The following is a 144,179-nucleotide window of genomic DNA, read 5'->3' as shown; positions in this document are numbered from 1 at the left end:
TAGGAGTGAAAAGTCAATAGTCATATTGCGAACTTCCTGCACAAAGCATAGCCTTTAATTGCTTAAATTGGTGCCCAACCAAAAGCTAGGAAGAAAAGAAAGACAGTTCTTGACCTGCAAGGAGTTGAATTCTGCCAACAACCTGAAAGAGCTTGAAACAGAATCCCAAGCCCAGATGAGAGCCACAAGGCAGCAGGCACCATGCTTGCAGCCCCATAGAACTTGAGCACCGAACGCTGCTTCACCTGTGCCCAGACTCCTTTCTCATGGAAACCGAGAATAAATTAGTGATATCTTAAGCTGCCCACTCTGTCAAAATTTGTTACACAGCAATAGAAAATTGGCATAGTAGAACTGCAGAACCCAACTTCCCTTTCTTAATGCCTAGTGTTGGTTTATGGCAGACACAAAATCAGAGCTTCTGAATGGTGTATTTAACGTTTCAATGTTTATGCCTAGTCAGTTGGCATTAACAGATGTTTAAATACAGCAGTTTTGTCACAATCAGTTCCCCTTCATCACACAGTAATTCTTTCCTATTTATCACAGATTTAAACGATTCTTAAATATTCAAGTTGACACCTCCTCTGGAAAATTTGTTACACCAGATTGTAAGCTTTAACCACTTTGAATTGAGGTGTACAACTTTCTAAGATTTTTATTTCTGACAAAACTGTTATCTAAAATATGTGCATATGCTAAAAAAAATTAAGCTTTATCATTAATAGATACCCATTATATCCAGATGCTAGGTTAGTGCTAGAATCCAAGACAGATTCCCAACTGTCAATTAGAAGGAAAGACTACAGGGCCAGTGTTGTGCCTCCTGTGACTCAAACATGCCATGTCAGAATGCCAACTCGAGCCTCAGCTGCTCTGCTTCACAGCCAGCTCCCTACTAACACGCCTGGGAAAGCAGCAGAGAATGGTCCAAGTGCTTGGGCCCCTGCCACCCCCACATGGGAGACCTGGGTGGAATTTCACGTTCCTGGCTTCAGTCTGGTCCAGCCCCAACCACTGTGGCCATTTGGGGAGTGAACCGGGAGATAGAACTCTCTCTCTCTCTCTCTCTAACTTCCTTTCAAATAAATATTTTTAAAAGGCCAGGCTATTGGAAATATTACCTATCATTGCACTATTGACTGTGGTACTAGAGGTTATCTTGTCCACAAACTGATAAAAGAAGAAATAAAAAAGATGGAAGTATTGGAGATAAGAGAAACAAAATTGACATTATTTTTAGACAATATGCCTGTCTACATTAAAAATCCTAGGAAAAACTATACAGAAGTTACCATCATAAATTGGATATAATATAGCCAACACTTTTATAGGCACTGACAATAAATAACTGGAATGTAATGTTAAGATGTACATGTTGTAGTAATAGCAACAAAACAAAGTACCTAGGAACAGATCTAGCAAAGGATAGGAGAGACGTCATAACATTTTATGACAACACAATAAAAACTAACACCCAGGCCTGCCTTCTGCCCAAATTAATCTGTAAAACTGATGCAAGTGCAGCCCAAAAACTAAAGACAACCTATTGCTAAAATTTATATTAAAAATAAAACTAAAAAGCTACAAATAACCAAACTGTTTTGGGAAAGTATATTAAAAAATGTTGTGGGTGGGGGTGGCTTATCCCACTTGATATGAAAATTATTATATAGTTTTAGACCTCAGAAGTAGATAAATAAAACAGAGAACCAAGGTACATATAGGGATGGGGAAGTTTGATATTTTGTTGAGGAAAAGTCAAAGCATAAAAACACTCAAGTAACTGATGATCCATATGGAAAAGTCTAATTAAAAACCTACATTTTAAAAGCAGGATCTTAAACCTTGTTAGAAGTAAATAGAAAACCTCAAGAAAATAAACTGAAGATCCACAAAATAGGAAACAATTTATTAAAATTTAAAACTTTTGAGCATTCAAGGTCTGACCCCTTTAAAGAGAGAAGACTTGAACAGGTGCCCACATGGGATGCCATCTTCCCAGCTGGCCACCTTACCAGCTACACCACAATGCTGGCCCCAGTGAGATTCTTTCCACATTCATCAGCTGAATGGAGTTTTTTAAAGTAGACAAAGCTACCAAGTAATAGTGAACTCATGTCCTGTTGGTGCTAGTACATTGTAGAACACTTTAGCAATATCTCCTACAGTTAAACATGTACAGATGTTACAGTTCAGCACTGTGTCACTAGAGAAAATTTTATGAAGATTCCCAAGGAGTCATATATGTGCATTGCTTGTAAGAGAAAAAAAAAAAAAACTGGATGCCACCTGAATGTCCATCATACCAGAACAGATGTAGTTGTGTTACATTTGTACCTTGGAAAATGAATAACACAGAACTACATGTATTAAAATAGAAAAATATCATGCATGACAGAAGGATAGCTAATATCTACTTACATTTTCATAAATTTTTGGGATGAATGGAAATGTAATTAAAATATAGAGATACTCATTGAAATAATAAACACTAAATATAGAACAGTGGTTCCCTTGGCTTCAAAATAAAGGAAGGGGGGAATGGATTGAGTGTAACACTTTAGAGAACATCACTGCCCAAACAAAAAGCCTAGTGTCTGGCAAATATGTCTACCTTAAACAAGCTCTAGTTAGTTGATGCACTAGGATCAGGGGAACTTCTGGATCAATATCCACTGCTTCACTATGGCAAGAAAGTACTATCTAAAGTGAGCTTCTGCATTGATATTTGTCTAATGCAATACATAAACCAAATTCTGTTACTTATTTTTCATCCTGAGGCTTAAAACAATGCATATTCCATAAAGTTTTACAAAAATTGCTTGTGATACTGTCATTTTTCTCAAAAACAGTAAATTTAAAATAGAAGATATTTGTCAATGATAGTTGCTTCTTAGAAGACATGTTTTGAAGTTTATAAACTTTTTTGATAAATTTTAAAGCAAACTGTTTTTCTTTTCCCAAATTTTTATGAAAAACTTTAAACATACAGAAAGTTCACAAATGGAATGTGACCAATGACTAATTTTGTCATTTTTCACTTAAATTTATTGAAAATTATTAAGTAAGCCAACTGAAAGGTTAGGAAGTATAAAATTTCTTGACAGAAAAAAAGAAAATGTTTTAATTAATCAGCACACAGAAATCTGTCTAATTGAAGTGAAGATCCCTATACTGAGAAAATCCACAGACAATGACACACTCAGGCAAGTGAAGCTTGACAAGCAAGAAGCAGCAATTTTGCCAGATGCCAAGTGTGTTTATTCCGGTTGTACATTCCAGAACCAGGGAAGTGAAGTCCAGCTAATCTCTATGGCCCTCTGTAACTGAAATTTCGGCTAACCCACTATCGCCGGGCCTCTACAAGCTCCTCTTTTGATTGGTGGACCACAGCCTGTTTCAGATACCCAGGAATGGCATCCACTTGTTTCCAATGTCTATTAATCTCTGAAAAGTCCGGCTGTTTCCTGTCCTGAGATCACAGTCACAATAGTAAAGGATCTTTAGGAATCACTGTTTTAAGGAAGTCTGAAACTGATCTCAATTTATTTTGTTCTTAATCATATCACCTTTTGACAACTATGCCCACCAGCCAAGTAGACTTTGCTGGTTTTTTAAAAAATAATTTCAAAGTCCAAAAACACCAAAGATTTGTTTTCTGTTTTCAATTTATTCTCTACCTCCACCTTACATGTGAGTCTCACTCTTCTGTAAAACAATATCAACCTTGTTAGACTATTTTCCCTTCCCAGGAAGCATGATTATCTTATTATCTTGGTTGATTCTGAATTAATTCCCCATGCAGCCATATCTTTTCCATCAATTCTCTCTAGAGTCCCTTGAATTTTAAATTCTATTCCCAAAGCTGTCAACTGCATTATTATAAGTGGTTTCCACACTTTTTAACTTCATTCTTTAATATGCCATTTACACCACAGTGAAATTAATCTTCCTAAAATATCCATCTTACATATCTCTTCTATTTAAAAAAAAAAAGTATAGATTCTTCTTCATTTGTTACCACCTAAACTATTTTACCTCATTATTTGGAATAGTATCTTTCAGTCCTAGTTGCACATTAAACTTACCTGGGAAGTTTTTTAAAGCATATTACTGAGATCAACTGCAAGACACATAAATCAGAAACTCTCAGAATGGGTTCTAGTAATGTATTTTGAAAGCTAAGTGGGCTCAGCACTGTGGCATAATGGGTAAAGCTGCGGCATCCCATATGGCCACTGGTTTGAGATCCGGCTGCTCCACTTTTGATCCAGCTCTCTGCTATGGTCTGGGAAAGCAGTAGAAGATGGCCCAAATCCCTAGGCCTTCGCACCCACATGGGAAGACTTGGAGGAAGCTCCTGGCTCCTGGCTTCGGATCGGCATAGCTCCGGCCAGTGCGTCCAATTGGGGAGTGAACCAGTGGATGGAAGACCTCTCTCTGCCTCTCCTTCTCCCTCTGTGTAACTCTGACTTTCAAATAAATAAATAAATCTTTAAAAAAAAAAGAAAGAAAAAAAAACTCTCTAACTGATCCTAATATGCAGCCAAGGTTGAAAATCAGCCATCTAGAACTAGATCAAGTCAAAGTTGGAATAGATTGTTCTAGGCCAAAGGCAAAGGCACAACACTGTCACTTGGAGGAGCTTGTTAACACTCCTGATTTCAGACTTCCTGAATTAAAATCTCTGGTGGAAGGCACTGAGAATTTCCATTCTTAGCAAGCTCTACAGGCATTCTCAGTCACATGGTCTAGGCTTGGTAACAGTATTTGGAAGCCAACCACTTTAAAATGTTTCCAATCTTTAATGTATATATGAATCATACAGGAATTCTTGTTAACATACAGGTTTTATTCCAGAAGTTCTGTGGTGAAACATGAAAGTCTATATTTCCAATAAGCCCCCAGGTTATGGCTATGCTGCTGTTTTATGGATCACACTTTGGTGTAACCAGCCATCAGACTATACAAAATACATTTTCCCAATAGGTACAGTTCCTTACCTTCATGAGTATTATTTGTGGCTTTGCCCTAGTTGTTGTGACTTCCTAAAATGCTCTCTCCCTTTTTCGTGACCATACCCCTCCCTTACTCTAGCTCCATCTCAACCTATGTCCGGTAAAGTGTCCTCTAAATTTGCTAGAACATTTGTTATCCAGACTAAGAATTTTCAGGCTTGAGAGAATACTTACTAATTATTTCAACATACTGTGTTCTTCTTGGATTACTAACTTGTTTTCAAAGACTATGTTATCCTAAGGATATAGTAGAGGTTTTTAAAATACTGGCTAATCCATTGCTTTTAAAAGGCCATTGTCCCTAGGCCAGCTCTGTGGCTCACTAGGCTAATCCTCCGCCTGCGGCGCCGGCACACCGGGTTCTAGTCCCGGTTGGGGCGCCAGATTCTGTCCCAGTTGCCCCTCTTCCAGGCCAGCTCTCTGCTGTGGCCAGGGAGTGCAGTGGAGGATGGCCCAAGTGCTTGGGCCCTGCACCCCATGGGAGACCAGGAGAAGCACCTGGTTCCTGGCTTCTTCGGATCAAAAATACACATTAGAAACTACTATCAACTGGTTTATTCATTTATATAAACTTATTTAACATAACAACAGGAAAACACTTTAAAAATCAAATGTCATATAAGTACAGGAGGTAAATTGCACTCTCAACAAATAACATTTAATATTCACCTAAAAATGACGGAGAGTCACTAAGCAGTCATCAACAATAGTAAGAGCAGAATTTAAAAAACAGAGACAGAGCAGGAAAGAAAGCACAACCTGTTTGAAAGCTGAATGTTTTATTTTATTTTTGGTAAACTGATTGGCTGAAAGCCATCAGGAAGACCAGTGTGTAAAATCTGCCCTGGAGAGGGTTGACTGGCCATTGGTAACAATCTCTTTCAGTTACATCTTGTGAAGTTTCTCTGAGAAACCTTGGGGCATCTCTGTAGCATGTGTGCCAGAGCCTTCAGAACATTACCACTGCAGTCAGACTAAGCTTGCTCCATTTGCCGCTTCACAAGTTCTCAGTTCTGTAGGCTATTCTTGATGTTACTTCAAATTCCTAATAAGGATTTTGTGGCCCATTAAGCCTTGTTTCCTCCAGAGTGCGAATGACTGCTCTAAGTCATCTTCCATGTCATCTTATTTGTGTGCATCCAACAGTTATACACTGACTCCTGGACCCGCCGTTCTCTACTCACCTTACTCAGAAGTGACTTTTAGAAAACAGCAGAGTAACTTCTCCAGTGAGAAGCGAGTGATAGAGGAACAGAAAAAGAGTCAAATCAACTCACACATTTCCCAATTTAGTTGCTACCAAGTACTAATGTAGGTATGTCTTTATATAATTACTCCATGCCATTTAAGCATATTATTATGTAGATCAATATGTGACAACTTTTATAATTCTGATTATTTTATATTGATGACTTTGGAAATGTGTTAGGCTGAGCTTCACATTCTAGACTTTGGCATGTCTTTGTCTCAATGGGTGAATTACTAAAAATTAACTGGAATATGAATTATTATTAAAGGTATAAGTGTGCAGAAGAAAATTTCCCATGGATCTCATGTTTTTGCACCTCTGTGAACTGAGACTCTGTCTTCTATTTGTCCATCTGGGGTCTCCCACATGGGGCTAGGACCCATCTGGGGTCTCCCATATTGGGGGCAGGCTACCAAACACTTGGGCTGTCTTCTGCTACTTTCTCAGGTAGATTAGCAAGAAGATGAATCAGAGGCAGAGCAGCCAGGACTCACACTGGCTCTCATATAGGATACCAGCATTGCAGGCAGCACTGTAATTCACTGCTACATAATCTGGCCCCCATCTCCTAATCTAAATCATCTTTTCAAGGATATTTGTACAATGAACATCCTTGGTAAAAAGTGAAAATGTCTCCTCTGGAGCAAAGGATGGGTATATTTATTTTTTATTAAACAATTCAGGGGGCAGCATTGTACTCTAGTAGATAAAGCCACCACCTTCAACACCAGCATCCCATAAGTAAGCACTGGCTTGAGTCCTGGCTGCTCCACTTCCAATCCAGCTCCCTGCTAATGGCCTGGGAAAAGCAGCAGACAATGGCCCAAGTGCTTGGGCTCCTGCCACTCACCTGGGAGACTGGGCCGATGCTTCTGGCTTCAACTGGCCCAGTCCTGGCTATATTACTTTTTTTTTTTTTTTTACAGGCAGAGTGGACAGTGAGAGAGAGAGAGACAGAGAGAAAGGTTTTCCCTTTTTTCCCTTGGTTCACCCTCCAATGGCTGCTGCAGCCCGCGCACCACACTGATGCCAGGAGCCAGGTGCTTCTCCTGGTCTCCCATGCGGATGCAGGGCCCAAGGAATTGGGCCATCCTCCACTGCACTCCCGGGCCACAGCAGAGAGCTGAACAGGAAGAGGAGTGACTGGGACAGAATCCGGCACCCCAACCGGGACTAGAAACTTCTGTGCCGGCGCCGCAGGTGGAGGATTAGCCTACTGAGCTGTGGTGCCGGCTGGTCCTGGCTATATTTCTAAAACCTCATTTGAAAACTAAGCTGACAAGAATACTAAAAGAATTTATTTGAATATACTTATTGCATAAAACAGACAAGGGAACTTTAAAAGTTCATGGAAAATAAAAGTACAAGATAAGTTGATTTTGGTGCAATAAAAGTTTGAAATATATATTATACATGAATATCTAAAAGATATATTGTACATTTTATATATATTGTATTTTCTAACCAATATAGACTGCTAATTACATATGAGAAAAGTAAGCTACAATGATACTTTAGCGAAACAATTCCAAGAAAAAAAAATCACTACTTTCCTCTTTTGAGTTTTACTTATTTGTTTAAAAGGTAGAGCAATAAAAAATGAGAGAAAGAGAGAAAAATTGATCTTCCATCCACTGGTTTACTCCCCAGATGCCCATGACAGCCAGGGTCCACCCAGGCCAAAGTCAGGAACTCCATCTGTGTCTATCACATGGTTAGCAGTGACCCAAGTACTTGATCACTTGATCTATCACCTGCTGCCACCCAGAGTGTACGTTAGCAGGAAGCTGGATCAGTAGCAGAGCTGGGACTCACACCAGGCACTCCAGTATTGGTTGTGGGCCTCTCAAGCAGCAGCTTAACTACTGTGCCACAACACCCACCCCACACTAGCTCACTTTTTATCCTGCTTCAAAGTAGAGACTGTAAACTCTGTGTAAGTAATCACTTCAAAGACAGATTTTCCAGAAGAAAGGCTTTGTACAGTTCATTTGAAGATGCAAAGTGTGTAATTTTTAATAGACTATATAAATGTTAAAAACCAGATTTCTTAAATAATATTAAAGAGGATATATCTGTACCATGCACACACATATACACATGCATGTGTGTTTGTGTTTGTGTGTGTGTGTGCATAAAGAGAATGCGAGAGAAAGGATACATATCCAGAAAGTGACTTGTAAAACCTAAACTATGAAAAGAAACAGATGGCTTGGGTTGACTTGTTGTTTTTGTTGTTCTCCTTCTCCTTATTTAAAATTTTTATTTTTCTTTATTTGAGAGACAGAGAAAGTTCCCATCTATAGGTATCTCCCCCAGATCCCTCAACAGTGAGGGCTCAGCCACAGAAATTCAGTCCAGGTCTCCCAAATGGATGGCAGGAACCCAACCCCTTGAGCCATCACTGTTGCTTCCTAAGGTCTGCATTAGCAGGAAACTGGAGTCAGGAACCAGAGCTTAAAATCAAACCTGTTGTCTCCAGTGTGGGCTGTGGACATCTCAATGGGTAGTCTAAATGTTTGTTCCCTTGCCTGGTTTTAATGCCTACTTAAACTTATATATACTAGAGAAATAAAATAATCTCTACTGATTGTATTTGATGGCAAGGACATTTTCTGCTTCTAAATTTTACTGAAGTCTTTAAAAAAGATATATTTTATTTATTTGAAAGGCAGTGTTACATAGAGAGAAAGGGCAGAGAGAAAGAGATCTTCTATCAACTGTTGACTCCTTAAATGGCTGCAATGGCCTGGACTAAGCCAGGTTGAAACCAGGAGCCAGAAACTCCATTCAGGTCTCCCACATGGGTGGCAGGAGCCCAAGCACTTGGGTTTCTTCCTCTGCTTTTCCAGATGTATTAACAGGGAACTGGATCAGACAGGGAGCAGCTCATATGGGATGCCTGCATCACAGGCGGCAGCTTAACCCTCTACCACAACACAGACTTCACTGAATTCTTTATTAGTCATTTGTTAAAAATGCTTGTTTGCCTTGTATAATAACATGCCTATATGACACATACTTTTATTGAAAATAGTGTAGACTATTTTGATTATCTCAATGTAAACAACATTGTCTTTGAAATTATGCAAACGTGGGTCTAAATTTTGGCATAGCATTTTACTTAACTGGTCACTTTTTGTAACTGATTCAGCCCCTCTGAAATTCAGTCTCCTCTTTAATAAATTGTAATTATAAAGCTGCTATTGTTAAGGTCCCTATCAAAACCTAGGACCACGGATACACTTCTTGAATGCTAACCTCCTCTCACATCTGCCCTCCCTCTGATTCTGCCCTTCTCTTTCCCGTTGGCTTCTGTGATTAAAGTAAAAACCAGAGTTAAGTCATCAAACTGATATCCTGAAGTACTTTTGCTTCTCAATGATGTACTTTTCTCCAATCTTAAATATGTAATATATTTTCCCAATTCTCTATTTCCCTAACAGAGTCTCCTTTGCTAATTGGCAAGTGAAGCTAAATATATTATCCCTGCCACGGTAATTTCCATTTTAATAAGACACAAAATTTATTCCACTAGTCGTTAGAACAATCTCCATCATTGTATTTCATACAATGATTCTATAGCACAGAATGAACCTGATTTGAACTGATTTCAACTTGATTTGGTTGGCCTTATCAAACTGCCTCTTCTAAAAGAGCTGAAAAACATTTTCTGTACCCTCCCTTTCCTTACTTTCCAATAGACAAACTTATGGACTGAAAAATTGGCTGATGAGCCCAAAATTAATTTGCAAATCAGGGAGAAAATTGAACTAAAATATGCCTTCCAAATACATAGGTACTGCAAAAATTTATGGGAAAATGAAATTAAAGGATTTTTGTTTGGTGCAAAAACTTTTTGAAATCTATGCATGCTTTTTCACAATATATGTTTTCTATGAACTTTTCAAAGTACCCTCATAAGTACAGCTCTATCAAAAATAGAAAGACATTCTTGTCTGGTTCCAGAACTTAGTGGGAATGCTTCCAACTTTCTCCCATTTAATATGATGCTGGCTGTGAGTTTGTCATAAATTTATGTTAAGGAATGTTCCTTCTATACCCTATTTGCTTACATTTTTATCATGAAAGGATGTTGTATTTTATCTAATGCTTTCTCTGCATCTGTTGAGATAATCATATGGTTTTTAATTTTCAATTTCTTAATGTGATACATCACATTCATTGATTTTTGTTATCTTGACCTATCCCTACTAATCAGGGGATTCCCACTTTTTCCAGGTAAATGGTCTTTCTGATGTGTTGTTCGGTTCAATTAGCTAATATTTTGTTGAGGATGTTTCCATCTAAGTTCATCAGTGATATTGGACTATAGTTCTCTTTGTTGTGTCTTTATCTGGTTTTGGAATTAAGGTGATGCTGGCCTCATAGAGTTTGAGAAGATTCCCTCCTTTTCAATTGTTTTGAATAGCTAGAGAAAATTGTAATTAATTCTTCTTTAAAAGTCCAGTAGAATTCAGCAATGAAAACATCCGGGCCTGGGATTTTCTTTATTGGGGGAGGTATTTATTACTGATTCAATCTTTTCTTGGTTATTGGTCTATTTAGGTTTACTATGTCTTCATGATTCAATTTTTATAGATTGTTTGTGTCTATGAATCTATCCATTTCTTGTAGATTTTTCAGTTTGTTGGTATAAACCTGTTTGTAATTATTCCTAATTATTCTTTTCATTTCTGTGGTATCAGTTGTTATATCTATATTTTCATCTCTGATTTTATTAATTTGGGTCTTCTCCCGGCCAGTGCTTTATCATTTTGTTTATTTTTTTCAAAAAACCAGTATCTCATTTCACTAATCTTTTGTCTATTTTGTTTCCTCTCTAATTTTAATTATTTATTCTCTAATTCTAATTACTCCTTTCCTTTTACTGATTTGGGGTTTAGTTTGTTGTTGTTATTCTAAGTGTATTGATAGCTTTGAATGATGCCTTTCCAATTTCTTAATGTAGGTACTAATTTTTATAAACTATCTTTTAACACTGGTTTTGCTGCACCCCATAAGTTTTGATATGTTGTATTGTCATCTTCATTTGTTTATAGGAATTTTTTATTCCCCTTTTGTTTGCTTCTATGACCAGTGGTTCATTATGGAGTGTGTTGTTCAGTATCCAGGTGTTTGCATATTTTCTAGAGATTCTTAAGTTGTTAAATTCCATCTTTATTCCATTGTGTTCAGAAAAGATGCATGGCATGATTTCAATTTTTTAAAATTTGCTAAGAATTGCTTTGTGGCTTAGCATATGATTCATCCTTGAGAAAGTCCCATGCACTGATGAAAAGAGTGTGCATTAGGTTAGGTCCATTTTGTCCATAATGTAGATTAGCTCTGTTGTTTCTTTTGATTTTCTGACTAGGTGATCTGCCCTTGGATGACAGTAGGGTGTTGAAGTCCCCCATTACTATTATATTGGACTCCATGTTTCCCTTTAGATCCATCAACATTTGTGTCAAATAGCCAGGGACCCTAGCATTGGGTGACATATACATTTACTATAGTCCCATCTTCCTGATGAATCAATCCCTTAATCATTACATGGTGTCCTTCTTTGTCTCTTTAACAGTTTTTTTGTTAAAGTCTATTTTGTCTGCTATCAGGATGGCTACTGTGGGTGATCCTGTGGGATTGCCTGCACTGCCCATGTAGGAGGATGAGAGGGCATGGTGCACCATGCCTCCCAAGAGGGAACCCACAGCCTGGCTGCTGGCAGGTGGCAGGAGGTCTAGACCATGTCCCCCGTCCCCCCTTCCTTTGGAAGCCCTGTGGCTTTGCCTTTATGATTGATAAACAGAGAGCCAATAAGCAACTTCCACATTCCAGATGTGGGCCGGTTACACAAAAGGGCCTATGTGGCCAGCATGACCTATAAGTTGATTGGCTATGGGTCTTTTGGCATGCTGCCCCTTCTGCCCTAAATAATTGCTGTTACTACCCCAGGTTTTTTCTTCCCCTCTTACTCTATAAAAGTCTGTGGCTAATTACTTATAAACAGACATGCTCCTCAGGCTTGTCTCTGGTGTTTCTTGTTAAGAGACACTGTCGCTCTTCTAGCCTGACAGCTAAGGGTCTCACACAAAGAGACCCCAGGCTACACTCGTTCATTTCTGCTTTCCATTAGCATGGAATATCCTTTTTCCATTCTTTTACTTTTTTTTATTTGACAGGCAGAGTTAGACAGAGAGACAGTCAGACAGAGAAAAAAGTCTTCCCTCCATTGTTTCACCCCCCAAATGGCCACTATGGCCAGCGCGCTGTGCCAATCCAAAGCCAGAAGCCAGTTGCTTCCTCCTGGTCTCCCATGTGGGTGCAGGGGCCCAAGCACTTGGGCCATCCTCCACTGCCTTCCTGGGTCACAGCAGAGAGCTGGACTGGAAGAGGAGCAACCGGGACTAGAACCCGGCACCCATATGGGATGCTGGCATCACAGGTGGAGGATTAACCAAGTGAGCCACGGCACTGGCTCCTCCATTTTTTCACTTTTAATCTGTGTGTATCTTTGTTAGTTTGGTGGTTTTTTTTAATGTTTAAGATTATTTATTTATTTATTTGAGAGGTAGCACTACAGATAGAAAGAGCGAGAGACAGAGAGAGAAAGGTCTTCCATCCACTAGTTCACTCCCCAAATGGCTGCAACTGCTGGAGCTGAGCTGACCCAAGGACAGGAGACAGGAGCTTCCTCTAGATCTCCCATGCAGGTGTGGGAGGTGGGGGGGGGGGGCAAGCACCTGGGCCACCTTCTACTGCTTTCCTAGGCCATAGCAGAGAACTGGATCAGAAGAGGAGCTAGGACACAAATTGGTATCCATGTGGGATACTGGTGCTGCAGGCAGAGGCTTAGCCTACTACACCACAATGCCAGCCCCTAGGTGGTTTTTTGTTGTTATTTTTGTTTTTTGTTTTTTATAGACAGCAAATAGATGATTCTTGGTTTTTAATCCATTCAGTCAATCTGTATCTTTCAATTGGGGAATTTATGCCATTTACATTCAAGCTTATTATTTATCAGTAACAATTTGGCTGTGCCATTTTTCCATAAAAATTATTATCGTTTGCTTTAGATTTTCTTTGAAGTTTTACTAGGAGATTTTCTGCCTTCACATTCTTTCATAATGATGACTATCTTTCTGTGTTTCTGTGTGTAGCATATCCTTAAGCATCATTTGTAAGGCTGGGCAAACACTGACAAATTCTTTCAATTTCTGTTTGTTATGGAAGGTCTTTATTTCACCTTCACTCCTAAATGAGAGTTTTTGCAGAGTACCAGTATTCTAGGTTTTGTTTTCTCTTATGACTTGGACTATGTCTCTCCTCTCCCTTTTCTACTAGCCTATAGGGTTTCTGACGAGAAGTCAGCTGTGAGTCTAACTGGAGATCCTTTGGAAGTAATCTGGCATTTCTCTCATGCACATTTTAGAATCTTTGCTTTATGCTTTACAGTTGAAAGTTTGATTACAATGTGTCATAGTGAGATCTTTTCTAGTCATGTCTGTAAGAGTTCTATGCTCCTCGTGTACCTGGATGTCCTTTTCTTTCTCCAAATTAGGGAAGTTTTCTGTAATTATTTCACTTAATAGGCCTTCTAATCCATATCTCTTTTTGAGCCTTTTGGAACTCCTGGGACCTTTATGTTGTGTTGTTTGATATCATCCCATAAATCTCCAACATTGTTTTGAGTTTTTCTTTCTTTTTTCTTTTTTTTTTTTTTTTTTTGGTCTGAGTGAAAAATTTCCAAAGATTTGTCTTTCAGCTCAGATATTCTTCCTTCTGCCTCACCAAGTCTGTTATAAGGCTTTGCACTGTATTTTAATTCAACATATTGAATTCTTTATTTCTAATATTTCATTTTGATTTCTCTTCAAAATTGCAATTTCATGGGAAAATTTTTCACTCATGTCATGTATACATTAATTTGTAGATTTGTTTTTCTTGCTTCTGATTAATCCCATGATTAATCTTTTGAATTCCATTTCAGGCATTTCTTTTTTTTTTAACTTTTATTTAATGAATACAAATCTCCAAAGTACGATTCATGGATCACAATGGCCTCCCCCCCATACCGTCCCTCCCACCCACAACCCTCCCCCTTCACACTCCCTCTCCCCTTCCATTCACATCAACATTCATTTTCGATTATCTTAATATACAGAAGATCAGCTTAGTATACCTTAAGTAAGGATTTCAGCAGTTTGCTCCCACACAGAAACATAAAGTGAAAAATAATAGATGATTTTTTTTAAATTATGATGAAATCAGATCAGACCTATTGTCATGTTTAATCCCAGTGAGAGTTAAGTTGGGAGTTGATAATTTCTTTTTTTTTTTTACAGAGGATCAGTTTAGTATACATTAAGTAAAGATTTCAACAGTTTGCACCCCCATAGAAACACAAAGTGAAATATATTGTTTGAGTACTCGTTATAGCATTAAATCTCAATGCACAGCACATTAAGGACAGTGATCCTACATGAGGAGTAAGTGCACAGTGACTCCTGTTGTTGACTTTACCAACTGACACTCCTGTCTATGGCATCAGTAATCTCCCTATGCTCCAGTCATGAGTTTCCAAGGCTATGGAAGCCCTCTGAGTTCTCCGATTCTTATCTTGTTTAGACAAGGTCATAGTCAAAGTAGAGGTTCTCTCCTCCCTTCAGAGAAAGGTACCTGTTCCTTCCACTGGGATCTCACTCACAGAGATCTTTTGCCAGCGTGTCTTGGCTTTCCATGCCTGAAATACTCTCATGGGCTTTTCAGCCAGATCCGAATGCCTTTAGGGCTGATTCTGAGGCCAGAGTGCTATTTAGGACATCTGCCACTCTATGAGTCTGCTGAGTATCTCACTTCCCATGTTGGATCACTCTCCCCCTTATTTATTCTATCGGTCAGTGTTAGCAGGTACTAGACTTGTCTATGTGCTCCCTTTGACTCCCAGTCCCTTCATCATGATCAATTGTGAACTGAAATTGATCACTTGGAATAGTGAGATGGCATTGGTACATGCCACCTTGATGGGATCGAATTGGAATCCTCTGGTATGTTTCCAACTCCACCATTTGGGGCAAGTCAGCTTGAGCATGTCCCAAATTATACATCTCTTCCCTCTCTTATTCCCACTCTTATGTTTAACAGGGATCACATTTCAGTTAATTTTCAACACTTAAGAATAACTGTGTATTAATTACAGAATTAAACCAGTCATATTAAGTAGAACAGACAAAAAAACTACTAAGAGGGATAATGTATTAAGTTGTTCATTAACAGCCAGGGCTATGCTGATCAAGTCACCGTTTCCCATAGTGTCCATTTCACTTCAGGAGGTTTCCTTTTTGGTGTTCAGTCAGTTGTCACCGATCAGGGAGAACATATGGTATTTGTCCCTTTGGGATTGGCTTATTTCACTCAGCATGATGTGTTCCAGATTCCTCCATCTTGTTGCAAATGACTGGATTTCGTTGTTTCTTACTGCGGTATAGTATTCTAAAGAGTACATATCCCATAATTTCTTTATCCAGTCTACCGTTGATGGGTATTTAGGTTGGTTCCAGGTCTTAGCTATTGTGAATTGAGCTGCAATAAACATTAGGGTGCAGACCTCTTTTTTGTTTGCCAATTTAAATTCCTTTGGGTAAATTCCAAGGAGTGGGATGGCTGGGTCGAACGGTAGGGTTATCTTCAGGTTTCTGAGGAATCTCCAGACTGACTTCCATAGTGGCTTGACCAGATTGCATTCCCACCAACAGTGGGTTAGTGTCCCTTTTTCCCACATCCTCGCCAGCATCTGTTGTTGGTAGATTTCTGCATGTGAGCCATTCTAACCGGGGTGAGGTGAAACCTCATTGTGGTTTTGATTTGCATTTCCCTGATTGCTAGTGACCTTGAACATTTTTTCATGTGCCTGTTGGCCATTTGGATTTCCTCTTTTGAAAAATGTCTATTGAGGTCCTTGGCCCATCTCTTAAGTGGGTTGTTGGTTTTGTTTTTGTGGAGTTTCTTGATCTCTTTGTAGATTCTGGTTATTAACCCTTTATCTGTTGCATAGTTTGCAAATATTTTTTCCCATTCTGTCGGTTGTCTCTTCACTCTCCTGACTGTTTCTTTTGCAGTACAGAAACTTCTCAATCTGATGCAATCCCAATAGTTGATTTTGGCTTTGACTGCCTGTGCCTCCCGGGTCTTTTCCAGAAACTCTTTGCCTGTGCCAATATCTTGAAGGGTTTCTCCAATGTTCTCTAGTAACTTGATGGTGTCAGGTCGTAGATTTAGGTCTTTAATCCATGTTGAGTGGATTTTTGTGTAAGGTGTAAGGTAGGGGTCTTGTCTCATGATTCTGCACATGGAAATCCAATTTTCCCAGCACCATTTATTGAATAGACTGTCCTTGCACCAGGAATTAGTTTTAGATCCTTGATCAAATATAAGTTGGCTGTAGATGTTTGGGTTGATTTCTGGTGTTTCAATTCTGTTCCATTGGTCTATCCATCTGTTTCTGTACCAGTACCATGCTGTTTTGATTACAACTGCCCTGTAGTATGTCCTGAAATCTGGTATTGTGATGCCTCCGGCTTTGTTTTTGTTGTACAAGATTGCTTTAGCTATTCGAGGTCTCTTGTGCCTCCATATAAATTTCAGCACCATTTTTTCCAGATCTGAGAAGAAGGTCTTCGGTATCTTGATTGGGATTGCATTGAATCTATAAATTGCTTTTGGGAGAATGGACATTTTGATGATATTGATTCTTCCAATCCATGAGCATGGAAGATTTTTCCATTTTTTGGTATCTTCTTCTATTTCTTTCTTTAAGGTTTTGTAATTTTCATCGTAGAGATCTTTAACGTCCTTGGTTAAGTTTATTCCAAGGTATTTGATTGTTTTTGTAGCTATTGTGAATGGGATTGATCTTAGAAGTTCTTCCTCAGCCATGGCATTGTCTGTGTATACAAAGGCTGTTGATTTTTGTGCATTGATTTTATACTCTGCTACTTTGCCAAAATCTTCTATGAGTTCCAATAGTCTCTTAGTAGAGTTCTTTGGGTCCCCTAAATGAAGAATCATGTCATCTGCAAAGAGGGATAGTTTGAGTTCTTCCTTCCCAATTTGTATCCCTTTAATTTCTTTTTCTTGCCTAATAGCTCTGGCTAGAACCTCCAGAACTATATTGAATAGCAGTGGTGAGAGTGGACATCCCTGTCTGGTCCCAGATCTCAGTGGAAATGCTTCCAACTTTTCCCCATTCAATAGGATGTTGGCTGTGGGTTTTTCATAGATTGCTTTGATTGTATTGAGGAATGTTCCTTCCAAACCCAGTTTGCTTAGAGTTTTCATCATGAACGGGTGTTGTATTTTATCAAATGCTTTCTCGGCATCTATTGAGATAATCATATGGTTTTTCTTCTGCAGTCTGTTAATGTGGTGTATCACATTGATTGTCTTGCGCACATTAAACCATCCCTGCATACCAGGGATAAATCCCACTTGGTCTGGGTGGATGATCTTTCTGATGTGTTGTTGCATTCTATTGGTGAGAATTTTATTGAGGATTTTTGCATCTATGTTCATCACGGATATTGGTCTGTAATTCTCTTTCAGTGCTGCATCTTTTTCTGGCTTAGGAATTAAGGTGATGCTGGCTTCATAGAAAGAATTTGGGAGGATTCCCTCTTCTTCGATTGTTCTGAATAGTTTGAGAAGAATTGGAGTTAGTTCTTCTTTAAATGTCTGGTAGAATTCAGCAGTGAATCCATCTGGTCCTGGGCTTTTCTTTGTTGGGAGGGCCTTTATTACTGTTTCAATTTCTGTCTCAGTTATGGGTCTGTTTAGGTTTTCGATGTCTTCCTGGTTCAATTTAGGTAGGTTGCATGTGTCCAGGAATCTATCCATTTCTGATAGGTTTCCCTGTTTGCTGGCATACAAGTCCTTGTAGTAATTTCTGATGATTCTTTTTATTTCTGTGGTGTCTGTTATTATGTTTCCTTTTTCATCTCTGATTTTATTGATTTGGGTCTTTTCTCTTCTTTTTTTAGTTAGTTGGGCCAATGGGGTGTCAATTTTGTTTATTTTTTCAAAAAACCAGCTCCTCGTTTGGCTGATTTTTTGTAATGTTTTTTTTGGATTCAATCCTGTTGATTTCTTCTCTGATTTTAATTATTTCTCTTCTCGTACTAGATTTGGGTCTGGTTTGCTGTAGGTTTTCTAGATCCTCGAGGTGAATTGAAAGCTCATCTATTTGGTGCCTTTCCAATTTCTTGATGTAGGCACCTATTGATATAAACTTCCCTCTTAACACTGCTTTTGCTGCGTCCCGTAAGTTTTGGTATGTTGTGCTGTTATCCTCATTTACTTCCAGAAAGTTTTTGATTTCTCTTTTGATTTCTTCTATGACCCATTGTTCATTCAGGAGCATGTTGTTCAATCTCCATGTGTTTGCGTATGCTCTACAGATTCCTGAGTTGCTAATTTCCAACTTCATTCCTTTATGGTCTGAGAAGCTGCATGGTATGATTCTAATTCTTTTGAATTTGCTGAGACTTGCTTTATGGCCTAGTATGTGGTCAATCCTAGAGAAGGTTCCATGTACTGCTGAGAAGAATGTAAAATCTTTAGCTGTAGGATTGAAAGTTCTGTATATATCTGTTAGATCCATTTGGGCTATAGTGTCGTTTAAATCTACTGTATCCTTGTTGATCTTCTGACCGGATGATCTGTCTATTTCTGAGAGTGGAGTATTGAAGTCCCCCAGTACTACTGTATTGGGGTCTAAGTCTCCCTTTAAGTCCATTAACAAATCTTTTAGATAAACCGGTGCCCTGTAGTTAGGTGCATATACATTGATAATTGTTATATCTTCTTGTTGTATTGATCCCTTAATCATTATGTAGTGCCCCTCTTTGTCTCTCTTACCGGATTTTGTGGTAAAGTTTATGGTGTCTGATATTAAGATGGCTACGCCTGCTCTTTTTTCATTTCTGTTGGCATGGTATATCTTTTTCCAGCCTTTCACTTTCAGTCTGTATGGATCTTTGTTGGAAAGATGCGTTTCTTGTAAGCAGCAAATAGATGGGTTTTGTTCCTTAACCCAATCAGCCAATCGGTGTCTTTTAACTGGACAGTTCAGGCCATTCACGTTCAATGTGACTAATGATAAGTGGTAACTTTGCCCTGCCATTTGCCAAAGATAAGTTCTAATATATGCTTTGAATTCCCTGTGATCTTTTGCTGTGAGCTTTCCTTCCTTGGTTTCCTTCCTTTACCTTCCTTCATATTGATGACCGTGTTTCTTTGTTTCTGTGTGTAACACATCTTTAAGCATCTTTTGCGGTGCTGGACGAGTGGCAACAAATTCTTTCAATTTCTGTTTGTTATGAAAAGTCTTTATTTCACCTTCATTCACAAATGATAGCTTTGCAGGATATAATATTCTGGGCTGGCAGTTGTTCTCTCTTAGTACCTGGGCTATATCTCGCCATTCCCTCCTAGCTTGTAGAGTTTCTGATGAGAAGTCAGCTGTGAGTCTGATTGGAGATCCTCTGAGAGTAATCTGACGTTTCTCTCTTGCACATTTTAGGATCTTTTCTTTATGTTTCACTGTGGAGAGTTTAATTACGTGTCATGGTGAGGATCTCTTTTGGTCGTGTTTATTAGGGGTTCTGTGAGCTTCCTGTACTAGGATTTCTCTGTCCTTCTCCAAACCTGGGAAATTTTCTGCTAATATCTCAGTAAAAAGGCCTTCTAATCCTTTCTCCCTCTCCATGCCTTCAGGAACTCCTAGAACCCGAATGTTAGGTTTTTTAATAGTATCCTGAAGATTCCCGACAATATGTTTTAGATTTCTAATTTCCTCTTCTTTTCTTTGGTCTGACTGTATCCTTTCCTGTTCTCTGTCTTCTAAGTCCGATATTCTCTCTTCTGCTTCACCCATTCTGTTTGTAAGGCTCTCTATTGTGTTTTTCATTTGATCTATTGAATTCTTCACTTCATTGTGATTTCTCGTCACTATCACAGTTTCCTGTTGTACTAGTTGTTTTGTTTCATTTTGATTCCTCCTTAATATTTCATTTTCACGAGAGAGATTTTCTATCTTGTCCATTAAGGATTTCTGTAGTTCAAGAATTTGTTTTTGAGAACTTCTTAATGTTCTTATCAATTTTTTGAGATCTGCTTCTTGCATTTCTTCTATGTCATCATCCTCATAATCTTGAATTGGGGTGTCTTTTTCATTTGAGGGCTTCATGGTGACTTCCTTGTTTTTATTACCTTGGTTTTTGCGTTTGTTATTTGGCATATTGGAGATATTTGGTTTCTTCACTGTGGTGCTTTTTCTTGTTATACTATGACTGTAGATTAAGTGGACTATCTGTTTTTGATGGAGCCTTAGGGCTTGAGATGGGTGTGGCCTGAGAGCTATGTTTGGTGTGCCAAAGGTGACACTCCCAGGTTAGGTGTGGTAAACCTCTCTCTCTTTCTCTCTTTCTTTTTTTTTTTTTTTTTTTGATTCAAAAGGGAAATTATTCTGCACAGTTGAACAAAGTTGGAGGTAGTTAGCAGGCAAATGATATACCCGCAGGAGCCAGAGATCGGAAGCTCTTTCCCAAGGACCACACAGGGAATCTGTTCAGCCCTCAGAGTGGGCTCAAATTCTCCTTCAGTCTCCCACTGGGTTGCCAAAGTTACGGAATTGTAGCGTCTCTGGAGAGTGCTCACGTGAATTCCGTGAGTTCTCTCCCCCACCGTCTCTGTTTTCACAGTCTCAGTTCAGTAGCACCACAAATTTACTAGGTCCTAATCTCCTGTTAATTCGCCCTGCCCAGAGTCAGGTTTTTCTGCTAGGCTCAGGGCCGGTGCAGACCTGAGGTCGCTCTGCTTATGACGTATGTCCAAGATGGCGCCTGCTCTTTGTCTTGCTCGCCCTTGAGAGGTGAGCGGAGAGAGAGAAACCCGTGTCAGTACCAGTCACCTTTTTTTTTTTCTCTCTCTCTCTTCCATCTAGCCTGGTGAACTCCCCCCACCCCGGGGGGTCATTCCCTCTAGTCTCCTCTCTCCGCTTGCCTGCCGGTGTCTCGGGCTATTGAGGTTCGGCTCACCTCGCGTTCCAGCGCTGGTGTGTTGAGTCTGCTGCTGGTGTCCCGAACTGTGGGCTCCCACGCTCTCCACACAGGTCCGCTCCCCTTCCAGCGCCGATGTGTGGACTCGGAGCCCTGGACGTCCCAAGTCTCCCTGCTGTTGTCTGTGTGGCACGCACTCCCCTTCGAGCACTGGCGCGCAGAGCCTGCGGCTTGCGCAGCTCAGTCCCGCGGCTCGGCTTCCGCGTGGTGGGCGACCTTGTTCTCCCAGTAGGTCCTCCGATTCACGGCCACTTGGTCCAGAAGAGTTTCCTCTGCAATATTTTCCTGGTTCTTTTTTCTGAGGCTACCGTAACTCCCCTTTTATTAAACTAAATTTTCCCGGACTATCGGCGCGCGCCCACACTATTCCTCCATCTTGGCTCCGCCCCATTTCAGGCATTTCATCAGTCTCTTCATCTTCACATTCTAATATTGAAGTGTTGTGTTCCTTATTCAGGGGTATGTTGTCTTCCTCATTCTTATTTCTTGAATTTCTTCACTTATTTTATGCATTTATGAAAATACTTACTGGTATTCTCCTTTGATGGCTTTTATCTTTGAACTTTACCTCTGTGGCTTAGTGGAATGTCTGTTCTTTCAGTGCATACCCAGAGGTGTGTTCTGAGTGTGGGCACAGAGCTCTGGTCAGTGCTCCAGGGTGGAGTGAGTATCCATGTTGGTACCCAAGTTGGGCATGGTAGATCTCTTTTTTTTGCAGAAGGGAGGGCTTGATCACATCTGTTGGCATAATCATACCCTCACCTCCTCTTTTGCAATGTTATCAATGCCTATGGTTAGCCCACATTGGGTACAACCCCTGTCTACACTGGCACATGAGCCAGACAAAGGATATGTGTGGCCTCAGTGTGAGCAAGAAACTGTCTTCAGTGACACAAGTCAGCCTGTCATGGAGCTCTGAGCCTCTGACACTAGACAGTGATTGTCCAGAGACCCAGCTACACCCCACACCCTATTGTGCAATCACAGAATTCCCAGTCACAGCATGCAAGCCTCCCACAGTCATGGTGTGCAGAGGATGCTCTCTGTTCCATGAACCTGACCCATTCATGGAGAGAGCAGACGTTCCCAGTCCCAGCTGCCAGTGGTTGCTCTACCTTGGCTCTTTGAGCACCAGATTCTGTGATATGTTGAGAATGAGGAACCTTACAATCATATGTGGGTGCCTAGCCCCCTGTTGACCCTCCCACCCAGACTCAAAGTTAGTGAGGAATGTGGCTTTTTACTTCTGATAAAACAATCTGGTCATAGGCAAGCACAAGAGCCACCATAGCCTCCACCAATATTATGGGCACCTTCTCCCCACCAGTTGCCAGGCACCCTTGTTGAGGGTTGGAGAGAAAGAAATATGTTTTTCTCTCACTGGTTTAGGTGGATTCCCTGCCCCCTGCTAGTGCTCCATGTCGGACTCAAAGAAAGTATGGTCCACAAGGCTATCTCAGACAAAACTACCTGTGGCACAGGCTGCTGCAGACTGCTCTCACCTCATTCTCCAAAGTTGGGATCTCCTCCATTTCTGAGCCCTGGGGGTTGTGTGTGATGTCTGTGCTCATTGCTGTGTGTCTGCACTTTCCATGCTGCCACACAGTATCCCTTTTCTTTCTGTAGAATTTCCACTGCTAGCTTCTCTCCAACTCTCCCCTGAGAATGTAATTCCTTCACTTTTCTTTTGCTATTTTCCCCTGTTCAAAAGCAGTGCACCATTTCCCTATTCAGCCATTTTAGAATCACCTGAATGCAGTTTCTTCATCTGTCGAGATGATGGTATAACTTTTATCCTTCATTTTGGTGATATGATGTACCATGCTTGTTGATTTACATAAGTTGAACCATCCCTGAGCCCTTGGGATAAACTCTCCTTAATCATGGTGAAAGATGTTTTCAATGTGCTTTTGAATTCAATTTACTAGAATTTTGTTGAGAAATTTACATCGATGTGCATCAGGGAGATTGGTCCATAGTTCTCTTATATTGTTGTGTCCTGAACTGTTTTTGCCTACAAGATAATGTTGTTCTCCTAATAGATTAATAGGATTCCCCCATTTCAAAATATTTGAATAGTTTGGGAAGAATTGGTGTTAGTAAAGCTTAGCAGTGGAGCCATTTGGTCCTGGTTTTTCCTTTAATCAGCACTAAAAATCTCAAATGTCTCATTACTCCTTATTGGTCTGTTCATGTTTTATACAACCTCACAGTTCAGTTTTAGTATGTTGTATGTGTCCAGAAATTTAACCATTTCTTTCATATTTTTCCAACCTGTTCATGTACAGCTGTACATAATAGTTCCTAGTGGATCTTTGTATTTCTGAGGTATAAATTATACTATCTCCTTTTTTTCATCTATGCCTCCGAGTATTCTCTCTTTTCTTCTTAGTCTAGCTAAAGTTTTGCTGATGTTGTTTATCTTCTCAAAAGTCCAATTCTTCATTTTGCTTTGTTCTGGAACTGTTATATTATTGGTCTGTTTTCTATTTGTGCTCTGATATTTATTTCTTTCCTCAACTCACTGTGGGTTTGGTTTGTTCTTTTCCAGTTCCTTGAGATGCTTCATTCTGTTGTTAATTTGAAATATTTCTCTTTTTTTAAAGGTAGCTATTGCTATAGATTTTCCTCTTAGTACTGCTTTTTCTGTATCCTTTGAGTCAGTATGTTATTTCCAATTCAATTTGTTTGAAGATTTTTTAATCTCTTCTTTTCATTTCATCATTTTAAATCATTTGTTTAAAAGTCTGTTATCTAGGAGCAGCCATGTGGCACAGCAGATTAAGCTGCTGCTTCAGACATCCACATTCCATATTGGAGAGCCTAGAATTGAGTCCCACCTCTGCTTCATATCCAGCTGCCTGCTAACACACATGTAGAGGCAGCAGATAATGGCCCAAGCACTTGGGTTCCTGTCATCAAAGTGGGATATACTGATATCTTGGCTCCTAGCTTTGTCTTGGCCCAACCCTGGCTGTTGCAGGCATTTCAAGAGTGAAATAGTAGAGAAGTATCTCTGTATCTTTGTCTCTCCTTCTTACTGTCACTCTGCCCCTCAAATATATAAATATAACTTTTTAAAAAGTGAAATGAGAAAATTGATTTCTTATTTCTCATTTTAAAATTATTTCTCATTTTAAAAATATGCTATTTAGTTTTCATATATTTGTGTAATTCCTAGAGTTTCTTTTGTTGCTGATTTGTAGTTTTATTACATTGTGGTCAGAGAAAATACATGATATGATTTCAATTTTTTTTAAGAATTGTTTTTTGGACTAATATATGATCTATCCTATATAGTAGAATGTTCTATGTGCTGATAAAAATAATGTGTATTTTTCAACAGTTGGGTCAAATGTTCTATAAATGGCCATTAGATCCATTTGGTCTATAGTTAGATTTAACTACATGTTTCTTTGTTTATTTGGGGGGAAGTCTGGATGATCTGTCCATTGATGAAAGTAGAATACTGAAGTCTCCCACTATTATTGTATTGTATAATGCCTCTCCCTTTAGAACTATTAATATTTGATTTATAAAACTAGGTGCTCTGGCATTAAGTGCATCCACAATTAATATTATGTTGTTTGTTGAATTGGTTCTTTATCATTATATAGTGATTTTTGTGCCTCTTTTTACTTTTTTTTTAACTTTTATTTAATGAATATAAATTTCCAAAGTACGACTTATGGATTACAATGGCTTCCCCCCCATACCATCCCTCCCACCCACAACCCTCCCCTTTCCCACTCCCTCTCCCCTTCCATTCACATCAAGATTCATTTTCGATTATCTTAATATACAGAAGGTGAGCTTAGTATACATTAAGTAAGGATTTCAACAGTTTGCTCCCACACAGAAACATAAAGTGAAAAATAATAGATGATTTTTTTAAATGATGATGAAATCAGATGAGACCTATTGTCATGTTTAATCCCAGTGAGAGTCAAGTTGGGAATTGATAATTTCTTTTTTTTTTTTTTTTACAGAAGATCAGTTTAGTATGCGTTAAGTAAAGATTTCAACAGTTTGCACCCCCATAGAAACACAAAGTGAAATATACTGTTTGAGTACTCGTTATAGCATTAAATCTCAATGCACAGCACATTAAGGACAGTGATCCTACATGAGGAGTAAGTGCACAGTGACTCCTGTTGTTGACTTTACCAATTGACACTCCTGTCTATGGCATCAGTAATCTCCCTATGCTCCAGTCATGAGTTTCCAAGGCTATGGAAGCCCTCTGAGTTCTCCGACTCTTATCTTGTTTAGACAAGGTCATAGTCAAAGTGGAGGTTCTCTCCTCCCTTCAGAGAAAGGCACCTCCTTCTTTGAAGACCTGTTCTTTCCACTGGGATCTCACTCACAGAGATCTTTTGCCAGAGTGTCTTGGCTTTCCATGCCTGAAATACTCTCATGGGCTTTTCAGCCAGATCCGAATGCCTTTAGGGCTGATTCTGAGGCCAGAATGCTGTTTAGAACATCTGCCATTCTATGGGTCTGCTGTGTATCTCACTTCCCATGTTGGATCACTCTCCCCTTTATTTATTCTATCGGTTAGTGTTAGCAGGTACTAGACTTGTTTATGTGCTCCCTTTGACTCTTAGACCTATCATTATGATCAATTGTGAACTGAAATTGATCACTTGGACTAGTGAGATGGCATTGGTACATGCCACCTTGATGGGATCGAATTGGAATCCCCTGGTATGTTTCTAACTCCACCATTTGGGGCAAGTCAGCTTGAGCATGTCCCAAATTATACATCTCTTCCCTCTCTTATTCCCACTCTTATGTTTAACAGGGATCACATTTCAGTTAATTTTTAACACTTAAGAATAACTGTGTATTAATTACAGAATTAAACCAGTCATATTAAGTAGAACAGACAAAAAAACTACTAAGAGGGATAATGTATTAAGTTGTTCATTAACAGTCAGGGCTATGCTGATCAAGTCACTGTTTCCCATAGTGTCCATTTCACTTCAGGAGGTTTCCTTTTTGGTGTTCAGTCAGTTGTCACCGATCAGGGAGAACATATGGTATTTGTCCCTTTGGGATTGGCTTATTTCACTCAGCATGATGTGTTCCAGATTCCTCCATCTTGTTGCAAATGACTGGATTTCGTTGTTTCTTACTGCGGTATAGTATTCTAAAGAGTACATATCCCATAATTTCTTTATCCAGTCTACCGTTGATGGGCATTTAGGTTGGTTCCAGGTCTTAGCTATTGTGAATTGAGCTGCAATAAACATTAGGGTGCAGACCTCTTTTTTGTTTGCCAATTTAAATTCCTTTGGGTAAATTCCAAGGAGTGGGATGGCTGGGTCGAACGGTAGGGTTATCTTCAGGTTTCTGAGGAATCTCCAGACTGACTTCCATAGTGGCTTGACCAGATTGCATTCCCACCAACAGTGGGTTAGTGTCCCTTTTTCCCACATCCTCGCCAGCATCTGTTGTTGGTAGATTTCTGCATGTGAGCCATTCTAACCGGGGTGAGGTGAAACCTCATTGTGGTTTTGATTTGCATTTCCCTGATTGCTAATGACCTTGAACATTTTTTCATGTGCCTGTTGGCCATTTGGATTTCCTCTTTTGAAAAATGTCTATTGAGGTCCTTGGCCCATCTCTTAAGTGGGTTGTTGGTTTTGTTTTTGTGGAGTTTCTTGATCTCTTTGTAGATTCTGGTTATTAACCCTTTATCTGTTGCATAGTTTGCAAATATTTTTTCCCATTCTGTCGGTTGTCTCTTCACTCTCCTGACTGTTTCTTTTGCAGTACAGAAACTTCTCAATCTGATGCAATCCCAATAGTTGATTTTGGCTTTGACTGCCTGTGCCTCCCGGGTCTTTTCCAGAAACTCTTTGCCTGTGCCAATATCTTGAAGGGTTTCTCCAATGTTCTCTAGTAACTTGATGGTGTCAGGTCGTAGATTTAGGTCTTTAATCCATGTTGAGTGGATTTTTGTGTAAGGTGAAAGGTAGGGGTCTTGCTTCATGATTCTGCACGTGGAAATCCAATTTTCCCAGCACCATTTATTGAATAGACTGTCCTTGCTCCAGAAATTGGTTTTGGATCCTTGATCAAATATAAGTTGGCTGTAGATGTTTGGGTTGATTTCTGGTGTTTCAATTCTGTTCCATTGGTCTATCCATCTGTTTCTGTACCAGTACCATGCTGTTTTGATTACAACTGCCCTGTAGTATGTCCTGAAATCTGGTATTGTGATGCCTCCGGCTTTGTTTTTGTTGTACAAGATTGCTTTAGCTATTCGAGGTCTCTTGTGCCTCCATATGAATTTCAGCACCATTTTTTCCAGATCTGAGAAGAAGGTCTTCGGTATCTTGATTGGGATTGCATTGAATCTATAAATTGCTTTTGGGAGAATGGACATTTTGATGATATTGATTCTTCCAATCCATGAGCATGGAAGATTTTTCCATTTTTTGGTATCCTCTTCTACTTCTTTCTTTAAGGTTCTGTAATTTTCATCGTAGAGATCTTTAACGTCCTTGGTTAAGTTTATTCCAAGGTATTTGATTGTTGTTGTAGCTATTGTGAATGGGATTGATCTTAGAAGTTCTTCCTCAGAATACTGAATACTGAAGTCTCCCACTATTATTGTATTGTATAATGCCTCTCCCTTTAGAACTATTAATATTTGATTTATAAAACTAGGTGCTCTGGCATTAAGTGCATCCACAATTAATATTATGTTGTTTGTTGAATTGGTTCTTTATCATTATATAGTGATTTTTGTGCCTCTTTTTACTTTTTTTTCCCTTAAAGTTTGTTTTTCTGTATGGGTACAGCTACTCCTGCTCATTTCTGGTTTCCATTTATGTAGAAACATTTTTCTGAACTTTAACTCTCAGTCCATGTATATCTTTACTAGTGAATTTATTTTCTTATAAGTAGAATATTGTTGGGCCCTATCTTTATATTTTAACTGTGGAATTTAGGCCATTTATATTCACATTTTTACTTAATAATGACTTATTCTTGTCATGTAAATTTTTTCTTCTGTTTATTCTGAAGATCTATTGTTCTTTATCTTTATTTGTTCTTTATCTAGTGCTCTTTATATTTTCACATGTTCTAATGATAGATCTTCAAGATCTCTGTTTTTTTATTGAATTTCTCCACATCATGCCTTGTTTTCCTGGTTTTGTTAAACTTTCTGTACTCTGTAGTATCTCTTTGATTATCCTTATAACCATTCTTTTTATTTCATCAGGCATTTCTTCAACCTCCTAGTCACTGAAATCTGTTACAAAGTATTATTTTGTTCCTCCTGAGGCACCACATCCACTTGGGCTTTCATTTTTTTTTTTCTTGGCTTGCAAGCCTCTTTTTTTTTTTTTTAATTTATTTAACAGGTAGAGTTATAGACAGTGAGAGAGAGACAGAGTCTTCCTTCCGCTGGTTCATTCCCCAAATGGCCGCTACGGCTGGAGCTAGCCGATCCAAAGCCAGGAGCCAGGTGCTTCCTCCTGGTCTCCCATGCGGGTGCAGGGACCCAAGCACTTGGGCCATCCTCCACTGCCTTCCTGGGCCACAGCAGAGAGCTGGACTGGAAGAAGAGCAACCGGGACTAGAACCCAGCACTCATATGGGATGCCAGCACCATAGGCACTGGCCAAGTGAACCATGGCACCGACCCTCATTCTATTTTTCTTAAATTGATTTATTGAAATACACTAGAAAAACAAAGTATACATGCTTGATAAGTTTCCCCCCCCCCCCATTTTTTAAAATCCAAACTTCTTTAATACTTCCTACCCTCCCAACATCTAGTAATTACTCCAAGGAGCTGGATCAGCACTGGCTGGAACCAGTGCTCAGATACATGCTGACGTAGCAAGCAAAGTGGCTTAACCACTGTGCCACAGTACTCCCTGTGAAGTTGTTTTTATTTCCCCCCAAAGAAACCTTTTATTTAAGGAAAACAAACTTCATGCATTTCATAAGTACAGCTTTAGGAACATAGTGATTCTTCCCATCATACCCACCTTCCCACCCACCCCTCTTCTTTCTCCCTCTCCTATTCTCAGTCTTATTTTTTACTAAGATCTATTTTTCAATTAACTTTATACACAGAAGATTTACTCTATACTAAGTAAAGAATTCAACAAAATGTATTTAAAAAAACTGTTCCTCAACAGTTGAGATGAGCTGTTCAAAGTCATTGCATCTCAAAGTTACTTTCACTTCTTTTTTTAAGCATTCTTTTTTAAGTAACTTAATTAACTTTAAAGAAGAACCCAAGAATGATACATCTTTTGCGAGCACATAGACATAACTATAACTTATGAGACATAAGAATATCCTCCACTTAATACACTAAAGTGAAATAAATTTTTAAGAACAAGGTTTGCTGTTAACTCTCATAATACAACTCTTTGAGGACAGAGGTCCTACATGGGGTGTTAGTGCAAAGTGACTCCTGTTTTTAAGATAATAATTAACGCTCTTATTTATGACATCAGTGACCTCCTGAGACTCCTGACATGAGCTGCCTTGGCTATGGAAGCATTTTGAATCCACAAACTCCTTCAGTATTTAAACAGGGCCATAAGCAAAGTGGAAGTTCTCTCTCTTCAGAGAAAGTACAACCTTCTTTGATGACCACTTCTTTCCATTGGGATACTTCTTGTGTCCCTACATTGATAACTGGGCACCTGGTATATTGGTTGTCTCTGTCAATTTTAAAAGGTGGTTTTCATGATGTAAAGGGTTTTATCCTGAAGATGTATCTTCAGGTGTTGGTTTTGTAGGCCTGTGGTTTTACCTCCAGTTGAATGCTGTAGTGTAGTCTCACTATACCTCCTTTGGCTGTAGTCAATGGTAGTGATGGTAGAAGTCTTGGGTGCTCCTGAGACCCAGTAGAATTGCTCAGATCCCATGATGAACAGTAGGCAGTCCCCCAACTAACTTAATAGGTGGGGGCCATAGGAATGTTCCTGGTGGTTAGAGCAGACCAATCACATACATATGCCCTTGTACCAGTGACTACCAATCTGGGCCAGAGTCAAAGGAGTCCTGGAGGTGAATCTTAGTTGGCACAAGTCCCAGTGGCATCAAGTAATGCCCCATGTGATGGAGGGTTGGAAGCGGTGGGGCCCCAAGTTGAACTAGTGCTACACTTAGGATCCCGGGGGCAGGATCCTTTTGCTGTTCTCCACAGATAGGATACTGGGATCACTAGTGATGTGCTGGGTGTAGTTGGGTTTGGAAGGCTACAGACATTTTCTGCTGGGATAGTGGAATATCCATGAGACTCCAGGAAGCTGATGCACAAGGGCTTCTTTCCTTTAGGGCAATGTGAATTCTGACAGTGCCTCATTTTTCAAGACGGTGCCACAATGCCATGGTGTGAGTTCATTCTTTGAAGCAAAGCTACCATGAACAACTCTCTTGCTAAACTCCTTGTTCGTGACAACTGTGTTTTATTCCTATAGTTAGGATTGACAGCATAAGCTGTCCAAGCAGATGGGCTCTGCTGAGACTGTCCTGTGGACACTTTCCCTTGCAGTGTGAATCGCCATTTTTGACTGGTGTCATAGTTCCTAGTTAGTTTTGTGCCTCTCTCAGTACTGCCATCCTAGGTCTCCATATCATACAGAGTTCCTATTATTCCCTTACTGAACTCTCCCTCAGAACTCCTTCAAAATGAAGCTAATTATTTATTGTTGTGGTTCTTTGTGGAGGAGAAGAAAACACTGGGCACCTTAATTAGACCATCTTGAAACAATCTAGCCTTTTTAAAATTAGGCTATTTGTTGTTTTATTGCTGAGTTGCAAACTTATATATATGGGCACTAGGTTTTGTACATTTTCAAATATTTTCTCTCATTCTGTGTGCTGTCTGTTCACTTGCTTTACAACAGGCATCTTTTTAAGCACAAAACTAATTTTGGTGATTTCTAATCTGTTTTTTTCCTGGGTTGTTAGTCTTGAACTGCATAATGGATTTCAGACAATGATGAATCACATTTATGATAATAGTATCATAAGATTAAAACGGAGTTGGAAAATTCCTGTCACCTAGTGATAATATTCCTGTCATAACAACATAGCACAATGTATTATTCATGTTCATGGTGATACTAGAGTAAATAAATTTACTACACTGCCAGTTGCACAAAAGAATACCACATACAATTAAGTACAATACCTAATGCTTGATAATGATAATAACTTTTATTGGTTTGTGTTTTACGACACTCTACTTTTTTGTCATTATTTTAGAGTGTACTCCTACTTAAAAACAGTTATATGTGAATGAGTCTTAGGTCATTCAAGATGCATTTTAAGGGCCAGCATTGTGGCAAAGCGCCAGTTCGAGTACCAGCTATTCTGTTTCCAATCCAGCTTCCTCCTGGTTCACTTGGGAAGGCAGTGGATCATGGCCCAAGTACATGGACTTTTGCCACCCACATGGAAGATCCAAATGGAGTTCCAGGCTCCTGGCATCCACCTACTTCAGACTCTCTGTTGCAGCCATTAGCGGAGTGAACAGCTGATGGAAGATCTCTCTCTCTTTCTCTCTCTCTCTCTCTCTTTGTATTCATATACCCTATCTCTCTCTAATTCCCCCATCTCTCTCTCTGTTCCTCTGCCTTTCAAATAATTAAATCTGCTTTATAAAAAAAAGTGTTCTAAATTTACCCACAGAAAGTGAAATCAGCATATGAAAGTGTTAACTGTACTCCCATGTTCATAGCAGCTCAATACACAATAGCTAAGATATAGAATCAACCCAGATGTCCATCAACTGATGACTGGATAAAGAAGATGTGGTATATATACACAATAGAATACAACTCAGACATAAAACCAAATGAAATCCTTTTCTTTGCAACAAAATGGATGCAACCAGAGATGATTTATGCTTAATGAAATAAATCAGTACAAAAAGACAAATATCCTGTTTTCTCTGATATATAGTAGTTGATACAGAATACAAAAAAAAACCCACGATGCATAAGAATAAACTCGCATCTTACGATTTGATTTTTGTTTATAGCTCTTATCTATATTCCTGTGGAACACTGGGTTTCTACTTTTAACCTGTTGAACATTATGGTTAATGAAGTATTAAGCCTGTGATTATAAAGTAAATTGAAATTATGTGATTGCAAAAATAAAAGGAAAAAATAAAGGAAGAAAGAAAGGAGGGATTCAGGGAGAAAAGCAAGATTATCTTCTTAGAATTGAATCTCTGAAGTACTTGAAGCCTGTAATCTTTATATTAATTTTTAAATTCCCTCTAGAAGAAGGCATTTTCATCATAGGAGATGATAGCTCTATGTGTGTTATTTGCCCTGAAGATCTCAGTGGGACAAATAAGGAAGAAAAAAACAATGACATTGATGATCCTGACCCTGAGTAGCCCTAATCTAAAATGTATACTTGTGTCTTAGTTTTTAATTTCAAAAAATTTTTAAAAGTAAAACAAGTTAATAAAAAATCTTATAGAATAAGGATATAAAGGAAGAAAATATTGTGTACAATTCTATAATGTATTTGGTTTTTTGTTTTGTTTTGTTTTGTTTTTTGACAGGCAGAGTTAGACAGTGAGAGAGAGAGAGACATTGGTTTACCCCCACAAATGGCTGCTATAGCCAGCGTACAGTGCTGATCCAAAGCCAGGAGCCAGGTGCTTCCTCCCGGTCTCCCATGGGGGTGCAGGGCCAAAGCACTTGGGCCATCTTCCACTGCACTCCCAGGCCACAGCAGAGAGCTGGACCGGAAGAGGAGCAACCAGGATTAGAACTGGCGCCCATATGGGATGCCTGTGCCTCAGGCAGAGGATTAGCCTAGTGAACCACAGCGCCAGCCATGTATAATAATTTTGTGTTTTAAGCTAAGTATTATAACAAAAACTTGATTTTAAAATTTTTAAGTTAATAAAGTTACAGTAAGCTAAGGTTAATTATTGAAGAAAGAAAATTTTTTGAATTTAGTGTAGCCTAAGTGTTTATTTAGTGTTTTTATAAAGTTTTATAATTTTTTTTATTTTTTATCTTTTTTAACTTTTATTTAGTAAATATAAATTTCCAAAGTACAGCTTATGGATTACTATGGCTTTTTCCCCCCACAACTTCCCTCCCACCTGCAACCCTCCCAGCTCCCACTCCCTCTCCCATTCCACTCACATCAAGATTCATTCTCAGTTATCTTTATATACAGAAGATCAGTTTAGGATATATTAAGTAAAGATTTCATCAGTTTACACCCACACAGAACATAAAGTGTAAAATACTGTTTCAGTACTAGTTATAGCATTAATTCACATTCAACAACACATTAAGGACAGAGATCCTACATGAGGAGTAAGTACACAGTGACTCCTGTTGTCAACTTAACAAATTGACACTCTTGTTTATGGCATCTCCCTAGGCTCTAGTCATGAGTTGCCAGGCTATGGAAGCCGTTTGAATTTGCCGACTTCGATCTTATTTAGACAAGGTCATAGTCAAAGTGGAAGTTCTCTCCTCCCTTCAGAGAAAGGTACCTGCTTCTTTGATGGCCCGTTCTTTCTACTGGGATCTCACTTGCAGAGATCTTTCATTTAGGTTTTGTTTTGGTTGGTTGGTTTGTTGGTTGTTTTATTTGTTTTGTTTTGTTTTTTGTTTGTTTGTTTGTTTGTTTGTTTTTGTTTTTTGCCAGAGTGTCTTGGCTTTCCATGCCTGAAATACTCTCATGGGCTCTTCAGCCAGATCCCAATGCCTTAAGGGCTGCTTCTGAGGCCAGAATACTGTTTAGGACATCTGCCATTCTATGTGTCTGTTGTGTATCCCACTTCCCATGTTGGATCGTTCTCTCCCTTTTTGATTCTATCAGTTAGTATTAGCAGACACTAGTCTTGTTTATGTGATCCCTTTGACTCTTAGACCTATCAGTATGATCAATTGTGAACTGAAATTGATCACTTTAACTAGTGAGATGTCATTGGTACATGCCACCTTGATGGGATTGTATTGGAATCCCTTGGCACGTTTCTAACTCTACAATTAGGGACAAATCCGATGGAGCATGTCCCAAATTGTACATCTTCTCCCTCTCTTATAACCACTCTTATATTTAACAGGGATCACTTTTCAGTTAAATTTAAACACCTAAGAATAATTGTGTGTTAATTACAGAGTTCAACCAATAGTATTAAGTAGAACAAAAAAAAAATACTAAAAGGGGTAAAGTATTAAGTTGTACATCAACAGTCAGGACAAGGGCCAATCAAGTCACTGTTTCTCATAGTGTCCATTTAACTTCAACAGGTTTCCTTCTTGGTGCTCAGTTAGTTGTCACCAATCAGGAAGAACATATGATATTTGTCCCTTGGGGACTGGCTTAGTTCACTCAGCATGATGTGTTCCAGTTTCCTCCATCTTGTTGCAAATGACCAGATTTCATTGTTTTTTACTACTCTATAGTATTCTGTAGAGTACATGTCCCATAATTTCTTTATGCAGACTACTGTTGATGGGCATTTGGGTTGGTTCCAGGTCTTAGCTATTGTGAATTGAGCTGCAATAAACATTAAGGTGCACACAGCTTTTATGTTTGCCAATTTAATTTCCTTTAGGTAAATTCCAAGGAGTGGTATGGCTGGGTTGTATGGTAGGGTTATATTCAGGTTTCTTAGGTATCTCTGTATAGTCATCCAAGTGGCTTTACCAGTTTGCATCCCCACCAACAGTGAGTTAGTGTCCCTTATTCCCCACATCCTTGCCAGCATCTGTTGTTGGTAGATTTCTGAATGTGAAATTCTATCTGGGGTGAGGTGAAACCTCATTGTGGTTTTGATTTGCATTTCCCTGATTGCTAGTGATCTTCAACATTTTTTCATGTGTCTGTTGACCATTTGGATTTCCTCTTTTAAAAATGTCGATTTAGGTCCTTGGCCCATCTCTTAAGTGGGTTGTTTGTTTTGATGTTGTGGAGTTTCTTGATCTCTTTGTAGATTCTGGTTATTAACTCTTTATCTGTCACATAGTTTGCAAATATTTTTCTCATTCTGTCAGTTGTCTCTTCACTCTCCTGACTGTTGCTTTTGCAGTACAGAAACTTCACAATTTGATGCAATCCCAAATGTTAATTTTGGCTTTGACTGCCTGTGCTTCTGGGGTCTTTTCCAAGAGGTCTTTGCCAGTGCCGATATCTTGAAGGGTTTCTCCAATGCTCTCTAATAACTTGATGGTGTCAGGTCGTAGATTTAGGTCTTTAATCCATGTTGAGTAAATTTTTGTGTAAGGTGAAAGGTAGGGGTCTTGCTTCATGATTCTGCACGTGGAAATCCAATTTTCCCAGCACCATTTATTGAATAGACTGTCCTTGCTCCAGAAATTGGTTTTGGATCCTTGATCAAATATAAGTTGGCTGTAGATGTTTGGGTTGATTTCTGGTGTTTCAATTCTGTTCCATTGGTCTATCCATCTGTTTCTGTACCAGTACCATGCTGTTTTGATTACAACTGCCCTGTAGTATGTCCTGAAATCTGGTATTGTGATGCCTCCGGCTTTGTTTTTGTTGTACAAGATTGCTTTAGCTATTCGAGGTCTCTTGTGCCTCCATATGAATTTCAGCACCATTTTTTCCAGATCTGAGAAGAAGGTCTTCGGTATCTTGATTGGGATTGCATTGAATCTATAAATTGCTTTTGGGAGAATGGACATTTTGATGATATTGATTCTTCCAATCCATGAGCATGGAAGATTTTTCCATTTTTTGGTATCTTCTTCTATTTCTTTCTTTAAGGTTCTGTAATTTTCATCGTAGAGATCTTTAACGTCCTTGGTTAAGTTTATTCCAAGGTATTTGATTGTTTTTGTCAAATTTTAAAAAATAAAATTAAAAAATACATGTAAATACTATAGCATTAGTAAGCATGTTTACAAAGATTATGTTATAAATTGCAAAATAATGATTATGATTATGGTAGATAGCAAAGTGTCAATAGTAATTTTTTGGTGTTGTGGACATGAACTTTTTCAACGCTTGTTTATTGCCTGTTATGGAAAAATATTTTTAAAGCCTAGTGATTCTCGCATACACTGAGGCCATAGCGTATCCATCGCCAAGGCAGAAAGATGAAACCACCTGCCTTTGGCTTCATGTCCCTTTACAGCTATATTTAATGTTCCTTTCAGACTGATTTCATCTCTAACAATTCTCATGTGGGAGAACATGAGAACATGGTGTATTTAGCCCTGAGATCATCAGTTCCCAATGAACACACTACAGACACTTGGCAATATTTGTCAGCTAACAGGAGGAACATGCAGTAACATATTTTTATTCTTACATTTTAAATACTGAATGTTTACCCCTGACATAGCCTTTTATCCATCATAATAAATGATTTCTTCATCTCTCTTTGACTCATGTCTCTTTTGATCATAACTCAGGGAGAAGGGTAGGTGGTAATATTCAGCCCACAGCTCTGACCCCAAAACTCCATGAAATAAAGCATGCGGGACTGTTCTTAACAGAATAGCCAATGTTTCTAGTGAAGCACTTCACTAATAACTGACTGTCCATCATTGGGAAACAATTCAGTCCATTTCTTTCCTCTGTGAAGAAATGGATATGACCAGCTGATTATTTCAGGTTCACAGGGTGTTACATTGTGCTAAATACACCAGACTTCAGAAATGTTTTTTCAAGGTTTCTGAAAGAATTATTTTACCACTTCATTAAATGGATAATAAAGCAATGGTAATTTGGGTTTAAATATATTTTACAGAAAACTTATTCAAAATCAAGAATGCAGGTGCATTAATTTCTTTAAAATATGTGTAAGATATTTTTATCTCACTTGAATGAGTTCCTCTTTTAAAAATGGAATATAGGTGGTTACTTACAGTATATAGTATTTTTAATGACATTGCAGTGCCCTTAAATATTGCTACTAATCTAAAATAGCGTCATAGAACACTATTCTCTGCTGTCAGAATATCTCTGTATAAATAAGTGTGTTTTATGTTACCATTTTTGAATGCTTATTATGTACCAAGCTGTTTAAAAACATGGTTTTTTTATAATTCTCAAAACAGTCCTTTAAGATAAACAGAATTATTAGGACTTTTACAGATAAGGAGAAAGGAGTTCAACTGATTTGTCTAGGCTTAAAGTCGTATAGCTGGGGTTCAATCCCACGTCTATCTCATACTCTTGTAATCCTTTCTCTGGACCCACAAAGCTCAGCTCACTGCCAGCACTATTGGTCATCTAACCTGTTTCTCTTCTCCTAGGAAAAATAGGCAAGACCTTATTCTCCAACTTCTCTTTTGCTATGAACAACATTTTCATGAGAAAAACCACTTTCTCATTGTCTCTCTGATTTTATCATACTTCTTGATGTTAACACAGTACTTTCATAATGGTTCCCATTTCCTAAGAAGAAAAACTGGTGGCCTATGTCCAGGTCAGCTCCATTATAAAGACTCCTTATTCTAGTGGCTACTGTCTCCAAAATACAATGTATAGCAAATTAGTACTGAGTAATTTCCCATTTAAACAAATGTAATCCATGGAGTACATATCACATGTACTTCCCGACCTATTTTAGTGAGGTATTATGGTTTATATTTTAAACCTGTGTCCAAATAACTAGCATACTAGAATTGTCCCAAACTACCTATTCACTGTCACTCTCTTGTAACTCTAGTCAGTCTTCAAATCAGTGACAAGCAAGATATGGTCCCCAAAGTCTGTAATGAAAGAACAAAGCTCTTATTCCAGCAAAACCAAACCAGACAATGCTAACAAGGCCAGTTTCAGTCACTGTTTAGCAAATTCCTATATTTCATGTTAATATATACTGAAAGAATAAAGAAAATCTAAGAAAGACTCACTTATAATTTGGGCTCTACATTCTAGGTTCCTCTTAAAGAACTGAATGAAGATATGTTCTTCCTGATCTGTGGTATCTAATAGAGTTCCTAAAAACTAATCTGCAGGGCCGGCGCCGTGGCTCAATAGGCTAATCCTCCACCTTGCGGCGCCGGCACACCGGGTTCTAGTCCCGGTCAGGGCGCCGGATTCTGTCCCGGTTGCCCCTCTTCCAGGCCAGCTCTCTGCTATGGCCAGGGAGTGCAGTGGAGGATGGCCCAGGTGCTTGGGCCCTGCACCCCATGGGAGACCAGGAAAAGCACCTGGCTCCTGGCTCCTGCCATCGGATCAGCGCGGTGCGCCGGCTGCAGCGGCGGCCATTGGAGGGTGAACCAACGGCAAAGGAAGACCTTTCTCAAAAAAAAAAAAAAAAAAAAAAAAAAAAAAAAAAAAAAACTAATCTGCAGAAGTGAAGAAGTGATATTGATACTTTCAGACGCAATGATTTTGAACAGCCCTTGTCTTGACTGTAGAGGAAAAGTTTTTTTTTTTTTAAACCATATTATTCGTTGAACTCTTTACTTAGTGTAGGGTTAATCTTATGAGTATAAAAGTTAATTGAAAATAGATCTTTGTATAAAATACGAATGAGAATAGGAGAAGGAGGAGAAAAAAGGGTAGAAATGTGGGCAAAATGGAGGGTAGGGTAGGAAGAATTACTGTTTCTATATTTGTGTATATGAAATGCATGGAGTTTGTATACCTTTAATAAAAGGTTTCTAGGTTAAAACAGAGATGAATGTAGAATTTAAATTTAAATTATGAGAAAAAGACATATTTAATGAGTAACTTGTTCATATGAATATTTATTGGATCCACACAATATGCAAAATACTACACTGTTTTTAGTAAAGAATGCAAGACAAATTACAGGTTCTCTGCCTATATAAGTATACATTCTAGTAAGGGAAAGGAGAAATATCCACAGAAGGCACTAGCCTCATGAAGCATGTGCAGTGGATTAATATAAGGGGTCAGAGCAAATAAACACGTTGTCTTATTTTTCATAATTATAAAATCCATGAAAAATATTTGTACATAAGGAAATACCTAAATATTAAATAAGAAGCTGTGGGGAGCAACCCGGACTAGACTAAGTTACTGGAATTAAGACTTATTCTATGCATCTGCTCTCCCACAATATGGCGCTGAGAAGGGAGTAAGAACTTCTATACAGCTGCCTCCAGTTCAACCAATAAACAGCAGGACCTGCTCCTGATTGGAGGAGAGCAGCATACTCGGCGTGTGGGTAGCAGAGCTGGGATTGGCGGAAGAGGACTATAAAGGAGGAGAGAGACAGCATGCACCAGGAACATCTAAGGGGAACATCTAAGGGGAACACCTGTGCAGCCCCCGAGAGAGCCGGCCGGCGGTGTGCCGCTCCCCCGCGGAAGTGGGGAATGTGGCAGGGGGAACCGCCCTTCCACGGAGGTGGAAGGGACGGTAGCCAACCCGGCAAGGACCAGCAGCCAACCCGGGAAGAACCAGCAGCAAACCCGGGAAGGGCCGAGCAGACAGAAGAACAACGCAGGGTCCTGTGTCGTTCCTCCACGAAGACGGGGAGCAACATAATGGTGCCGTGACTCGGATATGAAGCCTAGGCAGGGTTTAGTGTCGTTCCTCCACGAAGAGGGGGAGCGACAGAAGCTATTTTCTATTTATCTAGAATTCTATTATTATCATATATCATCATAATTATTTTTGCTCTGAGTTAATCTAAACTCTTTATTAGAAGAGTGATTGTTGGAGCAGGCATAGGGCACAGAGGGTTAAACTGCCACATGGAATGCCAGTATCACATATCAGAATTCCTGGAATTCAGTCCACATTATTCCACTTACAGCCCAACTTCCTGCTAATGCACATCCTAGGAGACAGCAGATGGTGGCTCTAGCACTTGGGTCCCTGCCACCTACACGAGATATCTGAATGGAGTCCCTGACTCTGGATTTCCTCATGGCCCTGCCCCAGTTGTTGTGGGCATTTGGGTAATAAACCAGCAGATAAGAGACCTCTGTGTCTACATTTCAAATAATAAAAATAAAGAAATAAACATTTTTAAAAAGTGGTTGTTGCTCCCCACAACCATTGATGTGACTAGTTGAAATTCAGCTCTTTTCCTGTGAGAAATATAACTAGTAAATTGGTGATAGTTAAAATATATCAGTTTGGATTTGTGCAAATTATTCACTATCTTCCTTGTGATCTTTCAGATAGAAAAATCACACAAAGTACTTTTTGAAAAAATAACCATTACTTTTTATGACTTCAATTATAGTGACAAATACAGATGAAAGTTAATAAGAACCTGTTCGTACTGATTGTTAAAGTGGAACGGAACCAGCCAAACCCATCAACATAGCCTAAGGGATGGGCAAATACAAAATTACTTCAAAAAGTCTGCAAAAAAATAGAATTTAAAAATAAGTTTATTTGGTGCAAAAATGTTTCAAGATCCACATCTAGCTTTTTTGAATGCCCCCTTTTTATTAAAATGTTTTCTGTTATATAGAAAATTCTATTAGTGGTGGGGAGCAGGGGGCAGTGGCTGGAGATATTTGGTACAAGAGTTAAAATATCACTTGGAACACCTGCATCTCAATTCAGTGCCTGGATTCAACATCTGTATCCACTTCCAGTTTCTGCTTTCTGCTGATGAGCACCCTGGGGATCAGCAGGTGATATCTCCAGTACTTGGGTCTCGGTCACACATGTGGGAGACCCAGACTGAGCTCCCAGCTCCAGGCTTCTGCCTGGCCCAGCCTTGGTTGTTGTATATATTCAGGGAATAAACTCATATATGGAAGATTCTCTCCATCTCTCTCTCTCTCTCTCTCTCTCCCTCTTTCTCTCTCTCTCCCTCTCTCTCTCTCTCTCCCTCTCTCCCTCCCTCCCTCTCTTTCTCTTTTCTCTCTCTCTCCCTCTCTCCCTCTCTCTCTCCCTCTCTCCCTCCCTCCCTCCTTCTCTCTCTCTTTCCCTCTCTCTTTCCCTCTCTCTTTCCCTCTCTATCTCTCTCTCTCTTTCTCTCTTTCTCTCTCTCACCCCTCCTCCTACCTCCCTTTCAAAATAAATAAAATAAGTAGTTTATTAAATCCTACTTTGGAGTTGATCTTTATTTCTAATAACTCTTCAATCCCTGGTGGCAATTTATTTTTAAGAACCTGTGAAACTAATTCCAATTTACATTCTAAAAGAAACAGATCTATCTTTACTTATTAATTTTCATAGCCCTAGAAATGTCAGTGTTTCTCCTTGCTAAAAGATCTTAGATTACAATGGAGAGCACACATTTATGAGTGTAGGGAATGGTTAGAAATCACAGTTCTGGTCTGGGAGATGGAATAACATGAGAGGAAAAGAAGAATCCTAGAACAGCAAGGCAGGACCCAGTCACTGGGTTACACTGTATTTACACCTCCACTCTACAAAAGGTGTTTGTTTCACATATATTGTTGTCCAGGTTTCCTAAAGAAAATATGTCACAAAAGGAATTGGAAGAGCCCTCCTTCTCATATGCATGGATGAGAATTCCAACTCCACCAATTAGTTATGTGGTCTAGAGCAAATACTTCACTTTTCCAAACCTAGATTTCCATAGTCATGAAAAGGTCAGTTATGCATATCTTCAAAGAAGCTCTAAGGATTAACAATGACATAAAGTACCTAATAGAAGGTCAAATTTATCATAAACCATCTACAAATAAGGCTCTAGCTCTGGTAACATCAGTTAGTTCTCATTGACTTGATTACATGAATGTGAGGTTATAGCTGAAATATTATCTATAAAACCTCAGTTGATTAGGCTTTCCATTCCTACCCTTATCCCCTCTTACCTTCCCAAGTAATTGTGCTTCTCAAGTCACCAAATTGCTCCAGGTTCTCAGGACTGTGTAAAGTTCAGGCTAAAGTAAACTGATCTGGAAGTGAATCTGTAGCTGGGGTAAGGCATAGAATCCATGAACTAAAACTGGAGTTGAAGTCATTAAAATGTGTAAGGAGATTGGGTAAACAATTCTTTGGTTAGAAAGATAACAGCAGGCAATTTTCATTTATGTGCACTGTACTTCTGATGCATATTAGAATTTAAAACTGAGAAATTTGAAGTAGTTATTCATTCATTAACAGTAATAAATCTGGGACCAATGTTCTGGTGCAGCCAATTAAGCCACCACTTGCAATGCTGACATTCCATATGGACAATGTTCGAGTCCCACCTGCTACACTTCTAATCTAGCTCCTTATTGATGTACCTGGGAAAACAGCAGCTGATGGCTCAAGTGCTTGGACCACTACACCCATGAAAGAGATTTGGATGGAGTTCCAGGCTCTTGGCTTCTTCCTGGCCCAGGCCTAGCCATTATCACCATTTAGGGGGTGAACCAGCAATAAAGACTCTGTGTGTGTGTGTGTGTGTGTGTGTGAATATGTGTATATGTGTTTGTGTATCTCTGTCTCTTACTCTGTTTCTCTTTCTCTGTCACTCTGCCTTTCAAATAAATAACTAGGTCTTTAAAAAACAATACTAAATCCATGACAAAAAAGGACTATATTTTATCTTTTTTAAATTAATTTATTTTTAAATTTTAGTTAAGGTATAAAAGTTTCATGTATTTCATATACACAGACTTAGGAACATAGTGATACTTTCTGCCCTACCCTCCCTCCCACCCAAACTTCAACCATTCCTTCTCTTCTTTTTCCTATTCTCACTCTTAATTTTGGTGAAGATCTATTTTCAGTTTACTTTATATTCATAAGGTAACCCCACACCAGTAAAGAGTTCAACAACAGTATGAAGAAAAAAAACACTGTTCCTCAACAGTAGAGACTAGGACTGTTTCTACATTGATTCTACTATGGTATAGCATCATGTACTTTCTGAACAACTTCATTGTACACTTGCTTAAGAATGAGAGTGAATAAAACTATTAACATCTCATTATCATAAAAGTAATTTTGAGTCTTTCATCCCTTGGAAAGTGTTTGGGAATCCCCAATAGTCCCTGGATCACGTTTCATGAGCCCCTGGATTAGAAAACACATCTTTGTCTTAACGATAGATTTGAGGTGTTTAAAGAAGATAAGTTTTTCTAAGTTCTTAGATATATCCTGAAGAATGTGGCAAACTGCAACCTATAATTTCCTTGTTTCTACCACTGTGAAATTAATTAAATAGAAACAAAGTCAAATCAAAGGTTTAGTGTTTAATCTTACGAATATAGAGCAACATGAAAACCTCCAGGTATCCTGAAGGAACAAATATAGTATATGACCACTTTGGAAATAAATCTTGTATGTGTAATGAAGCCTTTCACTGGAAAGCCACTTTTCTTTCCTAGTATCCTTTGGCAGCTAACATTCCTTAACTGATAGCAGGTGACACTTCTTGTTGGTTGCAATGGTTTGGATATGGATTAATTGTGTCACCACCTCCTACCCCAGACCAAAATGTCCATGTGATTAAAGGCTTGGTCCCCAGGCTGGCAGTATTGGAGACGTTGGAACTGTTAAGAGATACAGCCTACTGGACATCCTTAGGCTAAGGGGAGAGCTGCCCTCCAAAGAAAATGTTGGTCTCTAGGAGCGAGTTCTCATCAGAGTGAGTTGTTATGAAAGCCCTGGCCCATCTCCCCTCCCCTGCTTTCTGGCTGGAGATGTGATCACTTGCACCCCATATTCACAGTCCACCATGTAATAATGCAGCCAGGAGAGAGGGTCATGCCAATGCAGGCACCATGCCCTGAAACCTCCAAAACTGAGAATAACCCTTTTTCTTCAGAGTCTGTGTCTAATATTTCATTATAGTGATGCCAAAGCTGGTTAGAAACCTAGCTCAGTGGCATTTTTAAAAACTGAGAAAAACTAGAGCAAACGTGAGGAAATGGACATACTGATGGTACATTAGCTGAAGTCTGCCCTTTAGGTTTTAATAACAAAAGAAGTTATTCAAGTAATTGACATTGCTAATGATAACATTTTTACTAGGAATGATTAGGTCATTGTGATGTGAGTCAATCTTCATGGCTAAGTCTTTTTTTTCAGTTAATCATTGCTAATATTTATTACAATAATGTTTTCTTACAAAATTAATTAAAACAAAAATAAATATAAAAACAAAATAAAAGTGGACATTGCAGTATTTTCTATATTAACATTTTTTTAAAGCATGGTATTATTTGAACACAATTTGGACCACAGTATATTTCTTTTTTTAAGGTTTTTATTTAATGTATATAAATTTCATATGTACAGCTTTTAAGAATATAGTGTTTCTTCCCCCCATAGCCGCCCTCCTACCCCTACCCCCATCCTACCTCCTACTCCCTCTCTCATTCCATTTTTCATTAAGATTCATTTTTAATTCACTTAATATACAGAAGACCAACTCTACAGTAAGAGATTTCCACTGTTTGCATCCACACAGACAAACAAAGTATAAAGTATTATTTGAAGACAGGTTTTAGGCTGACACCATGCCTCAGTAAGCTAATCCTCCACCTGCGGCGCCAGCACCCCAGGTTCTAGTCCCGGTCAGGGCGCCGGATTCTGTCCTGGTTGCTCCTCTTCCAGTCCAGCTCTCTGCTATGGCCCAGGAGTGCAGTGGAGGATGGCCCAAGTCCTTGGGCCCTGCACCCACAAGGGAGACCAGGAGAAGCACCTGGCTCCTGGCTTCAGATCAGCATGGTGCGCCGGCTGCAGCACACCAACAGGGTGGCCATTGGAGAGTGAACCAATGGTAAAGGAAGACATTTCTCTCTGCCTCTCTCTCTCACTGTTCACTCTGCCTATCAAAAAAAAAAAAAGGTTTTACAATTAATTCTCATAGTACACCACATTAAGGACAAGGTCCAACATGGGGAGTAAGTGCACAGTGACTCTTGTCATTGATTTAAGAGTTGACACTTATTTTTGACGTCAGTGACCACCTGAGGCTCTTGACATGAGCTGCCAAGGCTATGGAAGCCTTTTGAGTCCACAAACTCTATTGGTATTTAGACAGGGCCATATGCAAAGTGGAAGTTCTCTCCTCCCTTCAGAGAAAGGTACCTCCTTCTTTGATGGCCCATTCTTTCCATTGGGATCTCACTCGCAGAGATCTTTCATTTGGGTCTGTATGTGGTGTTTGTTTGTTTGTTTGTTTTGCCACAGTGTCTTGGCTTTCCATGCCTGAAATGCTCTCCTGGGCTTTTCAGCCAGATCTGAATGCCCTAAGGGTTGATTCTGAGATCAAAGTGCTATTTACGGTATTTGTCATTCTATGAGTCTGCTGAGTATCCCACTTCTCATGTTAGATCATTCTCTCTTTTTTTTAATTCTATTGGTATTAACAGGCACTAGTCTTATTTACGTGATCCCTTTGACAATTAATCCTTATCTTTATGATCAGTTTTGAACTTAATATGATGACTTTAACATGTAAGATGGCATTAGTAACCTGCCAACTTAATGGAATTTGGAGTCTTATGTCAAAATTTTAGCTTTACCCTTGGGTGTAAGTCCATGGGAACATATGCCGAACTCTACAACTCCTCCCTCTCTTATTCCCACTCTTATTTTTAACAGGGATCAATTTTCAATTGGATTTAAACACATAAGAATAATTCTGTGTTAAGTAAAGAGTTCAACCAAGGCTACTAAGTAGAAAATGAAAATACTAAAAAGAATAAAATAGTAAGCTGTTCCTTGACAGCCAGGAACATTGCTTCTCATAGTGTCAGTTTCACTTCTACAGGTTTCCTTTTAGGTGCTCAGTTAGATGTCACAGATCAGGGAGAACGTATGATATTTGTCCCTTTGGGACTGGCTTATTTCACTCAGCATGATGTTTTCCAGATTCCTCCATTTTGTTACAAATTACCAGATTTCAATTTTTTACTGCTGTGTAGTATTCCATAGAATACATATCCCATAATTTCTTTCCATTGATGAGCATTAGGTTGATTCCATGTCTGAGATATTGTGAACTGAGCTGCAATAAACATGGAGGTGCAGTTAGCTCTTTTATTTGCTAATTTAATTTCCCTTGGGTAAATTCTGAGGAGTGGGATGGCTGGGTTGTATGGTAGGGTTATATTCAGATTTTTGAGGAATCTCCACACAGTCAACCATAGTGGTTTCACCAGTTTGCATTCACACCAACAGTGGATTAGTGTTCCTTTTTCCCCACATCCTCACCAGCATTTGTTGTTTGTTGATTTCTGTATGAAAGCCATTCTAACGGGGTGAGGTGAAACCTCCTTGCAAACCTAGTGATCCTGAACATTTTTTCATGTGTCTGTTGGCCATTTGGATTTCCTCTTTTAAAAAATGTCTGTTTAAGTCCTTGGCCCATCTCTTAAGTGGGTATTTGTTTTGTTGTTGTGGAGTTTCTTGATCTCTTTGTAGATTCTGGTTATTAATCCTTTATCAGTTACATAGTTTGAAAATAATTTCTCCCATTCCGTCAGTTGCCTCTTCACTTTCCTGACTGTTTCTTTTGCTGTACAGAAACTTCTCAATTTGAGAAGTTGTTAATTTTGGCTTTGGCTGCATGGCTAAGTCTTTAAAAGAAAGTTCATGATAGAATTGAATAGTGATAGTTAACTGTAGATTAGTATTGATTGCATTAGTATGCTATAAAACTTCCTTACAAATAGAATAACTGCATTTAAATCTATACTGTTTGGAACATATCAGCTTTGGGAGTTACTTATACCATCATAATTGTTAAGTCTAAATCTTTTATTGAGAATAGAACCTGTAAATAGAGAACAGAATCAAAATCAATAGAAAAATGTGAGAAGCTGGCTGATAAATATGACAAATCCAAAAGAAACAATCAATAGGCCAAGTATTTATCTATGGACACATACGAACAGTAGTTTGGTGTTTGAAAATCTCAAAGAGTCTTTCAGTGTCTACTCCCTTCCTGAAATCCTACTCTCTCTCTCAAGGACAGTGAGTACTTGTTCTATTTAGTTAGCATCACCATTCAACATGGAAGTTGATTTCTTGGCAGATTAGTCTGTACCTGAAATTTTTAATTTTTATTTCATCTTAGTTTTCATTATATTAATTTGAGCAAAACTACATCCAGTTCTGTTTGATGTTTTAAGATGTTGAGGAGCAAATTAGGTGTAAAACAGGTGCCCCAAGGAGGAAATCATATAACTTGGAGCAGGTTGAAATGAGTAATATGTTCCAATATGGCCAAAGTAAGCTTTTCTGATTGAAAACAATCACAGAAGCAAAAAGTTTTGTTTTTAATTCTCCATCCATGTTCTTGGTTTTCTTGTTCTTTTCACACAATATTAAAAGACACATGGCTATGAAAGCAAGCCAAAGTTACAAAAAACACATGAGTCTGGTTCATCAAAGAGACCAATTTTATGCTAGAAATATGGGCTATCAAAGCATTCCGATTTCACAGCAAAAGAGTATGAAAGAGTGGACAGGGATTCAAATTTGTCCCAAGGTTTATAGCAGCAAAGAGAGGAGAAGATCCAGGTTTTTCTTTAAAGCATAGAGAAGAAACCCAAAAGTAAATTTGGCAGTGAAAATAATAACTGATACATAGCAATTATGACATCAGGAACTGTTCTGAGCCATTTCCCTTTCACAGTAGTCCATTGTCCCCAATGATTCTTGTGGTATTTCCAGTTTATTTCCCCTTGTTAAATCTGAATAAACCATGGGACAAAGAAGGAGGTCAAAGGAAATTAGAAAACATTTTGGGCTGAATAAAAATGGAAACACAGGTGTCATAATTTATGGAATGCCACTAAGACATTATTTAGAGAAAAATTTAGAGCTTCAAATATCTGTACCAGAAAAGAATAAATGTCTCAAATTACTAACTTAAACTTCTACCTTAAGAAGCAAAACATTAGGGCAGGTGTGTAGCCCAGTGGTTAAAATGCCCACATCCCATAATGGAGTTTCTGGGTTCAGTACTGAGCTGTAATTCCTAACTCCAGCAGGAGTGGTTGCTCAGTGGTTGAGTCCCTGCCACCCACGTGGGAGATGTGGTAGGAGTTCCTGGTTCCCATATACATTTGGGGAGTGAACCAGTAAATGGGAGCTCTCCTTCTGTCTCTAAAATTAATGACTTTGGGAAGGAGAGAGGGAATATCACTATGTTCTTAGAATTGTATCTGCAGTATTCAACCAAAAGTATTAAGTAGAACAAACAAAAAAAATACTAAGAGGGATAACATATTAAGTTGTTCATCAACAATCAGGGCGAGTGCTGATCAAGTCACCGTTTCTCATAGTGTTCATTTCACTTTAACAGTTTTCCTTTTTGGTGCTCAGTTAGTTGTCACCTATCAGGGAGAACATGTGGTATTTGTCCCTTTGGGATTGGCTCATTTCACTCAGCATAATGTTTTCCAAATCCCTAACAGGGATCACTTTTCAATTAAATTTAAACACCTAAGAATAATTGTGTGTTAATTACAGAGTTCAACCAATGGTACTAGAACAAAAAAAAAACTAAAATGGATAAAGTATTACATTGTACATCAACCGTTAGGACAAGAGCTGATCTAGTCACTATTTCTCATAGTGTCCATTTCACTTCAACAAGTTTCCCCTTTGGTGCTCAGTTAGTTGTCGCCGATCAGGGAGAACATATGATATTTGTCCCTTTTTGGTTGAATACTGTAATCAATACACAATTATTCTTAAGTGCTCAAACTTAACTGAAAAGTGATCGCTGTTAAATATAAGAGTGGGAATAAGAGAGGGAAGAGATGTGCAATTCGGGACATGCTCAAGCTGACTTACCTCAAACGGTAGAGTTAGAAACATACCAGGGGATTCCAATTCAATCCCATCAAGGTGGCATGTACCAATGCCATCTCACTAGTCCCAGTGATCAATTTCTGTTCACAATTGATCATAATGATAGGACTAAGAACCAAAGGGATCACATAAACAAGAATAGTGTCTGCAAATACTAGCTGATAGAATCAAAATGGGAGAGAACGATCCATCATGGGAAGTGAGATACACAGCAGACTCATAGAATGGCAGATGTCCTAAACAGCACTCTGGCCTCAGAATCAGCCCTTAAGGCATGCGGATCCAGCTGAAAAGCCCATGAGAGTATTTCAGGCATGGAAAGCCAAGATACTCTGAGGAAAAACAAAAAACCTAAATGAAAGATCTCCACGAGTGAGATCCCAGTGGAAAGAATGGGTCATCAAAGAAGGAGGTACCTTTCTCTGAAGGGAGGAGAGAACTTCCACTTTGACCATGGCCTTGTGTAAATATGATCAGAGTTGGTGAACTCAGGGGGCTTCCATAGCCTTGGGAGCTCATGACAAGAGCCTAGGGTGATTATTGATGCCATAAACAAGAGTGTCAATTTGTTAAGTCAACAACAGGAGTCACTGTGCACTTACTCTCATGTAAGATCTCTGTCCTTAGTGTGCTGTACATTGAGATTTAATGCTATAACTAGTACTGAAATAGTATTTTTCACTTTACGTTTCTGTGTGGGAGCAAACTGTTGAAATCTTTACTTAATGTATGCTAAACTGATCTTCTGTATATAAAGAGAATTGAAAATGAATCATGATGTGAATGGAAGGGGAGAGGGAGTGGGAAAGGGGAGGGTTGCGGGTGGGAGGGAACGTTATGGGGGGGAAGCCATTGTAATCCATAAGCTGTACTTTGGAAATTTATATTCATTAAATAAAAGTTAAAAAAAAAGAATTGTATCTGCAAAGCGCAATGAAATTGTTAAAAACTAAAATTAAAAAAACAACTTTTTAAAAAAAGCAAAACTGGCCAGCACCACGGCTCAATAGGATAATCATCCACCTGCGGCACCGGCACCCCAGGTTCTAGTCCTGGTCTGAGCGCCGGATTCTGTCCCAGTTGCTCCTCTTCCAGTCCAGCTCTCTGCTGTGGCCCAGGAGTGCAGTGGAGGATGGCCCAAGTCCTTGGGCTCTGCACCCGCAGGGGAGACCAGGAGGAAGTACCTGGCTCCTGGCTTCTGATCAGAGTGGTACGCCGGCCGCAGCGCACCGGCCTCAGCAGCCACTGAGGGGTGAACCAACGGAAAAAGAAGACCTTTCTCTCTCTGTCTCTCACTGTCCACTCTGCCTATCAAAAAAAATAAGAAAATAAAAAAGCAAAACTTTAAAAATATCAACTACACCCAACATGAGCATAAAATATAAGAATTGATAAAATAGAAAACAGAAAAATAAGTATGAAACCAAAACCATTATTTAAAAGATCAATAAAATTGATCAGTCAGCATTTTGATCAAGAAAAATGGGAACAAGAAGACACAAATCCAAACCACATGAATAAAACAAAAATGTCATTGCAGATTATTCAAGAGCTAAAGAATAATAGAGAAATAATATGAACAATTGTGTAGCAATCAGTTTTACAACTTGGATGAAATGTGCAAATTACTTAAAAGACAAAAATTACCAGCACTGACTCAGGAACGAGAAAGAAATCTGAATTGATTATATTTAGTAAATAAACTGTATGATTTTAAAATTATATTTATGAAAACCTTCTTGCCAAGAAAACTACAAGTCTAGGTGAGTTCAATGTGAAGTCTATCAAATAGTTAAGGAAAGAATAAATCTACCTTGGAGAAGAGTACACTTTGACTTTATGAGGGTAGCATTATCCCCATATGAAAAGTGTACAGTCTGGAGTCTGGAACCGGGCTGCCCAGATTCAAATTCCTTTTCTGTCCCCACTTGCTGCACAAATTGGGGAAAAGCAATGTGTTCCTCACTTTATGCTGTGTAAAATTAAAATATTATCTACCACAGAGAATTTTCAAAGAATTAGATGGATTTTTATATGAAAAGCACATAAAACATTGCCTGGCATATAGATTGTACTTCATGTATGTTAACTATTTTAAGCTATCTTCAGGTCTTCCATTTATTAATCTCTTTATTCTTAATGAATTTATTCTTTTCACTTTTCCCTCATAAGAACCCTTGGCTTTAGACAGAGGATCACAAGAAAGGAGCTTTCCCCCAGAAAAAGAAGGCATGGAGAATAAGGTAAAATGGTGATCCCCTCAGAGTGCTTGTCTTCGGCAAATCATAGAACTTGCTCCTTCTGCTTTGCTGTCCCCATGTAACACTATTTGATGTGTGCTGTGAAGAAGCATTGGAATGTGTATGAGTCTCATTAAACACTTTTCAAATACGAATATTTATTGGAGTGCCTTGTTCCTGCTCCACTCTTGTATAGTGGATGCTTTGAGCTGTTCTGCCACTCCAAAACCATTCCTTCAGGAGGACGAAGAGATAATCTTTACCAAGGTATTAATGGTGTTTCCAGAACTCGCCACTACCATTTATGAATTCTAGGCCCTTAACAAGCCTTGGAGTCCCTTGTAGCCAGATGGAGTGGTACTGGGCCAGCTGCTACAAGAAATTACATGTACATCTGAAGAGCTAACTGCCAATTTGTATTGACAGAAGTTTGGGAAGCATGTGAAAGAATGAATTCTAAAGATACATAGGCCAAGAGGTCCAGAATATATGATTCATTAGCGTCAAATCCATTGAAGTAGGTGTACCCATTTGGAGGTGGTGTTAACAATCTGTTAAGTTATCCAAATGCAGCCTGGATTAAATGATGGTTTAGTTAGTGCTGTCTAAAATGTCAGAACTTTACTGGGATACTGTAATAAGAAGTCTAAAGACTCAGGAAAAGGAGTAAATTGAAATGGCTAGTAAGTTCAAGCTGTTCTGTCACTCCAAAACCATTCCATTAGGAGGACGAAGAGATTATCTTCACCAAGGTATTAATAAATGCACTGGGGGGCCAGCGCCACAGCTCACTAGGCTAATCCTCCGCCTGCGGCACTGGCACCCCGGGTTCTAGTCCCGGTCGGGGCGCCGGATTCTGTCCCGGTTGCCCCTCTTCCAGGCCAGCTCTCTGCTGTGGCCTGGAAGTGCAGTGGGGGATGGCCCAAGTCTTTGGACCCAGCATCTGCGTCTGGACAGCCAAGGCCTCTTATGGAGCACAGAAATCATCAGGTGTCTCTGAGCACTTGGTGGATGTGATTGTTCAGTAACTACCCAGAGGACACCTGCTTCATTAGACAAAGCATTTTACTATTAGGAGTAGATAAAATTTCAGGTTCCTCCTTGGACTCTTCTTTCAGATGGTTTGAAATCTCCACTATCTCACATGGCTAAGCATAGTCAGGCTCATTATCATAGAAAGGGATGCCCCATCCTGCTTTTTTGCATAAAACATAGCTGGGGACACCTTCAAAGTTATTCTGTTTTGTGCCTTGATTTAAAGGTCATAAAACCTTCCAAGAGGCTGCCTCATTGTGGAGGCACATCCAATATACTTGTTCTGAATTAAGGTCATCACCTTTGTGGAAGCAGAGGGAAGAATCCACCCCAAGAGTCAAATACTTTATTCTTATTCCTCTCTAGTTCTACATGATACACTAACAACATTCTCGGCCTCATATTGTACAGTGCTGACATAATACTATATATCTTGGTGACATGGCAACTTATATTGCTCTGAGTATAGGAAGTAGATCGGGGGAACAGACTATATACTTGATCTTACTTCACCTAAAATTATTTACACTCTTTAGAGTATAAAACTACCTGTGGTTCCAGTTAACCCTTTCCACTTTCTTCACCTCCTATGAAACTCTTTTAAAAGAGGCTCTAATAACAGCCATGAAATATTGTGATTTGTGTCTCCCAGGTCTTAATATTCTCAGCAAATTTATTGCTTAAGAAACTTGAGACTTCAAAGAACTACTTCCTGCAACCAGTTGATAATTATCCAATTTAATCCTTGATGCTGGTCATGCTGCCCTACTTGCGCTTTTCCTACTTCCAAGTTAGATCTTTGATCTGTAGCACTTTTTATGCCGGGCCCTGCTTTTTGTGTCAGTTTTTGAGCACACAATGTCAAATGACCAAGCATCACACACACAAGCCTGCAGTAAATCTCTTGAGAAAGAAGTAGTAGGTTCTTAGGTTTCCCATTTCTTAATACATGCTGGGTCAGAAGCCTAGCATCTAGAAAGCCAAATATTAGACTCAATAAAACTGGTTTGTGTGATGGCGATGGATTTTGATTGAGAAAGCACAAATCCCTCACTGACATTTTCAGGCTTCTGGGTCTAAGCCTTATGGTGACAGATGGCGGACTACCAGCTTGAGCTATCATCTCAGAATTCTACCAGCATTGAATTCTTTAAGTACTAAACCATAATTAATTTCTGTAGAGCTCATCAGAGACCAAATGTCTTTTTCAGAGGACAACTTACAAGGAATCAGTCTCGAGTAAGTTTACTGTAAACACGTACCCTTAATTATTTCTTTGTATATTTTCAACATACATATTTAAAAATTTATTTAGTAATGCTTAGTTCTTCCATTTATTTCCCTCCATTTTTAAGAATCTATTGGCGTTCATAGGAGAAAAAAATGTTCAGTTGCAAGAAAATTTATAAAATTATGATTATTAATTTGAAGTATCAGTTTGGCTAGATTCAGGAATACTTACAGAACTGGTACAGCGTTGTTTTTGGATGTGTCCGTGAGGGTGTTTCCAGAGAAGACTGGCATGTGATGCAGGAGACTAGGAAGATCCATCCTCAATGTGGGTGGGCACTGTCCAATCAGCTGAAGGCCCAGAGAGATAAAAAGATTTTGCCTCTTGCTCTGTTGGAGCTGAGACACACTCTTCTTCCCCTGCCCTTGGACTCTAGGACTTACCCCAGCCTTCCCCGCCAACCACCCCACCCCATTTCTCAGGCCTTTAATATCAGACTGTGAGGCTTTAGGACTTGGATTGAACCATGCCATCAGCACTCCAGGGTTTCCTGATTACACACAGCCCATCATGAAACTAGTCAATCTCCATAACCACGTGAGCCATTCCGCTAATAAATTCCCTGTCTTCTAAGTGGCTCTTCTTGGGTCTGTCTGGAGAACCCTAAATCACACATTAATCTCTCACACAATGGAATATTTATATTATGAGGTAGAATACTATTAGCTCCTTTCATTTACCTCTTTTCACCACTTACTCTGAATTGGTTCCCCTGGGAACCTTTTAGAAGAAATTAGCCTGTTTCTCATTTTTACCTTGTAGCTGATCTCCTATCTGTATAAGCATGAAGTCTACAGTTCATGAGAGCTCAGCTGACCTAGACATTTGCTCCCATATTCCCCCCTTTTATAGCATTATTTCATATTTGAACATGTCCCAGAACTCTCTTTGAATGACAGGTTAGCTTCTGCCACGGCTCTTTTCCCATACGGATGATACAATTCTGAGTCCTGCCCCACATGTAGAATAGTCCCTCTTTGCAATATTCTGTTAATTCTGCTGGCATTGCCACCAAAAATCAGGAAGCTCATTTACCACTGTAAGTCCTAGGCAGAAAGCAAATCCAGTTCCCCTTGAGCAGGCAATCCAGTCCTATATTTTGATTTTGTAATAAAAGCATAGTTCTACCAATAGAAATTCTCATTCATCACTGATAGAAATGCAAATTAGGGGCCAGCCCTGTGGCACAGTGAGTTAAAGCCCTGGCCTGAAGTGCGGCATCCCATATGGGCACCGGGTCTAGTTCCAGCTGCTCCTCTTCTGATCCAGCTCTCTGCTGTGGTCTGGGATAGCAGTGGAAGATGGCCCGAGTCCTTGGGCCCCTGCACCCACGTGGGAGACCCAGGGGAGGCTCCTGGCTCCTGGCTTTGGATCGGCACAGCTCTGGCCATTGCGGCTATCTGTGGAGTGAACCATTGAATGGAAGACCTCTCTCTCTGTCTCTACCTCTCTCTGTAACTCTTTCAAATAAATAAAATAAATCTTAAAAAAAAAAGAAATTCAAATTAACAACCACTTTGAAAGCTATTTGCCACTTTCTCTTAAAAGTAAGCATATGCTTACCATACAACCTAGCAAGCTCATTCTTCTGTGCATTTATTCCAGAGAAATGAAAACTTGCACGTGTATACACACACACACACACACACACACCCCTAAACAGAAATGTTCATGACAACTTTATTTGCAATAGTCCAAAACTGGGAACAAGCAAGATATTTTACAATTGCCGAAAAGTTAAACATCAAAATCAAGCAAACAATACAAGAACAGGAAATTAGACATTAATATTACTTATTAAAGCAGATGCAAAAATCCTAAAAAAATTTAACAAACCAAATTCAATAATATATAAAGAGGAACTATATCATAACCAAGTAGATAGATTCAAGGAATAAAAGATTAGTTTAACATTCAACAATCAATCAATGGAATTTACCATTTAACCAAAGTGATCGTCTCAAAGAGCACAAAGCATTTGAGAAAACCCAATATCTATGTTTGTAAAACTTCTAATCAAAATAGGAAGAGAAGGAACTTTAATTCCTTCAGTAAAAGTCTTCTACAAAAGAGCTAACCACAACTAGCGTCATATTTTATGGTAAAAGATTGAATGCTTCCCTATTATCACAAGAAAAAAATCTATTAGTACTTACATTTAACATTGAATGAGGTTCTAGTCAGTGAAACAAGGCAAGAAAAAGACATTAAAATTGGTTAAAGTGAGTAAATTTTCTTTATTCACAGACATTACCAGGACTTTTGTAGAAACTCCAATGGAATCTGTACTAAAGTGATCATACAGTCAGTGATGTTGCAAGATACAGAATTATATAAAAATCGCATCTGTGTACTTGCAATGAATAATCAAATATAAAATATTTTTTCTAGGATAAACAGGTTTTATTTTTTGTATTCTTTTATTAAAACTTTTATTTAGTAAATATAAATTTCCAAAGTACAGCTTATGGATTACAATGGCTTTCCACCCCCCTCCATAACTTCCCTCCCACCCGCACCCCTCCCATCTCCCGTTCCTCTTTCAATCCATTCACATCAAGATTCATTTTCAATTATTTTTAAATACAGAAGATCGATTTAGTATATATTAGGTAAAGATTTCATCAGTTTGCACCCACACAGAACATACAGTATAAAATACTGTTTCAGTAATAGTTATAGCATTAATTCACATTGAACAACACATTAAGGACAGAGATCCTACATGAGGAGTAAGTACACAGTGACTCCTGTTGTTGACTTAACAATTTGAAACTCTTGTTTATAGTGTCAATGATGTCCCTAGGCTCTAGTCATTAGTTGCCAAGGCTATGAAAGCCTTTTGAGTTTGCCAACTTCGATCTTATTTAGACAATGTCATAGTCAAAGTGGAAGTTCTCTCCTCCCTTCAGAGAAAGGTACCTCTTTCTTTGATGGTCTGTTCTTTCCACTGGGATCTCACTCACAGAGATCTTTGTAAAAACTTTTTTTTTTCATTTATCTTTTTTTTTTATTTTTTTTTAAACTTTTATTTAATGAATATAAATTTCCAAAGTACGACTTATGGATTACAATGGCTTCCCCACCATACCGTCCTTCCCACCCACAACCCTCCCCTTTCAAACTCCCTCTCCCCTTCCATTCACATCGAGATTCATTTTCGATTATCTTAATATACAGAAGATCAGCTTAGTATACATTAAGTATGGATTTCAACAGTTTGCTCCCACACAAAAACATAAAGTGAAAAATAATAGATGATTTTTTTAAATGATGATGAAATCAGAGCAGACCTATTGTCATGTTTAATCCCAGTAAGAATCAAGTTGGAAATTGATAATTTCTTTTTTTTTTTTTACAGAGGATCAGTTAAGTATGCATTAAGTAAGGATTTCAACAGTTTGCACCCCCATAGAAACACAAAGTGAAATATATTGTTTGAGTACTCGTTATAGCATTAAGTCTCAATGTACAGCACATTAAGGATAGAGATCCTACATGAGGAGTAAGTGCACAGTGACTCCTGTTGTTGACTTTACCAATTGACACTCCTGTCTATGGCATCAGTAATCTCCCTATGCTCCAGTCATGAGTTTCCAAGGCTATGGAAGCCCTCTGAGTTCTCCGACTCTTATCTTGTTTAGACAAGGTCATAGTCAAAGTGGAGGTTCTCTCCTCCCTTCAGAGAAAGGCACCTCCTTCTTTGATGACCTGTTCTTTCCACTGGGATCTCACTCACAGAGATCTTTTGCCAGAGTGTCTTGGCTTTCCATGCCTGAAATACTCTCATGGGCTTTTCAGCCAGATCCGAATGCCTTTAGGGCTGATTCTGAGGCCAGAGTGCTGTTTAGGACATCTGCCATTCTATGAGTCTGCTGAGTATCTCACTTCCCATGTTGGATCACTCTCCCCTTTATTTATTCTATCGGTTAGCGTTAGCAGGTACTAGACTTCTCTATGTGCTCCCTTTGACTCCCAGTCCCTCCACCATGACCAACTGTGAACTGAAATTGATCACCTGGAACAGTGAGATGGCATTGGTACATGCCACCTCGATGGGATTGAATTGGAATCCCCTGGTATGCTTCCAACTCCACCACTTGGGGCAAGTCAGCCTGAGCATGTCCCAAATTATACATCTCTTCCCTCTCCCATTCCCAATCCCATGTTCAACAGGGATCAAATTTCAGTTAATTTTCAACACTTAAGAATAACTGTGCATCAATTACAGAACTAAACCAGTCATATTAAGTAGAACAGATAAAAAAACTACTAAGAGGGATAATGTATTAAGTTGTTCATTAAGAGTCAGAGCTATGCTGATCAAGCCACCGTTTCCCATAGTGTCCACCTCACTCCAACAGGTTTCCCTCTTGGTGTTCAGTCAGTCGTCACCGATCAGGGAGAACATATGGTATTTGTCCCTTTGGGACTGGCTTAGTTCACTCAGCATGATGTGTTCCAGATTCCTCCATCTTGTTGCAAATGACTGGATTTCGTTGTTTCTTACTGCGGTATAGTATTCTAAAGAATACATATCCCATAATTTCTTTATCCAGTCTATCGTTGATGGGCATTTAGGTTGGTTCCTGGTCTTAGCTATTGTGAATTGAGCTGCAATAAACATTAGGGTGCAGACCTCTTTTTTGTTTGCCAATTTAAATTCCTTTGGGTAAATTCCAAGGAGTGGGATGGCTGGGTCGAACGGTAGGGTTATCTTCAGGTTTCTGAGGAATCTCCAGACTGACTTCCATAGTGGCTTGACCAGATTGCATTCCCACCAACAGTGGGTTAGTGTCCCTTTTTCCCCACATCCTCGCCAGCATCTGTTGTTGGTAGATTTCTGCATGTGAGCCATTCTAACCAGGGTGAGGTGAAACCTCATTGTGGTTTTGATTTGCATTTCCCTGATTGCTAATGACCTTGAACATTTTTTCATGTGCCTGTTGGCCATTTGGATTTCCTCTTTTGAAAAATGTCTATTGAGGTCCTTGGCCCATCTCTTAAGTGGGTTGTTGGTTTTGTTGTTGTGGAGTTTCTTGATCTCTTTGTAGATTCTGGTTATTAACCCTTTATCTGTTGCATAGTTTGCAAATATTTTTTCCCATTCTGTCGGTTGTCTCTTCACTCTCCTGACTGTTTCTTTTGCAGTACAGAAACTTCTCAATTTGATGCAATCCCAATAGTTGATTTTGGCTTTGACTGCCTGTGCCTCCCGGGTCTTTTCCAGAAACTCTTTGCCTGTGCCAATATCTTGAAGGGTTTCTCCAATGTTCTCTAGTAACTTGATGGTGTCAGGTCGTAGATTTAGGTCTTTAATCCATGTTGAGTGGATTTTTGTGTAAGGTGAAAGGTAGGGGTCTTGCTTCATGATTCTGCACGTGGAAATCCAATTTTCCCAGCACCATTTATTGAATAGACTGTCCTTGCTCCATGAATTAGTTTTAGATCCTTGATCAAATATAAGTTGGCTGTAGATGTTTGGGTTGATTTCTGGTGTTTCAATTCTGTTCCATTGGTCTATCCATCTGTTTCTGTACCAGTACCATGCTGTTTTGACTACAACTGCCCTGTAGTATGTCCTGAAATCTGGTATTGTGATGCCTCCGGCTTTGTTTTTGTTGTACAAGATTGCTTTAGCTATTCGAGGTCTCTTGTGCTTCCATATAAATTTCAGCACCATTTTTTCCACATCTGAGAAGAAGGTCTTCGGTATCTTGATTGGTATTGCATTGAATCTATAAATTGCTTTTGGGAGAATGGACATTTTGATGATATTGATTCTTCCAATCCATGAGCATGGAAGATTTTTCCATTTCTTGGTATCCTCTTCTTTTTTTTTCTTTAAGGTTTTGTAATTTTCATCATAGAGATCTTTAACGTCTTTGGTTAAGTTTATTCCATATCCTGCAAAGCTATCATTTGTGAATGAAGGTGAAATAAAGACTTTTCATTGTAAACAGAAATTGAAAGAATTTGTTGCCACTCGTCCAGCACCGCAAAAGATGCTTAAAGATGTGTTACACACAGAAACACAGAAACACGGTCATCAATATGAAAGAAGGTAAAGGAAGGAAACCAAGGAAGGAAACCTCACAGCAAAAGATCACAGGGAATTCAAAGCATATATTAGAACTTATCTTTGGCAAATGGCAGGGCAAAGTTACCACTTATCATTAGTCACATTGAACGTGAATGGCCTGAACTGTCCAGTTAAAAGACACTGATTGGCTGATTGGGTTAAGGAACAAAACCCATCTATTTGCTGCTTACAAGAAACGCATCTTTCCAACAAAGATCCATACAGACTGAAAGTGAAAGGCTGGAAAAAGATATACCATGCCAACAGAAATGAAAAAAGAGCGGGCGTAGCCATCTTAATATCGGACACCATAAACTTTACCACAAAAACTGTTAAGAGAGACAAAGAGGGACACTATCTCATGATTAAGGGATCAATTCAACAGGAAGATATAACAATTATCAATGTATATGCACGTAACTACAGGGCACCAGTTTATCTAAAAGATTTATTAACGGACTTAAAGGGAGACTTAGACCCCAATACAGTAGTACTGGGGGACTTCAATACTCCACTCTCAGAAATAGACAGATCATCCGGTCAGAAGATCAACAAGGATACAGTTAATTTAAACGACACTATAGCCCAAATGGATCTAACAGATATATACAGAACTTTCAATCCTACAGCTAAAGATTTTACATTCTTCTCAGCAGTACATGGAACCTTCTCTAGGATTGACCACATACTAGGCCATAAAGCAAGTCTCAGCAAATTCAAAAGAATTAGAATCATACCATGCAGCTTCTCAGACCATAAAGGAATGAAGTTGGAAATTAGCAACTCAGGAATCCCTAGAGCATACGCAAACACATGGAGATTGAACAACATGCTCCTGAATGAACAATGGGTCATAGAAGAAATCAAAAGAGAAATCAAAAACTTTCCGGAAGTAAATGAGGATAACAGCACAACATACCAAAACTTACGGGACGCAGCAAAAGCAGTGTTAAGAGGAAAGTTTATATCAATAGGTGCCTACATCAAGAAATTGGAAAGGCACCAAATAGATGAGCTTTCAATTCACCTCGAGGATCTAGAAAACCTACAGCAAACCAGACCCAAATCTAGTAGGAGAAGAGAAATAATTAAAATCAGAGAAGAAATCAACAGGATTGAATCCAAAAAAACATTACAAAAAATCAGCCAAACGAGGAGCTGGTTTTTTGAAAAAATAAACAAAATTGACACCCCATTGGCCCAACTAACTAAAAAAAGAAGAGAAAAGACCCAAATCAATAAAATCAGAGATGAAAAAGCAAATGTAACAACAGACACCACAGAAATAAAAAGAATCATCAGAAATTACTACAAGGACTTGTATGCCAGCAAACAGGGAAACCTATCAGAAATGGATAGATTCCTGGACACATGCAACCTACCTAAATTGAACCAGGAAGACATTGAAAACCTAAACAGACCCATAACTGAGACAGAAATTGAAACAGTAATAAAGGCCCTCCTAACAAAGAAAAGCCCAGGACCAGATGGATTCACTGCTGAATTCTACCAGACGTTTAAAGAAGAACTAACTCCAATTCTTCTCAAACTATTCAGAAAAATCGAAGAAGAGGGAATCCTCCCAAATTCTTTCTATGAAGCCAGTATCACCTTAATTCCTAAGCCAGAGAAAGATGCAGCATTGAAAGAGAATTACAGACCAATATCCCTGATGAACATAGATGCAAAAATCCTCAATAAAATTCTCACCAATAGAATGCAACAACACATCAGAAAGATCATCCACCCAGACCAAGTGGGATTTATCCCTGGTATGCAGGGATGGTTTAATGTGCGCAAGACAATCAATGTGATACACCACATTAACAGACTGCAGAAGAAAAACCATATGATTATCTCAATAGATGCCGAGAAAGCATTTGATAAAATACAACACCCGTTCATGATGAAAACTCTAAGCAAACTGGGTTTGGAAGGAACATTCCTCAATACAATCAAAGCAATCTATGAAAAACCCACAGCCAACATCCTATTGAATGGGGAAAAGTTGGAAGCATTTCCACTGAGATCTGGTACCAGACAGGGATGTCCACTCTCACCACTGCTATTCAATATAGTTCTGGAGGTTCTAGCCAGAGCTATTAGGCAAGAAAAAGAAATTAAAGGGATACAAATTGGGAAGGAAGAACTCAAACTATCCCTCTTTGCAGATGACATGATTCTGTATTTAGGGGACCCAAAGAACTCTACTAAGAGACTATTGGAACTCATAGAAGATTTTGGCAAAGTAGCAGGGTATAAAATCAATGCACAAAAATCAACAGCCTTTGTATACACAGACAATGCCATGGCTGAGGAAGAACTTCTAAGATCAATCCCATTCACAATAGCTACAAAAACAATCAAATAACTTGGAATAAACTTAACCAACGATGTAAAAACTTTTTTTAAAGATTTATTTATTTATTTGAAAGTCAAAGTTACACAGAGAGGAGTGACAGAGAAAGAGAGGTCTTCCATCCCTTTGTGCACTCCCCAAATGGTCACAATGGCTGGAGCTGCACCAATCTGAAGCCAGGAGCCAGGAGCTTCCTCTGGGTCTCCCACATGGGTGCAGGGGCCCAAGGGCTTGGGCCATCTTCTACTGCTTACCCAGACCATAGCAGAGAGCTAGATCGGAAGTGGAGCAGCTAGGTCTTGAACCAGCGCCCATATGGGATGCCAGCACTGCAGGCAGCAGCTTTACATGCTATGCCATAGCGCCAACCCCCAAATCTTTTTTTTAAGATTTATTTTATTTATTTGAAAGATTACAGAGAGAGGTAGAGACAGAGAGAGGTCTTCTATACGCTGTTTCACTCCCCAGATGGCCAAAACGGCCAGAGCTGCATCGATCCAAAGCCAGAAGCCAGGAGTTTCCCCTGGGTCTCCGACGTGTGTGCAGGGGCCCAAGGACCTGGGTCATCTTCCACTGTCTTTCCAGGCCATAGCAGAGAGCCGGATCAGAAGATAAGCAGCCGGGACTAAAACCGGAGCTCATATGGGATGCTGAAGCTTCAGGCCAGGGCTTTTAACCCGCTGTGCCACAGCGCCGGCCCCCCAAAATCTTTTAAAGTTTAGTGCACTATACCTTGTATGTATAAGATGTTCCTATGCACCATGCATTCTCTGTGGTGTTCATGTGCTTCCGAGAAGTATACCAGTCATTAGTTTACTGAGTATGGCGAGTGTGGCATCTTCTCCTCCCTCCTAGCAAACAAGGAGCCTTCCTTGACACCTCAGATAAATTTCACATCTTCACTGTTCTTGTCTGGTAGCAATGGCTCTACTACACACTACATGATTGGTTGGGGGATGGGGAGAATGATGAATAAAAAGTCTATGCAGAAAGAGCTAACATGGCAAACCTGAGACTGCTCTCTTTAGGATACTATGCTTCGGAGGTTGCCTCCTGGCTGACAAAGTTCTGGGAACTACGTCGGCAAATAATTTCCTATAATGATAAGAGTGACTCATTAAAAATAATGTGGTTTGTGGTGAACACCTACGGTCATCAGGGAGTCTAGAATTTTGGACTACTAAGCAGAGGATGACTACAAATCAAGCTTTCAACAATACATTGGACCTGAGAAGCAGAAGACAACTATGTGTCCATCTGTCATTCAACATTTAGCCTACTAAGCATCACAATGCAAATGTTCACAAATCATTGCTGTAATTGTGCATTCCGTACCTCTCTACTGGTCAGAAAAGTTTCCTAATACAATTTTTTTAATTTGTAAAGACTTGTTTTGTGGCTCAACATATGGTCTATCTGGAGAATGCTCCATGTTCTGTTGAAAAGAATTTGTATTCATCAGCTGTTGGATGGAACATTCAATAAATTAACTATTAGGTCCCTTTGAGTACAGAATATTTTCCTAGGACAATTCTTGGTTGATATTCTATCCAGCCAATCTGTCCGTTGCTGAAAGTGGAATGTTGAAGTCCCTTGCCAATGCTGTATTCCAATCTATTTCTCCCTTTAGATCTGTTTGTATTTGCTTTATGTATTTGGGTGTTGTAATATTCAGTGCAAATATATTTAAAGTTGTTATATCCCCTTGCTGTATTGACTGTTTATCATTATATAATGTCCTTCATTATCTCTTTTTGAAGTATTTAAGCTAGAATTATTTTGTCTAATATAAATACATCCACTCCTGCTCTTTTTTTTCATTTTCATAGAATATTTTTCCATTCCTTCACTTTCAGTCTATATGAAAGTAAAGCAGTATATAGTTGATTCTAGCTTTTGTATCCTTTCAGCAGTTCTATGTATATTTTTTTAAAAAATCTATTTTATTTGAAAATCGAAGTTAAGAGAGAGAGGGAAAGATAGAGAGTGATCATCCATCCATTGCTTCACTCCCCAGATGGCTGCAATGGCTAGGGCTGGGCCAGGCCAAAGTCAAGAGCCAGAAGCGTCGTCCAGGTCTCCCACATGGATGGCAGGGTACCAAACACTTGGACCATCTTGGGCTCATTTTCCCAGGTTATCAGCAGGGAGCTTGATTGGAGTGAAGCAGCTGGTACACATATGGGATTCCAGTGTTGCAGGTGGTGGCTTTACCTTCTATATTACAATGATGGCCCCAATTCTATGCCTTTAAGTTGGAGAATTCAATCCATTTACACTCAAGGTAATTAATGATAAAAAAGGATTTATTACTGTACTTTTGTTATTTTTTTCTAGCTGTTTTATAGACTGTTTCCTCCTCTCTTATTGTCTCCCTTTGTGGTTAATTTAGTAAGCCTAATAATGTATTTTTATTCCTTGTTTTTTTTATTTTAGTGTCTAATTTTTTTATTTTGTGAGTACCATGAAGCTTGCAAAAAATCATGAAATTATAACAAGTTATTCTAAGCAGATACTACCTTAACAAAGAAATTAAATAATCAGAATGAAGCTCAATAGTTTAGCTTGATTCTTCCCACTACTTTGAATTTTGATGTCATAATTTCTTTTTATATAGCCTATCCCTTGTCAGTTTGTTAGAGTTATAATTCTTTTTAGTAGTTTTTAACATTGAGTTAAGGAAATAAGTATACTACACACCATTACTATATTGGAGTATTCTCAGTTTATACACTTTTACCAAGGTGTTTCACACTTTCTGTTTTCCTGTTACACATTAGCATCATTTTCCTTCTGTTTGGAGGACTCCATGGAGCATTTCTTTAAGGACAGTTCTTGGGGTGATGTATCCCTTCAACTTTTGCTTATCTGGGAAAAGCTTTGTCTCTCCTTCATTTCTAAACAGCTAGGCAGTTACAGAATTCGTGGTTGGAAGTGTTGTATTTTTTTTTAACTTTTATTGAGTGAATATAAATTTCCAAAGTACAGCTTATGGATTACAATGGCTTCCCCCCATAACTTCCCTCCCACCTGCAACCCTCCCCCTTCCCACTCCCTCTCCCATTCCATTCACATGAGGATACATTTTCGATTCTCTTTATATACAGAAGATCAGTTTAGCATACATTAAGTGAAGATTTCAACAGTTTGCTCCCACACAGAAACATAAAGTGAAAAATAATAGATGATTTTTTTAAATGATGATAAAATCAGATCAGACCTATTGTCATGTTTAATCCCAGTGAGAGTCAAGTTGGGAATTGATAATTTCTTCTTTTTTTTTTTTTAGAAGATCAGTTTAGTACACATTAAGTGAAGATTTCAACAGTTTGACCCCCATAGAAACACAAAGTGAAATATACTGTTTGAGTACTCATTCTACCATTAAGTCTCAATGTACAGCACATTAAGGACAGAGATCCTACATGAGGAGTAAGTGCACAGTGACTCCTGTTGTTCACTTTACAAATTGACACTTCTGTTTATGGCATCAGTAATCTCCCTATGCACCAGTCATGAGTTTCCAAGGCTATGGAAGCCCCTTGAGTTCTCCGACTCTTATCTTGTTTAGACAAGGTCATAGTCAAAGTGGAAGTTCTCTCCTCCCTTCAGAGAAAGGTAATCTTTCATTTAGGTTTTGTTTTCTTTTTTTTTTTTTTTTTTTTTTTTTTTTTTTGCCAGAGTGTCTTGGCTTTCCATGCCTGAAATACTCTCATGGGCTTTTCAGCCAGATTGGAATGCCTTTAGGGCTGATTCTGAGGCCAGAGTGCTATTTAGGACATCCGCCATTCTATGAGTCTGCTGAGTATCTCACTTCCCATGTTGGATCACTCTCCCCTTTATTCTATCGGTTAGTATTAGCAGGTACTAGACTTGCTTATGTGATCCCTTTGACTCTTAGTCCTTTCATTATGATCAATTGTGAACTGAAATTGATCACTTGGACTGGTGAGATGGCATTGGTACATGCCACCTTGATGGGATTGAATTGGAGTCCCCTGGTATGTTTCTAACTCTACCATTTGGGGCAAGTCAGCTTGAGCATGTCCCAAATTGTACATCTCTTCCCTCTCTTATTCCCACTCTTATGTTTAACAAGGATCCCATTTCAGTTAAATTTCAACACTTAAGAATAACTGTGCATCAATTACAGAACTAAACCAGTCATATTAAGTAGAACAGACAAAAAAAAACCACTAAGAGGGATAATGTATTAAGTTGTTCATTAACAGTCAGAGCTATGCTGATCAAGTCACCATTTCCCGTAGTGTCCATTTCACTTCAGGAGGTTTCCTTTTTGGTGTTCAGTCAGTTGTCACCGATCAGGGAGAACATATGGTATTTGTCCCTTTGGGACTGGCTTATTTCACTCAGCATGATGTGTTCCAGATTCCTCCATTTTGTTGCAAATGACTGGATTTCGTTGTTTCTTACTGCGGTATAGTATTCTAAAGAGTACATATCCCATAATTTCTTTATCCAGTCTACCGTTGATGGGCATTTAGGTTGGTTCCAGGTCTTGGCTATTGTGTTTGTGCTGCAATAAACATTAGGGTGCAGACCGCTTTTTTGTTTGCCAATTTAAATTCCTTTGGGGTAAATTCCAAGGAGTGGGATGGCTGGGTCGAACGGTAGGGTTATCTTCAGGTTTCTGAGGAATCTCCAGACTGACTTCCATAGTGGCTTGACCAGATTGCATTCCCACCAACAGTGGGTTAGTGTCCCTTTTTCCCCACATCCTCGCCAGCATCTATTGTTGGTAGATTTCTGCATGTGAGCCATTCTAACCAGGGTGAGGTGAAACCTCATTGTGGTTTTGATTTGCATTTCCCTTATTGCTAGTGATCTTGAACATTTTTTCATGTGCCTGTTGGCCATTTGGATTTCCTCTTTTGAAAAATGTCTATTGAGGTCCTTGGCCCATCTCTTAAGTGGGTTGTTGGTTTTGTTGTTGTGGAGTTTCTTGATCTCTTTGTAGATTCTAGTTATTAACCCTTTATCAGTTGCATAGTTTGCAAATATTTTTTCCCATTCTGTCGGTTGTCTCTTCACTCTCCTGACTGTGTCTTTTGTAGTACAGAAACTTCTCAATTTGATGCAATCCCAATAGTTGATTTTGGCTTTGACTGCCTGTGCCTCCCGGGTCTTTTCCAGAAACTCTTTGCCTGTGCCAATATCTTGAAGGGTTTCTCCAATGTTCTCTAGTAACTTGATGGTGTCAGGTCGTAGTTTTAGGTCTTTAATCTATGTTGAGTGGATTTTTGTGTAAGGTGAAAGGTAGGGGTCTTGCTTCATGCTTCTGCATGTGGAAATCCAGTTTTCCCAGCACCATTTATTGAATAGACTGTCCTTGCTCCAGGAATTGGTTTTAGATCCTTGATCAAATATAAGTTGGCTGTAGATGTTTGGGTTAATTTCTGGTGTTTCAATTCTGTTCCATTGGTCTATCCATCTGTTTCTGTACCAGTACCATGCTGTTTTGACTACAACTGCCCTGTAGTATGTCCTGAAATCTGGTATTGTGATGCCTCCGGCTTTGTTTTTGTTGTACAAGATTGCTTTAGCTATTCGAGGTCTCTTGTGCTTCCATATAAATTTCAGCACCATTTTTTCCAGATCTGAGAAGAAGGTCTTCGGTATCTTGATTGGTATTGCATTGAATCTATAAATTGCTTTTGGGAGAATGGACATTTTGATGATATTGATTCTTCCAATCCATGAGCATGGAAGATTTTTCCATTTCTTGGTATCCTCTTCTATTTCTTTCTTTAAGGTTTTGTAATTTTCATCGTAGAGATCCTTAACGTCCTTGGTTAAGTTTATTCCAAGGTATTTGATTGTTTTTGTAGCTATTGTGAATGGGATTGATCTTAGAAGTTCTTCCTCAGCCATGGCATTGTCTGTGTATACAAAGGCTGTTGATTTTTGTGCATTGATTTTATACCCTGCTACTTTGCCAAAATCTTCTATGAGTTCCAATAGTCTCTTAGTAGAGTTCTTTGGGTCCCCTAAATAAAGAATCATGTCATCTGCAAAGAGGGATAGTTTGAGTTCTTCCTTCCCAATTTGTATCCCTTTAATTTCTTTTTCTTGCCTAATAGCTCTGGCTAGAACTTCCAGAACTATATGGAATAGCAGTGGTGAGAGTGGGCATCCCTGTCTGGTACCAGATCTCAGTGGAAATGCTTCCAACTTTTCCCCATTCAATAGGATGTTGGCTGTGGGTTTTTCATAGATTGCTTTGATTGTATTGAGGAATGTTCCTTCCATTCCCAATTTGCTTAGAGTTTTCATCATGAACGGGTGTTGTATTTTATCAAATGCTTTCTCGGCATCTATTGAGATAATCATATGGTTTTTCTTCTGCAGTCTGTTAATGTGGTGTATCACATTGATTGTCTTGCGCACATTAAACCATCCCTGCATACCAGGGATAAATCCCACTTGGTCTGGGTGGATGATCTTTCTGATGTGTTGTTGCATTCTATTGGTGAGAATTTTATTGAGAATTTTTGCATCTATGTTCATCAGGGATATTGGTCTGTAATTCTCTTTCAATGCTGCATCTTTTTCTGGCTTAGGAATTAAGGTGATACTGGCTTCATAGAAAGAATTTTGGAGGATTCCCTCTTCTTCGAATGTTCTGAATAGTTTGAGAAGAAGTGGAGTCAGTTCTTCTTTAAATGTCTGGTAGAATTCAGCAGTGAATCCATCTGGTCCTGGGCTTTTCTTTGTTAGAAGGGCCTTTATTACTGTTTCAATTTCTGTCTCAGTTATGGGTCTGTTTAGGTTTTCAATGTCTTCCTGGTTCAATTTAGGTAGGTTGCATGTGTCCAGGAATCTATCCATTTCTGATAGGTTTCCCTGTTTGCTGGCATACAAGTCCTTGTAGTAATTTCTGATGATTCTTTTTATTTCTGTGGTGTCTGTTGTTACGTTTCCTTTTTCATCTCTGATTTTATTGATTTGGGTCTTTTCTCTTCTTTTTTTAGTTAGTTGGGCCAATGGGGTGTCAATTTTGTTTATTTTTTCAAAAAACCAGCTCCTCGTTTGGCTGATTTTTTGTAATGTTTTTTTGGATTCAATCCTGTTGATTTCTTCTCTGATTTTAATTATTTCTCTTCTCCTACTAGATTTGGGTCTGGTTTGCTGTAGGTTTTCTAGATCCTCGAGGTGAATTGAAAGCTCATCTATTTGGTGCCTTTCCAATTTCTTGATGTAGGCACCTATTGATATAAACTTTCCTCTTAACACTGCTTTTGCTGCGTCCCGTAAGTTTTGGTATGTTGTGCTGTTATCCTCATTTACTTCCAGAAAGTTTTTGATTTCTCTTTTGATTTCTTCTATGACCCATTGTTCATTCAGGAGCATGTTGTTCAATCTCCATGTGTTTGCGTATGCTCTAGGGATTCCTGAGTTGCTAATTTCCAACTTCATTCCTTTATGGTCTGAGAAGCTGCATGGTATGATTCTAATTCTTTTGAATTTGCTGAGACTTGCTTTATGGCCTAGTATGTGGTCAATCCTAGAGAAGGTTCCATGTACTGCTGAGAAGAATGTAAAATCTTTAGCTGTAGGATTGAAAGTTCTGTATATATCTGTTAGATCCATTTGGGCTATAGTGTCGTTTAAATTAACTGTATCCTTGTTGATCTTCTGACCGGATGATCTGTCTATTTCTGAGAGTGGAGTATTGAAGTCCCCCAGTACTATTGTATTGGGGTCTAAGTCTCCCTTTAAGTCCCTTAATAAATCTTTTAGATAAACTGGTGCCCTGTAGTTAGGTGCATATACAATGATAATTGTTATATCTTCTTGTTGTATTGATCCCTTAATCATTATATAGTGCCCCTCTTTGTCTCTCTTAACAGTTTTTGTGGTAAAGTTTATGTTGTCCGATATTAAGATGGGTACGCCCGCTCTTTTTTCATTTCTGTTGGCATGGTATATCTTTTTCCAGCCTTTCACTTTCAGTCTGTATGGATCTTTGTTGGAAAGATGTGTTTCTTGTAAGCAGCAAATAGATGGGTTTTGTTCCTTAACCCAATCAGCCAATCAGTGTCTTTTAACTGGACAGTTCAGGCCATTCACGTTCAATGTGACTATTGATAAGTGGTAACTTTGCCCTGCCATTTGCCAAAGATAAGTTCTAATATATGCTTTGAATTCCCTGTGATCTTTTGCTGTGAGCTTTCCTTCCTTTACCTTCTTTCATATTGATGACCGTGTTTCTGTGTTTTTGTGTGTAACACATCTTTAAGCATCTTTTGCGGTGCTGGACGAGTGGCGACAATTTCTTTCAATTTCTGTTTGCTATGAAAGCTCTTTATTTCACCTTCATTCACAAATGAGAGTTTTGCAGGATATAATATTCTGGGCTGGCAGTTTTTCTCTTAGTACCTGGGCTATATCTCGCCATTCCCTCCTAGCTTGTAGGGTTTCTGATGAGAAGTCAGCTGTGAGTCTGATTGGAGATCCTCTGAGAGTAATCTGACGTTTCCCTCTTGCACATTTTAGGATCTTTTCTTTATGTTTCACTGTGGAGAGTTTAATTACAACGTGTCATGGTGAGGATCTCTTTTGGTCGTGTTTATTAGGGGTTCTGTGAGCTTCCTGTACTAGGATTTCTCTGTCCTTCTCCAAACCTGGGAAATTTTCTGCTAATATCTCACTAAAAAGGCCTTCTAATCCTTTCTCCCTCTCCATGCCTTCAGGAACTCCTAGAACCCGAATGTTGGGTTTTTTAATAGTATCCTGAAGATTCCTGACAATATGTTTTAGATTTCTAATTTCCTCTTCTTTTCTTTGGTCTGACTGTATCCTTTCCTGTTCTCTGTCTTCTAAGTCCGATATTCTCTCTTCTGCTTCACCCATTCTGTTTGTAAGGCTCTCTATTGTGTTTTTCATTTGATCTATTGAATTCTTCACTTCATTGTGATTTCTCGTCACTATCACAGTTTCCTGTTGTACTAGTTGTTTCGTTTCATTTTGATTCCTCCTTAATATTTCATTTTCACGAGAGAGATTTTCTATCTTGTCCATTAAGGATTTCTGTAGTTCAAGAATTTGTTTTTGAGAACTTCTTAATGTTCTTATCAATTTTTTGAGATCTGCTTCTTGCATTTTTTCTATGTCATCATCTTCATAATCTTGAATTGGGGTGTCTTTTTCATTTGAGGGCGTCATGGTGACTTCCTTGTTTTTATTACCTCGGTTTTTGCGTTTGTTATTTGGCATATTGGAGATATTTGGTTTCTTCACTGTGGAGCTTTTTCTTGTTATACTATGACTCTAGATTAAGTGGGCTGTCTGTTTTTGATGGAGCCTTAGAGGCTTGAGATGGGTGTGGCCTGAGAGCTCTGTTTGGTGTGCCAAAGGTGACACACCCAGGTTAGGCGTGGTAGATCTCTCTTTCTTTCTTTTTTTGATTCAAAAGGGAAGTAATTCCGCACAGCTGAATGAAGTTGGAGGTAGTTAGCAGGCAAATGATATACCCACAGGAGCCAGAGATCAGAAGCTCTTTCCCAAGGACCACACAGGGAATCTGTTCTGCCCTCAGAGTGGGCTCAAATTCTCCTTCAGTCTCCCACTGAGTTGCCAAAGTTACAGAATTGTAGCGTCTCTGGAGAGTACTCACGTGAATTCCGTGAGTTCTCTCCCCCAGCATCTCTTTTTTCACAGTCTCAGTTCAGTAGCACCACAAATTTACTAGGTCCTAATCTCCTGTTAATTCGCCCTGCCCAGAGTCAGGTTTTTCTGCTGGGCTCAGGGCCAGTGCAGACCTGAGGTTGCTCTGCTTATGACGTATGTCCAAGATGGCGCCTGCTCTTTGTCTTGCTCGCCCTTGAGAGGTGAGCGGAGAGAGAGAAACCCGTGTCCGTACCAGTCACCTTTTTTTTCTCTCTCTCTCTCTCTTCCAGTTAGCCTGGTGAACTTTTCCCCCCCGGGGGTCGTTCCCTCTAGTCTCCTCTCTCCGCTTGCCTGCCGGTGTCTCGGGCTATTGAGGTTCGGCTCACCTCGCGTTCCAGCGCTGGTGTGTTGAGTCTGCCGCTGGTGTCCCGAACTGTGGGCTCCCACGCTCTCCACGCAGGTCCACTGTGAATCACGGGTTCCGGAAGAGTTTCTTCTGCTGTTTCCTCCCCTACTCTTCCTTGAACCTGCAGTATCTCCACTTTTATTAAACTGTCTCTCCCCGGACTATCAGTGTGCTCCCTTCCTATTCCTCCATCTTGCCTCCTCCCCGGAAGTGCTTTTTGTTCCCCCTACATCTCCCCATGCTCCTCTACTGGGAGAGGACTTGGGAAATTTTCACCCAGATTTCTCCAGACTTTGCCCATTCTCCTTTTTCCTTTGCTAATTTTGCTTTGTATTCTTCCTCTGTAATAACTCTTAGCCATAAGAACAAATATATTCTTAGTCCTATGCATCACTCTAGTACATCATCAAACCTGGGGTGGTTTGCACATTCAGTACAGGGGCCAACCTGTGTTACTGTCCTAAATGCAGTGCCCCAACCAACCTCTTTTTTCCTTACACATTGATGTGAATGCTATGCCATTGCTGGCTCCATCTTCAACATTGCCTCATCCCTTCCTAAAATAAGGTATTTGTTTGCAAACTAGTGTTTATTTGTGTGTTGATTTTATATCCTACCACTTTACCAAACTCTTCTATGAGTTCCAGTGAGTCTCTTAATGGAGTCTTTTGGATCCCTATATATAGAATCATGTAATCTGAAAATAGGGATAGTTTGACTTCCTCCTTCCCAATTTGTATGACTTTGATTTCTTTTGCTTGCCTACTGGCTCTGGCTAAAACTTCCAGGACTATATTAAATAGCAATGGTGAGAGTGGACATCCTTGTCTGGTTCTAGGTCTCAGTGGGAATTCTTCCAACTTTTCCCCATTCAGTAGGACACTGACCATGGGTTTGTCATAGATTGCCTTGATTATGTTGAGGAATGTTCCTTTTATACCCAATTTGCTTAAAGTTTTCATCATGAAAAAATATTGTATTTTATCAAATGCTTTCTCTGCATTTATTGAGATAATCATATGGTTTTTTCTTCAGTTTGTTAATGTGATGGATCATATTGATTGATTTGGGAATATTGAACCATACATACGTACCAAGGTTAAATCCCATATAGTCTGCATGAATGACTTTCTGATGTGTTGTTGGATTTGATTGGCTAGTATTTTGTTGGGCATTTTTGCATCTATGTTCATCAGGGAAATTGGTTTCTGGTTTTGTTTCTCTGTTGTATCTTTTTCTAGTTAAGGAATTACGATGATCCTGGTTTCATGGAAGGAGTTTGGGGGGATTCCCTCCCTTTCAATTGTTTTGAATAGCTTGAGAAGAATTGGATTTAGTTCTTCATTGAATGTCTGGTAGAATTCAGCAGTGAAGCCATCCATTCCTGGGCTTTTCTTTGTTGTGAGGGTTTTTATTACTGATTCAACTTCCATCTTGGTTATTGGACTGTTTAGGTTTTTTAAATATCTTGATTACTCCACTTAGGTAGGCTGTATGTGTCCAGGAATCTATCCATTTCTTCTAGGTTTCCCAAATTTTTTGCATACAGCTCATTGTAGTAATTTCTGAAAATTCTTTTTATTTCTGTACTACCTGTTGTTAAATTTCTGTTTTTGTCTCTAACCTTGTTGATTTGGGTCTTCTTCCTCTTTTTTTTTTGTTAGTTGGGCCAATGATGTGTCAATTTTGTTTATTTTTTTTTCCAAAAAACTGGCTCTTCATTTTGCTGATCTTTTGTGTATTTTTGTTTCAATTTTGTTTATTTCTTCTCTAAGTTTGTTTTTTTCTCCTACTAGTTTTGGGTTTGGTTTGCTGTTGTTTTTCTAGGTCTTTAAGATGCATTGATAACTCACTTATACAGTGCCTATCCAATTTCATGATGTAGGCACCCGTTGCTATAAACTTTCCTCTTACCATTGCTTTTTGCTGTATCCCATAAGTTTTGATATGTTGTATTTCATCTTCATTCATTTCTAGAAATTATTTCTCTTTTGATTTCTTCAGTGACCCACTGTTCATCCAGGAGCATGTTCTTCAGTCTCCATGTATTTACATGTGATTTAGAGATTCTTGAGTTGTTGATTTTCAACTTCATTCCATTGTGGTCACAGGTATGATTTTGGGTTTTTTTGAATTTTCTGAGACTTGCTTTATGCCCTAGCATGTGGTCTATCCTTGAGAAAGTTCCATGCACTGGTGAGAAGAATGTATATTCTACAACTGTAGGATGAAAACTTCTATAGATATCTGATAGGTCCATTTGGTCTATATTGTTGATTAACTGTGTTGTTCCCTGCTGATTTTCTGTCTAGTTGATCTTTCCATTGCTGAAAGTGGGGTTTTGAAGTCCCCCATTACTATTGTATTGTAGTCTATGTCTGCCTTTAAATCCCTTAACATTTCTTTTAAATACCCAGGTAAACTGTAATCAGAAGCATGTACATTTATAATAGTCACATGTTCCTGTTGAATTGATCCCGTAATCATTACACAGAGTTCTTCTTTGTCTGTTTTAAGAGTTTTTGTGTTAATGTCTATTTTGTCTGATATTAGGATGACTATACCAGCTCTTTTTTTGGTTTCTTCTAGGATGGAATATCTTTTTCCAACCTTTTGCCTTCAGTCTGCCTGTATCTGTTGGTGAGATGCATTTTTTATAGGCAGCAAACAGGTGGGTTTTATTTTTTAATCCATTCAGCCAGTCATACTGTATCTTTTAACTGGAGAGTTAAGGCCATTTATATTCGAGGTGACTATTGATAAGTAGACTTGGCCCTGCCATTTTTCCCTAAATATTCCCATTGTTTACTTTGGATTTCTCTTGTACTTTAACTGGGAGATTTTCTTACTTTGCCTTCTTTCATGTTTCTCTGTTTCTTTGTACAGCTCATCCTTAAGCATCTTTTGTAAGGCTGGACAAGTGCTGATAAATTCTTTCAAATTCTGTTTGCTATGGAAGGTTTTTATTTTAGTTTTAATCATAAATGAGAACTTTGAACGATCTAATATCCTTGCTTGACAATTTTTGTCTCTTAAGACTTGTAGTGTATTTTGCCAATCCCTTCTAGCCTGTAGGGTTTCTGAGTCTAATTAGAGACCTTCTGAAAGTAATCTGTTGTTTCTTTCCTGAACATTTTAGAATCTTTTCTTTACGTTTTACCATGGAGTGTTTGACTACAATGTGTCATGGTGATGATATTTTCTGTTCATGTTGATTAGAAATTAATTGGACTTCCCTTTTTCCAAATTAGAGAATTTTTCTGTAATTATTTCACTGCAAAGGTCATCTGATCCATTCTGTCTTTCCACACTTTCAGAAACTCCTAAGACCGATATGTTGAGTTGTTTGATAGTATCCCATAAATCTCAATACTTTTTTAAAAATAGTTGGGTTTTTTTTTTAAGATTTACCTATTTATTTGAAAGGCAGAGTTAGAGGAAGTGGCAGAGCGAGAGAGAGAGAGAAGTCTTTCATCCACTGGTTCAATCCCCAAATGGCTGCAATGCCTGAGCTGAGCCAATTTGAAGCCAGGTGCCAGGAACTTCTACCAAGTCTCCCCCATCGGTGCAGGAGCCCAAGAACTTAGGCCATTTTCCACTGTTTTCCCAGGTCATAGCAGAGAGCTGGATCAGAAGTGGAGCAGCCAGGACTTGAACTGACTCCAATATGGGATGCCAGCACTGCAAGCAGATTTACCCACTACGTCACAGTGCTGACCCCTCCAATACTGTTTTTTAGTTTTCTAATTTCTTCCTCTTTATTTTTGGTCTGACTGTATCATTTCCAGTGATTTGGCTTCTAACTTGGATATTCTTTCATCTGCCTCATCAAGTCTGTTGTTAAGGCTTTCCACCGCATTTTTATTTGATCAGTGAATTCTTCTTTTCCAATATTTCATTTTGGTTTCTCTTTAAAAATCTCAATTTTATGTGAAAAATTTTTATTCATGTCATGTATGGATTTTTTTAACTCATAGATTTGCTTCTGATTACTTCTAAGTAATCAGCTTTTTGAATCTCATTTCTGACATTTCTTCAATCTCTTCATCTTCACATTCTATTAATGAAATGTTGTGTTCTTTTGGGGGCATCATGTTGTTTTCCTTATACTTGCTTTTTTATTGCTGCATTTATTTTTAGGCATTTGTGGAGATACCTGTTGGTGTTTTTTTCCCCTGTGATAGCTTTTATCTTTGCACTATTTTTCTGTGGCTTAGTGGAGTGTTTGCTCTTTCAGTGAATGTTGCAGTGGATTCATTCTGAGAGGAGGAGTGTGGTGGGGGCAAGAGGCACAGAGTCACCGTAGAGATCCTGGGAGCCAGGTGAAAGGGGGTCAGAGGCGAGCAGCCAACAGACTCGTTTATTTCAGTTGGTACAGCGGCTTAAATAGCCAAGGCAGCCAATCCGATCAAGGGGCAGTTTATGCCCTAACCAATCACTGCCTGTTGCCAGGCAGTATCCGAAGCCATCCAATCACAGCCTGTCACCAGGCAGGCTCTGTTGCCAGGTGGTTTCCCAGGGGGTTTCTCAGGGGGTTTCCAAAGCCACTCCTGAGTAACTGATGCTCGCTTGCCAGCTGCCATCTTGGCATGGCCTTCTCATTCCACCACATTTCTCATTCTACCACAAGTGAATACCCAAAGGTGTGAGCTGGTTGTGGCCAAAGAGTTTTGTTCAGTGCTCCAAGGTGAGAGGAGTGTCCAAGGTGACACCTAAGTTGCATGTAGTAAATCTCCTTTTACTTTTTTTTTAATCAGCAGGGAAGTCTATTCAGTTCTGTTGGCATAGTCTCATGCTCACCTCCTCTCCTCCAAGGTGACCAGTTCCTGGGCACTAGTCTTATTTGGTGCAATATTCATCCATACTACCACAAGAACCACACAAAGGACCCATGCAGTCTTCAGTGTGAGCACGGATCCCACAGCAATGACCCTCACAAGAGAATCAGCGAGCCCCGAGCACATGGAGTCACTCACAGTGACCGCCCAAAGTCTCAGCCAAACCCTGTGCCTTCTCACACAGCCACAGTTTTTTCACAGTCCCAGCACACAAGGCTCTCACAGTCACAAGCTTCCACCCCCCTGTTAATTCTCCCAGCTAGACTCAGGCATCTCCTCTCAGCTTGTTGCTAAGTAGGCAGACACGAGCTGGCACAGCTGTTACATATGTCCAAAATGGCACCGGCCTCTCTCAGCTAGTTACAGGATGCCAGCACCAGGTGACCAGGGAGAGAGAGATGTGCCCCCCCTTTTCCTTATAGGTTGGTAGATACACTGTCCCCTACAGGGCTCCAAGCCATACTCAGGCTAAGCTTTTCCTGAAGCTTTATCACCAGTGTCCTGGGCTGCTGCAGTCTGGCCTCACCTCTCTCTCCGAAGCTGGTGCTGCAGCTCTCAGATGCTGGGGTCCTGTATTGTGCTTGCCCACACCCTTCATGTAGGTCCACAGTTTCCCTCTAATTTGCATGGAGATTTCCTCTGCAGTTTTCTCCCTAACTCTTCCCTAAAATTGCACTCTCCACTTTTAATTTTTTTTTAAACTTTTTTAGGAATGTGTTTACTATTTTATCAAGGTCTTTTTGTATTTGTTGAAGTTATTATATAGCTTTTGTTTCACTTGAGCTAAGGATAGGAGTATGTGTCACATATTTGTAAAGTTTCTAGTATTATGTTACCCATTTTTTTAATTTTTTTTTTATTTTTTGACAGGCAGAGTGGACAGTGAGAGAGAGAGACAGAGAGAAAGGTCTTCCTTTGCCATTGGTTCACCCTCCAATGGCCGCCACGGCCAGCGCGCTGCGGCCGGCGCACTGCGCTGATCCAATGGCAGGAGCCAGGTACTTATCCTGGTCTCCCATGGGGTGCAGGGCCCAAGGACTTGGGCCACCCTTCACTGCACTCCCAGGCCACAGCAGAAAGCTGGCCTGGAAGAGGGGCAACCGGAACAGAATCTGGCGCCCCGACCAGGACTAGAACCCGGTGTGCCGGCGCCACAAGGTGGAGGATTAGCCTAGTGAGCCACGGCGCCGGCTCCCATTTTTTTTTTAAAGATTTATTTATTTACTTGAAAGTCAGAGTTACACAGAAAGAGAAGGAGAGGCAGAAAGAGACAGAGAGGTCTTCCATCCACTGGTTCACTTCCCAGATGGCTGCAATGGCCAGAGCTGTGCCGACCCGAAGCCAGGAGCCAAGAGCTTCTTCCAGGTCTCCCATGCAGGTGCAGGGGCCCAGGACTTGGGCCATCCTCTACTGCTTTCCCAGGCCATAGCAGAGAGATAGATTGGAAGTGGAGCAGCCGGGATGCAAACTGACGCACATATGGGATGCTGGCACTGCAGGTGGCAGCTTTACCCACTACACCACAGCGCCAGCCCCTCCACTTTTATTTTTTAACTATCTGTCCATAGACTAGAGCAGTATGCTCCCTCCCTATTCCACCATCTTTGGAAACCTCATGCTTTGGTCTTTATGTTATAAATGTCTCATGTATATACAATGGAACTGTTATATCAGGTTTTGATTTTATATAGTGATACTGGCAAAGCCGTGGTCTCCCTGAAGTAGACATATATTCTTTTGTAGATTTTATTTTAAGATATTGACAAATAAAAATTACATATATTCAAGGTGTACAACATGATTTGATATATAAGGGTACTTCAAATATTTGTGGAAAGTGGAATTATAAGATGTTTATTTTGGTGCAACAAGTTTTAAATCCATGCAAAGTCTCATAACATGCATTTTCCATGAACTTTTTGAAGAACTCTCTTACATTTACATTGTATACCAATTACCACAGATTAGCACAGCCACCACCACTCAGAGTTACCAGTGTGTGTATGAATGGTGAGGACACTTAAAATCTGTTCTCATCAAATTTCAAATAGGTAATACAATATTAACCATAGATGCCATGTTGTACATTAGATTCCCAGATAACATTCATTGTACAACTAAAAGTTTGTTCCATTTTGCCAATATCTCCCTATTCCTTCTGTAGTCCAACTCCTGGCAATACCCTTCTACTCTTTGCTTCCATGAGTTCAACTTTTTTTAGATTCCACAGATTAGTGATATCATACATTATTTGCCTTTCTGTGTCTGGATATATTTCATTTAGCGTAACATATTCTACATTCATCCATGTTATCCAAATGGCAACATTTTCTTCTTTTTATGGCTGACTAATATTAAATTGTATATATTTTACATTCTGTTTATTCGCTCATTTATCCATGATTACTTAAATTGTCTCCATATCTTTGCTACTGTGAATAGTGCTGCGATGAATAGGAGTTCTACTTTTATTGAATTTGTTCATTTCTCTACAACTGTATTTATTCCACCAAGTCCAAGCCATTATTTATCATCTGGGCTATTTCAATAGTCCTCTAGTTAGTTTTCCTAAACCATCCAATCTCCTCCATATATTCTTCAAACTGTAGCTAAATAATTGATTGAAAAAATAGCCATGGCCTTTCTCTTTCTTGAATAATTAATATAAAAATCCATTAGCTGGGGCTGGCACAGTATCAGATCTCAGCCAAGGTGATGAAATTGTCCATAGAAGGATAGAGGGCTAGCCACTGTGTATTGAAGCCCTTTTGGAGGGAGGTTAATACCCCTGTGAGAAGGCAGACTGGTGCAGTTTGGAATCTGAGTAGAGTGAGCAGAGCTAAGTAGTCCATCACAAAGCTTAGCAATACAAGGGGGGTGAAGGGAGAAGCCACACAACAAAGGGTCTAGCATCAGTAATGGAAGATTGGTTACATACTGAAGTAATTTAACAAATAAGCATATATATCAAGGATAATGGTAGCAAGCTTTTTCATTGTCCTGAAAAGGAACTACACATATAGAAAGAAAAAAAATTTGAATTAGGACATTCTGACTCCTATGGCATTGCATTACAAATGCAAGTATTGGTGTGAACTCATAATTTTGTATATGTGTGTATACACAAATGTATCCTTGCCTTTGTCCACTGAGAAGACCTGAGAAGAACAGCACCTAAATAGCATGAAGCATACATAGCACCTGGATGGTCCAATCAAGGCTTCTTGTAGAAATGGTTGGCACCAGAACTGAGTCAGGAAAAGTCCTGAATGTGCCCGGAACACTCAAATATGCACACTCACAGAAAGATGGGATTGTCAAAAGAACACTGAGGTTGGGGCCAGGGCTATAGTGTAGTAGTGAAGCTCTGGCCTACAGCAATGGCATCACATATGGGTGCTGGTTTGAGTCCTGGCTGCTCCACTTCCTATCCAGCTCCCTACTAATGCATCTCAGAAAGCAGTAGATGATAGCCCACATTCTTGGGCCCTTGCACTGATATGGGAGACCTGGAAGAAGCTCTTTCCTGCCTCCTGGCTTTGGATCGGCCCAGCTCTGGACACTGCAGCCATTTGGAGAGTGAACCAGTGGATGGAAAACCGTCTTCCCTCTCTCTCTCTCTCTGTCTCTGTCTCTCTCTCTCTACCTCTTTCTGTAATTCTTTCAAATAAATAAAATAAATCTTTTTTAACATTTTAAAAATAAAAGGATATTGAGGTCAACATGAAAGAATTCCCACTGGTCAAATCTAGAACTGCTTAATCATCAAAATCAGGGGTGGGGAATGTCATTTGGTCTGGCCCTGCCAAGATTACTGCAGGCTGGACTTGAAATTCAATAAATCTAGGACCTTTCTTCACACAACACAATGTATATTAAGTGAGTCATAATAATGCCATAAATTTTGAGGAACAAGCAAGGAATGTGCGCTATGGGATAGGCTGGACACGTATGAGTACAGGATAGGACGGATATGCTTCTCAGCTCCCAGCAGCCCATCTGCCTCTATTGCAGTGACTCAGAGGACAGTCAGTTCCAGGCAGGCTGGGAGGGTTCTCATTGCAAAAGCGTTAGCAACACTGTGGCAAAACTATAGCAATCCGCTGATGATGAGATTCATCGTGATGGGATGATTCCTCCCGACCTTGATGACCTTGCTTCCAGTGATTGATGATGTTGTCTTTGTCGACACAGATAGTAACTCCAATCTAACCTTTATCCACAAGTCCACAATCAACAATCCTTGCAAAAACAGAGTCTCAAATGAAGATTAAGGAAATCAGAATATGCAGAAACAACCTCAGGAATGGGTAATATGAATGTAGGATGTGTTGCAAATCTAAGATGCAAGATTAGAACAGCGATCAAAACAAAATCATTGCATCACTGGTGACACACACACACTGGACAGTTATCAAAACTTAAGTGATGTGACATCCTACAAATAGTGACTATAAAGAAAATTTGATGCAGAGTGTTGATCTTTCCAAGAGAAATTGACAGATGATTATCTCTTGTTGAAGTCAGAGGCAAAAACCATGTACCTAGTTTTGTGGCTATCATTAGCAGAAAAGAGAAAATCCAGCTCAAAACATGTGAAACTCAATGAATTGGGAGGCCACATGCCTCTGATAAGATTAATATTCTTCAGAGTTTAGAATCTCAACAAGGCACTTTTCACTAGGCCTCCTTGTGACAGAGACAGTGTTTTTCAGGTGAGTTATGCAGAGAGCAAGCTGGTCACAAAGAAGCTGAGTCGTCATGTAAAGGGAGAGTTGGTGAGAGAGTGCATGGAGGCTGCTGCAGAATTGTTAGCTCAAATTAAAATGGTTTCAGAGTGTCAGTTTGTCTCTAAGAACCATCCCACATTGGATTATTGACTTAGCAAAAGATATTGAAAGAACACTGAAGGATTCTGCAAAAGAGTTTCAATTTTTCTCTGGCTTATAAAGAGACAACAGACATACCCAAATATTGCCTGACTGGTTGTTTTTATTTGTGGGATAACTGCAGAGTTTGCCAGTTTGCCATGCCAAGAGGAACTGCTGTCACTAGAAGCCATGCATGGCATTGCAAGAGATGAGGACTTGGTTGAAAGACTTGTTTTTTTTCAGTGAAAAACTTGAGCTAACAATTGAAAAGGTAGGTGGCAATACTATAGCTGGAGCTCCAGCCATGGTTGACTCGCAAAAGGTTAATTGCATTTGTTGACTGAATCATCTCAGACTTGCTCCAAGTGCTTTGATTATATGCCTCACTGCATCATATGCCAAGAAAGTCTCTGTGCACAGTCATTGCAGTTCAACAATGGGACGTCGATAATGGTCCCAAGCATACATTTTGTCAAAAGCAGCCGCCAGTCGAAGAAGGAATTGCTGAATGAGCTTGCTTATCACTGTGAAGGGACATGGCTGAGTCACTAAAACATGCTAGTGAGGTTTTGTGATCCATGGGATGAAGTCAAGAAGTTTCTGGAGATGAAGGGAAAACCTGTCAGGGATTCAATGAGAGCAAGCGACTGTGTGATCCGGCGTTTATGGTGGACATCACCAAGTACCTCTCAGAGCTGAACATCAAGCTGGGGGGCCCCAACCAGCTTCTCAGCTCCCTGCTTTCAAACGTGAAGTCATCTGAAGCTAAATTAAGGCTGCAGAAAGCGCAACTCAAAACGAATAACAGGGTACATTACTCTGGAAGGACAAAAGTCTTCTATGATACTTGAATATCCTGGTGAATGTGGAAGCTAATTGAAACATTTGATGAAAGATCAAAGGAACTGAACATCTTTGCTATACAGTTCAATTGGAGTAGCTGAAGTGCTTGGTCACCTCCAACAGGAAATTGTTCAGCAACAAAGCTATGACAAACTGACAATTAAGTACAACAACAGCCCACCATTTGAGTGCTATAAACGTTACAGAAGCAATGATTCATCTCCCACTTTGAGGAGACATGCGTTAAAATCGGCATCTGTGTTCAGAACAACTTACTGCTGCCAGTACTTTTCAAGGGTTTCACTCTGCTCCCATGAGGACGGAACTCTGCTCCCCTGCATGCATGCCACAGGGCTCCAACTGCAAGCACTCTTTCCAAGGCTGGGATGCCTCTCTCCACTTGGCCCCATGGTGCAGAGTCTGAAAGGGGGGGAAGAGAGGAAACATGGAAGCAAAGAGGAAAGTCTACCTGGAGCTAACAAACTGGACCCTGGCAACCGTTCAGGAACTTGTCTTGGACAGATGCAAATCAAATGATGGGAAAAATCAGGGCTTTATAGCTAAATTTGTGAATTTAGAGTTCCTTGATTTCAGTCTCAAATCTCCCCAAGCTGTCTAAATTGCAAAAGCTTGAGCTCAGCGACAATGGAATCCCTGGAGGTCTGAGCATGGTAGCAGAGAAACTTCCAGATCTCACACATCTCAACTGGAGTGGAAATAAGCTGAAAGGTATCAGCATCCTGGAACCCTTGAAGAAGTTGGATTGTCTGAAAAGCCTGAGTGTTTCTAACTGTGAAGTCACTAACCTGAATGACCGTCTTCTGCTCCTGCCCCAACTGACCTTCCTACATAGCTAGGACCAGGAAGCCACTGACTCGGGTGCTAAGGTGGATGGCGTGGATGAAGAGGAAGAGGACAAAGAAGGAGAAGATGAGGAAGAGGAGGGAGAGCTTGATGAAGAAGAGGATGGAAATGAAGAGGAAGATAGTGAAGGGGAGGAAAATGAAGATGAAGTCAGTGAAGAGGAAGAATTCAGACAGGATGGAGAAGTTGACGAGGATGAGGAGGAAGAAAGTGGGAAAAGTGAAAAGAAGAAGAGAGAAACAGATCATGAGGATGGTTAAGACCCCAATGAACTGCAAAAACAGAAACAGAACTATTCAGTATTGGTTGGACTGCTCATGGATTTAGTAGCTACTTTTTTTAAAAAAAAAAAAGGGGGGGGGGTAGCTGTGAGACAAACGGCTGGACACCCACCAGGGGGAAAAAAAAGTTCCTGTGACATTCCACCTTCCTCCATGATGTAATACCTCTTGGTAATCCACCGCCAAGCTTGGGGACTCACCCAAACAAAACTGTGAGTTTTGTTAGGTTTTTGTGTAAGTCTTGCTGTAGCCTGGGTAGCTCTGATTGGTAAGTCAGCCATCCATGGCTACCAGTTACACTGAGACTGTAACAGCATTGTTACTTCCTGTATAACAAAAAACTTTGCAAATAACATCTTAACATTTTAAGTATATTAAAAAGAGGAAGAGAAGTTCTAGCCATCACATTAAAAGTGAGTTAATTAAATGTTTGACCAAACAGAGCAGGCTAAATTTTAAGCTGATAATTTTGTATGATCCCCAAATGGTGTTATAAATATCTCAATGGCTCTTGGCGGAAAAAATGTTCCCCACCCCTGACCTAAATAAATGTTAGCAGTAGATTTTAACCCATTGGGTGAAACAGATATCTGTGAATTCATATTAATATAAATAAATTAATAAATTGAAAGTTTAATGTGGAATCAGATAACCATAGCGTCTCAAAGTGCCTCCTCACAAAGCATTTACTAATTACAAAAAGGAAAAATATGACTGTATAGTAGAAAAGCCTCACCATCACCTCTATAACCAAACAATCTAAATTAACACTAAAAATGGGATAAATCAAAATTTGGGACCATCAGGTAAGATACAACGAAAAGAACACAGTGTTCTATTATATTCCTGCCCAAAATGCACAATCCGAAATTAAATTTCAGGACACTTCAGACAAACTGAAACAGAAAGTTGCCTACAGAATAACTGGCCTGTAGTCTCCACCAGTGTCCAGATCTTGAAAGTCAAGGAAGAATTAGCTGTTTCCAACCTGAGGGGTCTAAAATGCCATTATGCTAAATGAAACAATTAGTTGCTGGCTAGATCCTATTACTACAAAGACACAGAGATAATTAGAAAAGCCTGAATTAGGTCTGAGAATTGGATGGTAATAATGCATCAATTTTAATTTCCCGATTTTGATGATAGTGTCTTGGTTGTGTAAGAGAATGTCCTTGTTTGTAAAAAGTACACCTCACAGTTTTGGAGGATAAAGGGACAAGTCAGTAAATAACTCTCAAGTGGTTGAAAAAAAAACAGTGGTTTGTACTATGCATTCAATTTTTTGTATTTTCAGGTTATTTTTGATTAAGTAAAGTAATAACCATATAATAATATCCCTTTGCTTAAAACTTTTCTATGACTTCCTATTGCCTGTAGGAAAAAATATCAAAATCCTAGAAATGAACTATTAGACATTTTATGATCTTGTCCTGATTCACTTTTCCAGTCTCATTTTGTTGAATTTCTTCTTTTGGTTGCCATTCATTCCTCTTCATTCCTTAATACTCATGCTGTTTTGAAATATAAGCTCCCAGGACCAGGTTTGTGGTACAGCAGGTTGGGCTGCTGCCTGCAATGCCTGCATCCCATATGAGCTCTGATTTGAGTTCTGGCTGCTCCAGTTCCAATCCAGCTCCTTATTGGTGCATCTGGGAAAGCAGCAGAGGATGGCACTAGTCCTTGGACCCCTGCACCAATGTGGGAGACACTGGTGAGGTTCCTGGCCCCTGGCTCCGACTGGCCCAGTCCTGGCCATTATGGCCATTTGGAGAGTGACCAGTGAATGGAAGTCTCTATCTTTCTCTCTGTCTTTCAAATAAATAAAAAAAAACTTTAAAAAAAAAGGAAAGAAAACAAAAGAAATACAAAGTCCATGGGCTTACTGTGCCCACTGCTTCAAACATCCTCTAATATATATTATCATGTACATCAAGTTTATTTTCTGTAAGACCTTTCTCAAACCTTTGCTCAGGCCATTTCTCCATTATTAATTCTCACAGCACTATGCAGTTTCTCATCATAATTACAGGTTTGTTAAAGTAATTGATTAAAGTGTCTTCTATTACTCTACTTCTTGAAGATAGAATTATGTCGACTCTAGGCCAGAGAAGAGTAAACAACTTTAATAAATACATGAGCTGTTTAAAATGAATCAGTCTTCTCTCTTATACCTGCAGCCTTTTTTTTTTTTTTTCTGGTGTGTAAATGAGTTCAAATCTTTCCAGACCTAAATTATTTCCTCACTTGCATCCACATTCCAGCTGCATTGCAGTTTTCCAGCTTCTCTTCTCACCGAGATTTCAACAGAGCATATGTACCTGTTTGCAGCTTAGTCTGCAAAGCCACACTGTCGAGGATGAGCAGAGCAGCGGTGACTTTTCCCACACAGAGTCCTCGGGAAAGGCTTTGTTGAATATGTCCATGTTTATTTACAGGCATGTACGTTATAAGGGGCAGGTAGAAGGGGCGTAACCAACTCTGGGGAATGCTAACTATAGGACAGAATGGACACTGGCACCAATATGCTTATCCAATCAGCTTGAAGGTCAAGTAGTTGGGAAGGCTCCCCAGGTGGCCCTAATGGGCCTAGGCAACATCTAGGAGTTGTTTGCCTGGTTGGCAGAAGGTGGGGGTAGGGAGAAGTATGCCTGGGCTCAGCTAACTGCTGAGATCGCCCACACCTGTTACTTCCATTGCCTAAGCTCCCAGGTAATGCTCAGTCCTCTACAGTCAAACTTCCAGCCTTAGCATCCACCAGAATCAGTGTTTGCCAAGATGGCTGTAACCTCCTAAAAAGCAGACCAAATTAACAAGTTTTCATATATTACATGAATTGCTCTCATCAACTTCCTTAATGTTTAATTCTTCTTGTACATCTTTGATCATCTTTTGTTTATTGATGTATTCGGGTTTTTTTTTTTTTTTTAGTTTTTTTTAGAAAGCTTTTACATAATGAATACAAATTTCATAGGAATGATCAGTACCTATACTGGCTCTCTGTTTTCATTCTATCCAATTAAATTTTCCTTCAAAAAATACTTAATATCTACCATATACCAGGAGTAACTAGTGTTACGATAGTATATAAACAAATATTCCTGTCTCCATGGAGTTCATATGTTTGATATTAGAATTCTCCCGGACTATATCATTGGCCCATAACTTTTCTTATTTTGCCAAGTTTTTTCTTGGTGATCTCATTCATTCTCCATCCATGGGTTAGTTTGTGATTCCCTAATTCTGTCCCCCAGTTCAGCCATCTTCCGAGACTTTCATGCTGGATATCATCACTTAGACATAATCTAGGAATCTTTCAACTAGGTATGTCCAAAAATCCTTTTATCTTTTCCTTAATCATATCTCCACTGAGTAGTACTCAACCACCTAATTCAGAAATTAACCTTAAATTCTTCCTCTCCTTTCTCTCTCATATCCAATCACCATTGCTAGCTACATTTACCTTATTTCTCTACCGTTCTCTTAACTGCTCTTCCCCCACCTTGTCCCATTTGTATCCTCTCTCTAATAGCTGCCAGAATGATCTAGTGATTGCACAATTTCAGATGCTTAAATGCTTTAGAAAGTTCCCCTATCACATAAAAGATGAAGCCTGTATCTTCATCATGACATAAAAACCCCTGCAATCCATATCCTGCTTCACTCACCAGTTTCCTGTTTTGCTGTTCAATTGAAAGATTTTGTTGATTAAGTTGGACCACGTGGAGAGTTCATACCAAGGCATACCAAGGAAGGACTGACTCCTAAAGCCTTGGGTTGCATGAGGAAGATACCCAGCAGAAGAGGATGTGGAATGCAAGGGAATAAGGAATGCTTCTTATTCAGGACCTCTGACATTCAGGTTGTGGCTGCAGAATTCTCTGTGGAGGAGTGGCTATGACTGGACCCTGACCAGAGAGCTTTATACAAAGATAGGCTACTGGAGAACTACAGGAACTTAATCTCCCTGGATAGCTCTCCTAACTGTGTCATGGAAGAATTGCCACCAGTAGAGAACAATAATACAGGAGAAATATTCCAAACAATGGTGTTGGAATAAAGCTGAGAAATCAGAAGCTTATTTCAGGAAAAAAAATTTTAAGTGTGACTTTGGAGAGATGATGAAAGAAATCATAAAGGAGTGCTCATGACCCATAAAAAACCTCACTGGTAGAAGGGATTCACATGGTGAACAAGATGCAGGAAATAAGTCTGTTTATTAATTATACACTTAGGTTAATCTTTTACTTCAAAGTGGCTGACTTGCATAAATTTCAAACTGAAGGAAAACTTTACGAATTTAATCAAATTGAAAAGACAACATTTCCTGTTTGTCCACTTCCAATAATTCTTCCTATGGACCAAACCAGAATATCTAATAAATATGGGAATGATAAAAAAAAATTTCGGTGTTCATAATAGTTAACATCAAAGTCTGGAGCCACACTGCTTAGGTTTGAACACCAGCTCTCTCACTTATTACCTCCATTTCCTCAACTGTGAAACGAGTGTAGTAGCTGCTATCTCATAAGATTATTTGGAAGGCTGAGCCAATACAAATATGCTTAAATCAGCCCCTGGTACATATTAACCATATCAGGCTGCTTCAATATTTCTGTCTTGATTCATTCTTCCACCTTCCAAAATATATTAGGAACCCGACATTTGATTTACTACCCATAATATCGTTATCAATTACAACTTATTTCATGTAGAGCTGATGTCATAAGCGAATAATCCTCTAATCGTGATGTTTCCTCTTTTAATCTTATAAATGTAGTTCCTTCAATCGTTATTTTGCTGTGGATCAGAAATGTAGTTTCCGAACCAAATAAAGATAAGAGGACTTAAAGTACCCGATTTCTACGTTGGACGACTCGGAAGCCAGGAAGCACGGGCCGATGTTCAAACGTTTGATACACTCACACAAAACTGTAAACAATTTTATTCTTCCCAAGCTTCCTACGGCCTCTTCAATACTCTAGGCGGATACCGCAATTGATACCATTTCAAGAAAGCACCCCTTTTTTTGCCAAATTTCCCGCGCTCTGCGGCACCCACTCCTCAACCCCGCAAATTCCCCGCAGTCCCGGCTTCCCTTTACGGACAGGGTCACAGACAAATCGCACCGCGAACCCGCCCTCCGGGTTTCCCGGTTACCCGGGCAACGGAACCAGGAAGGGGCGGGCCTCGTCGGCCTCTGTTCCGCTGGCCCGCCGCGTCCGTGCGGGGGCGCGGGCTGCTCGGACACAGCGTGCCCTTCAGCTCCGGGTTAGAGCCGGAGCCGGAGCCGGAGCCGGATCCCGCACAATGGCCACGTCAACCTAACCCTGCACCACCCTGTCACGCTGCCGCTGCCGTCGCCGCCGCAGGCGCCGCGCCCTCCAGGCCCGTTGCCGGTCAGGCCGGCCTACTCCCCTACGCCTTTCCCACAATGCCTGGCGCCAGGCCCCGCCCCGGCTCCCCGTGGATACCGGCGCGCTAGGAGCCGACCGGCGCTGGCCGCGCGCGCTCTTCGCTGCCGGTGCGTCTCGTCCTCCCCTCTCCCGAGCACGGGGGCCCGGCGGCCGGAGAGTGCGTGCTTCCTTCCCGCCAGCACGGTTTGGGCTCGGCTGGGCGGAGTCCGGCGCTGGGATCGAGGATGAGGAGCTGCTGCAGGCGAGGTGGGCACGGGCCGGGGGGCCCCGGGACCTCCGGGAAGGGGAGGGGTGAGATGCCTGCGCGCCGGGGTGTCCCCTCCTCTCCGCCCCTGCCGGCGGCGTGCGGGCTCGCTCCGCGTCTGCTTCCCGGTGTTCCCCGCTGCACCCTTCGTCTGCCCGGCCGCCCCCCGCCCCTGGCTCCAGTTTCGCACTTCAGCCCAGTTGCTCAGGCTGTCTTCTCCTTCAGCCGCCAGCAGGACTTGACAGTGCGTGCCCTCAACAGAGCCCCGTCTCCATAGTGCCCCATCCGGCGCTGGAGGGAGGGCGACTTCGGAGCGTTCGCGTAGCCTTTACCTGCGGCGTCCACCTGTGCTGCCGCTGGGGCCCTGGGCCGGGCAGCCACGCCCACGCTGACCCAGAGCAGCCGCTAAGCCAGGAGCACCTGATCCCGAAGTGGGGCGTGAGAACGTGTTCTCCTTTTCTGTGGTGGCTTGTTCGCTCTCGGTATGTTTTACAAGGTCTGTGTTTATGAGAGGAAAAGCAGGGCTTAGAAAGGAGGAAGACTAATTCACAGGTAAGGAGAAAGTCTTCTTAAATCGAGAATTGAATTGAGAAAGGAGAAACTGACAGGATGCCCGGGAAGTTAGATTTTCAGAGCTTTCTGAGATCTCTGGAACGAAACTACACGTTTAGGTATGATGTGAAGATTATTTTTACCTTGGAGAGGTGGACAGGTCTAAATAACTGATTTCCTTCTCCGTTTCTGTTTCTTTTCCTGTTTGTTTCTACCAAGCATGAAGTTTGCAGTAGAACTACACTGGTAGTTTGCAGTTTTTATTCTAGTGTGTTTTAAAAAAGATTTATTTATTTGTAAGTTACGGGGCGGCGGGGGGGGGGGGTGAGAGAGAGAGAGAGAGGGATCTTCCATCCGCTGGTTCACTACCCAAATGGCTGCAACTGCCAGAGCTGAGCCGATCCAAAGCCAGGAGCCAGGAGCTGTTTCTGGGGTCTCTCACATGGTTGCAGGGGCTCAAAGACTGGGCCATCCTCCACTGCTTTTCCAGGCACATTAACAGAGAGCTGGATCAGAAGTGGAGCAGCAGGGACTTAAACTGGTACCCATATGGGATGCCGGGGCTTTAACCTGCTTGTGCCACAGTGCCGGCCCCTATCCTAATGTTTGTATAAAACAGTGTCCACCTAAATTCACTTTAGCTGACTTACGAGAAAACTCAAGGAAAAAGGATGTCCCTTTAAGAGTGTAACTCACTAAGCCGGCGCCACGGCTCAATAGGCTAATCCTCCGCCTTGTGGCGCCAGTACACCGGGTTCTAGTCCCGGTTGCCCCTCTTCCAGGCCAGCTCTCTGCTGTGGCCAGGGAGTGCAGTGGAGGATGGCCCAGGTGCTTGGGCCCTGCACCCCATGGGAGACCAGGATAAGTACCTGGCTTCTGCCATCGGATCAGCACCGTGCGGCGGCCATTGGAGGGTGAACCAACGGCAAAGGAAGACTTTTCTCTCTGTCTCTCTCCCTCACTGTCCACTCTGCCTGTCAAAAAAAAAAAAAAAAAGTGTAACTCACTGCCTTGTTAGGAACAGTTTAGGAAGACGGTGGGCCCTTTGAGAGGAATCTGCTTCTGGTCCCCTCAAAGGATATTTCCTGGAAGTGAGATCTGATTAAAACTAGACAGCCTTAAGGGGATAAAGAAGTAAATAAAACAGAAACTGGTATTACTAAAAGACAGCACTTCACTGGGGAAAAACAGGAAAGAAAGCAAGCAAGCTTATTTCCACCCTGTGTTGTGATGCCAGTAAGAAGCTCTTCGTATAAATTGCTGGGTGTGTATGTAAGTGTTCTAACTAGTTACCACTAGTTAGTAACTAGTTAGTGGTTCTAACTAGTTACCACCACTCACTACCTGTTTTTTTTTTTTTTCCTATCTTGAGTGATCTCACAAATCTGGATCTTTGAATGTGGAAGCAGTGAAGAAAGGAGCCCAGAGTGTGGGGCACTGATAGTGATTTGCCGCTTACTAGAGATTGTATTGCTGACCATGTTATTTGATAAAAACGTGTAATTGCTGGTTAATTTGAAACACATTTTTAATTGCCTGGTTTCTTTCCTTTAGATTAATGCTTTGGAGCCAATTTTGTAAGGCTTGATTGACCCTCGAAGTAATGTGGACAAAAGTTCCCAGAGTTGCATATTATATCAACTGGAACCAGCAGTGAATCTTAATGTTCACTTAAATCAGAGCTTGTATTAAAAAAGAGAATGGGAGTCTGCTTAAATAAAGATGCCTATATCAGAGACTTGAAAAGGATCGGTTTCTGTTTTCTGATAGTGTATATGGCCATTTTAGTGGGCACTGATCAGGATTTTTATAGTTTACTTGGAGTGTCCAAAACTGCAAGCAGCAGAGAAATAAGACAAGCTTTCAAGAAATTGGCATTGAAGTTACATCCTGATAAAAATCCGGTAGGTAAAAAAAAATGTTTTAAGTACCTGATTGTTGTATTATAGCATGTTTTTGTGTTTTTATTTAAAGTGTTCAACATGCCTAAGAACAATTCTACATCAAAACCTGTAATTAAGTTGCTATGCTAAAATGGAAAAAGAGCAAAGGGTTCTGATTTAGAACTGTGTGATGGAATGACAGCACCAAAAATGCCAGCCTTAACTTGTAAACTAATTTGCAGCTGTTCTATTAAAGACATTAATCTCAAAACAACAATGTCTGTGAGGTAGTTTCCTTCGGAAAGTGGGTTGAGATTAGGTGTTTTAGTACAAAGGGGCCATCATTGGCGTAGCATTTGAGACACCAGTTACGCTCGCATCCCTTGATGGAATGCCTGGATCGAAGTCCAGGCTTCACTCCTGGTTCCAGCTTTCTGAATGTGCATTCTGAATGGCAGCAAGTGGTGACTTCGGTGACTGGAGCTCTGCCACTCACATGAGAGATCCAGACTGAGCAGGGTCCACCCAGCCCCAGCAGATGGGAGTTCTCTCTCTCTCCCTCTTTGGCTTTTGAATAAATAAGTAAAATTTTAAAATATATATATAGATATTTTAGAACAATAGCAGGGGAATTTCTTTAAAATTCAGGGTATGTGTTACTAAATTAACAGTAATAGTTAATAGTGTGCTTTAACTTTTGCTATTCTGTGCATATATCCATAGACAAGAGTTCAGAAGCCTTGTAAACAAGAACTTTGAGAACAGCCAAATACACTGCCACTATTGTGATTACATATCCAATAATATTTTTAAATTAAATTCGTTTTAATTTTTATGGCATTTTTAATAAGTTACCTAATTAAGCCTTAGTAAGATTTAGCCTTCATTAATGACAAAAAGAACAGTTATGTTTTCCTCTTGATGGAATTTTTAAATATGATTATTTCATTTTGCATAAAGCTTAACAATAGACAATATTTGTTTTTTAAGATTTATGTATTTGAAAGATAGAGTTACAGAGAGACATAGAGACGGAGACAGACGGGTAACATTCACTAGTTCACTCCCTAAATGGCCGCAATGGCTGGAGCTGAGCTGATCCGAAGCCAGGAGCTTCCTCTGGGTCTCTCTCAGAGGTGCAAGGACACAAAGACTTGGGCCATCCTCTACCATTTCCCAGGTATTCCCAGGCCATTAGCAGGGAGCTGGATTGGAAGTGGAGCAGCCAGGACTTGAACTGGCACCCATATGGGATGCCAGTGCTGCAGCCTGGGACTTTAACCCACTGTGCAACAGCACCAGGCCCCCACAATATTTCTTTGAACTATTAGTTATCTTTTTCATTATGAATTTTGTCTTTTAGATTTGTCTTTGAAATTTCAGAATGTGATTTTTAAGCTTTCATAGGAAAGATGGTAGACCTTGTACATCCAAATTTTTTTTTGTTAGATTCGATTTATTTATTTGAAAGGCAGAATTGCAGAGAAATGAAGAGACAGACATCTTCCATCTACTGTTTCACTACTCAAGTGGTTCAACAAGTCCCAGCTGGGCCAGACTGAAGCCCAGGAGCCTGGAACTACATCTTGGTCTCCCATGTGGGTGTAGGTGCCCAAGCACTTGGGCCATCTTCCTCTGCTTATCCAGGTACATTTGCAGGGAGCTGGATTGGAAATGGAGCAGTTAGGACTCCCAACTGTCACCAGGGCATTGCAGGCAGCTGTTTTAACTCCCTGTACCACAACACTCACCCTCAAGTATTTTTAAGCAAGAGTCCTTTAAAAACCAGTTCTATGAAACAGTAACAAAAGAGAGAGGTTTCTAATGCAATTTTGAATTGGTACTCTGGTTAGTTCTCATTTAATTTTCTGATTGGAGCATGTATCTTTTTATAGTTATTGTGTTGATTTTGCCTCAAATAGAAAAATAACCTATAGACTTATGTAAGTTGTCTTTAAAGCAACAAATATTTATAAAGTGATTCAGAGGACTTACTAGTCAGTTTTTTTCTCAGCTGAATTTTTTAAGTTTTTATTTATTTACTTGAAAGGCAGAGTTAAAGAGAGACAGAAGCAGAGAGGTCTTCCATCTGCTGGTTCACTCCCCAGATGGCCACAACGGTCAGAGCTGCACCGGTCCGAAGCCAGGAGCTAGGACCTTCTTCCAGGTCTCCCACACTGATACAGGGGCCCAAGTCCTTGGGCAATCTTCTACTGTTTTCCCAGGCCATATAGAGAGCTGGATCGGAAGTGGAGACAGCCAGGACTCAAACCAACACCCATATGGGATGCTGGCACTGCAGGTGTTGGCCTTGCTATGCCACAGCACTGGCCCCAGCTGCATTTCTTTGAAGGAGTGACGTAGATTGTATGACTACATTGGTCAGTCTTTAGAGTCAGTTCTTATTTCCCTTACTGTTTATATTGTTTTTTTGAATATTGTAGTTCCTTAGACAATACTACTTTATTTCAACCCCGACTAACTCATATCACATTGTACCTCCTTATGTTGGTATCTGATCTCCCAGATTTTCTGCGTTTTGAAATCTACATGGAGGCTCTGAAGGTGCTTGCATTGTACATTAACTATGTCTTCTCTTTTCTAACAGAATAACCCAAATGCACATGGTGATTTTTTAAAGATAAATAGAGCATATGAAGTACTCAAAGATGAGGATCTTCGAAAAAAGTATGACAAATATGGAGAAAAGGGACTTGAAGATAATCAAGGTGGCCAGTATGAAAGCTGGAACTATTATCGTTACGATTTTGGTAAGGTGATATTTACTTAGGAAATTGTTTTTTTATCTGAGTGAAAGTTAATTTTGTTTCAATCCTTTATTATGTGTTATATATCATTTTGTTTAATTCTTTTTTTTTTAAGATTTATTATTAATGTGAAAGGCAGAGTTAGAGAGAGAGGGAGAAAGGAAAAGAGAGATCTACCAGCCAGTGGTTCACTCCCCAAATGGCCACAACAGCCAGGGTTGAGCTGGGCTGAAGCTAGGAGCCAGGAGCTTTCAGGTTTCCCACGTGGGTTCAGGGGCCCAAATACTTGGGCCATCCTTTGCTGCTCTCCCAGGTGTATTAGCAGGGAGCTGGATCAGAAGTAAAGCAGCCAGGACTCAACTAGTACCCAAATGGATGCTGGTGGCATCCTGCTTAACCCACTACACCAGGATTCCATGATGCTGGCCCCTGTTTTAACTCCTTAGTTTACCATAGGTACCATCACTGGCATAGTGATTAAAGCTGCGGTTCGAGTCCCAGCTACACCGCTTCGGATCCAGCTCCTTGCTAATGCACCTAGGAAGGCAGCAGAGGATGACCCAAGTCCTTGGGCTCCTGCACCCATATGGGAGACCTGGAGGAAGCTCCTGGTTCCTGGCTTCGGATCAGCCCAGCTCTGGCTGTTGCTGCCATTTGGGGGTGAACCAGTGGATAGAAGATTGATCTCTATCTCTTTCTTTCTCTTTTATCTCTCCCTCTCTCCTTCGCTGTGGCTCTGCCTTTAAAATAATCTTTTAAAAAATGTTTTAAAGGAAAGTTTATTATATAGAAATTATGTTTACACAAGTGAAGATGTATTTGTTAGATCTTAAATACTTTTAAAGTAAAGATTACTTAAATATTGAAGTCTTTCAAAAAAATTTAGCATGTCTTATTTAGTAAGAAATTGCCATCCATCTAATTTAGAACCCTTATTGATAATGACTTTTAAGGTGTTGATAAGAGTAAGAAAAAGTAAGGCAAGAGCAGAGGGAGGAAACAAGTTAAAGGAACTAAGGCAGAGAGAAAGTAAACACAAGTTATTAAGGCAGGAAGAGTGTGTTTAGATAAGCAATGTTTCTCCTGGTTGTTATTCATCCTTAAAGGCATATAAAGAACCGAAGTACACTTTTATTTCAGTGTACTTTATATCTGGAGAGTTTACTTCCCAAAACTGTTTTATTTTCAAAGTAGTATTTTCAAGTGTCTTCTAAACAGCTTGGGAATTTTTATAAGGTGTTGGCAAATTGCACTGCATTGACCAAATCCGGCTTGCCACCTGTTTTTGTAAATGACATTTTAGTGGGATACCATTATGCTCATTTGTTTACATACTGTCTGTGACTCTCTTCACACCCCACAGGCAGAGTTGAGTAGTTGCGATGAAACTACATGTTGCCCAAAGCCTAAAATACTTACTAATAGTTTCTACAGAAAAGTTTGCTGATTTCTGGTCTATATTCATTGTTAATATGATTTGGATATTTTATATAGTAATAAGAAATTTTCTCACATTGACAGTAATTATTGTGGCAAATAGTTTGTTTAACGTTTTTATCTTTACCTGTACATAAGTTGTAAGTACAAGATTTTTAGCAGTGGAAAACACTTGATAGTGATGCCACTTATTAAAAACCACAGTCAGAAAACTGAATGAGGTCTGTTGTGTAGGTAACAGTAATATACTCTCATTTACACACTGTTTCCTGGTTTTAGTACTGTACTGCAGCTACATAACCTGACACTGTTAGGGGAAGCTAGATGAAGGGGACATGAGAGTTTATACTGGTTAGGCAGCTTCCTATGAGTCTATAATTTAAAATCAAAAGTTAAAAACAAATTTTCTGTGTAGATGAGACTATATGACTAATAAGAACCCTCCCACACACTCCTATAACAGTCCATATGAGGAATCTAGTATGTGTAGATCACTCTTCAAATTTGTCAATAATTATTATTATTTTGGGTTTTTTTAAATTGCATGTTTGAGTTTGAGATTTAGTATAGGTAACTGATTTTTTCATGATTAAAATGAGTAATCTTTTTATGTGGTAATATATTTTAATTTTATAATTTTTGTATACTTTTAAAATTAGGTATTTATGATGATGATCCTGAAATCATAACATTAGAAAGAAGAGAATTTGGTAAGTTTGTGAGCCTATGATTTTCTAAAACTTGAACAAGTTCAGTCTCTTACCTAAAACTCATGAGTTCCAAATGTGTTTGGAATTTAGAAACTCTTTAGATGTTAGAAAGGCAATGTGATATATCCAGTATATTAAATAATGTTCTTAGCAGAATATAGAGCAGTGTCCCATAATAAAAACATTAATGTTTCTGCAGCAAAGTATTTATACCAAGTAAAAATAGTAAAAATAATATGTAGTCTGTATCAGTTCATAATAGTTTCGATACTATTTTAGTCTATTTTCTCTTGCTCATAACATAAGACCACATACTAGATAAGTTACAAAAAACAGGCCAGCACCGCAGCTCACTAGGCTAATCCTCCGCCTGCGGAGGCACACCAGGTTCTAGTCCCGGTCAGAGCGCTGGATTCTGTCCCGGTTGCTCCTCTTCCAGTCCAGCTCTCTGCTGTGGCCCAGGAGTGCAGTGGAGGATGGCCCAAGTTCTTGGGCCCTGCACCCACATGGGAGACCAAGAGAAGCACCTGGCTCCTGGTTTCGGATCGGCGCGGTGTGCCGGCCGCAACGGCCATTGGAGGGTGAACCAACGGTAAACGAAGACCTTTCTCCCTGTCTCTCTCTCTCACTGTCCACTCTGCCTGTCAAAAAAAAAAAAAATTTTTATTTAAAAAAAAAAAAAACAACAAAGTTTTATTTTGGCTAATGGTTCTGATACAAGACTAAGGGGGCCCACCTTGTAACAGCCTTCTGCTGGCAGAGTCCCAAGGTATCACATGGCAACAGGGAGCACATGTGTGTCCTGGTCTCCATGTTATAGAGCCACCAGGATTTAATGACAGACTTTCCATTCTGTGACCTTAACTATTCCTAATCATTATCCAGTGGACCCTCCTCTAAATACTACATGTGGATTAAATTTCCATCCGCTTACTACCTCACAGTGGAGGATGTATTTCAATATGAATTTTGCAGGGCACAAAACAAGTCCAAGACATAGTAGATGCTAAGTCAGCTTGCTACAGGCTTGTTGAAGAGTTTCAGAGCTTTGTGATTTTAGTTCTGAATAAATATGTAGTTATTTTGGAAGGAGATTTAATTTGATCTGTGATTTATGTGAAAATGGGAATAAAAATACAGTTTTGTATTTTCCACTGCATTAGGAAATGACAAATATTTGATTCTTTTACTTTCAGCCTTTGTGTGGTGATAATAGGTCTATTCCTCATTTTCTACTTCAAAACAATAAATTTGCCTCAAACCAAATTCCAATTTTTATTTTTCTCTATTTCAGTATCATTTAATTTAGAAAACTAAAATAGCAAGCCAGTTGAAAAAAATGTATGTATGAGTACCTATAGGCTTATCATATATTATCATCCTAAAAGATGTATTGTAGCCACTGTATTTTGTTCACTTCCTTCTAAGCAAGGATTTCGTTTTATTTTCTACATCATGTTGGTGAGCTCAGGCATACAAAGTAACTATTAAATACATTATTTTATTACAAGTCTTGCATGCTAACACTTATACAAGTCCTAGGTGAACAGAAAATGTATCTTCCTACAAAGGAAAAGAAGAAAATTAGACTCATGTGGATTGTTGGTAGACAGAACTAATACCCATGTCACAAGCCAGTAGAATCATTACTACATGTGTTTATGCAAGCTACATGTTACTGTGTCTCATCTCCTCATATATTAGTGAATCTTTTTGTGGAACAGTGGGTCAGAAATCATTTTAATTATAGAGAGAATCAAGGGAACTAAACAAAACCTGTAAGCTGACTAATCTATTAATCCACCCAGAATTAGGCTTTACAGTTAGTTACACTGCATATGAATTCAGACTTTTTCACTTGTCACTGGAGAAAATGTTAAGAATTGCTAATAGTTTATATATATCTCCAAACAAAATAAATTAGAGCCAGGAAATTTAAGAGATAATTCTGAGTTGATTAACTAATATTGATAGGTGTTTTTGTTTTTGTTTTTTTTTTTTTTTTTTTTTTTTTTTTTTTTGACAGGCAGAGTGGACAGTGAGAGAGAGAGACAGAGAGAGAAAGGTCTTCCTTTTTGCCGTTGGTTCACCCTCCAATGGCCGCCGCTGCAGCCGGCGCACCGCGCTGATCCGATGGCAGGATCCAGGATCCAGGTGCTTTTCCTGGTCTCCCATGGGGTGCAGGGCCCAAGCACCTGGGCCATCCTCCACTGCACTCCCTGGCCATAGCAGAGAGCTGGCCTGGAAGAGGGGCAACCGGGACAGAATCCGGCGCCCCAACCGGGACTAGAACCCGGTGTGCCGGCGCCGCAAGGTGGAGGATTAGCCTATTGAGCCACGGCGCCGGCTGATAGGTTTGAAATATATATTTGCCATTATTATATCTGATCTCTAATTCTACTCTTGGTATTAGTAGGCTAAGACAAGATAATCCTGAAGTTTGAGTTGAAGAAGCAGAACAAAGGTGGATAGGAGAATCAGTTTGTACTTAATGTAAATATCAATTCAGTCTACTTGGTTTGTAGGTCACAGTTTCTATTACCAGTTTGTATTGTTTGAATTATTTAGTCTTGCCTTTTTTTTTAATGATTATATGAAGAATTATAGTTATTTTTAAAGTTATTTTTGTTCTCTTCCTGCAGCAAGGAACTGTGTTTTCTTTTGGCTAGCGCCATCAACTATCTCAAATAAACTTTATCAAACAGCCTGAAATGTTTGAAAAGCTGATCTTTGGTCCTTGAGAGGAGTAGTCACTTTCCAGTTTTGTTTTTGTATTTACAGAGCCTTACACGTGCACTGAACGCCCCTTTTGTGCTTCTAGGCTCATGGATCTATAGGAAATTCTGCTGTTTCTTGTCAGCTACCTCTTATAGAAAGGCAAACACTTATTCTCTGATTCCCACTTCCTCCCATACCTTGGACCCCTATTGGTTCATTGCATTGGTAACTGATGGTTTCAACAGAGGTCTTTTATATTTTATGCAGTTTTCCACTTACTTGTCTATAGTTGGAGAGTTAGTCCAAATTACATGGTAGTTCACTTTTAATGCCAGAATGTTCAGTTGTAGTACAAAAGAGAAAATGTGATTAATAAGCTCCATATTTAAAACTTTTAAAATGTTTTCATCCTTTCCATTAAACATGGTACATTTGTTCAGTGCAGTAGTACAAGTGTACTTCAAAGAGTTGGTGGAAAAATAGAATTAAAAGATAAGTTTATTTTGGTGCCAACATAATTTGAAATCCATGCATATGAGGGAATCTTCAAAAAGTTCATGGAAAATGTGTTTGTGACCATACTATGCATGGATTTCAGTCATTATGTGTAAGCTATAGATAGATTTTACAAAAGCAGAGAACATCTCACATGTGTACTAATCACTCTGAATGGTGTACACACAGACATCTTTTTAAATACAGCTCAAGGAGAGGAACTTAAGCATTTCTGCCTTGTAGTTTGCTTTGTCAACAGAAGCTATTGTATCAGTATTAATAGACATTAGTCATAGTTATGTGGTTTAGAAGCTGAAAATTGAATTTATAATTTTTTTAAATTTTCACTGTATTTGAAAGATGAACAGGAGACACAGGTAGCCAGAAAAAGAGCTTGCATCATCTGGTTCACCCCAAATGGCTGTGACAACCAGGGCTGGGCCAAGCCAAAGCCAGGTGACTAGAACCCAATCTAGATCACCCGCATCGGTAGCATGATCATCACCTGCTGCCTCCCACAGGGCACATTAGAAGGAACCTGGAACTGGAAGTAGGGCCAGGACTCTTTAATCCAGGTACTCCAATATGGGATGTGGATGTCCTAAAGCTGCATCTTAACCACGTGGGCTGAACACTAAACCCCAGAAAGTTGCATTTTGAAATAAACAAATTCCATTCTGGGCCACTGAGTTATGCAGAATCATCCCATTGAACTGTGATAATACTGGATATAAAACATTTTTAAACTTATTACTCAACAGACAGTGGAAACTAGAAATATATTAGACGTGCTCTATGGAAACAAAATACCAAGATAGACATTTTCAAAGTAAACAAGGTTTTGTGACAAATTGAATCCTTTCACACTTGTATTAACATCATATTTTCATTTGACTTAGGAACAATAACACCTTGTCTGGTTATTGCTCTATTTTTATGTGTAAATAATCACATTAGTAGTCTATATCTAGTAAGATTATCTGTTTTCTATTAAGGTTTCATTAATTCTAGTAGAACTTTTACCCAAAATAATACCAGTTTATAAGCCAGCTTGGCAGTTCGTTTTTTTTTTTTTTCTTTTTGTAATTTTTTTTTTAATTGAAAGGCAGTTACAGAGAGGGAGAGACAATGAGAGCAAAAGATCTTCTATCCACTCCCATAGGTTCTTCCAGGTTTCCCACGTGGGTACAGGAGCCCAAGCACATGGGCCATCCTCCACTGCTTTCCCAGGCACATTAGCAAGGAGTTGAATCCCAGGGGTTGCAGCTAGGTCTCGAAGTGGCTTGGTAGTTATTTCCACCACCTAGATTTGTCTATTGGACATTTTAAATGTTGGCAGAGAACAGCAAATAAAATCCTGATTTATATACCTTACTTGTAATATACAGCTTAACTTTTCCCACAGATCTATCTTACAGTTGAAACGTAGATGAATGTTGAGTCCTGAATGTGTTTCTAATAAACCTAAATCAACTGCGTGTATATTTAGGAAAGTCTGCATGTGTAGTTTGATGTCTTACTATAATTTATGGAAACTTAAATTACTGATAACTGATTTTGGTATGGAATTACATGAAACTTCTTTAAATCAAAGTAAATTACCGGCCGGTACCGTGGCTCAATAGGCTAATCCTCCGCCTGCAGTGCCAGCACACCAGGTTCTAGTCCCGGTCGGGGCGCCGGGTTCTATCCCGGTTGCCCCTCTTCTAGTCCAGATCTCTGCTGTGGCCCGGGAAGGCAGTAGAGGATGGCCCAAGTCTTTGGGCCCTGCACCCACATGGGAGACCAGGAGGAAGCTCCTGGCTTCAGATCAGCGCAGAACCAACGGTAAAGGAAGGCCTTTCTCCCTGTCTCTCTCTCACTGTCCACTCTGCCTGTCCAAAAACCAAAAAAAAACAAAAACAAAAGTAAGTTACCTTCACCTCTTATCTTGAATGTCAGAGTACATCCTTATGGTGTTAAAATGTTTAAAATGAGTAAGTTTTGTTTACTTCCATCAGGTCATTTTACAGATTATGATATACACTGAACTGCTGGCTAGATGTTATATGGTGTTCAAATCTATCACTTCAGCAGATAATTTATGAATGCTTTGAGTTTTTTTAAACTTTATCTTACACTTTTCAAGCAGTATGATTTTTACATGGTAAACATCCTATTTAAATGATTAAACTTGATCTTGATAATTCTTGTTAAATCACGTAGGTCACTTGCTTCATTCAAATTTAGAAGCCACTGTTATAATGGACTGGGGCAGGCATGTTTGCTGCTTGGGACTTTGCATCCTTCGTTGGAGTGCCTGGTTATAGTCGAGCTGCTCTACTTCCTCTCCGGCTTCCTGCTGATGTGCATCCTGAGAGGTGGCAGATAGTAGCTGAAGTCCCTGCCACCAATATGAGATACCCAGATTGAGTTCCAGATTCCTGGCTTTGGCCTGGCCCAGCCCTGGTTACTGTGGACATTTGGGAAGTTAACCAGCAGATAGAAGATCTCTTGATTTCCCTCTGTCTCTCCCTCTCTTTCTCTTTCTCTTTGCCATTCTGCCTTTCAAAGGAAAAGAAAATAAATAAAAAACATTTTAGAAGGAAAAATTCAAGACCTCTATCCTTAATCTATGCGTTAGGCAATACTAGAATTTCTGTCACTTGCATTGCTTCTCTTTATTTCTCTTATCCACATAAACTCTCTTATATGAAGTATGGCTGTTATTTCCTTATACCATCCCTCTTTATAGCATCATGGCCAAATTCATCTTGTATTTCAAGGCTGCTACTTGTTTACTAATGTGCTTCAGAGAGTTAACATTTGAAATAACATTTTCTTTTTATAGAAAAAAGTTACACAGAAAATGATAAAGGCAGTATGAAAAATTTATGACTTCCATTCTGCTGCAACAAAAAAATTTTTTAACTAAAACATGTGAACATTTAGCAAGTAATTTTAAGATGTTTCTGTATTATATATTTTTAGATGCTGCTGTTAATTCTGGAGAACTATGGTTTGTAAACTTTTACTCCCCAGGATGTTCACACTGCCATGATTTGGCTCCTACCGTATGTATTTTTTATATCTAGATTATTAAAGCTTTTTCTAATTGATTTGTTATATATACATTTTTTTCCATTTTTTAGTATGTTGGGTTTTTTCCCATTAATAGTAACTGTAACTATCAGAAGTAATTATTAGTGCTTTCATGTCTGTATGGTTTTATTCGATAAAAATTTTCTCCTTGCAGAAAGTATAGCTTGAAGAAGAATGAACTTATCAGAGAAGTAATTGTTTTCCTTTCTTCTCATAGTGGAGAGACTTTGCCAAAGAAGTAGATGGATTGCTTCGGATTGGAGCTGTTAATTGTGGTGATGATAGAATGCTTTGCCGAATGAAAGGAGTCAACAGTTATCCCAGCCTCTTCATTTTTAGATCTGGAATGGTAAGGAATAAAGTTGGCATTTTTCAAATCTGTGGAACTTTAAACAAAATACCAGAGAAGGCACAGCATGTGAATTTGTTGTGATTTTTTTTTTTTAAGTCTCAATTTTGGAGCCATCTAATTAGGCTCCAGTAGTAAATATTTTGAATTATTTTATGAATAAAAACATTAGATGCCATTACTTCATCTTTGCTGCATTTCAAAATGAAATGTCTGCCCATTTTAGTTTCTACCTTAATATAATTTATTCAATATGCATGTTGAGCTTTGTACTTTATGAAACGTTCTTACAAGTCTCATTTCATTGAGTACATGGCTCTAGTATTTCCAATTTCCAATGATGAAATTGAAACTAAAACTGTTAAAAATATTGTTTCTAAAATATCATCCATAAAATCTATGAATCTGAGATTCTCAAAGTATCATTTAGAAATTCACTAAACTGAGGTGGGCATTTTGATACAGCAAGTTAAGCTAACACTTGGGACACCTGGATCCTGTATCTGAGTGCTTGGGATTGAGTCCCCCCTCTGCCTCTGCTTTCCATCCAGCTTCCTTTTAACACACCTGGAAGGCAGCAAATGATGGCTGAAGTACTGAGTCCTGCCACTCAGGGGGTGACTCAAGTTGGGGTTCTGGTTGCTGGCTTCAACCTGGCAGCCCCTGGCTATTGGGGGCATTTGGGTAGTGAGCTAGCAGATGGAAGAGCTCTCTGTGTCTGTTTTTCTTTTTTTACAGATTTATGTATTTATTTTGAAGGAGTTATAGAGAAGGAGGGAAAGGGAAAAATAGACATCTTGCCTCCTCTGGTTCACTCCCCAGATGGCTGTTACCGCCAGCGCTGGGGCAGGCTGAAGCCAGGAGCTTCTTGCAGGTCTCCCATGTGGGTACAGGGAACCAAACACTTGGGCCATCTTCCTCTGCTTTCCCAGGCCATTAATAAAGAGAGGGATCAAAAGTACTGGCACTCAAATATGGGATGTGGCATCTTAGGCAGTGGCTTTACCCGCTGTGACACAATACCAGCCCCCTCTTTCTGCCTTTCAAATTGAATAAAAATGAATAAATGTTTTATTTTTTTAAAATTTTTGAGATCCATGAATAGTTTTTTCATAATGTGCCTTTCCCATGATCTTTTATTTATTTATTTATTTATTTATTTATTTATTTGAAAGGCAGAGTGACAAAGAGGCAGAGGCAGAGAGAGAGGTCTTCAACTACTGGTTCACTCCCCAAATGGCCACAACAGCTGGAGCTGGACTAATCTGAAGCCAGGAGCCAGGCAGAAGTTTCTTCCGTATTTCCCATGCGGGTGCAGGGGCCCAAGGACTTGGGCCATCCTCTACTGCTTTCCTAGGCCGTAGAAGAGAGCTGGATCAGAAGTGGAGCAGCCAGGACTCGAACTGGCACCCACATGGTATGCCGGCACCAGAGGCAGATGCTTAACCCACTATGCCATAGTGCCAGCCCCCTAAATAAACATTTGGAAAGAAAGAAATATGCTATACTGTTGAAAAATAGAGGTCACTGCATTGTTTAAAATAATGTAAAATAAAAACATAGGTTTTTTAGTGAGTTTTAAAAAGTAAAAGATTTTTCTCTTTTTAAAAAATCAATAGGCTGCAGTGAAGTATCATGGAGACAGATCGAAAGAAAGTTTAGTGAATTTTGCCATGCAGCATGTTAGAAGCACAGTGACAGAACTAACAACAGGTAATTTTTTCCTTAGTTTTCTTGAATCTCAAGGATATTTTGAAATTGTGAGATGTTAAATATCTTCTCTATGCTTCTTAGAAGGGAATTGTCATTTTCTTTCATCTCTGCTGAATAGTAGAAACTAGAATTGTACAGAAACTGCAACCATGAAGATTTTGTCAGTGGCTAGGAGATGAGACTCAGTGAAAAGGTTTTGTCTTTCAGAGTACTACTAAATGTTCAGTAATCCAGGTGTGTGATTGCTTTCATAGGTGTCCATAACAGGCAGTAAATTCACGCCTATCCAGTTTAAAGTTTAAAATTTTAATTTTGGCTTTTAATTCATCAAGTAATTTAATCAGATACTTGGTTTGAACTATCCATGAAATGATAGTTTTCACAATTAAAAGGATGTTCATTTCATCACTGAATATCAGTTATGTGTCAGAAACTAGGACTGGTGCCGTAATGCACAATCCTGCCATCAGCAACCTCACTGAAACAATTAAAATGCAATGTAGTAAATATTAGGCTAGATAAGCATGGGAAGCATAAAAGATATTACGCAGCTGAGGAAAAAGAATGGTTAGAAAACACTTCTTGAAAGAGATCATTCCCAGTCATTCACGAAAAATGATAAGAAGCCTTAGAAGATCACCGCATATGTGGGGAATTTGATACTTCATGAGTCTGACAGTGAGTAATGGGGTGGAGTGGTATGGGGAGAAATATTGAGTAAGTAGACAAAGTGAGATCACAAGGGGCTTTATGTGACAGTTTGAATTTCTTTCTCAATGAAGAAATGAATTTAAATTTTTATGTAATGAACAACTTGGAAAACTGTCGAAAGGATCTGACATGTTCAGTGCAAGTAGAGAGATAATTGGTCATAGTTGAGTGGATTGGGAGGGGATGAGATTAAAAGAAAAAATAATTTGGAAGATTTATTTTCTGTTAATATTAATGGTAATCAGAAATTGGATGTTGATAATAAGGGAAGCAGGATGTGATTTGGAATTTTTTGTATTACTACTTCACAATTTTTCTTTTGTAGATTTAAAACTTTCCTGAAACAAAATATTCAAAGATTTTTTTAATAAAAAATTGTTTTGCCTTCTTTTAAGGAAATTTTGTTAACTCCATACAAACCGCTTTTGCTGCTGGTATTGGCTGGCTGATCACTTTCTGTTCCACTGGAGGAGGTAATTTTGTTATTGTCCTTTTTTCTTTTTTAAGATTTATTTATTTATTTATTTGAAAGTCAGAGTTACACAGAGAGAGGAGAGAGAGAGAGAGCTCCTCCATCTGATGGTTCAATCCCCAGATGGCCGCAATGGCTGGAACTGTGCTAATCCGAAGCCAGGAGCTTCTTCCGGGTCTCCCATGTGGGTGCTGGGGCCCAGGGACTTGGACCATCATCCACTGCTTTCCCAGGCCACAGCAGACAGCTGGATCAAAGTGGAGCAGCTGGGTCTTGAGCCAGTGCCCACATGGGATGCCAGCACCCGCATGGGATGCCGGCACTCCAGGCCAGGGCTTTAACCTGCTACGCCACAGCGCCGGCCCTTTGTTATTGTCTTAACATGAAGAGACATTGACATTTAAAGTGTAGGTGACAGTTTTAAGTATGTTACTGTAATTGATTATTCAGTATTTGAAACTACAATTTATAACTAAGATTACAACTTTTTACTTAATTAATATTTACCTTTTTAATTATTTTACACATTATCAAGTTTCTTATTAATATATTATTTATGTTTTTATATTCTGCGGGCAAGTTAATTATAGTCATGATGAATTTTACCTTCAGGTAGTCATGGATATCAGCAGATTGCAAAAATAGTTGTTTACAGCTATCTCCCTCCAAAATAGTAATTTTTTTTGAAATTTATACTTTGTCTCATATTTGGTATATAAAAAATACATATGTTTCCCTCATAAAATTGTGTATTTGAGGATGGCACCTTTCCATTTCTAAGAACATTTCCCTAAGTAAATTAAGTTGAAAGTTTAGCACCCTACATAACAAACCACAAACTGTATTCAGTGATATTGGTTAAAAATTGACCCCAGTGTTACAGAATACTCTAATTCATTAATACGTATTCATGTGTTAAATCTCAACGTGAGTCTTTACATTTCACCTATCACCCTTTGTGCTGCTTTGCTAAGACTGTATTATCTTGTAGCTAAAACCAACCACTCACCATCCTGCAAGGATGATACTGCATTTGAGCAAAAACCAATCTTAAACTTAGTCTCTCATGCCTGGGTTTTCTTTGATTTTGACCTAATGTCCAGACTTCTTACCATCCAACTTTTTAAACTTTGCAGCATTCTCTTTATTTTCTCCTCTGGTAAATTGTTTTCACCTATCCTTGGTAGGCTATGTGATGAAATAGGTCCCTTCCTTCTCACTGTTACTTATTGTATAATGGCAATCGTGTTTACGGAACTTTCATAAAAATGAGGAAGCTGTTTTAAGGTTTTATTTTGAGACATTCTTAAATACCTTTACTAAATAGATACATTTGATTTCCCCAAATCATGTCATATTTTAGATAAAGGAAATTTCTGATATAGAAAGAGATTAGAGAACAATACCCTAAAAAGATGTTGGAGAGTCTCTATAGTTGGAAATCCTTAGAAATTAGCAGGAGGGAATAAAAGAATGAGAGTCAGAGACTGTGTGTGTGTGTGTGTGTGTGTGTGTGTCTGTGTGTAAAACGTATAAGCTTAAAAAAGCCAAAATTGCCTCACAAAGTTTTTTTCTCTTCAGATTGTTTGACTACACAAACACGACTGAGGCTTAGTGGCATGTTGGTAAGCATCAATGATTTTATAAAATTAAATCATCTTGGAACACATGTAGAAATTGATTGCCACATTTTGTAGTTTGTTGAACATTTAACTCACTTATTTGTAATCCTTGTTTTCTGGTAGAAATATTCACAGCCATAAGTTTCTTTCTAAATAGTTAGCTGTGTTGAGTAGATTTTGCATGTGTTGCTTTCAGTGTCATCACTTAGGAACTTCTCTTTAACTGAAGTTCTATGCTAGAGTTTTGTCATTTGCAAACTGTATTTTGTTTTATTTTTTAGTGATTTTGTTATTTATTTATTACCATTCATCATATTATAGTTTGGGAATATCTGCATGACATTGGTTTTTTAACATTATTGAAGGTATCTTGGTGGTTTGGGATTTTGTCCACTGAGAAAATTCAAAAAGTTTTGTATGAGTTCAAAAATAGTATGTTCTCTATGTGTATTGTGTGTAATTTTATAACTATTAGATCAGATTTAGTAATTATGTTATTCAAATATGCATCATTCATTTTTGTACTATGTAATTTATAATTTCTGAGAAGGGCGTATTAAAGCATCCAGCCACAATTGTTGGTATATCTTTTTCGCATAGATTTCTGTCAGTTACTGCTTTATATACTGCTTGCATTGCTTAATGGAGGAGATACATCCTGAGAAATGCATTATTAGGCAGTTCTGTTTTATGAGCATCATGAATGGAGCTTACAGGATGATAGAATGCTCTGAATGATCATTGAGTGAATGGTGGGTACTACCATTGTGTAGTATTCCATAGAGTACATATCCCATAATTTCTTTAAGCAGTCTCAGTTGACAGGCATTTGGGTTGATCCCATGTCTTAGCTATTGTGAATTGAGCTGCAATAAACATGGGGGTGCAGATAACTCTTTCATATGCTTATTTCATTTCCTTTGGGTAAAGACCCAGGAGTGGGATGGCTGGGTCATATGGTAGGTCTATATTCAGATTTCTAAAGTATTTCCATACTGTCTTCCATAGTGGCTTTACCAGTTTACATTCCAGCCAACAGTGGATTAGGGTACCTTTTTCTCCACATCCTCACCAGCATTTGTTGTTTGTTGATTTCTGTATGAACGCCATTATAACTGGGGTGAGTTGAAACCTTACTGCGGTTTTGATTTGCATTTCCCTGACCGATATTGATCCTGTACATTTTTGTGTGTGTCTGTTGGCCATTTGAATTTCCTCTTCTGAGAAATGTTTAAGTCCTTTGCCCATCTCTTCACTGAGTTGTTTTGTAGTTGTTGACTATCATGATCTCTTTATATATTCTGGTTATTAATCCTTTATCAGTTGCATAGTTTACAAATAATTTCTCCCATTCCTTTGGTTGCCTCTTTGCTAAGTTATTTCTTTTGCAGTGCAGAAGCTTCTCAATTTGATAAAATCCCATTTGTCAATTTTGTCTTTGATTGCCTGTGCCTCTGGGGCATTTTCCAAAAAAGTATTTGCCTATGCCAGTGGCTTGCAGATCCCCAGTGTTCTCCAGTAATTTGATGGAATCGGGTCATAGATTTAGGTATTTGATCCATTTTGAGTGGATTTTTGTTTAAGGTGTAAGGTAGGTGTCTTGCTTTATACTTGCTTTATACTTCTGTGTGTGGAAATCCAGTTTTCCCAGCACCATTTGTTAAGGGACTGTCCTTGCTCCAGGGATTGATTTTAGCTCTGTTGTCCAATATGTTGGTTGTAGATCTGTGGGTTGATTTCCAGCATTTCTATTCTGTTCCATTGGTCTATCTGTTTTTGTACCAGTACCAGGCTGTTTTGATTCTAACTGCCCTAGTATGTCTTGAAATCTGGTATTGTGATGCCTCCAGCTTGTTTTTGTTGTATAAGATTACTTTAGCTATTCAGGGTCTCATGTGTTTCCATATGAATTTCAGCATTTTTTATCTAAGAAGAATGTCTTAGGTATTTTGATTGATATCACATTAAATATGTGTATTGCTTTCAAAAGTATTGACATTTTGATAATATTGATTCCTCCAATCCAAGAACATGGAAGATTTTTCCAGTTTTTTTGGTGTGTGTGTGTGTCCTTCTCAATTTTTTCTTTAATGGTTTGTAATTCTCATCATAGAGATCTTTGACATCCTTGGTTAAATTTATTAGAAGTTTTTTTTTTTTTCTTTTTAGCTATTTTGAATGGAATTGATCTTGGAAGTTCTTTCTCAGTCATTGCATTGTCAGTGTATACAAAGGCTATTTATTTTTCTGTGTTGATTTTTATGTTCTGCCACTTTATCAAACTCTTCTATGAGTTCCAGTAGTCTCTTAGGGGAATCATTTGGATCCCCTATTATAGAATCATGTCATCTACAAATAGGGATAGTTTGACTTCCTCCTTCCCAGTTTGTTTCCCTTCATTCCAGGGATAAATCCCAGTTGGTCTGGGTGGATGGTCTTTCTGAAGTATTGTTGGATTCGATTGACTAGTATTTTGTTGAGGGTTTTTATGTCTGTTCATTAGGGAAATTGCTCTATGGTTCTCTGTTGTGCATTTTCAGGTTTAGGAATTAAGGTGAGACTGGCTTCCTAGAAGGAGTTGGGAGGATTCCTTTCAATTGTTTTGAATACTTTGAGAAAAATTGGAGTTAGTTCTTTTTCAAATGCCTGGTAGAATTCAGCAGTGAAGCCATCTGGTCCTGGGCTTTTCTTTGTTGGGAGGGTCATTATTGCTGATTCAATGTCCACCTTGGTTATTGGTCTGGTTAGGTTTACTATGTCTTCATGGCTCAGTTTAGGTAGCTTGTATATATCCAGGAACCTATCTTCTAGGTTTCCCGATTTGTTGGCATACAGCTCTTTGTATTAATTTCTGATGATTCTTTTTATTTCTGTGATATCTTATTACATTTCCTTTTTCATCTCTAATTGTATTGATTAGGGTCTTCTCATTTTTTGGTAGGTTGAAAAATGGTGTGTCAATTTTGTTTATTTTTCAAAGAAACCAGCTCTTTGCTTCATAGTCCTTTTGTTTTTTTTTTGTTTCAGTTTTGTTTTGTATTCTCTAATTTTAATTATTTATTTTCTCCTACTAGTTTGGGTTTGGTTTGCTGTTGTTTTTCTAGGTCCTTGAGATAAATTGATAGCTCATTTATTTGGTACCTTTTTAGTTTCTTGATGTAGGCACCAATTGCTATAAACTTTTCTCTTAACACTGCTTTTGCTGTATCCCATACCTTTTGATATGTAATGTTGTCATCTTCATTTCTCTTTTGATTTCTTCTATGACCCACTGTTCATTCAGGAGCATGTTGTTCAGTCTCCATGTGTTTGCATGTGTTTGAGAGATTCTTGAGTTGTCCATTTCCAGCTTCATTCTGTTGTGGTCTGAGAAGATGCACGATATGATTTCAGTTTTTTTTTTTTTTTTTTTTTTAATTTGCTGAGACTTGCTTTATGGCCTACCATGTGGTCTATCCTTGAGAAAGTTCCATGCACTGGTGAGAAAAATTTGTGTTCTGTATTTGTAGGATGAAAAGTTCTGTAGATACCCGTTAGGTCCATTTGGTCTATATTGTCAATTAATTCTTGTTTCCTTGCTGATTTCTGTCTGGTTGATCCATCCATTGCTAAAAGTGAGGTTTTGAAGTCCCCCATTACTATTGTATTGAAGTCTGTGTCTAAGATCACACCCAAGTTGGGTCTGGTAACTTTTTTTTTTTTTAACAGAAAGGAGATTTGCTTAGCTCTGTTGGCATAGTCTCACACTTATCTGCTCTCCTGCAAGGAGACCAGGGCCTGGACACTAGCCCCAGTGGGTACAGTATTCCTCAGCACTGTCAATAATGACACAAAGGATGTATACAGCCCTTGATGTGAGCAGGGCAGCAGTATAGTGACCCTCACCAGGGAATCAAGGAGCCCCAAATGTGTGGAGCCACCCACAGTGACTGCCCAAAGACCCAGCCACACCCTGAACCCTCCCACGCAGCCACAATGTTTTCTTGACAGTCACCCTTTTGATATCCTTATATTTAAGGTGTATTGTCTTTCTCTCAACATAGTTAGATTTGGATTTTTACTTAATTTCCTTTCTTTAGTTTGGTCCATTTACATTTAATATTACTCCTGATACAGTTGGTTTTATATTTAACCATCTGATTAGTTTTGTATGTCCCACCTGGGGTTCTTTTTATTTTTGCCTTGTTTTAAATTAATCATGTGTTTCCAAAATTCTGTTTCACCTCACTATCAGCTCTTTAGTCACTCATTCTTTACTGTTCTTTGAGTTAATACCCTAGAGATTACAACATGCATCCTGCCTTATCCAGTTTCTAGATAAAGAAAAAGCCCTATAATACAATTCCTTTACTATGCCTGCAATTCCCTTGTAATATATTTTAATCTCATAATGTTACAGACCCCCTCCCGCTAGCCACTAAGGAACCAGTTCAAGGGAGTGCTACAAAGTCCCTTCCACTTGTCCCTTCAAAGGCCATCTGGGTCTGAGCAAGCCAGTACTAACTTAGAAATGGATTCCCCACCTGCCATAAAAGCCTAGTCACATACCTAAGATAAGGCAGTTGTGTGCCTCTTGAAACTGTCTTTAAGTTATAATTTACTCATTTCTGTATGTAAAACTATCTGACCTTGCAGTTGTGATTTGTTAATCCCTGAGGGCCTGCGGTAACAGTGTGCTCCCCAAAACTGGCCCCTCTTTACTGCCTTGCTAAATTTAGGGTATAAAATTAGGTAAAGACAGGATTGGGGCTTGATTCCTGAGACACTGTTATGGACTAACTTAAGCCAAAATTTAATATTTAAATATTAAATTAATATTAAGTTTAATATTTAATATTAAATTAATATTAAGTTTAATATTTCGGGTTCTTGTCATCTACCTAGAGACGAATTCTAAGCACCAGCTCAAACAGGACATGCAACATGGTAACGTTCAGATTATTTAGAGAGTGAGATAAATACACAGGAACATGAGGGCTTTATTAAGGAAGATTGGGTCAGAAAGAGTGAACAGGGAGTTCCATACCAATCTTGCAGCAAATGTGGCAGCAAAATGAGGGCGGGCTCAGCGTGCTCCTTACTCACTTCCAAAAGGGGAGTGGTTCTGTGGTCTGACTGGTGGGTGGATACAGGTGAGATAAAAGTAGGGCCTAGAGGTGTGGCCTCCAGATCATAACCCTAATCCTATCTCCCTGACTGGTCCCATATCATCAGTCTAGTCAATCTCACATGCATAAATAAATTGTGTACCTTTCCTCAGGAAGCCTCAAGTGTCATTTGGTTTCTTTGGTCCTTGTCTGTAACAGTATGTACTCATTTTCTTATTAACTAAATCTTAAATGCAGTAAAGTGAATGCCTCTTAAATGTGGAACTTAATTTGTACGTAGGTATACTCCTATTGATATCAGAGTGCTTATTAGTAATTTTCAGTATTAATAAGTCTGTGGGCTCTTGCCACTTATTCAGGGAAGAATTCTGAATACTGGCTATAATAGACCAGACAAGATGGTAAGATGGAGCAAGCATATGGTTATGAGCAGCCTCAAGTAGCTTAACATGGCAGCAAAGTGAAGCAGAGATAGGTGGCCAAAAGGGAGAGCCCACCTTATTCCAGTCCTTTTATTTACTCCCAACAAGGTAGTGATTATGTAGCCTGATTGGCAGGTGGGTGTACAGGCGGTGTCAGGTAGGGGCGTGAGTTCACACAGAGGGTGTGGTCTTCCATCCCACAAACCTGATTCATTTTATCGGATAAGCCTGCCTATATCACTGTATACCAGTCCCTAGATCGATTTCTATCCTTTTGGCTTTTAAAATATTTACCTTTGATTTTATGTGCTACCTATAGATGTGAATTATTTATTCTACTTGAGATTTGTTGAACTTAATGAATATACAGATTAATATCTTTCTTCAGTTGTAGATATTTCTCAGCTGTTATTTCAATTATTGCTCCTGTCCCATTCTCTTATCTTTCTGGGATCCCAGTTGAATATGTGTTATATCACTGTTTGTTTAATTGCTCAATCCCAGATTTTTCAGTAATTTGAAGCTATAACAAATGTACTTGTCATACAAGATTTTGGAACTCATTAAAAGAAGCACAGCCAAAATATGTGAAAACTAGGAAAGCAATAATTTTAATGTGCATTATAAAAACAGTGTCTAATGAACTGTTGGAATTATGGAAAGGATATTCATAATGAAACTCTTAGAGTTATTTTCTGTAGGTTTGTAAAAAGAATTGTAAAAAGTAGATTTTTAATATCAGGGAAAAACCACAGTTCATTATCTGAAGTTATGGAATGCTATTAAAAATGTTTTAATTTTATAACAGGAATACTGTGTTTTTAAGCTAAGTAAAGCTAAATCTCTTTAACTTTTTCTTCCATTTACAGCATGGCTTATTTTTTTTCCTCTTCATTTTAGGAAGGTCTAGTTAATGTAGGATGGATGGACTGTGCCACTCAGGACAACCTTTGTAGAAGTTTGGATATCACCACAAGTACTACTGCTTATTTTCCTCCTGGAGCCACTTTAAATAACAAAGAGAAGAACAGTGTTTTGGTATGAGTCACTTTAAAGAAATGCTTTTACATATAATGCATGTGCATACATATCATTTTGCAAACAAGAAGAAAATGAATTAATTTATGGCATCAGATTGTGGAACATTTTATTATTTAGAACAAATTTTCATTTCTTGGATTCTGTTTAAAGCATACTTCAGTTTGTAAAGTCGTTTAATAAGGACTATTTTAAAACTGGCATTCACATTTAAAATTACTCATGTACATTTAAAATTAGATTACATTTAAGTTTCGATTTATATGTGTATTTTCTAATGTTGGAAATAACGGATTGTTGGTAGGTTTAACTGTGACTCAAATATAAATTCTTGAAAAGCAGGGGATGAACATCTACCTGCATACCATATAAGGCCCATGAAGTCATTTGGTCTGGCCCTGCCAAGACAACCGCAGGCAGGATTCAAAATTCAGTAAATCTGTAGCATGCTAATTTTTAAGCTGACAATTTTGTATAGCCTGCGAATGATGATATAAATACGCAAATCGCCTAGAAAGAAAAAAGTTTCCCCAGCCCTCTTTTAAGCATCCTGTGGCATTCTGATGCAAACTCTGTGGAAATCTGATATAATTCATCTCCTTAATTTTATGAATGAGGAAATTGAGGCTCAAGCTAATTGTCAAGGAGCTAAGACAAATAGTGTAACACTGAGTATGTCCTTAAGTAATCTCAAAATAAAGGACTCTGATAAAGACAGACTTCCTTTATTCCTATATATTCTTATTTAGAGGTTCGTAAAGATATTACTCATTCAGAAATTTGTATGCAGTACAGAAGTTTGTAAAAGAAGATGCCGAATTCCCTAAAACCAAAGCAATCATAGATAATCACCATCAGATCTTGGTACATCCTTCTAGATCTCAACATACATGTGCAGTTATTACTGTGCTGATAAGTCTGTAGTTCTGACCTGTGTCCTCCCCTCCATAGTACACTTGCACACACATACATTGCTACCTGTTCAACATCTCTAGGTTATTGATGTCTCCAGTTTAAATCTGTACTACTACTGTTAGCCCTATACATCTGTTTCACCCACAGTTTCCCTCACCTCAGTTAATGAAAACTCCATTCTTTATTATAAAGGCCAAATGCCTTGCAGTCATTCTTGATTCCTTTTTCTTATACCCTATAACCAATTCCTGGGGAAGAATCTATGGCTCTGTCTTTAAAATGTTTCCATAATCTACTTTCACTGCTACCAGTGCATTTATCCCTTTGTAACATATGCTATACTTTGCTTACTTATTCTTCATTGTTTTTCTCCTCATTAAAGTTTAAGTTTGGATTTGTTCACTACATATGCTAGATGCCTAGAACAAGAGGACTTCAGAAATTGCGTGGAAATGCATATTGTAAAAAAATTAAGCAAAGCTTTAAAAGAAACCTGCAGTTTTTCCATGAACTTTTTAAAGTTTCTTCATTTATGGTACCTCCTATGTCTGGATACATTCATTCACATAGTCATAAAATAAATGAATAGGTCTAGATATGTGATTTTTTTCATAAGTAGGATCCTATAGTTGATTTTGTTTCATAATTAGAATTTTGCACTCAATCAGGAAAATTTTTATCAAATATATTAGTGTATATTAATGTATATCATTTTATTGATGTATTTTTCTTGAGTATTTATACATTATACTTTTAGTAATTAATAATCCTTAAATCCTAATACATTAAATATCATATGCTTAATTTAAGCAGTCTTAATGATTTTTTGATTCTTTCTTGATTATAAACAGTGTTTCAATGAGCACTCATTCATGTTCATTCTGCATTTCTTCAGTTATTAAAAATAGGATAACCACTGCAGTTTAATATTCAGTTTGTATTGCCAGATTGCCCCTAGAGAAGTTGAGTTTGTTGGCCCTATGCCATCGGTTCATGAGGCTTACTTAAAGTGTGAGCAACACTTACTGCAGCTTCTTGCTTTCAGTTAAAATGATTTCATATTTTGGTGAGATCTCTGGGTTTTATGATATAAAATTGCAAGTTCAGTTACCTTCTTAGGAAACAAATAAGAGACATGGAAATGTAGTAATAGAGAAGAGAGAATTAGACATTCCTTTGCCCTCCTAAAAGCATCCAAGTTTTTGTTAAATGCTGCCAGTTAAATATCTGTAAGGTGAGAAAAGGGGGATGGACAAAACCATATCATATAGATATAACTGGGAAATTCCAAAGCAAACAGGTTTACAATGAAGAACTGGAGAATTAACCACTGATACAATTATATGAGTTATTACAGGAGTGTTTTTAGTAAAATCTTCATATTGAATGTCACCAAAGTATAGTACTAGAGATTGTAGAACTGAGGTATGAGAGATTTTTGTTTTGGTATTTTAAGCCCATTGGTGGCCCAAGTTATTTTATATAGGTCTTTAAGAATATTTGTGCTGTAGACTTACATAAATTTTAAGAAATGAACCCTAGTAAAAAAGCAAGCATTCTGTTCTATATTACTCTGTCTTAATTTCATTCTCATGTCTAGAACAATTAAGGTACAGTCTGAGATAGTTCCTGCAGGTTTTTCATGGAGTTTCAGATCTTTCAAGTAATATTTGAGTTTTTAAACATAGATGACTCACAGTTACCAGTATGTATTAAATTGTTTTGTCAACCCTCAGATAGATTTTCTTGATGTAACCTTTGCTACACCCTGTGGTAACAGCTCCTTCATTGAGAATTAGACTAGCAGGGAAAATTCTGTGAAAAAAACTAGGCTGAGGGTAAAATATGGACAGAAATGAACAAGATTTATTACAAGGGGGTGTACTCTTTTATTTCATGTGTTTTTTTTTAACTTTTATTTAATGAATATAAATTTCCAAAGTACAGAATATGGATTACAATGGCTTCCCCCCCAATAGCTTCCCTCCCACCCACAACCCTCCCCTTTCCCACTCCCTCTCCCCTGCCATTCACATCAAGATTCATTTTCAATTCTCTTTATATACAGAAGATCAGTTTAGCAAACATTGAGTAAAGATTTCAACTGTTTGCTCCCACACAGAAACATAAAGTGAAAAATACTGTTTGAGTACTAGTTAAAGCATTAAATCTCAATGTACAGCACATTAAGGACAGAGATCCTACATGAGGAGTAAGTGCACAGTGACTCCTGTTGTTGACTTAACAAATTGACACTCTTGTTTATGGCATCCGTAATCACCCTAGGCTCTTGTCATGAGTTGCCAAGGCTATGGAAGCCTTTTGAGTTCACCGACTCTGATCATATTTAGACAAGGTTTTAGTCAGAGTGGAAGTTCTCTCCTCCCTTCAGAGAAAGGTACCTCCTTCTTTGAAGACCTGTTCTTTCCACTGGGATCTCACTCACGGAGATCTTTCATTTAGGTCATTTTTTTTTCCCCCAGAGTGTCTTGGCTTTCCATGCCTGAAATACTCTCATGGGCTTTTCAGCCGGATCCGCATGCCTTAAGGGCTGATTCTGAGGCCAGAGTGCTGTTTAGGACATCTGCCATTCTATGGGTCTGCTGTGTATCTCGCTTCCCATGTTGGATTGTTCTCTCCCTTTTTTATTCTATCAGTTAGTAAAATAAGTAACTTGGATCTAAAATAGGTTTAAGGTACAGTCTTTTCAGTTTATTTTACTCTAAAAATTCCTTTGTGGTTCAGTTTTTGAACATTACCATTCTGAAAACCTCCACAGTGAGCAGTAAAATCCATTCCAGTTTTTCAATTACAAGTTCTTTTTTTTTTTTTTTTAAGATTTATTTATTTATTTGAGAGGCAAAATTAGAAACAGGTTGCAAGAGACATCTTCCATCCACTGGTTGATGCCCCAGATGGTCATAATGGCCAAGAATGGCTAGACCGAAGACAGGAGCCAGGAGTTTTGTTCTAGTCTGCCATTTGGGTACAGGAGACCAAGTGCTTGGGCCATCTTCTGCTGCTTTCCCAGGCACATTAGTAGGGAGCTGGATTGGAAGTAGAGCAATAGGAACTTGAACCAGTCCCCATATGGGATGCTGGCATTGCAGGCAATCACTTAACCTGATACACTGCCGCAGCACCAGCCCCTTAGTTCTTCTTAATTACCGTTAATTATTGGTTGGAGTATTAAGTTTCTTAAATCATCAGATACTGTAGCATTCTAAAAATTCTTTAGAAATCTGTATAACATTGACATTCTGTACAATATGGTTCGCCTTAAAATTAAACCAAACATAATGTTTTTCTGATTTAAAGATCACTCTAGATTATTCTGAGGATTAACCATAGAATGTACAGCCTAGTTCATAAAAATTCCAATAAATTTAATACCTAATAGTGAAATTTTTATAACCATGTTTACCAGTCTAGTTATATAAAATTTTCTAGTAATCACCAAAATATGATATCTTTAGAAAAAATTTAACTTCTGTAATTGTTTTCTTAAAAATTGTAATTTGGGAACTGAAAAAAACAAAGATACTAGATGTTTATTCAGAAAGATTACAACATGATTCTCTTGTTCTAGTTTCTTAATTCATTGGATGCTAAAGAAATATATTTGGAAATAATACATAATCTTCCAGACTTTGAATTACTTTCAGCGAACACACTAGAGGTAATGTTTTATTTAATACTAATAAATAGCAGTAAATGTTGGTACTATTTCAAGTCTTAACATTTTAAAGTCATCATTTGTTATACTCATTACTAGAGAAAATTGCAAGTAGCAGTTTAAAAAGATTGTATTAGTTAATTCTAGGTGAAGTTTAATTGCTGAAATTCTGATGATACTACACAGTTTTGGAAAACCTACCCAGTCCTAAAGGTGGGCTTCAAAAGGAACAACAGACAAAGCAAGATTTTGATCACAGCAAACTTTAGATCTGACTAGGAATTTTGTATTCTTACTTTAAAAACTATTACTCGTTCTCATGCCTAGCACCACTAAGAATTAAGAAGCATTCAGTTTGTGAATAGAATGCTTACAAGTACTCCATTTGTGAGAGTCTATTTTCTGTCTACTTATTAATCCCATGTCATTTTTTTTTTGGCACAGTCATCTTTCAGATTTTTAATCTATTGACTTATCCTTCTATAAAATTATAATTAATTTACATAGCAGTATTTTTAGTAAACTACTAAAGAAGAATACTAATAGATCTGAATTTTAGGTAATATTTTGAAGTATTGGTAGGGTAGCTAAAAATTTAAAAGAAATAAAAACTAGAGCCCTTTAAAAACTCCTTATGTCTGACATTTCTTCTTTATCACTTTTAAGGATCGCTTGGCACATCATCGATGGCTCTTATTTTTTCATTTTGGAAAAAATGAAAAAGATGATCCTGAGTTGAAAAAACTAAAAACTCTGCTTAAAAATGATCACATTCAAGTAAGAAAAATGTATTTTGCCTAACTTTCTGCTGGTGTACTTTCTTAATGCACATAAATCAAATTTTAAGTGGCATAAAAATGTTCATTTGGAATTCTAGGTTTAGAAGCCTATATTTGCTGTTGGTATTGAGTTGTATCTTCTTTTCCTGTTAAGAATGGACATATCAGAAAATGGCCAATTTCCATTTTTAAAGAAGTCTTACACAGTTTTTCTGGAGTACATACCATTATTGATTTTCTTTTTTAAAATTTATTGGAGTGACAGAGAGGAAAAGACAGAGAGAAAGAAAGATTTTCCATCTACTGATTTCATTCCCCCAATACCCACAAGAGCTGCCAAAGCCAGAAACCAGGAACTCCATCCGGGTTTCCCTCATCATGGCAGAGTCCCAGGTACCTGGGTCATCATCAGCTGACTCCCAGGTGCATTCCCAGAGAACTGGATCTGAAACAGAGGAGTCAGGATTTGAACCAGTACTCCAGTGGGGGATGCAAACATCCAAAGCAGTGGTGTAACCTGCTGTACCCACAATGTACACCTCAACTTTCCTTTTTTGAAATTCTTATTTATTCATGTAATTCTTGTTCATTAGAATGTATGAACAAAAAAAATGAAAATAATTATCTAAAAATATCACCCATACTATGAGTATTGTTAATAAACATAGTAAGAATTTATGGCTTTTAAATATTTTGTGAATGACTGCATGTATAAATGCTCACATGCGTATTTGTACCCATGAGTCTATATTGTAATGGTCATTGTAATTGACATCCATATGTAAAAGTATACATATACATGTAACTCTATTCTTTTTGTAAACTTTTCATTCAGCAGTGTCAGCTTTTTAGACTTACAAGAATATTTTCTTATTTGAATCTCATTCCGTAAAGAGTAGGCTGTATTCAAATTTCTTGCCAACTTTTTTCCCATTTTTTTATGTCAAACCAAACATGCCTAATATTTCCATGATGTAATTTTTGACTCAGATTATATATATTGTGTTAGATTTTTATTTTGGTCTTCATTAATAGGGCCCTCTAGGAAGTTTATCTCACTTTATAATCATACAGCATATGATTGGCCATTTCTCCAAACTTAGCCAATAGTGGGGTATTGTCATTTTTATAATCTTCACTATTCTGATAGGCCAGAGTGATACATTAATAATGTACACTTTTATTTGTGTGCTGTCTACTGTGATTGGTAGAAGAAACATTTTTTTCCATAACTGTCAATACATCATAATTCTTAGTTTATCCCTGGCCCATTTTTTTTTCCTTGATGGGATGTGTGTCAGGTTATATTTTAGTGGACTCTCTAGGGTAAGTGCTGAAAAATTTTTTTTCTGAGTATATCATTTGCCTACTTTATTCATGTGGCTGTCTTTCACAATCACACTGTATGAAAAAATCAACCTTTTTTTTTTTTTAAGATTTATTTATTTATTTGAAAATCAGAGTTATAGAGAGAAGGAGAGACAGAGAGAGAGGGGGTCTTCCATCCACTGGTTCACTTCCCAAGTGGCCGCAACAACCACGGTGAGCCAGGCTAAAACCAGGAGTGTCTTCCAGGTTTTCCACATAGGTGCAAGGGCCCAAGCACCTGTGCCATCTTCTCCTGCTTTTCCCCGGCATTAACAAGGAGAGCAGCCAGGACTCGAACCAGCAGCCATATGGGATGCCAGCATGGCAGGCAGTAACTTTTACCTGCTGCCCTACAACACCGGCCCTAAGCCTTTTCCTTCATTATTTCTACTTCTGTTGTCTTCTTTAGAAAGTTGTAACTCTTGTACCCCAAGACCATAGAAATATCCCTTACATAAGACATATCTTAAGTAACTTCATATTTCCTTGAAAATTTCTTCTCAGATTTTTGAACTCTCTAGGAAGCATTTTTAACTAAACTGAATTTCAGTATTAAATGTAAATTATTATTTTCATCACTGATTTTCATAACTCAGTAACTTCTATTTAGATAATACTTGGGTTACTGTTAACAGTATTTAAAAGTTGAATGGATAAGTTTGTATGTTGGCAGCAAAGTCATCCTCCTCTTTCTACTTTAGGTTGGCAGGTTTGACTGTTCATCTGCCCCAGAGGTCTGTAGCAATCTCTATGTTTTTCAGCCATGCCTAGCTGTGTTTAAAGGACAAGGAACCAAAGAATATGAATTTCATCATGGTAAGAATGGACACAAAAATGATAGAAATTAATCTTCATTTTCAAAAGAGAATTTAACTTTGCTTTTTATTTATTTATTTTTTTTTTTTGACAGGCAGAGTTAGAGAGAGACAGAGAGAAAGGTCTTCCTTTTCCGTTGGTTCACCCCCAAATGGCTGCTACGGCCGGCGCACTGCGCCAATCCGAAGCCAGGAGCCAGGTGCTTCCTCCTGGTCTCCCATGTGGGTGCAGGACCCAAGGACCTGGGCCATCCTCCACTGCCTTCCCGGGCCACAGCAGAGAGCAGGACTGGAAGAGGAGCAACCGGGACTAGAACCCGGGGTGCTGGCGCCACAGGCAGAGGATTAGCCTAGTGAGCCGCGGCACTGGCCTACATTGTTTTGTATTGAAATGCTTCTTGTAAATAACTAAGGCCTCATTTATTAGTTTATTGGTAAATATGAAGATTTTCAATTACACAAGACTACTTCAAAAAGTTTATGGAAAATGGAATTATTTTGGTGCAGAAATATTTCAAAATTAACATAAAAATTCTTCAAAAAAGTTCATGGAAAACACGTATTATGAAAAAAATATGCATGAAGAACAAAGTTGAGACCTGGAAAGGTTGAGTCAATTACTCACGACAAAAACTAGAAACTCAATCAGTGTAAATTTTGAAATAAGATGTTTTACTCCAAAACTTAGGATTATAGCCATTACAAACCGAGTTTTAATAATGAAGTTATATTTTTTGTCTCTGAAGTATTTCTCAGATTCCTCCTTCTCTCTGTACTTGCTGTCTTGCTTCAGGTCTGTCTGCTCCTTCATTGACTGTAATAGTCTCCTGGAGGATTGCCTGTCTTCTAAACTTCACTTTAAAACCCATTCTTTGTTTTGTGTGAATGTTATGACTCAGAACCCATTCTCATGTGGCTTACCTCTAACAGGTCCTTAGCATAAAAGCAATCACTTTGTTTTTTAATACCTTGTTTTCTCCAGCATCTACCATGGTGCCTGGCACATAGTAGGAACTCAGTAAGTAAATAGTTTTGAAATGAGTGAGAAACATTAATGATCTGCTGTTGCCACATTTTCCAGCCTCATCTCCCACCTCTACCCCTCCAGACAATCTTAACTTCAGGTACCTTTGGAACCTTGAAAATACTGTTTAACTCCTGTGTGCATAATCTTTCCTCTTCCATTATAGTCATTACTTCCTGCTCCTCAAAATACTTAGCAAACTCCTAATCACCCTTCAAACCTAATGTATATTCTCCCCTGGAAAATTAAATGCAAATCCCTAAGCACTTCCTTTAATATGCCATTACCAACTTTATTACATGTGTTGTTTCTTTGGATTTAACTAGGTATTGAGCCTCTGTGTGTACAAAGTACAGTAATAGAGAATAGGAAAAAATGTTCAGTCTACTCCATCTCTACCCTAAAGAATAGTATGGATCAGGAGAGAAAGCACACAAGTAAATTGACAAATTTTGCAAATGTCTGATGTGGAGAATATTAGTTACCTTGCCAGGTTGTAATTACCCCCAAAATTCAGCAGCTTAAAAAACTTTATTAATTCTCATTAGTTTTTGTTGGCCAGTAGTCAGAACTGCTTAGCAGGATGGTTTTGAACTCAGGTTTTCACATGAGGTTATGGTCAAAATGAGGTCTGTGATCATCCAAAGCCTAGACTATGGTTACAGGATCTGGTTTCATGCTGACTCTTGGCTTGGTATAAGTTCGGAGTTCTTCGCTGGCTGTTGGCAGAGGCCTCAGTTCCTCACCACATGGGCCTCTAAATGGCATTGTTCACAGTATGGTTGCTGGCTTCTCCCAGAACAAATATTTGAAGAGAAAGAAGAAAAAAAAATAGATAGAAGCAACAATATCTTTTATAAGCTGTTCTTAAGACAAACCATCACATCCCCGTGTTCCATTAGTTGGCTTAACCAACCCTGGTACAATCTAGTGGTATGAATATTCAAGGAGATGTCACTGTCTTAGAAATGGATTACCGTAGAGATGAGCTTTGTTTGCTCTTAGGAGGAACGATATTCTGGGATTATAGCAAGTACATAGAGCAACTCTGTTGAGATTTGAAGTGGTGATTGCCCAAATGAAAAGGTGGCAAATACATTGAAGCACAGATGTATTCAGAGGCTCTGTACTGAGAGTCTTTTTGATTTTTTGTTTTTTTAAGATTTATTTATTTATTTGAAAGGCAGAGTTACAGAGAGAGAGGAGGAGAGGCAGGGAGAGAGGTCATTCATCTGCTGGTTCAGTCCCCAGTTGGCTGCAACAGCTGCAGCTGTGTTGATCCAGAGCCAGGAGCTTCCTTCGGGTCCCCCACGTGGTTGCAGGGGCCCAAGGACTTAGGCCATCTTCTGCATAGCAGAAAGCTGGATTGGAAGCGGAGCAGTCAGGACTCGAACCGGCACCCATACGGGATGCTGTCACTGCAGGCCACGGCTTTACCCACTGCGCCACAGCGCAGACCCCTGCTCTTTGATAATAACTTCAGAATTAATAATATGTTGAGGCTGGAGAGGGCATCAGAGGTCCAAATTATGTATTTAATTTGTCAGGTAAAGGCTTTGGACGTTTCCTAAAAGCAAAGCAGAGGTGTTATCTCACTGGTTGTTTGTTTATTTGTATCTACTTGAAAGGCAGAGCAACAGAGAAAGAAATTTTCCATGTGCTGGTTCATTCTCCAAATGCCTGCAATAGCTAGGACTGGGCCAGGCCAAAGCTAGAAGCCCTGGACTCCATTGTTGTCTCCCATGTGAGTGGCAGGGGCCCAAGTACTTGAACCATCAATTGCTACCTTCCAGGATGCATTAATAGGAGACTGCATCAGAAGCAGAGTATTCAGGACACAACTTTTCCAGAATATGGGAGGTAGATATCCCAAACAATGACTTACCCACTGTTCCACAACACCTGCCCATCTTCTTTTTACATTTTAGAAAGGTGAGCAGCTGCCTAGAATGAATGGGAGCAGAATTGGAAGAAGAGAGGCACAAGATGGATTCAATAATGTATATTAGAGAAGAAGATGGTTGCTTTAATGAAATGTTAATTAAAATGATTAAGAAGAGAGATGTTTTATAAATATAAAATCATTATAACTTAGATATTGCTAAAGAGAAAAACCCTGATAACACCCATGTTTCTGACTTGGTGAATCAGCAGTTAAATAATTGTACCATTCAGTGAGGAAGAGAACACTGGGTAAGGGGTGAGTATAGAGTAGACAAACCCACTTCACAGTTGAACAGGGACCTGGACCCAGGAGAGGAATGTGGGCTATAAATAATTACCCTGAGTGATAATGAAAACTGAGTATGAAAATTGTCTAATCAGAATAAGGGATGGTCAGAGATTAAGAAATTTGTGAAGCCAGTCAAGAAATAGCAGCTAAAGTGTTAGAAAAAATAATGTGATGTCATTTATCTGTCTATATGTTTTTGTGAAAATGTCTCTTCTTTTGGACCATTCGCTCTCTAAGAGAGGAAGTATGTCTTTAAACAAAATCTAGCACATAGTAGGGACTTGACTTTGACTATTGAGTGACTAAGTTAAAGGGCACTTGGCAGAATGAACTAGACTCTGAATAAGATACCATTTGTCAAAACAGCAGTGGGAAATGATCAAAGGTGTTTACACAAGGAAACAGTATGAGATTAATGTTTCTGTAAGTTGATTGTGCTAACCATGTAGAAAATGGAGTACTTAAGGAAGGCTAGGGACAGAAACACCAGCTTAGTTATTGCAGTAGGCCAGATTGAATTCATGCAGTAGCATGAGGTTGGACCTTAAGAGACAGAATGGATGGAGATGCGATACAAGGTCAAAAAAAAAAGTAAGAGCTCTCTGGGGACTTTTATTTAGGAACTGAGTGAATAATTATCTTATTGCCAAACAAACTGGGGAAGGTAAAAAAAAGGAGCAAGTTCCGTGGGGGGAATAACTCAGTTTTAATATGAATATACTGTGTTTGAAATATTGATATGATACCCAGGTATATCTATAAGGAATCGAACATGGTAAAGAATTGTTTATTCTACCTCTGGGGATGAGGAAATGTTTAAAAGAGGCATTGACATTTTTACTAGTCCTAAAAAACAGAGTGCAAAGACATAAAGTACAGACACTGAAACTACCCCAAGATCACTTAGTTCATATCTTTGAAATGTTTCTGTGAGTATAAAATGCAGAATGTGGTTTTAATTTTTCTTTTGATTTCAAAGGAAAGAAGATTCTATATGATATACTTGCGTTTGCCAAAGAAAGTGTTAATTCTCATGTTACTACACTTGGACCTCAGAATTTTCCTGCCAATGACAAAGAACCATGGCTTGTTGATTTTTTTGCCCCTGTAAGTTTTTTTTTTTTAATCAGTATTGTCAGATTTTCTGTTGCCATGTCAAAAAGACATTTTCTTGATAAGTGTCTTTAGTATTAGAAAGGTGTCAATGGGTTTTGACCACTATTGCATATTGCTTCTAAGTGAGAGTAAGTAGTAATTACCTTTCTCCAAGGATTAATAATATACCCATAGAGTTGTCGTGATGTATCATTTGTCTTTGTTTGTTTGTTTGAAAAATTACGGGTTTTTGTTTCATTTGGCTCAGTGCTTATAAATACTTTTCTTTTCTAGTGGTGTCCACCATGTCGAGCTTTACTGCCAGAGTTAAGAAAAGCATCAACTCTTCTTTATGGTCAGCTCAAGTTTGGTACACTAGATTGTACAATTCATGAGGGACTCTGTAACATGGTAAGACAAAGTATAAAAACTTTAATTAGATTTGTTTTGTGAAATAGAGGCCTATTAGCCATTTGATGTTGAAAAGGTAATGTTTGTTCAGATGTATCTCTTCCATTTAGAGTAATTCCAACAAAATATCATGATTTGATTAAATCATGACTGGTGTGAGAATGTAGGTAAGTTCTTAGCAAACTCAGGCAACTATTTAGTTGATTTGATAAAATGCTTCCACAATTTGCTGTTTGCTTAAAGTCCTTATCTTTCTTTAAGGTAATGTTGCCTTTTGGCAGTCTATAATTTTTATTCTTTGGCGTTGCTCATGTTTATCTTCTAAGTGTAGTTACTAGGAGGTTACTTTTAAAAGTTTATGGAAGAATGGAATTAAGTTTATTTTGGGGGAAGACAAATTTGAAATCTAATTTTTCATAATATACATTTTTCATGAACTTTTTGTAGGCTATAGGAGGAAACTGAAGCAATGAATGAGGTTTTTGAAACTTGTTTATATCAAAATATTTTCCTAGGTAAATAAATATTCCTCAGTTCCAAGAACATGTAGAAGTTACCTGAATATGTATGTTATTTATTTATTTCAGAAGAAGATTCAAGTTAGAGATAACAGTTTTCTTACCTTGATTGAGGAGAGTAAGAAAGGACTAAGTACTAATTACATGTGCTCACTTCTCAACATATTGATGGCTCTGGTTTTCATGGAAAATGAAGGCGCTATAATCAGGATTCAGTATTTGTCAGTACACCATGAATCCATTCTCTTTGCCAAATTTGGCTAGGCTAAAATTTTTCAGTCCCTAGCAATGGGTTTTTAAAATTACATTGCTGGCCGGTGCCATGGCTCACTAGGCTAATCTTCTGCCTTGCGGCGCTGGCACACCGGGTTCTAGTCCCGGTCGGGGCACCGGATTCTGTCCCGGTTGCCCCTCTTCCAGGCCAGCTCTCTGCTGTGGCCAGGAAGGCAGTGGAGGATGGCCCAGGTGCTTGGGCCCTGCACCCCATGGGAGACCAGAAGCACCTGGCTCCTGCCATCGGATCAGCGCAGTGCTCCGGCCGCAGCGGCCATTGGAGAGTGAACCAATGGCAAAAAGGAAGACCTTTCTCTCTGTCTCTCTCTCACTGTCCACTCTGCCTGTCAAAAAAAAAAAAAAAAAAATTACATTGCTGTTACTTAAATGCCCATTGGTTATAAATTTGAAACAAGTCAGTTAAGTAAATTTATAAATGTTTATTAAACTTGTATTCTTTACAGTATAACATTCAGGCTTATCCAACAACAGTGGTATTCAACCAGTCCAACATTCATGAGTATGAAGGACATCATTCTGCGGAACAGATCTTGGAGTTCATAGAGGTATTTTAAGTTGTAGCCTTCGACTAAAAATCTTTCTGTTAAATGTACGCTTTGTATGAGTATTTAATGAGATTTATTCTTTTCACGCCAAACATTTTCTGCCAAGAAAATGACTCGTTTTATTATAAAACTTATCTACATGAGAATAAATCTTGTTTGTTATCTAGTATAAAATGTTGTGTATAGTAGACCCAACTAATTATTGAGCAGATGAAATTGCATTTTCACTTAAAGCTGTTAAACCTCCAGACCCCATTTTCTCTGAAACCAGATGTACCTTGCAAAACTACAGCAACAAGCTTATCTCCTTTGTATCTGACTTTGTATTAAAGTCATGATTAAGTAGTTTCCTTAAGAATCTTTTCACATCTCAAAAACAGGAACTTTCTAAATGACATTTGTGAATTTTTTTTTAACTATTATAATAGAAGCTATGTTCCCTTTAGGATCTTAGGAATCCTTCTGTGATCTCCCTTACACCTACCACTTTCAATGAACTAGTTAAGAAACGAAAATATGATGAAGTTTGGATGGTTGATTTCTATTCTCCATGGTGTCATCCGTGTCAAGTATTAATGCCAGAATGGAAAAGAATGGCTCGGGTATAGTAAACTGGTTTCTTATAAATCTTACCCACTTAATAAGAATGTTTATTTAAGTTCTTTTGGAATCGAGATGAATGAACCCAAAACTAGATTATTACTTGATCTATACCATGTATATTCCAGCTCTATTTCTGTTAAGAAAATTGTATTTTTTAAAAAGAGTCACCTTTTTTGTGCACGTGCAGCTAATATCAGTCCCAAAATCTACTTCATTTTGTTTAAATTTTTTCTACTCCTAATTTATTATCAGTTGGAAAGAAACAGAGCTTCCCATCTGCTGGTTTACTCCCCAAATACCCATGACATTAGGATAGGACTGGGCTAGGCTGAAGCCAGGAACGAGAGTCCCAGTCCCTGCCTCACAGGTGGGTGGCAGGGACCCAAGTGCTGATTGTGAGAAGGCTAGCATCAGGAACTGAAGCCAGGAATCAAACCCAGGTGCCGCAACGTGGGGTGCAGGTGTACCAACCAGAATCTTGACCACAAGGCCAAACACTACTGCTTTGTTTTTAAAACTTAATGATGCCCTTTCTTAGCAATATTCAGGAATTTAAAAAGATAGTGTTGAGTGGCAGGCGTTGTGGCACAGCAGGTTAAGCCACTGCTTGGGATGCCTCTATCCCATATCTGAGTGCCAGTTCAAGTCCCAGCTACTCTGTTTCCAATCCAGTTTCCCACTAATGCATTCTGGGAGGCAGCAGATGATGGCTCAAGTGCTTGGGCCCCTGCCACCCACATGGGAGCCCCAGATGAAGCTCCTGGCTTTGGCCCAGCCCTGGCTGTTGTAGATATTTGGGGAATGAATCAGCTGATGGGAAACATCTCTCTGTGCCTTTCAGGTAGTTGGAAATAAACATTTAAATAAATAAATATTTTTTTAAAAAGGCAGAATTAGAGATCTTCCGTCCACTGGTTCTCTCCCCAAATGGCTGCAAGGCCAAGGTCGGGGCCAGGCTGAAACCAGGATTCTGGAACTCCATCAGGTATCCCACATGGGTATATGGACCCAGGCACTTGGGCTGTCATCATCTTTCCCAGGTGCATCAGCCAGGAGCTGGATTGGAAGCAGAGCAGCTGGTGGCCCAACCTGCTGCACCACAACACCAGCCCCAGAAATAAACATTATTTTAAAGAGGAGCCAACAGGGTTAATTTATTTAAAAACAAAAAATGGCCTTGAGCATTAAAACATTTATATTTGGAAATCATGAATGATTAAAAAAATTTAAATACCAGAATTAAAAGTACAATTAATATTTCATAAAACATTAATTTTATGTTTTTTGTGCTCCTTTTAATAAAATTTTTAAATTAGGGTATGATTAGATAAGGTATCTGTAATGCTTACCTCCATTGAAAAGAGCAGTGCTTGATTTCTAACCCTCTGACTTTTAGAAATATATAACTTTTTCCATGAGTGGATGTAGTCAGTTGTTTAATCTGTAAGAATTATAGTATTAAATTCATTAGTATAAATGGTCTGTGTCAACTCCTTATCTGCTTTCATTTGTTAAAAATCACTAATAAAACCATTTTGTTGATTTTATTCTTCATTTTGATACATTATTGCCTTTTTCTCTTTATAGGCATTAACTGGACTGATCAATGTGGGCAGTATAGATTGCCAGCAGTACCATTCTTTCTGTACTCAAGAAAACGTTCAGAGATACCCTGAGATAAGATTTTTTCCCCAGAAATCAAATAAAGGTTTTCAGTATCAGTAGGTATTCTCTGAAATTTTAAACTATTTAATTGTGCCATTAGCATTTAAATTATCCTAAGTAGAAGTTATTGGGAACCCACCATCTTTAACATAGTATGTTAATGAGCACTTCAGAAGATTAAAAGAGAATCGAGCAATCCCTTGTTCAGGAAGCTTGTAATACAGTCGAGAGGAAAAGCTAATATGATTTAGGTTCAGGTACTGTACTAGGTACTATATTCACATTGTTTCCACTAGTCCTCACATACGCTCTGAAGTAGGAATTGTTACCTTTTGTAAACTGTATTATAGAAAAGTAAACTGATTCTGAGACCTGCTATTACTTTCCCAAGGTGTAGTTGCTAAGGTCTGTCTGTATCCATATGTTTCCACTCTACCATGTGGAATTTCATGGAGAAATTCCAATTAAAGGTAGAGTATGATGAAATTTATTGAAGTAAAAAGGAGCCATAGATTTCAAAGGAATCAAAACTGTGAGAAAAACATGAAAGCCTGTATTTTGAGGTAATTTTTGCTGTGGATCTTAAAAATAGGTAGTAATCTGAGAAACATTAATGACTTACAGGTTCAGAAGATAAAATCTTGGACATTGTAGGTTTTGCAGTTGCCATAGATCTGCAGGTATCCAGCAGACAGCTAGATATCCTGTCTGGCTTTAGCAGAAAAAGACAAGAGGAGAACATACTTGGGAAGCTGTGCCACCAATATTGATAGTCTGCAGACTTCCTGCACCGTCAGGGAGAGTGAGGTGATGGTGTACTTCGATAAGAAGCACTGGGGACAGGCTTTGGTGAACATGTCTGTCTTTAGTCACTACCATGTAGGCAGGCAGAAGGGGCGTAACTAACTCAGGGCAAACACTAACTCTATAGGACAGAACCGACACTGGCACCAATATGCCTCTCCCATCAGCTTGAAGGTCACGTAGCTAGGGTAGCTTTCCAGGTGGGTCTGGGCCACACCTGGGAGCATTACCTAGTTTGCAGAAGGCAGGGGTGGAGGAAAATGTGCCTGGGGCTCCCACCACTTGCCAGCAGTCAGGCTAACTGCATGGGCTAGGCAGGCAGTCTCATGGGATCACCCACATTAGTCAGCCAATCAACTATTTATTTCTTAAATTGCTTATACTAAGATTACAACTTATATATTTTTTCTTCTTTCAGTAGTTACAATGGTTGGAATAGGGATGCTTATTCCCTAAGAATCTGGGGTCTGGGGTGAGTAACCAAAATATATATAATTGTGTGAAGTAGATTTAAAGCTATTTTTATTCTGCCTTTGTCTATAGTTAAATTTACTGTGGGTTATATAATGTTCTAGGATTTTAACTTAGTAAAGGAATATATTTATAAAAAAAGGACATGGCTATTTGTGAAGCCATTTTTAATTCAGAAAACTGTGCAATAATTATATTTTAGATGTTTGCTTTGATTTTGTATAATAATAAATTACTTTGATCACTTGCTACAGATTTTTACCTCAAGTGTCCATAGATTTAACACCTCAAACTTTCAATGAAAAAGTTTTACAAGGGAAAAACCACTGGGTGGTTGATTTCTATGCGCCTTGGTGTGGACCGTGCCAAAATTTTGCTCCAGAGTTTGAGCTCTTGGCTAGGGTAAGTCTGGTCTATCTACTTAAGTTGTAGTCATTGGAATGTGTTAATAATTAGAACTTTGTAAATATAATTGTTTTCATTTTAAAAAACTATTCCATTTGTATAATTATAATCTTTACAGTAGGTTTCTTTCTTATTAAAGCTTTCAGCTAACATCTTTCTCTTGATTAATATCATTGCCCACGTAGCCCGTAGCCATACAAGCCAGAAAGCTTTCCTCTATCTCTGATCTCCTAACTCCTTCACTTATCAGTATTCTGCTGCCCTCCAGGCCAGCAATCACTAGATCCTTTCACTTCTGTCTCCTGAATATTTTTGAAATCTGTCATGTCCTGTCCTCCATGCTAGCCTCTTTATGTGCATGCTACGCCCTCTAACAGGTCCTGCATTTACCTTGATCTTCTGGAGTTTTTCTCCTCATTCTACAGCTTGAAGACACTTGTCCTGTGCCTTCTACCCTTCTCACTTAATCATTGTCACCTAATGTCTTGTATTCTATCACTATACATGTATGATAAGCATTAACGATTTCTTCACACCTCTTTTTCTTCCCTAAGACTTGAGTAAGTCCCCTGCCTTATTCAAGTCAGCCAATGCTTATAAATTTAAACTGAATATATACATTCAGTGCACTCAGTTTTTGGTGTTTCTTTCTTATAACAATGTTGTTAATGACCTAATCCATCCAGACTGATAGACTCCTTGCCTACATAACTCAAGGAACTCTGGCCGTTGGTAGTATAATAGGAATGAGAGAGCATTAGATCTACAAGCCCAAAATAAAAGTAACCATGACAACTTTTCAGCAGAGGGATATCAAATCTCTACAAGCTATGGAAGACAATGTTATTGACTTGTCCTTCAAATAAGAGGTTTTTACTTACTCTGATTTTCCCAGTAACAAAGTATTTTCTCCCTTGTGTACAGAAAACGTACTTACTAACTTTGTAATTCAATGATGTTTTGGGGCCGGCGCCTCGGCTCACTAGGATAATCCTCCACCTTGCGGCGCCGGCACACCGGGTTCTAGTCCCAGTTGGGGTGCCGGATTCTGTCCCACTTGCCCCTCTTCCAGGCCAGCTCTCTGCTGTGGCCAGGAAGGCAGTGGAGGATGGCCCAAGTGCTTGGGCCCTGCACCTCATGGGAGACCAGGATAAGCACCTGGCTTCTGCCATCGGATCAGCACGGTACTCCGGCCGCAGCGCACAAAGTAACGGCGGCCATTGGAGGGTGAACCAACGGCAAAAGGAAGACCTTTCTCTCTGTCTCTCTCTCACTGTCCACTCTGCCTGTCAAAAAAAAAAAAAAAAATGTTTTGAAAATAGGAGATTATTAAATATGGGATGTGACATCTCAAGTGGTAGTTCTACCACTGGCCCCAAAAGAATTTAAGCATGCTGTGCTTGAGGTGCTTATGAGGCAGCTGTCTATGGCAGGCCACTACCCAATTCAGTATGAAATGGAGGAGGAAAGATTAGACTGTCAACAGAGCAGTGTATAAAACATGCTGGGATTTTAAAAGATAATTCTCCCTTTCTCTCTCTCTCTCTCATTGTCCACTCTGCCTGTCAAAAAAAAAAAAAAAAAAAAGATAATTCTCATTAGATGTTATAACTTGAGGAGCAGGAAAAGGAGGAGATGTTTATACTGGAAAAAAGAAAGAACATCCAGAGTGGTGAGAGAATAGTGACAGATGCCAAGAATGGTCAACAGTATCACATGCCCATTAAGCAGACTGAAAAGTGTTCATTTGGGTTAGTCAAGTAGAGATCACTGATGGACACAGGACCATTTCAGTGGAGAAGAGCAGTAAGAACAGAAGACAGACTAACACGTGTTCCCAAATAAGTAGATGATGAGAAAGTGTTGAGAGAATAGAACTATTGCAATCCAGAAAGGAATCATTTTATTCATACATGTATACGCTGAAACAGAGCTAACAGTGAGGAACTGGAGAATATAAGTGGCATAGTGAGCCATCCATTGGACAGAGAATGCTATCTCATTAAAGAGACTTGGGGAAGGATAAAAGATGAAAACAAAAACGTACTTGTCATATGCTAATAAGCAAGATGTGGGTAGCAGGGAGAAGTTGAAAGTTCAGGATACAGCTTCTCAATGTTCTTGGTAAGGCAGGATAGTTTATTTGTTGTACAAGAGCTGGTGCTGGCAATTAGGATCCTAAGGACCAGAAAAATTTACAGTCTTGTTGAGGATTAAATCAAGTTTTTTTAGATAGCAAATCCTTAATATGAGTGAAAAGATGGGAAATATTTCAAATCATACTGCTTAGTGGTTGCCAAAACAGTTAATACCAAAGAGAAAATAACAGATCGCATTTTCCTTGTTTCAGTTGATTAAAGGAAAGGTGAAAGCTGGAAAGGTAGACTGTCAGGCTTATGCTCAGACGTGCCAGAAAGCGGGTATCAAAGCTTATCCAACTGTGAAGCTTTATCTCTATGACAGAACAAAGGTAAGTACAGGCTTTGCTCATCTTCCTTCCTCAAAGGCAGATTGCTTTCATTCTCAGAAATGTTCCCTAGTTTCTTTTCCCTTTATCATTTCTGTATTATTGCATATTACTGAAACAAGCATCTTTTTATCCACATCTGTATCCCAAGTCATCATGTTTTTCTATCTCACAATTGATGTGATTTCATTCGCCTTAAATATTTTTATTCTTATGAATAGTTATACTCCTAGAAAGAAACAAAATATTAATAGTGGTTATCTTTAGCTAGTGGAATACAGGTAATTATTTTTTGTGAAGTTTTACATTTCCCACTTTTTTACTGAATGAATATGTATTACTTTTGAAGTAACCTTTTATCTGAGCATTTAGGTTAAGGAATAGTTATGTAGATTACACAATGGAATTTAGAGTTCCTTGTTTTAGTCATACTTAATTTTGGGTACCACTGACAGTATATATTATTTTCAATTAAGGAAAAAAAAAAAGCCTAGAATTCTACCAGTGGATCTTTACAAAATCCAGGTGATAGCCTGTCCGTGATCACAGATACACAAGCTGCATCTTGCAGTCAGTGTAACTGCAAACTGAAAGTACTCTTGACCTTTGCTGTATTCCCAAGTAAAAGAGGAGGTTTTTGACAGAATTGTGATACAATTTTTTAAATGCATAGGAATAGATTTCACCAAGAATTTTGGTATTTCAGAGAGAATCAAGACTGAGTTGCTTATACTCAATTGGTTTGTAAAATAATAGATTACTATTGGGACATTACAAAAGAATGAGAAAATTATGTGCCTTACAATGTCACTTAATCATTTGCTAGCCAGAAGTAGACTTTTATTGTAGTTTTAATGATCTGTGATTACTTTAAAATTTACTGTATATGAATGAAAAAAACATGCAATTCAAAGGGAGTAGGTAATAGCTGAAACTCGATACCATGGATTGCAGAAGAGATAATAACTAATAAACCCAAAATGATGAAAACAGATTTGAATGCTTATCGTAAGTAAATAGGGCTACTTCTGTGACTAGAATAAACTGATGACAATTATTGATACTGTCTTAATGTTGATGTGGTTTGTTGAACAAAAAACAAATAGTAAGACCAATTAATGTCAAGTTTACAGTGGCTGTTGAGGTCACTAAGAACACCATGTAATACATACTACTGTGTTTCTATTCAAAAATGCCTTCCACTACTAAATAAATTTCAAAGTAATGAGCTTCCTTTAGGAGAGAAAATGAACTGTAATAAACTACTTGCTATGTACTCTTGGAGAATATCAAGTTAAGATCTAATGTTATTCATTGGTAGTTATCATACATTGTAAAATAGAGCTAAGATCTCTGCTATGGCCTGGGAGTGCAGTGGAGGATGGCCCAAGTGCTTGGGCTCTGCACCCCATGGGAGACCAGGAGAAGCACCTGGCTCCTGCCTTCGGATCAGCGCGGTGCGCCGGCTGCAGCGCCGGCCATGGCGGCCATTGGAGGGTGAACCAACGGCAAAAGGAAGACCTTTCTCTCTGTCTCTCTTTCACTGTCCACCCTGCCTATCCAAAAAAAAAAAAAAAAAAAAAAAAAATAGAGCTAAGAAACATTTCAGAAATCTAGAACTGGCACAGATTTTTCAGTGGAGGTTTTTGATTTGTTAAGACACTACCTCTATGTGAAGGTCAGCGAGTTTATATCAGAAGTCGAATCTTCCTTTAGAATCAATAGCTCTGTTTCTTAGTTTTTTCAGGTAGGATGGTATTAGAGAAGGATCCACATAATGAGTAGTCACAGAACTAACCAAGCTGTTGAAAGGGCTATTTGAAAAAATGATGTTGTCATGTATCCAGAGGGGACCAAAGAACAAAGTTAGGAGCTAGATATCCTTGTCCAGAGTGAAAGACAAGTATGGTATCCAGAAGTCCTGGACAGACAGGGCCGAAGCAGAATAATGATTATAGTAAACTGAAATACCAGTTACACATAGTGAATTTAGGAATTGAGGTTCACACCAAGAATGTGACAACTAGGGCTATGCATTGTATTTCATTATTATAGTTGATCAAGATGTTGTCAATGACTGTATTAGATTAGCATGATTTCAGTCCTCTGCAGACAACTTTTCTCATAAAAGTTAACTGTTTAGAGGCTTTGAGTCAGTAGTGCACTTTTTCCAGCATTATTCCCTTGAATAAACTTTAATTTCAAACACAATTTTGGAAAAAATAACTTTAAAGCATATTGTCAAGTTTCTTAGGTGGAAATACCATGTTTTGATTAAATACTTAAAAATTTTTATTTTCCATTTTAGAGGAATATTTGGGAAGAACAAATACATTCTAGAGATGCAAAAGCAATTGCTACCTTAATAGATGGAAAATTGGAAACTCTCCAAAATCAAGGAAAGCGAGATAAGGTAAGGACTAAGCCAAGCCTCTAGATACTGAAATGCTTAGAAATTTGGACAAAATCATTTAACTATAAAAATAGTGATTGTGGTCCATTACAGATGTTAAAAGCATCACTCATAGTAGCCAAAAAAAAAAAAAAGGAAACCCAAATGTCCATTGACTAATGAAGAAATGTGGTATATTTATACAGTGGAATTTCAGCCTTGAAAAGAAGTAAAGTCCTAAAACACACTCCAGGATGGATGAATGGAGCCAATCACAAAGGCCTTAGATAGTATAATTCCATCTGTGTAAATGCCTGGAATAGATGAATCCAAGGAGACGAAACATTCTAGTGGTAGTCTGGCACTGGGGAAGTGTGAGGGGACTGCTCTTGGGTAACAGATTCTTTTTTGGGTTATAGAAAATACAACTAGATTGTAATGATATTAAACATAACTCTGAATATACTAAAATCCTTTTAAAATAGGAATTTTGTTATATATCTCAAGTTGTTGTTATATATCCCAAGTTGTAAAAAAATAACTATAGTCATATGCTAAATATTGTTCAAATGTAAATGATTCAGGAAACTATACAATATGGAAATTTAGCAATTTATTCCAAGATTGAATTAAGGGGTGGGTGTTGTGGCACAGTGGGTTAAGCCTTTGCCTGTGACACTGGCATCCCATATGGGCAGCAGTTTGAAATTTAATTTAATTTAATTTGGATAAAGATGTGGTACATTATACAGTAGAAAGCTATTCAGTCATAAAAAGATGAAATACTGTCACTTGCGACAATGTGGATGGAATTATGGGCCATTATCTTAAGTGGAATAAGCCAGGCACAGAAGATCATTGTTATTTATATAATCTCACTTATTTATGAATCTAAAAAAATGATCTCATAGAAGTTGATAATAGAATGGTTACCAGAGGCTGTGGGGAGTAGAGAGGAGAAGGGTGTGATAGGTACAAAGTCGTAGTTAGGTAAGATGAAGTTCTATGTTCTGTTGCACAGTAGAGCCTATTTAGATATTAAACAAATACAGTGCATTCATTATTAACTAGGAGAAAGGATTTCAAATGTTTTCACAATAAAGAGATGATCAGTGTTTGAATAGGTAATTTATCCTGATATGAATATTACACAGTATACATATCAAAGCATCACATAGTTCCTATTATTCAGAAAGTTCGTTTTTTCCGTTTTTAAATCAGTGACATTCCATGGTATACTTAGAAATAGACCAGAGTTCATGAATTTGGGGTGCTTTTTGAATGAAATGAAATGCAATTGCTATGAGGTATGTTACATTCTCTCCCTGTAAGGTCAAAGAAGGACAAAATATAGCCCAGCCTCTGATGAGGGCTGGGGAAGTAGTTTTGTAGACAGCCCTGTCTTAGTGTACTGGTTCTGCTATAATCCATGTCAGTTCTACGGAGTCCAGTAGAGTAACTTCACAGCCTGCAGGCTTCAGCAGTATTTTATCCAAGCCTAAAAGATAGGAAAGAAAATTATAAATCTGTATTTTCTTGATTTTGTTTTACTAGTATATTGACTGTTTTCCTCAGTGTATTTAAGTCTTAAACCAGAGTATCATAACTGAAATTAAGTTAAAGAACATACCAAATAGAAATTTGTAAATCTGTAAAACTACAGTTAGTACTGTCTGCTGCAGGGAGCTTAGAACTAGGAGTTATTCCTTCCTTTTCCACTGCTATGGTACAGAAGGTATTTCATGTGGTAATCCACCAAAGAATACTGGTTATTTTTTTAACATTATAAACTGATGCTATGTTGTATTATAATTATAGGATGAACTTTGATATTGAAGATTAAGAAAAACTTGAACAGAAATTCTGATGACATCTGAAGACACCTTTTTGGAATGTTACTACATTCATGGTGGAAATAAACTTTATCTTGGTTTGTAACTACACTCCGAATTCTGTACAACACTGGGAGAAATGGTTTGCAGACTTGTTCTGTAAAGGGCCAGATCATAAGTATTTTAGATTTTACAGACCATTCTTTGTTGTATATTCTCCTTTGTTAGTGGTTTATTTTTTTAACAACCTTTAAAAAATAGAAACCGTTCTTAGCTCAGTGCCATACAAAAACAGGCCCCAGGCCAAATTTAGTCCATTGGCCATAGATTGCTGTCCCCTAGCAATGACATTTTGGGTGTCTGGCTCCACCACAAGCCTTCTCTGCTATTGTCTACATACATGTCTAAGATATACAAAGTGAACTTTTTCACTGGAAGTTTTGTGACTGGCCTAAATTGACTTTCAGTCACCTGTTGTAAAAATTCTGACTATATTTTTTATTTTAAAAATGCTCATGCTGTTACAAAATAAACAGATACATCCATTTCATGCTATATTAACAGAGATTCTTTGTTTTTCTTTCACTTATAAAAGTTTAAGAAATACTGCTAAATTTTCAAGTTGAGTACTTTTTTGCAAGAGTAAATGCATATATGATTGCTGTGTCATTGGAAGTAAATGTAAAGCAGTTAATTGGGCATTGTAGAGTATCACGAATATATCAAACTAGAGTTTATATTTTAAAGATAAATATGTTCACTTATTCTCTGAAATTGCTTTCATAAAAATGTTCCTTATACAATCGTTGGTTTTTGTAGCATCTTTCTAATATTTATATTTTTACCATCCAGACTTTACAGTCCAAGTCCAATAAGACACAGGTAGAAACATAAACCAAAAATAATCTCTCTATTGTTCACATAAGAAAAATAATTTTACAGGATTGTTTCACTGTAGCTTATGACACAGGGGTTATTCCACTTTTAGTTTACTGTGAAAGGCTGCCTTTTTCAGATTAATATTGCATAGTAAGTTATTTTTGTAAAAAAATAAAGTATATACATCTAGGAAGGGGGTTCTAAGCTGTTCAGACTCCAAAAAAATCATAGAAGTATTTCCTTACATTTTAACACAATTGAGAGTAAAATAGTTGTTTAGTACTAATTCAGAGTATTTGGAATGGTAAAAATTCCAGTTCTTCAGTGAATAAAAAAATGATTTTTCTGAAAACTGATTAGAATTATATTTTATGGTCTTTGGAAAAGTTTCAGTTTTTTAAAAAACATCACTATATTCTACATCCACTATTTTGTCATAAAGGTTGTTGTTAATAGCTATATTTTATACAAAAAAGGAAGACATACATTCCTGTCCTCCTTATATTTTTGTTCAGTATATAATCTTAACTCCTTATTTGGGATTCTGCTTTAACATATAGGCACGCAGGAAACAGGCACCACTTCTAACCTTAATTTGCCACCAAGTTTTTAAGGCCTAAAAACTCTTCAGAATGGCTTGTTTCTACAAGAATCTCAAAATAGAATGCCTGAAGAAGTCTATCTTGGTAAATATTTACTAAATTAGCATACTAGTTACATGCATACTACCATGCTGACACTGAAGAATACTCAAAAGAAATCTCCCCAGTATATAATTCACAGTTCTGTCACTGAATTCACAAGTTATAAATATATTTGCTATACTCAATAGATGAGGAACATATTAGGTAGTAAATAAAGTAGTTAAAAACCACCTTGTGGCTTGGGCAAGTTTTGTGCCTATGGAATCCACTTGAAAGCCAGGACCCCCCAGGGCTCATGTTGAATAGTGTATTGTAAAGTGAGTACATGACAAGGCTGTCTTCAGCTGTCTATACTGGGGTAGGGTCTTCCAGAACAGCCGGGCTCTCCAGGTTTTATCAGCTGAATTGTTGCAGTAGAGTACAGTAAGGAGTAGTAGATATAATGTGCCATTTTGCTAAGCAATGCCACCCCTCTTTGCAACTTATCTTGTGTAATACAGTACCAATTCTGGCAGATAAGGGCACATTCAAACAGGCATTCAGCCTTAAAATTTGATCCATTGAAAGTATATGGCTATGTAAAAACCATTGGAGTTTGTGTTTTGGGAACTGATGATGTTTGCCTATTCTAATTTCCTAAATTTTATTTATGTTTTTATATCTTCTTTATTTTAAAATATGATTAAAATGATTAACTTGGTAACTTTCAATGTTATAAAATTTTCATCTCAAATATATATTACTGGTTTTCCTGACAGTGCACAAAGAATTTTCTTGGAGTACAGTTTTCAAAAAAAAAAAAAAAAAAAACACATTGTTTCCTGTGAGAAACATTTACAAAAATACTGAGCATAATAAAAGTTTTAATAAAGAGGTAGCATTTTTTTGTGCAAATAATATATTAAGTGTAAGGTGTCCGGCGCACAACAAATTTTCCCAGGCAGACGAATCAATCAATTCACAGGCTTTTATTGGGGTTCCGCTCCCAGGCGAGGTTCCCCGGTCCCAACAGAGCGGGGACCGGGGAAGTCACGCATCAGAGATTGGGAGAGCTCCTTTTATAGATTCAGGGCATGGGAGTTAAAGGTTGAGGCGGGTCTGATCCTCATTGGTTGACCTTTAGGCACCCGCAGGGACCTTAAGGACTTTCTTCCCCGGAAGTAGGCCTCTCCATTCCTGGAAGTGTAGGCCTTCCCTCCTTGTGGATCCCAAAGCTACCATTAAGAACTTTGTGCAGTATTTAGGCTAAGTTTATAAATCTGCCACCAAAACTAGATACATGTCTGAAATTACTCATGTTCATTCCATCTTGACTGTTGCGAAATAGTACCAAAACTAAATTAACAACGCCTTTTTATCATGAAATCTGTAGAATAAGGTATATTCTGAAGATGAAAGGTGAGTCAGTTTTCTGGTAATACTCTACACATACATTTAAAAATTAAATAGACCCAATTCTTCTAGTAAATAAGATTATTTTCAATAAGTAATAAAAGGTTAACCACCAAGTATAAATGTGTTATTGACCATTCCTAAAAATATCAGTGACTCACAGAGTTATTTTTCCATTTACCAATGGGTTTTGCACTTAGAGTCTCATATGGCTACTCAGTCCCCTTAAGAACAGCTGGTTGTGTTTTCAGAGATGGCTAACTAGAATTGTAGCCAAAGGCTGATGGCAAACAGGCCCATGTCAGTATTGAATCCAAGAATGCTGTAGCTAAACTACTTGATTGCACTGACTACTTATAAGACTGCATTACGTAATAGTTGTGGTCCTGCATCTCATTAGTCATCCTGAAAAAGGTCTGTGTTAACTGACGCAAAAAATTGGCCCATATTAGCACTAATGGAGAACTACTGTTCATTAAACAACTGCTATTTGAAGTATTTTTAAAAGAATGACTAGCAAGTATAATTTCATGATTTTACACCTTAAAAATTATTGTTTATGGTTTTTAAGTTTAATTTGCAACCCTTATAATGATTAAGGGTATTGTAATAGATGCTATAGTAACTTGGATGGGTTCTTTTTATTATAAAATGTAAGGTGGCTCTACCTATCAGCAGTAGCACTTACTCCTTTGAAAGGAACATCCACAGAATTTTTATGACTTCATAATTTTTCTTGCTATATATAAGTCCATCTGACTGGCTTCTCTAAGATTTTCATCAGAAACATCAGGCACCAATAGAGGGCAGTGAAAAATCAGCAAAGATATTTTATTACTCAGAAAAATACCATTTTCCCTTAGTACTAATCAAGAATCACCACCTCAGTTTTTTTGTTATCTCACTGAAAAGATCCTAAATATCAGGCCCATCCCACTGTTTTGCATCAAGAAGTTTATAATCTGGTATAATATATAAGACAAATACTCAAATGTGTATTAAATATAGACAGCCTATTATAGACATGTAAGGTATATATGTATATTGAGACTGTACGAGTCCCATTTATAAACTTTGGTACCTACATAATGAACTTACATAGATCACTTTTAAGAAATCAAAACATGTAAATAAATTTTTTAAATTTGCACAATTGTTCTGATAATTTTTGTCTTTTTAATTCAAAAGTCTCTTCAAGGTATTCTGGTTATTTTACTACTGCTTTAATTTACCTAATAAGAGGCCCATACTTCAGGTAAAAGGAACTCTTGGTCTAGGAAATGGGTTTCCTGAATTCTTTTCCTGTGTCTCAATGACTTACTCTTAGTTGAAAAAATTGCTTACTTCATCTCTGTGCTATAATTAATTCATTTGCTAAGCAGGAAAAAAATGGCTTTCTACCTACTTCATCAGGTAGTGATGTAATGTATTTTTTATAAAGGGGGGCTGGGGCAGGGAGCAGGCATTTAGCCTAGCTGTTAAGATGCTGGTTGGGAGGCCAGTATGTCTAATCAAGACTACCTGGTTTTGAGTCCTGGCTCCACTCCCTGGATTCCAACTTACTGCTAATGCACTCTGGAGAGCACCAGATGATGGCACATGAACTGGGTCTGTCCCTGCTACCCAACTTGGAAATGTGGATTTCCTGGCTTCTGCCTAGCTCAGCCCCAACCATTTAGGCATTTGGGAATGAACCAGTAAAGAGGTATCTCTGGCCCCTCTCCCTCCCTCTGCCTTGAAAAATACATGTGTGGGGGGAGTTAAGAATGTGGAAACGAAAACCTTCAGTGAAAAAGTTATAAGAACCTACAGATTGAAAGAGAATTTACTAAGGCTTTTGAGGCATATCAGCCAACTGGGTCATGTGGACTTCATTTGGATCTTAATTTGAAGGAACTACAAAAAAAAATATAGACTAGTGAGAAACATTGAAATACTTTATGAAGCACCCTTACACTAGGCTGACAAAGTTTATGGGAAAGTTGCAGTACAAGGTAAGCTTATGTGGATATAAGAAATGTTTAAATTCTTGCAGTTTTTTCTTAAACTTTGCACGAACTTTTTGAAATGCCCCTGTTTGAGAGGGTGGGGGCATTGAGATTGTTTTCATGGTATGCTGATTGTTAAAGTAACAATGAGCGTAACAATGAGATTTGCTTTAATCAGGCAACCAGGGTGTAGGAGAACTAAAAAGGGGAATGGGAAGGAGGGCTGCTGTGTCAGTTACTAAGAATTGAAACTGGTAATGGATAATAAAGGTTCATTATACTATTTTTCTGTTAGAAATGTTTGATAACATTTTGATTTGATACTGTTTTAATTTTTAAAAAGCAAAATGTCTTTGTATCTAATAATGAAATTTATGCAGAACTCACGATAAATTTGTAATTATCTCTTTACTGTTA

At 38.7% G+C, this 144,179-nt stretch overlaps 1 protein-coding gene and 2 pseudogenes across 3 annotated transcripts; all 3 read left to right on the top strand.

Annotated features, from left to right (window-relative positions):
• Positions 1–82,914: 82,914 nt before the first annotated feature.
• Positions 82,915–83,789, top strand: LOC100347653 (acidic leucine-rich nuclear phosphoprotein 32 family member B pseudogene; annotated as a pseudogene).
• A 3,410-nt stretch (positions 83,790–87,199) lies between these two features.
• On the top strand, positions 87,200–89,135 carry LOC138848863 (zinc finger protein 766-like; annotated as a pseudogene).
• DNAJC10 (DnaJ heat shock protein family (Hsp40) member C10) lies at positions 88,983–139,414 on the top strand. Of its 3 annotated transcripts, none has more exons than XM_051848381.2 (24): positions 88,983–89,470; positions 89,694–89,950; positions 91,575–91,924; positions 94,512–94,674; positions 96,768–96,818; positions 103,002–103,084; positions 103,330–103,461; positions 105,081–105,174; positions 106,281–106,358; positions 107,939–107,982; positions 114,410–114,547; positions 119,052–119,141; positions 119,805–119,915; positions 121,987–122,101; positions 126,337–126,464; positions 126,747–126,863; positions 128,119–128,220; positions 128,667–128,822; positions 130,411–130,544; positions 131,711–131,764; positions 132,018–132,165; positions 134,519–134,638; positions 136,944–137,048; positions 138,846–139,414. In XM_051848381.2, the coding sequence occupies exons 3-24, from the start codon at positions 91,721–91,723 to the stop codon at positions 138,855–138,857; spliced, it is 2,379 nt and encodes a 792-aa protein (XP_051704341.1). In that variant the 5' UTR covers positions 88,983–89,470; positions 89,694–89,950; positions 91,575–91,720; the 3' UTR covers positions 138,858–139,414. The 3 variants fall into 3 exon arrangements, with proteins under 3 accessions (XP_051704341.1, XP_051704340.1, XP_069926601.1); XM_070070500.1 differs by having other exon boundaries at positions 88,993–89,470; positions 89,694–90,020; XM_051848380.2 differs by lacking the exon at positions 89,694–89,950.
• Positions 139,415–144,179: the final 4,765 nt, after the last annotated feature.

Source organism: Oryctolagus cuniculus, chromosome 3, assembly GCF_964237555.1.
Source record: "Oryctolagus cuniculus chromosome 3, mOryCun1.1, whole genome shotgun sequence".
Classification (NCBI taxonomy): Eukaryota; Metazoa; Chordata; class Mammalia; order Lagomorpha; family Leporidae; genus Oryctolagus; species Oryctolagus cuniculus.
This window is presented reverse-complemented; position numbering and strand designations above follow the sequence as displayed.

Excerpts from the sequence above, each read along its gene's own strand:
- DNAJC10 (XM_051848380.2), top strand. The coding sequence starts at position 91,721 with ATGGGAGTCTGCTTAAATAAAGATGCCTATATCAGAGACTTGAAAAGG. Across the intron at positions 107,983-114,409 it reads TGAGGCTTAGTGGCATGTTG|GAAGGTCTAGTTAATGTAGG; the intron begins GTAAGCATCAAT and ends TCTTCATTTTAG. Across the intron at positions 126,465-126,746 it reads TTGTTGATTTTTTTGCCCCT|TGGTGTCCACCATGTCGAGC; the intron begins GTAAGTTTTTTT and ends TTTCTTTTCTAG.